This window comes from Chaetodon trifascialis, chromosome 19 (assembly GCF_039877785.1).
Source record: "Chaetodon trifascialis isolate fChaTrf1 chromosome 19, fChaTrf1.hap1, whole genome shotgun sequence".
Lineage (NCBI taxonomy): Eukaryota > Metazoa > Chordata > Actinopteri > Chaetodontiformes > Chaetodontidae > Chaetodon > Chaetodon trifascialis.
Genome location: NC_092074.1, coordinates 22,170,284 through 22,309,277, shown reverse-complemented (window position 1 = coordinate 22,309,277; position 138,994 = coordinate 22,170,284). Strand labels below are relative to the sequence as shown.

The 138,994-nt window shown below is 44.8% G+C and overlaps 13 protein-coding genes across 14 annotated transcripts; 9 read left to right on the top strand and 4 right to left on the bottom strand.

The window, feature by feature from the left end:
* The first annotated feature begins 11,834 nt into the window (after positions 1–11,834).
* LOC139347651 (cytochrome P450 2K1-like) lies at positions 11,835–15,585 on the top strand. Its single transcript, XM_070987385.1, has 9 exons — positions 11,835–12,035; positions 12,158–12,320; positions 12,400–12,549; positions 12,629–12,789; positions 12,949–13,128; positions 13,621–13,762; positions 14,364–14,548; positions 14,845–14,986; positions 15,067–15,585. Exons 1-9 carry the CDS (start codon positions 11,835–11,837, stop codon positions 15,255–15,257), a joined length of 1,515 nt encoding a protein of 504 aa, XP_070843486.1. The 3' UTR covers positions 15,258–15,585.
* A 7,940-nt stretch (positions 15,586–23,525) lies between these two features.
* On the top strand, positions 23,526–27,301 carry LOC139347652 (cytochrome P450 2K1-like). Its single transcript, XM_070987386.1, has 9 exons — positions 23,526–23,726; positions 23,879–24,041; positions 24,121–24,270; positions 24,350–24,522; positions 24,677–24,856; positions 25,350–25,491; positions 26,091–26,275; positions 26,571–26,712; positions 26,793–27,301. The coding sequence occupies exons 1-9, from the start codon at positions 23,526–23,528 to the stop codon at positions 26,981–26,983; spliced, it is 1,527 nt and encodes a 508-aa protein (XP_070843487.1). The 3' UTR covers positions 26,984–27,301.
* A 10,104-nt stretch (positions 27,302–37,405) lies between these two features.
* LOC139347650 (cytochrome P450 2K1-like) lies at positions 37,406–60,247 on the top strand. The gene is made up of 14 exons (XM_070987384.1): positions 37,406–37,620; positions 37,714–37,877; positions 49,645–49,794; positions 49,878–50,038; positions 50,831–51,010; positions 53,665–53,844; positions 53,955–54,117; positions 54,364–54,513; positions 54,597–54,757; positions 58,235–58,414; positions 58,966–59,107; positions 59,296–59,480; positions 59,755–59,896; positions 59,977–60,247. Exons 1-14 carry the CDS (start codon positions 37,406–37,408, stop codon positions 60,162–60,164), a joined length of 2,361 nt encoding a protein of 786 aa, XP_070843485.1. The 3' UTR covers positions 60,165–60,247.
* On the top strand, positions 51,263–52,719 carry LOC139348079 (cytochrome P450 2K3-like). Its single transcript, XM_070988025.1, has 5 exons — positions 51,263–51,320; positions 51,550–51,663; positions 51,852–52,036; positions 52,356–52,452; positions 52,532–52,719. The coding sequence occupies exons 1-5, from the start codon at positions 51,263–51,265 to the stop codon at positions 52,717–52,719; spliced, it is 642 nt and encodes a 213-aa protein (XP_070844126.1).
* A 1,102-nt stretch (positions 60,248–61,349) lies between the features above and the next one.
* Positions 61,350–68,705, top strand: LOC139347383 (cytochrome P450 2K1-like). The gene is made up of 9 exons (XM_070986947.1): positions 61,350–61,619; positions 61,730–61,892; positions 62,141–62,290; positions 62,374–62,534; positions 66,693–66,872; positions 67,424–67,565; positions 67,754–67,938; positions 68,213–68,354; positions 68,435–68,705. Exons 1-9 carry the CDS (start codon positions 61,413–61,415, stop codon positions 68,620–68,622), a joined length of 1,518 nt encoding a protein of 505 aa, XP_070843048.1. The 5' UTR covers positions 61,350–61,412; the 3' UTR covers positions 68,623–68,705.
* A 1,088-nt stretch (positions 68,706–69,793) lies between these two features.
* On the top strand, positions 69,794–79,179 carry LOC139347386 (cytochrome P450 2K1-like). Its single transcript, XM_070986951.1, has 9 exons — positions 69,794–70,063; positions 70,174–70,336; positions 70,578–70,727; positions 70,811–70,971; positions 74,466–74,645; positions 75,202–75,343; positions 75,545–75,729; positions 78,771–78,912; positions 78,992–79,179. Exons 1-9 carry the CDS (start codon positions 69,857–69,859, stop codon positions 79,177–79,179), a joined length of 1,518 nt encoding a protein of 505 aa, XP_070843052.1. The 5' UTR covers positions 69,794–69,856.
* A 2,259-nt stretch (positions 79,180–81,438) lies between these two features.
* LOC139348155 (uncharacterized) lies at positions 81,439–89,065 on the bottom strand. The gene is made up of 8 exons (XM_070988106.1): positions 89,044–89,065; positions 88,468–88,785; positions 88,036–88,371; positions 83,533–83,823; positions 83,040–83,147; positions 82,624–82,658; positions 82,124–82,216; positions 81,439–81,615 (listed from the first exon to the last, which is right to left on the bottom strand). Exons 1-8 carry the CDS (start codon positions 89,063–89,065, stop codon positions 81,520–81,522), a joined length of 1,299 nt encoding a protein of 432 aa, XP_070844207.1. The 3' UTR covers positions 81,439–81,519.
* Positions 89,066–96,300: 7,235 nt separating this feature from the next.
* flvcr1 (FLVCR choline and heme transporter 1) lies at positions 96,301–104,616 on the bottom strand. The gene is made up of 10 exons (XM_070987670.1): positions 103,560–104,616; positions 103,064–103,208; positions 102,542–102,682; positions 101,451–101,518; positions 100,152–100,255; positions 99,347–99,454; positions 98,492–98,597; positions 98,229–98,340; positions 98,002–98,069; positions 96,301–96,740 (listed from the first exon to the last, which is right to left on the bottom strand). Exons 1-10 carry the CDS (start codon positions 104,262–104,264, stop codon positions 96,654–96,656), a joined length of 1,644 nt encoding a protein of 547 aa, XP_070843771.1. The 5' UTR covers positions 104,265–104,616; the 3' UTR covers positions 96,301–96,653.
* A 1,280-nt stretch (positions 104,617–105,896) lies between these two features.
* On the top strand, positions 105,897–107,260 carry spata45 (spermatogenesis associated 45). The gene is made up of 2 exons (XM_070987383.1): positions 105,897–106,266; positions 107,139–107,260. Exons 1-2 carry the CDS (start codon positions 106,017–106,019, stop codon positions 107,156–107,158), a joined length of 270 nt encoding a protein of 89 aa, XP_070843484.1. The 5' UTR covers positions 105,897–106,016; the 3' UTR covers positions 107,159–107,260.
* A 104-nt stretch (positions 107,261–107,364) lies between these two features.
* Positions 107,365–112,442, bottom strand: tatdn3 (TatD DNase domain containing 3). Its single transcript, XM_070987382.1, has 10 exons — positions 112,279–112,442; positions 111,980–112,012; positions 111,713–111,786; positions 111,313–111,397; positions 110,116–110,178; positions 108,881–108,990; positions 108,503–108,558; positions 108,311–108,423; positions 107,803–107,883; positions 107,365–107,694 (listed from the first exon to the last, which is right to left on the bottom strand). Exons 1-10 carry the CDS (start codon positions 112,333–112,335, stop codon positions 107,560–107,562), a joined length of 807 nt encoding a protein of 268 aa, XP_070843483.1. The 5' UTR covers positions 112,336–112,442; the 3' UTR covers positions 107,365–107,559.
* A 76-nt stretch (positions 112,443–112,518) lies between these two features.
* On the top strand, positions 112,519–115,669 carry nsl1 (NSL1 component of MIS12 kinetochore complex). 2 transcript variants are annotated; one of them, XM_070987709.1, is made up of 6 exons: positions 112,519–112,740; positions 113,242–113,314; positions 113,446–113,573; positions 113,859–113,913; positions 114,696–114,763; positions 114,882–115,669. In XM_070987709.1, the coding sequence occupies exons 1-6, from the start codon at positions 112,552–112,554 to the stop codon at positions 115,128–115,130; spliced, it is 762 nt and encodes a 253-aa protein (XP_070843810.1). In that variant the 5' UTR covers positions 112,519–112,551; the 3' UTR covers positions 115,131–115,669. The 2 variants fall into 2 exon arrangements, with proteins under 2 accessions (XP_070843810.1, XP_070843811.1); XM_070987710.1 differs by having other exon boundaries at positions 112,538–112,740; positions 113,449–113,573; positions 114,882–115,667.
* A 559-nt stretch (positions 115,670–116,228) lies between these two features.
* batf3 (basic leucine zipper transcription factor, ATF-like 3) lies at positions 116,229–117,503 on the top strand. Its single transcript, XM_070986757.1, has 4 exons — positions 116,229–116,291; positions 116,824–116,928; positions 117,155–117,199; positions 117,360–117,503. Exons 1-4 carry the CDS (start codon positions 116,229–116,231, stop codon positions 117,501–117,503), a joined length of 357 nt encoding a protein of 118 aa, XP_070842858.1.
* A 9,829-nt stretch (positions 117,504–127,332) lies between these two features.
* On the bottom strand, positions 127,333–131,870 carry atf3 (activating transcription factor 3). Its single transcript, XM_070988119.1, has 4 exons — positions 131,744–131,870; positions 130,289–130,559; positions 130,083–130,190; positions 127,333–129,839 (listed from the first exon to the last, which is right to left on the bottom strand). The coding sequence occupies exons 2-4, from the start codon at positions 130,556–130,558 to the stop codon at positions 129,522–129,524; spliced, it is 696 nt and encodes a 231-aa protein (XP_070844220.1). The 5' UTR covers position 130,559; positions 131,744–131,870; the 3' UTR covers positions 127,333–129,521.
* Positions 131,871–138,994: the final 7,124 nt, after the last annotated feature.

Below are 138,994 nucleotides of genomic sequence, written 5' to 3'. Positions count from 1 at the left end.
TCTTTGGATGTCCCCCGACAGTCTAATCCTATAGCAGCATAACTAGGGGCTGGTCCAGGACAAGCCTGAGCCAGCCCTAACTATAAGCTTTATCAAAAAGGAAAGTTTTAAGCCTACTCTTAAATGTAGAGACAGTGTCTGCCTCCCGGACAAAGACTGGAAGATGGTTCCACAGGAGAGGAGCTTGATAGCTAAATGCTCTGACTCCTGTTCTGCTTTTTGAGACTTTAGGAACCATAAGTAGACCTGCATTCTGGGAACGCAGTGTTCGAGTAGGGCAATAAGGTACTATGAGCTCTTTAAGATAAGAAGGTGCCTGGCCATTTATGGCTTTGTAAGTAAGGAGGAGAATTTTAAACTCTATTCTAAACTTTACAGGGAGCCAGTGCAAAGTGGCGAGTATTGGAGAAATATGATCTCACGTCCTGGTTTTTGTCAGAACACGTGCTGCAGCGTTCTGGAGCAACTGGAGAATATTCAGCAACGAATTTGGGCAGCCTGATAGTAAAGAATTGCAATAATCCAGCCTGGAAGTTACGAATGCATGGACTAGTTTTTCTGCATCATTTTGAGACAAAATATGCCTGATTTTTGCGATATTAAGTAGGTGAAAAAAGGCAGTCCTTGAAATTTGTTTTACATGGGAGTGAAAGGACATGTCTTGGTCAAAGATAACTCCCAGATTCTTTACAGTGGTGCTGGAGGCCAGCGCAATGCCATCCATAACTGCTATGTCATCAGAAAGTGACTTTCTAAGATGTTTAGGGCCTACTACTATAATTTCAGTTTTGTCCGAGTTTAGCATCAGAAAATTGCAGGTCATCCAGGTCTTTATGTCATGAAGACATGCTTGTAGTCTAGTTAACTGACTGGTTTCTTCCGGTTTCATTGATAAATATAGCTGGGTATCATCTGCATAGCAATGAAAATTTATTGAGTGCTTCCTGATAATCTTACCTAAAGGAAGCATATATAAGGTGAATAGAATTGGTCCAAGCACAGAACCCTGCGGAACTCCATAGCTGACTTTAGTGAGCACAGAGGAGTCGTCATTAACGCGTACAAACTGAGAGCGATCTGACAAGTAGGATTTAAACCAGCTTAGCGCAGTTCCCTTAATGCCAATGAAATGTTCCAGTGTCTGCAATAGGATGCCATGGTCAATGGTGTCAAATGCAGCACTAAGATCCAGTAAGACTAGTACAGAGACAAATCTTTTATCAGATGCAATTAGAAGGTCATTTGTAACTTTAACCAGTGCTGTCTCTGTGCTATGATGCACTCTAAATCCTGACTGGAAATCCTCGAATAAACTATTATTGTTTAGAAAGTCGCACAGCTGATTGGCAACTGCTTTCTCAAGAGTTTTTGAGAGAAAGGGAAGGTTGGATATCGGTCTATAGTTGGCTAAAACCCCTGGATCAAGAGTAGGCTTTTTCAGTAGCGGTTTTATCACAGCTACTTTAAAGGACTGTGGTACATAGCCTGTTGATAAAGAGAGATTGATCATGTCTAAAACTGAAGAGTCAATTAGAGGTAATACTTCTTTAAACAGCTTAGTCGGGATAGGATCTAAAATACAGGTAGATGATTTTGATGATGAAATTATTGAAATTAGTTGGTGAAGGTCAACAGGAGTAAAACAGTCTAAAACCGCGACAGACTGAGTAACAGTTTCTACGATTTCTGCGTTTGAAGACAAAACAGTACCTGTTAACGGCAGGAGTCGATGAATTCTGTCTCTAATAGTTAGAATTTTATCATTAAAGAAGCTCATGAAGTCATTACTGTTCAGAGCTAAAGGAATACATGGTTCAACAGAATTATGGCTCTCTGTCAGCCTGGCTACAGTGCTGAAGAGAAACCTGGGATTGTTCTTATTTTCCTCTATTAGTGCAGAGTAATAGGCAGCCCTGGCAGTGCGGAGGGCTTTCCTGTATATTTTAAGACTGTCTTGCCAGGCGGACCGAAATTCCTCCAAATTGGTAGAACGCCATTTCCTTTCTATTCACCACATGTGGGTTGATGACCTTCAGGATGGGAAATGGACCAATAAAGCTGGGAGACATCTTGTGAGATTCAGTGCATAGAGGGATATTTCTGGTAGAAAGCCATGCGGACTGACCTTGTTTACAGGCAGGGGCAGGGATCCCGTGGTGGTCACCAGCGCGTTGTTTGACTACCTGGGTGCGTTCAAGAGCTCTGGTGGCAGCCTGCCAAAACTTTTTTACCCTCTTGATATGGTCAGCCACAGCGGGGACTGCAATCTCAGCCTCCTGTGAAAGGGGGGGTGGTAGCCCAAGGAGGCCTTGAATGGTGAGAGACCACTGGCTGAGGAGGTAAGTGAGTTATGGGCATACTCCACTTAGGGAAGAAGAGAGCTCCGTTCAGCAGGATTATCGGCACAGAGGCCGATAATCCTGTGTTCCTTCCCCACATCCTAACAGTGTGGGGAAGGAACAGTTTGTTCTGAGGTCCATTATCTGGGTACGGATGCTGACGCTGAGCCTCCCTGATCACCCCCTCAATCTCCCATGTGAGGTGGAAATTTTATGTAACCGGTGGGCTCTAGTGTTGTCTGCGTTGTGTTGTGATGAAAGTTGTGATGAAGAGGCCCAAACCGTGTATATCTTTGGAGGCGGTCTCCGTTTATTTTTGGCATCTGACAGCGAGAGGTAAAAAACAAAATCCTCCGTCAATTACATTTATACAACTCGAGCCCCTCTCCCATGTAGTACAACAGCAGAAGGGGGCCGGCGGACATGTTACATTCAATGAAGTGCAATAAAACACAGAAAACATACCTGACAGCGAGAGGTAAAAAACAAAATCCTCCGTCAATTACATTCATACAACTCGAGCCCCTACACAAATTCAGTGACACAGGAATATATTAAAATATGGTACAACAAGTAGTTGTAGTTTAACAGTGCTAAAATACCGACGTTACAGCGAGAGCAATGAGGCTTATCTCTCCCATGTAGTACAACAGCAGAAGGGGGAGAGGTAAGGCGGGAGACACCCCTTTTATAGGAGGGGTACCCCCAAAGATGAACGTAGGGGTACAGAAACTGAGTTGTGAATGTTCCACATATTGACTCCAGAGGCCCAAGTGTGTCAGGTAATAACAATAAACAAATTTTGTGTAATTATAATACTTAATCTAGCTCCTTTACACACGACTGCTGCATAAATTACCCTGTTACATTCACCCCCCTAGAATTACACAAAATTCTGTGCCATGCAACAGTCCACATTCACAAACACAGGCAATAATGAAGATACAAACACAATAAATCAGAATAAACCAGCAACAAAAGCTTCCCATTGACAGGATAAGAGTACTAGAGATCTGCTTGGCGCCTAGCATAAACCCATAATACTCTACAGACAAAATGAGGTGCCTTATACACCACACATATTCAGGCCATACAATGTGGGCACATGAAAAAAACAAAAAAAAAACAAACAAAACGGATTTACACAGCAGTACATTACCATAACAACACAAAGAGTGGCCAGAGAACACAACAAAGAAAAAAACAGGTTAGAAATGCCACTCGGATACATATCTCACACATGGATAATAGCATGGGAGCTTGGCTCAACCCCCAGAATGGACTCAAGTTGGGTCATGGACTCAATCAAGCGACACACTGGCCTAATGACTCTGCCGAAGCGTGAGGTAAATTGGCCCTCTGTATTTGATGCCAGAAGTGGGTCAGAGCAGGCAGGTGATGGTCGCAGTGGGGAAGCAGGGAAGGCTGGCAGGGAGTCCACGGTGATGGTAGGATCATCTGGAGCAGGTGAGGTTGCCACAGAGGAAGGTGGTGGGCTGTCTGGATGATGTGACTCATCAATGGAGGACTGTTCATGGACCAACGAGGCAGTGCGGCCATCATCCCAGCCATCAACACTGGAGAAGGAACCAGCAAGGGATGGGTCAACTGTTGCAGCCGTGGTGTCCAATCCAGACATCTCAGTTTCATTACAATCAGATGGAGGAGGGCCATTGACACTAAAAGCAGGCACGGATATAGGAGCACATTCATCATCCAAGGTTGCATCCAGAGGCAGAAAGTTGACCTGAAGAAGAAGGTTCCGGTGAACGACACGTTCATGTCCGTCCTGATCCCTGATCCGGTAGATATGCAAGGTTGGTTTTGCAGCCACAACGGTATAAACGGTGGGTTGCCACTTGTCAGAAAGCTTACATTTCCCTTTAACCCCTTTGTTTGCCAGCAGCATCTGGTCTCCGAGGGACAGAGACTGACCTTTGACCCGTTTGTTGTACTGATTACATTGATGTCTCTGCTCAGCCGTGCAGTTCTTCTGAGCCAGTGCCACAGCACAGTGCAGGTCATCCAAAAGAGACTTCACATAGGCGTCATAGTCACACACAGTCACATCATGGAGAACGTTCTTGAACAGGAGGTCAACTGGCAGCCGAGGGACCCGACCAAACATCAAGTAGAAAGGCGCGAACCCAGTAGTTTCATGAACAGTGCAGTTATATACAAAGGTCATGGTCTGGACCATCTGTGGCCACTTCTGCTTGGAACGAGGGGGTAGAGACCTCAACATGTTGCCTAGGGTGCGATTAAACCTCTCTGTACCGCCGTTCCCCATTGGATGGTAAGGCGAGGTGTGCGACTTGTCAACTCCTGACAGCACCAACAGCTCAGCAATCAGTTCACTTTCAAAGTTCGCACCCTGGTCAGAGTGCAGGCGCTGAGGGAAGCCGTAGATGCAGAAAAAGTTGTCCCACAGCCTCTTGGCTACCCTCTTGGCAGTCTGGTCCTGACAGGGAAAAGCATGTGCCAGCCTGGTAAAATGATCAGTGATCACCAGAACATCCACAGACTTGTTATTACTGTCTTCAGCTGACCAAAAGTCAATGCACACGAGTTTCAGTGGGGCAGAGGTCTTAATGCTCTCCAGTGGGGCTCTGGCTGAGGGCTCTGGGGTCTTGCCGAGGACACATCTGTGGCAGCACTTTACATGATTGCGGACATCCCTCTCCATATCATACCAGAAGAACCGCTGACGAGCCAGGGAAAGTGTGCGGGGCTGACCTTGGTGACCAGCACGGTCGTGAACACCAGACAGGGCGTCCGCCTTCAGGGACTCGGGTACAACAAACTGAAACCTCTTCTGTTTGGTCAAAGGGTCCTTTGTGACCCTATAGAGGATGCCATTTAGGATGGTCAGCTTATCCCACTGTTTAAGGACTCTCAGAGTGGGTTGACTCTCATTCCAGCGTTCACGTCTGGAGGGCCTACGTCTCCTGTCAACATAGTGAGCAACCCTTGAGATGACAGGGTCCTGTCGCTGGTGTGACTGAAGGTCGCTGAGGGACAAGGAAGGCAACATGTCCTGGCCAGGTAGTTCCAAGGTGGAGAGATGGTCAGCAAGAGAGGCTGCACGTAGCCTTGGAGCAGAATCCCAGTCATCCATAGAGGACAGAAGAGAGGAGACGTCGTCCTCAGACAGGGAACCATCAACAGCAGCTGAGAGACTGCCCAAAGACTGTGGCTGGCAGGTGAGGCGGAAGGAATCCTGCACACATCCATCATTGACATCACGGGCCTGGTCAAGCAGCTCAGAGTAAGGTTCGCACAGCAGCCGCTCCCTTAATGGCTCCACAAAGGGGTCCCTACTGAGAGCATCTGCCACCACATTCAACCTGCCAGGGATATGCTTGATCTCGAATGAATATGGAGCCAGTCTGGAGACCCAGCGCTGCTCACAGGCATCGAGTTTTGGCTTGGTCAGGATGTACGTGAGAGGATTGTTGTCCGACCAGACAGTGAACTTATGGCCCTTGAGCCAGTGACTAAACTTATCACAAACTGCCCATTTGAGGGCCAGGAACTCAAGTCTGTGAGCGGTATAGTTGGCTTGGCTGCGAGTTAGCGATTTGCTCGCAAAAGCGATGGGTCTTGCTCTATCCTCACTATCAGGCACCTGGGACAAGACATCACCCAGACCATCAAGGGAAGCATCGGTGGAGAGGATGAAAGGTTTATCAAAGTCCGGATGTGCCAGCACCACACTGTTGAGGAGCGCGTTTTTTAGATCTTCAAATGCTTTCTCACAGGCAGGAGTCCAATCTTGAGGAGTCAGTTCTCGGAAGGTGCCAGCACGCCGCCGACCAGAGGAACCTTTAGCTCTCCTCTTCTGCCCAGCAGTCAAAGTGTAGAGCGGCTTTGCAGTGGAAGAGCAGCCAGGGATGAAGTGCTGATAATACAGCACCATCCCAAGGAAAGACTTGACTTTCCGCTGAGATGGAGTGCAGCCGTCATCGTTCATGAGGTCCTCCTTCCTGAAAGCTGTGATGACTCTCACTTTCTCCTGGTCGACTGAGACGCCACTGCTGTCCACCACATGGCCGAGAAATCTCACAGACCTGCGAAGGAAGTGGCATTTCTTCTGCGCCAGCTTCAGGTTGTTGGCTCTGAGGCGTGAGAAGACCATGTCCAGCCGTTTCAGGGCCTCCTCCTCAGAGGGAGCAAAGACCAGTAGGTCATCCAGGTAACAGAGCAGACTGGAGAAGTTCAAGTCACCGAAGACACTGATCATCATCTGCATAAAGGATGCGGGGCTGTTGCACAGGCCCTGGGGAAGCCTGTTGTACTCATACAGGCCTAAGGGTGTCGTAAAGGCCGTGTATCGCTTGTCAGACTCATGGAGGGGGATGTTGTAGAACCCCGATGTGAGATCCATGGTGCTGAAGGCGTTTCCTCCAAGGGCAGCAAGGCAGTCAGCCTGGTGGGGCAGTGGGTGGGCATCCCTGACGGTCTTGGCATTGAGCCAGCGAAAGTCAGTGCAGATCCTCAAGTCCCCTGACTTCTTCCAGACCAGGACCAGAGGGGAGGCGTATTCACTGACTGACTTACTGATGATGCCTTTCAACTCCATCTCAGACAGCACCTCTCTCAGTTTATGGTAATGTGCTGGAGGGACTCTACGATAGGCTAGCCGGAAAGGGTGGTCATCAGTGAGGTGAATACGGTGGACAAACCCCTTTACTTCCCCACAGTCCAACTTATCCTTGGAGAAGACGTCCTGGTAAGTGAGCACAAGTTCAGCCAGCCGCTGTTTCCATTCACCTGACACCTCACAGCCTTCAAGGTCAATATCCCCCAGTCCACACTCCTTCAGCTGCTGAAAGGGTGCAGTGGTGGTGCCTGACTTGGAGGCAGGGTCGGCAGTCTGATCAGCTTGTGTCTTAGATACACCCTGAGAGATGGGAAGATCTTCCACAGCAACACATGGAAAATCATCTGCCACTTTAGCATTGCGGCGCAGTGTCACAGGACTCTTTGTGGGGTTAAGGATTTTCATTGGGACCCAGCGATCACCCCACATGGGAGCCACAACCCGTCCGACAATTATGTCTCTGGGAGCTGAACGGGAAGTGGTGGGCTCGACAATGATAGTGCTCCCGGGTGACACAGGGGCACTGCTGGGCAACTTTCCCCACACCAAATACTCTTGCTGTGACAGCCTGCCGTAGCCTCACAGTGCCAACCTTGTCAGGCAGCTCAGAACCGGACCAGCGAGTTATGCAGCTGAGTAACTGGAGAAACTGCTCACAGTCTGGATCAGAGGTGCTGGAACGGATAAGCTCCCAGTACTTGTCATCAGATTTCATCCTCTGCATCATGGGCCTGATAACATTGCTTCCGATGATGAGCTCGTCCCTCTGCCCTGGAACAAGGAAAGTTGGAACAACAAACTTGGAACCATAAATCTCAATGTCAAGGTCATAAATACATTTGGGTTGTGTTGTAAGGCCACCACAGCCAACTAGGACCACCTTCTTGGGCACAGACTGAGGACTCGGGAGGACACCAGCGGCCCTAAGCTTGGACTCCGCCTCCACACTGAGCGTACATGACATGCTCCCTGAATCAAGCATCCCTCTCAAGGTAGACTGACCCCTGATGGACACTGGTGCATAAAACAAATCACTAGCTCCTTCCACTCTATGAGAGCCAACAATGATTACTGTTTTGTCATCAGGAAGATTACTAAAGCAGTTTACATAAGTTGATTGCAAGTCCTGATCCTCAGTGAGGGCATCTCCTGCACTGCCCATGCTACCCCTCTCACAACATGGGCGGGCTAGTTTAAATCAGCATCAGAGGGAGAAGAGGGTGGTGCGACTGAGGAACGTGTGGCCTGAGGGCACTCAAGTTTAATATGACCAGGACTGAAGCAGTTCAGGCACAGTCTGTAAAGTCTGCAATGTGCATGGGTTGAGTGGTCTGTGGAACTACAAACTCTGCATGCAAAGGGCTCAGAGCGCTGCTGGTTATGGGAGCGACCAGGGTGACGATGGCCTGGCTGACGGTTGGCTGGCTGATGGTCGCCTGTTCTTTGGCTGGTAGCAAGGGAGGCATTGTACAGGGACAGAACTTTGTCAAACATAGCCACAACCTGTTGGACACCAGGCTCGGTAATAGGTGGGACAGCGGCAGTGGGGGCTGAAGAAGGAACAGCAGCAGGAGGTGGAGACAATACAGCAGGCTTATGTGGACGACCTAGACTGGTTGCAGGCCAGAGCAGAAGGAGGCAGAGAGATAGTAGGGGGCTCTGACTAACATGCCACTGGTGCAGCCTGGGACATGGCAGGTCCGAAAGAACGAAATGGGGCAGTCACAGGGCTCTGACTGTAAGCTGACAAACCTGCTGTGTGTTGGGACTGGGCTGCTGTCTTCCTCACATTTCTCATGTGGCTATCCAGACGCTCCTGAACCTCTGCTGCGGTCCACCACTCAGGCGCCTTCAGCTGGAATGACATGGTGAGACTGGGGTTGGGACAGTGATTAATGAACATCGTGACCACTTCATCACTGGGGTCCTCCACAGACCTACCTCTCCTCCGGAGGCATTCATCAGCAGCATCGATGGACTTGTTAAGGCGAATCCAGTAATCCATTGTACTCTCATTAGCATGTGGAATGGTGCTGTAGAAGTCTTTCATGGGTAAGTTGGAATATGACAGCTCACTAAAGTTACCTTTCAATATATCAAACACAGCCGTGGGAAGGTCAGTTGCACTCAGTTCAGGGCGGCTGCGAAGAGACACTTTTACCACATCTCTAGCTTTGCCTGTCAGTCTTGACATGATCAGATCATACATTTCAGAATGAGTGTCACATTTAACCCTATTCGGGTAACATTTCATCACATCTTCCCATTCATGAACAGAGAATGTATCTATATGGTCACCTCTGAAATAAGGTGGAGGCTTTTTATCAGACTGCACAACAACCTTCAGCTGCGACAAACTCGCATCACTGGATGATTGCTTGGTTGGAGACTGAGGCTGAACCATACTAGGCTGGAGCATGGTGCTGAGATTGGCTGATATGTTTTCGCCAATCTGCTTGGCCAAATCAGTGATCATGTCTCCAAGAGCTTCAACAGCGATGACTTGTGTAGGCTCAGGGGTTGACTGGGTAAGTGGCGTTGAACTAGCAGAGGGGGCCAATGGTGAGTCAACAACTGACTGATCAACTGTGTAGTTGAAAACACTGGGGGACATAGACCTACCCCTACCATAACACAGCGAAGTGAGCTGCTGGCCCCTCCCCACCCCAAAGGTCACGCCCACGACCAGCCGTAGTGTGAGCCTCAAAAGTATCTCTCCCTGACATCACAAATAATGAGAAATATTAGCAGAGAGGAGAAAAAGAAAAAAAATAAACAAACAAATTCCTCAAACCTGAGCACACTGAAAAACACCTATGCACAATTCAGCAATGTGAGCTTAGTGTGACATAGTATTTACAAGGTGCATGGAGACCCCAGATGGCAACTAAAATCAAATGTGCAATGAAAATGAAAGGAAAAATATTGCAATATTGGCTTGAAATAAAGAAATACTCGATCAATAATGATTAAAAGTCCATCAACACATGTTCACAGGGATTATTATCCCCTCTTTTACATATACAGTCTCTTTTGTTTATTTCCAAAACGTCCCCTTTAAGTGACTGAAGTGTCCCCTTTTATTTAATATGTCCTCTCACTCATGCAATTTCCTCCTCTCTTTTTTTTTGGGTCGTTTTTAAATAAAGTTTTAATGACCAGAGTGTCCCTTTAATGCGCTGGCTGGCCACATATATTCACAGGCACAAACCAATACAAGAGGAAACCATGAGAGAAGGGAAAGAAAAAAAACGAAGCAAAACACTCTCCAAAGCGGTGTACGAGCCTCTCTTTGATTGACACACCTCAAGCGCCCGCGGGAGCGAGCACAGGTCCTCGAGGCCACACAGCGCGGGGAGGAGGCGGTGGAGACACAGAGGTGAGCCGGGCGTCAGCAGCTGAATCCCGGGTGACCAGACGGGCGTCGGTCGGCGATGCAACGGGTCAAACGGCACCAAGTGTAACCGGTGGGCTCTAGTGTTGTCTGCGATGTGTTGTGATGAAGAGGCCCAAACCGTGTATATCTTTGGAGGCGGTCTCCGTTTATTTTTGGCATCTGACAGCAAGAGGTAAAAAACAAAATCCTCCGTCAATTACATTCATACAACTCGAGCCCCTACACAAATTCAGTGACACAGGAATATATTAAAATATTGTACAACAAGCTTAGGCTGAAAAATGAACTTATAAACGTAGTTTAACAGTGCTAAAATACCGACGTTACAGCGAGAGCAACGAGGCTTACCTCTCCTATGTAGTACAACAGCAGAAGGGGGAGAGGTAAGGCGGGAGACACCCCTTTTATAGGAGGGGTACCCCCAAAGATGAACGTAGGGGTACAGAAACTGAGTTGTGAATGTTCCACATATTGACTCCAGAGGCCCAAGTGTGTCAGGTAATAACAATAAACAAATTTTGTGTAATTATAATACTTAATATTACAAATGTGCATCTAGCTCCTTTACACACGACTGCTGCATAAATTACCCTGTTACATTTATACATTCACTAATACAGAAATATTAGTTTATCAATAAACTGGAGGCTATTCAAACAAGCAACAGTGTAAAAACATGTACAAGTGATCCAGACAGAAGATGTTTTAGATAACACCGGTACAAACTGATAATAATCATCTTTATTTGCAGAGCACCGTTCAAAATCCAAGTTCCAAAGTGCTTCTCAAAGGCCGCAAAATAAAGCAGATCATCACTCATCAGTTTATAAAAGAAAACATTTAAACTCAGGTAAAATCAGGAGATCCTCTAAGTTTGTATGTTTTAAGAAGAGATCGCTGACTCGGCCGACCTGATTTGGCAGATCGTTGCTGAGCTTCAGGGTCCTGACTGCAAGTGATCGGACCCCTTTCAGTTTTCAGCCAGGCCTGTGGAACAGACAAAAGATGCCAGAGGAGCTCATGGTACGTACTGGGAGAAAGGCCATGAAGAGCCTTCAAATTAATCATTAACATCTTAAAATCTGTCCTAAAACACTCTGGGAGCTAAGACAGAAGTGATATAAAGTCGTCTTTTGGTTCAAGTCTGGAGTCGATCAACAGACTTTTGGTTCAGATCAGAAAAAGGCTGCTGCAGCAATGAAGGCGAAATGAAACGATGGCTCGTAAAATGGTCTCTGTGCCTTTAAAAGTAGAGGCACAAACATGATTGCGTAAGCGTGGTGATTTTTATTTAATGTTAAGTGATCTTAACTTTTACACCACAAGGAACATTAACCTGAAAGGAGCAGACAGTATATTTACTGACACTATATCAGTGACCGTTTCCACATTTGAGCTGGCAGCCACAAATCTAAAGTTCTATTTTGTCTATTATCAGTCAGTTGAGTTTATTGAGTGAGTGCATTGGTCATTGAAAAACAATTTATTTTAAGCCATGGGGATCGCAGATCTTTTCCTCCTTACGCCTGCCTCCCTGCTGGGGGCTCTGGTCGTCCTGCTGCTCGTCTACCTCGTCTCCTCCTCCAGCTTCAGCTCCAAGGCAGACGGGAAGGAGCCGCCGGGACCCAGACCTCTTCCCCTGCTTGGCAACCTGCTGCAGCTTGACCTCAAGAGACCCTTCGACACATTACTGGAGGTGAGGAAGTGACTGGAATATGTATCAGTACTTTTGTTTTAGGTTTTGTGTGCTCTCTATCACATTTTCTGTCTTCACGTGTTTGTTTCATTAAAAAAATGACAACATTTTGCTCTTTTTAGTTTTCCAAGAAATATGGATCAGTGTTCATGATATATTTGGGACCACAGAAAGTGGTGGTCCTAGCAGGATACAAGACGGTGAAGGAGGCCCTTGTAAACCACGCAGATGAGTTTGGTGAAAGAGATCCACCGTTGATAGCATCTGAAGTTAATTATGGCCATGGTAAGGAAAGAAAAAACCAGCACGTCACATTCAAATGTTCATACCGAGTTTGTTCATTTAAAACTGCCATGAATCTCAGGGGTTGTATGGTCCAATGGAGATTCATGGAAAGAGATGAGACGCTTTGCCTTGACGAACCTGAGAGATTTTGGGATGGGCAAGAAGGCATGTGAGGACAAAATCACTGAGGAATGTGGCTACCTCATTGAAGTGTTTAAGAAGTTCAAAGGTAAATGTTTTTATTGAACGTGTGACCTTCTGATAAAAAAAGAATCTGCTGGTGTACTGATTTGTTTTTGTTGTTAAAGGGGAAGCCTTTGATACGACCCGATCAATGAACTGTGCGGTCTCTAATATCATCTGCTCCATTGTGTATGGCAGCAGATTTGAATACAATGACTCAAAGTTCATAACAATGGTGGACAGAACAAACAGAAGAATTCAGCTTATGGGCTCCCCTTCAATGCAGGTATCACTCATTATGTCTGCGTCCGCTTTTTAATATTAAATATTTGATGCTGTATATTAACTGTAGTCATTGTATCTGGTTTCATGTGTCTCATCTCATTTGATTTCTTCTTGAACATGCTTTTTGTTATATTTATGCATACCTACTGTGTATATCCAGCTATACAACTTGTTCCCGTGGGTCTGCAAATGGTTTTCTGGCAGAAGAGAACTTCTAAAGCATTTTGACCACACTATCAAACAGAACTTAGAGCTGTTCAGCCATTTGAAAGAGACCCTGAATCCACAGATGTGCAGAGGCTTTGTGGACGCCTTTCTGGTCAAAAAGCAACATCTGGAGGTTTGGAAACTTTTCATCTATTATTAAATTGATATCATTGTCTGTATTATTTCTAACAAGGATGTAAAAACAGTATATTTGATTTGAGTTGTTGTCAAACTTGATGTTTGAGACATGTCTGATTTAGAATTTACAGATTTGCATGAAGTGTTTGTGAAGCCCAGAAAAATGAATTCAGTGTTTCTTTATGATGATTGGTCATTAGCGTTGCAGGTCATGTGACCTGCAAAGTCAAACATTAAAATCACAGCACAGTTCCTTTGGGAACAGTTTTGGCTTTAATATTTGGTGTATTTGTGCCAAATAGCTCACAGGGCTCACGGCCTCATGGTCAGTCGGACATGGTGAATAGTTTGTGTGCAGTCATGTACTGGACCGTGACCCCTGCAACACATTTGGCATGGAGACAGCAAATGTTACTGCCATAAATGTGAGTAATGCAAATTGTCAGTGTTTTGGATGTGATATATTTCTCTGCACTGATGCCTTCAGGAGTCCGGGGTGACTAACAGTCATTTCCACGATGAAAACCTCATGATGACAGTCTCAAATCTCTTTGTTGCTGGCACTGAAACGACGTCAAATACACTCAGATGGGCACTTCTGCTTATGGCCAAGTATCCAAAAATTCAGGGTATGGAGCTGCAAATGTTCACAGTTCACATACTAAAACACACTGCTACACAAAACTCATATTCATAAAAACAATCAAATAAACAAGACTAAGAGTCTACAAACAGACCAGCAGTATCACACTGATGTTGATGTTGGCCATGTTTAGCATGTTCCCATGCTAACATTTGCTAATTAGCACTAAACACAAAGGACAGCTGAGGCTGCTGGGAATGCCATCAGTTGTTTTGACCTGATAATGGCTTAAAGAGATCACCTAGACTGTTACCATTAATCTTGAGGGGGACATACAATTCATCCACTGTTGAGGTATTTTACTCAAAACCACAAACATTCACTGCAAAAAGGTGTTCCAGCTGTTTTTCCATGGAGGTGTTTTTATGCACATTTGGAAATACCACATTTGAAAATGTTTTTACTGTGCGCTATCACCAGAGTTATTAGGCTTTAATGTCTGGGTACTACGCTAGGAATGTCACTAAAAAATTAATAAATAATACTATAATGTCACAGGCAAAAGAGAGACAACCTGAATTTGGCTAATAAGGAAATGATTAAAGTTTATGCTGAAAATTTGTACTTATTAACCTTTCATGTTGCAGACCAGGTCCAGGAGGAGCTGCGCAGGGTGATCGGAAGCCGTCAGGTGGAGATGGAGGACAGGAGGAACGTGCCCTTTACTGACGCTGTCATTCACGAGACGCAGAGGGTGGCCAACATCCTCCCCATGGCACTTCCTCACAGAACGTGCCAAGACATCACCTTCCAGGGTCACTTCATTAAGAAGGTCAGACTCAAGAAAACAACTAAACTGGAGGATCAAACCCAAGAAAAAATTTAGGAAAAAAAACCCCAAAACATTTAAAATGTTTCAAGTTAAGTTTACATTGAAGTAAAAGGAGTGAAGAATAAAAAAGTGCAATATTCTTATTTGAAATGTGTTGTCGACTCAGACAAAGGTGCACTGTATGCACATTTGTGGCATCATTTAGAGGTGGCAACGTGGCTATTTCAACAGAATGTAGCAGTTCATTTCTGGGCTTCGCACATTGAAAAGTCTTTTGATTTCTGTATTTTCTGCAGGGGACCACAGTGTATCCTTTCTTGACATCTGTCCTGTATGATGAGGATGAGTGGGAGAAGCCACACAGCTTTTATCCTGCCCACTTCCTGGACAAAGAAGGAAAGTTTGTCAAGCGAGATGCCTTCATGCCTTTTTCTGCAGGTTGGTGAACTTTGCCGTCACTGCTTGATGTTCGCTTACTTGCAGATGAGGTGAACAGTTTCCTTCGTTTCCTCTCACAGGACGCAGGGTTTGTCTCGGAGAGAGTCTGGCCAGGATGGAGCTCTTCATCTTCTTCGCCAGCCTCCTGCAGCACTTTCGCTTCACTTCTCCACCTGGAGTTTCAGAGGATGAACTTGATTTGACTCCACGTGTGGGCTTCACCCTCAACCCTTTAGTTCATAAACTGTGTGCTATTCCCTATGAGCAGTAGGACTTGTGAGCAGTCAGCCCACTTTTATGACTTCAGCTCAGTTAAGGTCAAGAGAGTAGATTCTAATTTCTACAGTGTTAAATTCCATATATTAAAACAGCACTGAATATGTTCAATATCAATGTTTAATGTACTAAATTTTCACTTTCCAGTCTTCTCTTCCTGATCATAGTCTTGTAAATGCAGATGCAACCAATTACATGGTATTTTCTGCATCCACTGTTGTCTTTGAATATTCTGCATTAGAAATGTAGTAAATAAATGTAGTAAATAAATGAAGCAATGTGAAGATCAACATCACCACTAAAATAAAATCATCTATCTACATATGCCAGTGAGCCCTGTCTCATTTCCTCAGATGTTCATGAACTTTTCTCTGACGAAAGAGCTGCAGGTACCACAGCAGAGAACTGAATTGACAAACAAGACAACAAATTGTGCACCAACACACAGAGGCAGCCATCCATGGTGCTACATTAATGACAAATCCATGAACGCTTCTTCTACGCCCTGTTCCCTGTCCTGGAGTAAATGAGCTACATCATGTAAACACAGTCTTAGATGGATGACGAAGAAGTTGCATTCATTTTGGAAATTCTAGAACAATTATTCGCTCATAACTTTAGCAGTATTGGACTGTGCATGAGCCATTTAGCCCATAGGCCCAGTCTTTTGTTGCTCCTGCCCCAACTTGTTTGAGACGTGTTGCTGGGCAGAGAGACAGCAGATGAATTAATCCGTCATGTGTTCTGTCTACATGGCTTCCCCGCTGACATTGTCTCTGACAGAGGCTCCCAGTGCATCAGGTCTGTTGAGCACTGGGCGCATCGGTCAATCCGAAAGAGCCAATCAGGACCAGGAACAAAATGAGATCAGACTTTATGGACCACACACTGGGGAAATTAAGTCGAATCTGAATTAAGATGTGTCACAGCCTCGCACCTTCTCTGCCACAGGAAATAATATAAATAAAATAAAATATAATATAATTTAAAATATATATATAATATATTTAATACAAAATATAATTTACTGGCTGTAAGGACCACAACCAGCCTCCAGCCTAGTGATGGTGCCATGAAGCAAATCACCTTCAAATTGCTGTGTCCACAAAAATCAGCTGGCTGCTCGGGCGACACCGTCAGGATAATTGTTCCTACAATTTAGTCTTCATTATGTTGGACAAGACTGGACTTGTTCAATTCAATTCAATTTTATTTGTATAGCGCCAAATCACAACAGAAGTTGTCTCAGGACACTTTCCATATAGAGCTGGTACAGACCAAGCTCTTTTATCTACAAAGAAACCAACAATTCCCCCATTAGCAAGCACTTGGCGACAGTGGCGAGGAAAAACTTCCTTTTAACAGGCAGAAATCTCGAGCAGAACCAGACTCTGGGTGGGCGGCCATCTGCCTCGACCGGTTGGGTGAGAGAGGAAGAGCAAGAGAGGGAGAGTGAGACAGACAGACAGACAGACAGACAGAAATGCAGTCAGAGAGAGAGAGAGAGAGACAGAGACAGAGACAGAGACAGAGACAGAGACAGAGACAGGGACAGGGACAGAGACAGAGACAGAGAGACAGACATGCAGTCACAGTAACAGTGACAGTGGATGTAATAACAGCAGTAGCAGTTGCAGTGGATGTCAGGCAGGGCCAAGGCAGGAGATGCAACTGAAATCCACAATCCAGATTGAGCCACTGTCCATGGGAACCTGCAAGACGACAAAGCACAGAGACTCCGGGGAAGGAGCTAAGTTAGTAACACGCCGTGGTAGGACATGAGAGCGTGCAGATGGAGAGGGACAGAAGGACAGAGGAGCTCGGTGTGTCTTTGGATGTCCCCCGACAGTCTAATCCTATAGCAGCATAACTAGGGGCTGGTCCAGGACAAGCCTGAGCCAGCCCTAACTATAAGCTTTATCAAAAAGGAAAGTTTTAAGCCTACTCTTAAATGTAGAGACAGTGTCTGCCTCCCGGACAAAGACTGGAAGATGGTTCCACAGGAGAGGAGCTTGATAGCTAAATGCTCTGACTCCTGTTCTGCTTTTTGAGACTTTAGGAACCATAAGTAGACCTGCATTCTGGGAACGCAGTGTTCGAGTAGGGCAATAAGGTACTATGAGCTCTTTAAGATAAGAAGGTGCCTGGCCATTTATGGCTTTGTAAGTAAGGAGGAGAATTTTAAATTCTATTCTAAACTTTACAGGGAGCCAGTGCAAAGTGGCGAGTATTGGAGAAATATGATCTCACGTCCTGGTTTTTGTCAGAACACGTGCTGCAGCGTTCTGGAGCAACTGGAGAATATTCAGCAACGAATTTGGGCAGCCTGATAGTAAAGAATTGCAGTAATCCAGCCTGGAAGTTACGAATGCATGGACTAGTTTTTCTGCATCATTTTGAGACTAAATATGCCTGATTTTTGCGATATTACGTAGGTGAAAAAAGGCAGTCCTTGAAATTCGTTTTACATGGGAGTGAAAGGACATGTCTTGGTCAAAGATAACTCCCAGATTCTTTACAGTGGTGCTGGAGGCCAGCGCAATGCCATCCATAACTGCTATGTCATCAGAAAGTGACTTTCTAAGATGTTTAGGGCCTACTACTATAATTTCAGTTTTGTCCGAGTTTAGCATCAGAAAATTGCAGGTCATCCAGGTCTTTATGTCATGAAGACATGCTTGTAGTCTAGTTAACTGACTGGTTTCTTCCGGTTTCATTGATAAATATAGCTGGGTATCATCTGCATAGCAATGAAAATTTATTGAGTGCTTCCTGATAATCTTACCTAAAGGAAGCATATATAAGGTGAATAGAATTGGTCCAAGCACAGAACCCTGCGGAACTCCATAGCTGACTTTAGTGAGCACAGAGGAGTCGTCATTAACGCGTACAAACTGAGAGCGATCTGACAAGTAGGATTTAAACCAGCTTAGCGCAGTTCCCGTAATGCCAATGAAATGATCCAGTGTCTGCAATAAGATGCCATGGTCAATGGTGTCAAATGCAGCACTAAGATCCAGTGAGACTAGTACAGAGACAAATCCTTTATCAGATGCAATTAGAAGGTCATTTGTAACTTTAACCAGTGCTGTCTCTGTGCTATGATGCACTCTAAATCCTGACTGGAAATCCTCGAATAAACTATTATTGTTTAGAAAGTCGCACAGCTGATTGGCAACTGCTTTCTCAAGAGTTTTTGAGAGAAAGGGAAGGTTGGATATCGGTCTATAGTTGGCTAAAACCCCTGGATCAAGAGTAGGCTTTTTCAGTAGCGGTTTTATCACAGCTATTTTAAAGGACTGTGGTACGTAGCCTGTTGATAAAGAGAGATTGATCATGTCTAAAACTGTAGAGTCAATTAGAGGTAATATTTCTTTAAACAGCTTAGTCGGGATAGGATCTAAAATACAGGTAGATGATTTTGATGATGAAATTATTGAAATTAGTTGGTGAAGGTCAACAGGAGTAAAACAGTCTAAGACTGCGACAGACTGAGTAACAGTTTCTACGATTTCTGCGTTTGAAGACAAAACAGTACCTGTTAACGGCAGGAGTCGATGAATTCTGTCTCTAATAGTTAGAATTTTATCATTAAAGAAGCTCATGAAGTCATTACTGTTCAGAGCTAAAGGAATACATGGTTCAACAGAATTATGGCTCTCTGTCAGCCTGGCTACAGTGCTGAAGAGAAACCTGGGATTGTTCTTATTTTCCTCTATTAGTGCAGAGTAATAGGCTGCCCTGGCACTGCGGAGGGCTTTCCTGTATATTTTAAGACTGTCTTGCCAGGCGGACCGAAATTCTTCCAGATTGGTAGAACGCCATTTCCTTTCTATTTTCCGTGAAGTTTGCTTTAATTTGCGGGTTTGAGGAGTATACCATGGAGCTAACCTCCTCTGTTTAATTTTCTTCTTTTTTAGGGGAGCAACAGAGTCAAGTGTCATACGCAACGATCCTGTAGCACTATCAACCAGGAAGTCAATCTGGGAGGGACTAACGTTAGCATAAGACTCCTCTGTTGTATTGAGACATGGCATTGAATTAAATACTGATGGGATCATATCCTTAAATTTAGCTACAGCACTATCAGACAGGAGTCTGGTATAAGAATTTTTGCCTACTGGCTGGTAGTCTGGTAATATGAATTCGAAAGTTATTAAATGATGGTCTGATAAAAGAGGATTCTGTGAGGAGACTATTAAGTCTTCGATTTCAATGCCATATGTCAGAACAAGGTCGAGGGTGTGGTTAAAACAGTGAGTCGGTTCATGTACATTCTGGCGGAAGCCAACTGAGTCTAATACTGAGATAAACGCAGTGCTAAGGCTGTCATTATCAACGTCGACATGTACATTAAAGTCACCTACAATAATTACTTTATCTGCTTCAAGAACTAAACTTGATAGAAACTCAGAGAACTCAGCTATAAATTCGGAGTAAGGACCAGGAGAGCGGTATACTACAACAAATAAAAGTGGCTGCACTGTTTTCCATTTCTCATGAGAAAGAGTGAGAACAAGGCTTTCAAATGAGTTATAGTCGAGTTTAGGTTTAGGGTTGATTAAAAGGCTTGAGTCAAAAATGGCTGCAACTCCACCTCCTCTGCCGCTGCCTCGAGGAATGTGGGTATTAATATGGCTCGGAGGAGTAGCTTCATTTAGGCTCACATACTCTTCAGGACACAGCCAGGTTTCAGTCAGACAAAATAAATCAACATTATGGTCTGATATTAACTCATTTACTAGAACAGCTTTAGAGGACAGAGATCTGATGTTAAGGAGTCCACATTTAATTCTCCTATCTTGTTGTACTATTGCAGAGGTTGTTCTAATTTTAATTTGATTCTTATGTTTAACTCCTCTTCTCTGTACTTTTGGTTTATTTAGTTTACGTGGTCGGGGGGCAGACACAGTCTCTATGGAGTGTTGGGTGGGTAACTGCTCTAATGGAGGCGCAGAGAAGCGTGTAGGACTGCAGCTCTGCCTCCTGGTCTCAACTCTGAGTTGTTCTGCTACTTTCGGTGTGTTTTAACCAAAAGTCACAATACTTCAGCCTGTGTCCCCGTCCCCCATCAGTCTCCCGTCGTCTTATGGAAGTGCAATGCCAGGTTCTCTGTGAGAATAAGACGACACAAGAACACGTAGGAACTATTAAACAAGGCACACAGTGAACACTCCTGCCACCTTTACCTGCCGTTACCCCTCTGGCAGCCACAGGTGAATGTCTCTCCACTCAAACTTAATGCAGTGTGGGAAAACAGCTCCAGAGCTGCAGTACCGTCTCCCTGTTGAAGGCTTGTATTCCATGTGATGCAAACTGGTTGCATAAATATCAAATTACAAAGAACGCTCACTTGAAATGAACCATGACCATTGATGTTGTGGAATGACTCAGCCATTGTTAGGCTGCCAACCGTTGTTAGGCTTTTGCCAAAAGGATTTGTTTGAATCCAAGGATGCAGACCCGGACACAGGACTCGCTTGAACAAAGATTTATTAACAATAATGGACAACAGAAAGTGCACTCGTCTGAGTGGATAATATCTAAACTATAGGCGCAGTCAAAAGCAGTGGAAATGAACAAAGGGAGCTTCGACAAGGCGGGTTTGAGGCAAGGCACATGCTGAAGTGGCAGGTAGGCACTGTAGCAAAAGAGCACACAATTAAGTGGCAATTCAACACATGGACATCAGCTGAACTCTGGAGGAGAGGAGGAAATGAAACGTAGCACTCACGCTGGGAATGACCAGACACCACCATGGAAAGAGGAGGAATAATCCGGCACAGGTAGGAGAGGGCTCTCTCCTTAAGTACTGTGCCTAATCAGGAACATGCCTCTCAGGTGGCGGAGCTGACTGTGTGCAGGGCAACACCCAGCTGCACAGATAGGGGAGAAACAGACAGACAACAAACACTAGGGAAAAGGGCAAGGAGACACACTGGGAGAGGACAGGTAAGTAGGATCCTAACAGTACCCCCCCCACGGTTGCCTCTTGGCGGCCCAGAAGGCCTGTCAGGGTGGCTCAGATGGAAGTCCTCAATGAGGGTGTGGTCAAGGATGAATGACCGTGGCACCCAGGAGCGCTCCTCAGGACCATACCCCTCACAGTCCACCAGATACTGGAAACCCCCGCCCCGCTATCTGACATCCACCAGGCGGCGTACCGTAAACACAGGATCCACGTCAATGAGCTGGGGGGGAGGAGGGGACTCGAAGACAATGGGCTAGAGGAGACAGGCTTGAGCTGAGAGACATGGAAGGTGGGATGAATTCTCATGGAGTTAGGCAGCTTTTAGGTCACCACATGTGGGTTGATGACCTTCAGGATGGGAAATGGACCAATAAACCTGGGAGACATCTTGTGAGATTCAGTGCATAGAGGGATATTTCTGGTAGAAAGCCATGCGGACTGACCTTGTTTACAGGCAGGGGCAGGGATCCTGTGGTGGTCACCAGCGCGTTGTTTGACTACCTGGGTGCGTTCAAGAGCTCTGGTGGCAGCCTGCCAAAACTCTTTTACCCTCTTGATATGGTCAGCCACAGCGGGGACTGCAATCTCAGCCTCCTGTGAAAGGGGGGGGTGGTAGCCCAAGGAGGCCTTGAATGGTGAGAGACCACTGGCCGAGGAGGTAAGTGAGTTATGGGCATACTCCACTTAGGGAAGAAGAGAGCTCGGTTCAGCAGGATTATCGGCACAGAGGCACCTTAAGGCCGTCTCTAAATCCTGATTGGCCCTCTCAGTTTGACTGTTCGACTGGGGATGGAACCCGGAGGTGAGGCTGACCTATCTCCCAATGCCTTGGCGAACGCCTTCCACACCTGCGAAGAGAAATGAGGCCCACGCTCAGAAACAGTGTCCAGAGGAATCCCGTGCAGTCTGAATACATGGAGGACTAGTAATTCAGACGTTTCTAAGGTAGAGGGAAGCTTGGGGAGTGCAATGAAGCGCACAGCCTTGGAGAAACGGTCAACCACAGTGAGAATGATGGTATTACCTCAAGAGGGTGGCAGTCCAATGACGAAATCCACCGCAACGCGAGACCAGGGTCTACCCGGGATGGGTAGGGGCAGAAGGAGACCAGCTGGAGCCTTGCATGAGGCCTTGCCACGAGCACAGGTAGCACAGGCTGCTATGTACTCATGGGCATCGGCCTCTAGTGTGGGCCACCAAAAGTGGCGTTGAAGCAGAAAGATGGTGCGGTTAGCTCCGGGATGGCAGGCGAGACTGTGAGAATGGATCCAGTGAGGCACCTGGGAACAAACAGTGTGGGGAAGGAACAGTTTGTTCTGAGGTCCATTATCTGGGTACGGATGCTGACGCTGAGCCTCCCTGATCACCCCCTCAATCTCCCATGTGAGGTGGAAATTTTATACATACACTAATACAGGAATATTAGTTTATCAATAAACTGGAGGCTATTCAAAGAAGCAACAGTGTAAAAACATGTACAAGTGATCCAGACAGAAGATATTTCAGATAACACCGGTACAAACTGATAATAATCATCTTTATTTGCAGAACACCGTTCAAAATCCAAGTTCCAAAGTGCTTCTCAAAGGCCGCAAAATAAAACAGATCATCACTCATCAGCTTATAAAAGAAAACATTTAAACTCAGGTAAAATCAGGAGATCCTCTAAGTTTGTACGTTTTGAGAAGAGATCGCTGACTCGGCCGACCTGATTTGGCAGATCGTTGGTGAGCTTCAGGGTCCTGACTGCAAGTGATCGGACCCCTTTCAGTTTTCAGCCAGGCCTGTGGAACAGACAAAAGATGCCAGAGGAGCTCATGGTACGTACTGGGAGAAAGGCCATGAAGAGCCTTCAAATTAATCATTAACATCTTAAAATCTGTCCTAAAACACTCTGGGAGCTAAAACAGAAGTGATATAAAGTCGTCTTTTGGTTCAAGTCTGGAGTCGATCAACAGACTTTTGGTTCAGATCAGAAAAAGGCTGCTGCAGCAATGAAGGCGAAATGAAACGATGGCTCGTAAAATGGTCTCTGTGCCTTTAAAAGTTGAGGCACAAACATGATTGTGTAAGCGTGGTGATTTTTATTTAATGTTAACTGATCTTAACGTTTACACCACAAGGAACATTAACCTGAAAGGAGCAGACAGTATATTTACTGACACTATATCAGTGACCGTTTCCACATTTGAGCTGGCAGCCACAAATCTAAAGTTCTATTTTGTCTATTATCAGTCAGTTGAGTTTATTGAGTGAGTGCATTGGTCATTGAAAAACAATTTATTTTAAGCCATGGGGATCGCAGATCTTTTCCTCCTTACGCCTGCCTCCCTGCTGGGGGCTCTGGTCGTCCTGCTGCTCGTCTACCTCGTCTCCTCCTCCAGCTTCAGCTCCAAGGCAGACGGGAGGGAGCCGCCGGGACCCAGACCTCTTCCCCTGCTTGGCAACCTGCTGCAGCTTGACCTCAAGAGACCCTTCGACACATTACTGGAGGTGAGGAAGTGACTGGAATATGTATCAGTACTTTTGTTTTAGGTTTTGTGTGCTCTCTAGACAGCAGCAGGGTTACAATAATACTTCTATCACATTTTCTATCTTCACGTGTTTGTTTCATTAAAAAAATGACAACATTTTGCTCTTTTTAGTTTTCCAAGAAATATGGATCAGTGTTCACGATATATTTGGGACCACAGAAAGTGGTGGTCCTGGCAGGATACAAGACGGTGAAGGAGGCCCTTGTAAACCACGCAGATGAGTTTGGTGAAAGAGATCCACTGTTGATAGCATCTGAACTTAATCATGGCCATGGTAAGGAAAGAAAAAACCAGCACGTCACATTCAAATGTTCATACCGAGTTTGTTCATTTAAAACTGCCATGAATCTCAGGGGTTGTATGGTCCAATGGAGATTCATGGAAAGAGATGAGACGCTTTGCCTTGACGAACCTGAGAGATTTTGGGATGGGCAAGAAGGCATGTGAGGACAAAATCACTGAGGAATGTGGCTACCTCATTGAAGTGTTTAAGAAGTTCAAAGGTAAATGTTTTTATCAAACGTGTGACCTTCTGATAAAAAAAGAATCTGCTGGTGTACTGATTTGTCTTTGATGTTAAAGGGGAAGCCTTTGATACGACCCGATCAATGAACTGTGCGGTCTCTAATATCATCTGCTCCATTGTGTATGGCAGCAGATTTGAATACAATGACTCAAAGTTCACAACAATGGTGGACAAAACAAACAAAAGAATTCAGCTTATGGGCTTATGGGCTATATCCCCTTCAATGCAGGTATCACTCATTATGTCTGCGTCTGCTTTTTAATATTAAATATTTGATGCTGTATATTAACTGTAGTCATTGTATCTGGTTTCATGTGTCTCATTTGATTTCTTCTTGAACATGCTTTTTGTTATATTTATGCATACCTACTGTGTATATCCAGCTATACAACCTGTTCCCGTGGGTCTGCAAATGGTTTTCTGGCAGAAGAGAACTTCTAAAGCATTTTGACCACACTATCAAACAGAACTTAGAGCTGTTCAGCCATTTGAAAGAGACCCTGAATCCACAGATGTGCAGAGGCTTTGTGGACGCCTTTCTGGTCAAAAAGCAACATCTGGAGGTTTGGAAACTTTTCATCTATTATTAAATTGATATCATTGTCTGTATTATTTCTAACGAGGATGTAAAAACAGTATATTTGATTTGATTTGTTGTCAAACTTGATGTTTGAGACATGTCTGATTTAGAATTTAGAGATTTGCATGAAGTGTTTGTGAAGCCCAGAAAAATGAATTCAGTGTTTCTTTATGATGATTGGTCATTAGCCATTGCAGGTCATGTGACCTGCAAAGTCAAACATTAAAATCACAGCACAGTTCCTGTGGGAACAGTTTTGGCTTTAATATTTGGTGTATTTGTGCCAAATAGCTCACAGGGCTCACGGTCTCATGGTCAGTCAGACATGGTGAATAGTTTGTGTGCAGTCATGTACTGGACCGTGACCCCTGCAACACATTTGGCATGAAGACAGCAAATGTTACTGCCATAAATGTGAGTAATGCAAATTGTCAGTGTTTTGGATGTGATATATTTCTCTGCACTGATGCCTTCAGGAGTCCGGGGTGACTAACAGTCATTTCCACGATGAAAACCTCATGATGACAGTCTCGAATCTCTTTGCTGGTGGCACTGAAACGACATCAAATACACTCAGATGGGCACTTCTGCTTATGGCCAAGTATCCAAAAATTCAGGGTATGGAGCTGCAAATGTTCACAGTTCACATACTAAAACACACTGCTACACAAAACTCATATTCATAAAAACAATCAAATAAACAAGACTGAGTCTACAACCAGACCAGCAGTATCACACTGATGTTGATGTTGGCCATGTTTAGCATGTTCCCATGCTAACATTTGCTAATTAGCACTAAACACAAAGGACAGCTGAGGCTGCTGGGAATGCCATCAGTTGTTTTGACCTGATAATGGCGTAAAGAGATCACCTAGACTGTTACCATTAATCTTGAGGGGGACATACAATTCATCCACTGTTGAGGTATTTTACTCAAAACCACAAACATTCACTGCAAAAAGGTGTTCCAGCTGTTTTTCCATGGAGGTGTTTTTATGCACATTTGGAAATACCACATTTGAAAATGTTTTTACTGTGCGCTATCACCAGAGTTATTAGGCTTTAATGTCTGGGTACTATGCTAGGAATGTCACTAAAAAAATAATAAATAATACTATAATGTCACAGGCAAAAGAGAGACAACCTGAATTTGGCTAATAAGGAAATGATTAAAGTTTATGCTGAAAATTTGTACTTATTAACCTTTCATGTTGCAGACCAGGTCCAGGAGGAGCTGCGCAGGGTGATCGGAAGCCGTCAGGTGGAGATGGAGGACAGGAGGAACGTGCCCTTTACTGACGCTGTCATTCACGAGACGCAGAGGGTGGCCAACATCCTCCCCATAGCACTTCCTCACAGAACGTGCCAAGACGTCACCTTCCAGGGTCACTTCATTAAGAAGGTCAGACTCAAGAAAACAACTAAACTGGAGGATCAAACCCAAGAAAAAATTTAGGAAAAAAACCCCAAAACATTTAAAATGTTTCAAGTTAAGTTTACATTGAAGTAAAAGGAGTGAAGAATAAAAAAGTGCAATATTCTTATTTGAAATGTGTTGTCGACTCAGACAAAGGTGCACTGTATGCACATTTGTGGCATCATTTAGAGGTGGCAACGTGGCTATTTCAACAGAATGTAGCAGTTCATTTCTGGGCTTCGCACATTGAAAAGTCTTTTGATTTCTGTATTTTCTGCAGGGGACCACAGTGTATCCTCTCTTGACATCTGTCCTGTATGATGAGGATGAGTGGGAGAAGCCACACAGCTTTTATCCTGCCCACTTCCTGGACAAAGAAGGAAAGTTTGTCAAGCGAGATGCCTTCATGCCTTTTTCTGCAGGTTGGTGAACTTTACCGTCACTGCTTAATGTTTGCTTACTTGCAGATGAGGTGAACAGTTTCCTTCGTTTCCTCTCACAGGACGCAGGGTTTGTCTCGGAGAGAGTCTGGCCAGGATGGAGCTCTTCATCTTCTTCGCCAGCCTCATGCAGCACTTTCGCTTCACTCCTCCACCTGGAGTTTCAGAGGATGAACTGGATTTGACTCCACGTGTGGGTGTCACCCTCAACCCTTTAGTTCATAAACTGTGTGCTATTCCCTGTGAGCAGTAGGCCTTGAAAATGCTCCTCAGCCCACTTTCATGACTTCAGCTCAGTTAAAGTCAAGGGAGTAGATTCTAATTTCTACAGTGTTAAATTCCATATATTAAAACAGCACTGAATATGTTCAATATCAATGATAAATATACTAAATTTTCACTTTCCTGTCTTCTCTTCCTGATCATAGTCTTGTTGTAAATGCAGATACAACCAATTACATGGTATTTTCTGCATCCACTGTTGTCTTTGAATATTCTGCATTAGAAGTGTAGTAAATAAATGTAGTAAATAAATGAAGCAATGTGAAGATCAACATCACCACTAAAATAAAATCATCTATCTACATATGCCAGTGAGCCCTGTCTCATTTCCTCAGATGTTCATGAACTTTTCTCTGATGAAAGAGCTGCAGGTACCACAGCAGAGAACTGAATTCACAAACAAGACAACAAATTGTGCACCAACACACAGAGGCAGCCATCCATGGTGCTACATTAATGACAAATCCATGAACACTTCATCTATGCCTTGTGTTACGGTTTGTAGTTTGGATCAATAGTAGCGGAGCTGGACACAGTCAAACAGTTATCACAGTTTTTAATGTGTCACAGAAAACACCGCTGGCTGGGACGTAACACAAAAAAAAAAACAGCTCACAGGAGACAGAAAACCACGAGGAGACATAGGCGAGGTGACTGGGAATAATCTGGCAACGAGGTGGAGGAATGACCAGTGTTTTATGGAGAAATGATTAGTGAGGATGAGACACAGGTGTGCCTCATCTGAAGACCAGCGTAGGTAGAGATTGGCCAGCCCCGTCACCTGTCGCCCCTGCAGTGAGAAAACCACAAGAGCGAGGGGGAAGGTGGAGAGATGAGCACAAGCACAAATACAAAAACCCAAAAAACACCCACAAAAACACAGACCCTGACACCTTGTTCCCTGTCCTGGAGTAAATCAGCTACATCATATAAACACAGTCATAACACAATCCGTCATGTCTTCTGTCTACATGGCTTCCCCGCTGACATTGTCTCTGACAGAGGCTCCCAGTTCATCAGGTCTTGTGGGAGCCATTCTTATTTGTCTTGGTATTTGATTTGGTATGTCTTTTTGGCTTGTTTTGGTTGGCTTTGGTTTGGAATTGTGACACCTGCTGGCGGAAATTTGTACCTGCATGTTGGAAAGGTAAGGCTGTGTGGTGATTCACCTGGCTTAATTGGCCCAGGTGAATAATCAGGCGTTTTTCTTTTGGAACAAAGAAACAGCTCCTATTGAGCATTTGGCATTGGACTTTGGGCAGGAACAAAGAGACGCCAGCAGGCAAATGATTTTCAATTTCACATATTTTATGTTGTTTTACTTGACGGTTTAAGTTGGAAAATGGACAATTAATGGACTTTGAAAACTGGAAGAATCTTTTGTTGGAATGTGGAATAAACCGTTTGTTGAACAATTGAAAACACCTTATGGCGTCAAGATATGTGCTTAATAGAAGACACAACAGGTCTGTCGAACACTGGGGCCATCAGTCAGTCTCTCTTCCAGCTCCCAGCCTCAGACTAATGGACAATCCGAAAGAGCCAATCAGGACCTGGAACAAAATAAGACTTTATCGACCACACACCAGGGGAAATTAAGTCAAATCTGCTTTAAGATGTGTCACAGCCTCGCAACCTCTTTGCCACAGGAAATAATGTAAATAAAATATAATATAATTTAAAATATATATATATATATTTAATACAAAATATAATTTACTGGCTACAAGAACCACAGCCAGCCTCCAGCCTAGTGATGGTGCCATGAAGCGAATCACCTTCAAATTACTGTGCCCACAAAAATCAGCTGGCTGCTCTAGACACCATCAGGATAATTGTTCCCACAATTTAGTTTTCATTATGTTGGACAAGACCGGACTTGTTCTGCTACTTTCGGTGTGTTTTAGAATGCAAATGAAGTCCAGAAAATGAGACCAAAAGTCAAGATACTTCAGCCTGTGCAGCGTTGATTTCGACCCCATTCTTGTTAGAAGCTTATGGAAGTGCAATGCCAGGTTCTTTGTGAGAATAAGATGACACAAGAACACGTAGGACTCTTGCCACCTTTACCTGCCGTTACCCCTCTGGCAGCCACAGGTGAATCTCTCTCCACTCAAACTTAATGCAGTGCAGGAAAAACTGGTTGCATAAGTATCAAACTACAAAGAACACTCACTTGAAATGAACCATGAGCTTTGATATTGTAGAATGGCACAGCCATGATTGTTTATTTACTCATCATGTTAGGCTTAGCAGTCGCCGAGTATTAGGACCCAGAAATGCAGAAACCAGAGGCAGGAATTGTGTAAAACCAAGAGTAAATTTATTAACAAACGAAGAACAGAAAATGCGCTCAACGAGCGGATAAATAACAAACAAAAGGCGCACTCAAATGGAGTGGGAGACGAAGCAACAAAAGATGCACTCAAACGGAGTGGATGAACAGGAGGAGCACCGACGGAGCGGGTTTGACACGAGGCACGCGTGGAAGCGGCAGGCAGACACTGAAACAAAAGAAAACACAGCACAATAAATGACTGGAAAAAACGATGGACCAAAAACAATGACTTTTCTTAAATAGGAGAGGAAGACAAAGAGACTCGTACTTACGGACCAAACAACCAGACATCGACCATGGCATGAGGAATAATCCGGCAACGAGGAGAAGCAGGTCCATGTCTTTTATACTCTCCCTGATGAAGGGAGAGTGAATGCAGGTGAGTCGCCGTGGGAGGAGCTGGCAGCAGGTGAGGGGCTGCCCGGCCACGACTCCAGGGGTAGACAGACAGACACACACACAGGGAAAAAGGGAGAGGAAACACACTGGGAGAGACAGGAAGGCAGGATCATAACAGTACCCCCCCCTCAAAGGTCGCCTCTCGGCGGCCTAGCCGGTCGATCAGGGTGTGTCCGATGGAAATCATCGATGAGTGACTGGTTGAGAATGAAAGACCGGGGTACCCAGGAGCGTTCCTTGGGCCCGTAACCCTCCCAGTCGACCATGTACTGGAGTCCCCTGCCACGATGTCTTACGTCCACTAGGCAGCGGACAGTGAAGACAGGGTCCCCGTCGAGAAGTTGGGGGGGAGGAGGGGGCTCGGTCGGTGGGCATGAGGAGCCCGGCTTAAGCTGGGAGACGTGGAAGGTTGGATGGATCTTCATGGAATCAGGGAGCTTCAGGGTGACGGCTTGAGGGTTGACGATCTTGACAATGGGGAATGGGCCGATGAATCTGGGGGACAACTTCCGGGATTTGGTTTTTAATGGAATGTTCTTAGTAGAGAGCCAAACTGACTGACCTGGTTGATATGCAGGAGCTGGGGCCCTGTGGCGGTCAGCAGCGCGCTGTTTCACCTCCTGATTGCGTTCGAGGGCTCTGGTAGCCGACTGCCAGATCTCATTGACCCTCCTCATGTGCTCGGCCACAGAGGGAACAGCAATCTCGGACTCCTGTGCAGAGAAGAGAGGTGGCTGATAGCCCAGGGAGACCTCAAAAGGGGAGAGACCGCTGGCCGAAGAGGTGAGGGAGTTGCGGGCGTACTCCACCCAGGGAAGAAGGGAGCTCCAGTCCGTGGGGTTGTCTGTGCAGATACATCGGAGGGCAGTTTCCAGGTCCTGGTTGGCCCTCTCGGTCTGACCGTTGGATTCTGGGTGGAATCCAGACGCCAGACTGACCGTGGCCCCCAGAGCCTTGGCGAACACCTTCCAAACTTGAGAGGAGAATTGAGGGCCACAGTCAGAGACGATGTCAGCGGGGATGCCATGCAGGTGAAAGACGTGTGTGACCAGGAGATCGGCAGTCTCTAGAGCGGAGGGAAGCTTAGGGAGAGCGATGAACAAAATGAGCAGCTTTGGAAAAACGGTCGACAACCGTGAGGATGGTGGTGTTACCTCGGGAGGGAGGAAGTCCGGTGACGAAGTCCAACGCTATGTGGGACCATGGCCTGCTGGGGACAGGGAGTGGGAGGAGAAGACCAGCAGGAGCCTTGTGAGAGGCTTTGCCGCAGGCACAGGTAACACAGTCGGCCTCCAAAGAGGGCCACCAGAAATGGCGACGCAGCAAAGAGATGCGGTTGGCACCGGGATGGCAGGAGAGGCGATGAACGTGAGTCCATTGGAGCACCTGAGAGCAGACAGACTGAGGGACAAACAGTTTATTGGGAGGGCCATTACCTGGGTCGGGATGCTGGCGTTGTGCCTCCCTGACCACTCCCTCGATCTCTCAGGAGAGGGCAGCGATGACGCGTTCCTGAGGGAGGATGCTTTCAGGCTCCCGAGAGTCCTCGGAGGGGGAGAACTGTCTGGAGAAAGCGTCTGGTTTGGTGTTGCGGGAGCCTGGCCTGTATGTTAGGGTGAAGTCGAAGCGACTGAAAAACAGTGCCCAGCGGGCCTGTCAGGAGTTCAGCGTTTGGCTGACTTGATGTAAGAGAGGTTCTTGTGGTCTGTCCAGACCACGAATGGTTGTTCTGCTCCCTCCAGCCAGTGTCTCCACTCCTCTAAGGCGAGCTTGACCGCTAATAGCTCGCGGTTGCCGACATCGTAGTTACGCTCTGCAGGGGAGAGACGACAGGAAAAGAAAGCGCAGGGGTGTAGACAATTGTCAGACTAAGCGTACTGGGAGAGAACAGCCCCGACACCCGTGTCAGAAGCATCAACCTCGACCACGAATGGTCTGGAGGGGTTGGGTTGGACTAACACGGGAGCGGAAGTGAACAGTGCTTTGAGTCTCAGGAATGTGTTGTCAGCCTCCGCTGACCAGTCAAACTTCACTTTGGAGGAAGTTAACTTGGTCAGGGGTAAGGCTATTTTGCTATAGTCCCGGACAAACCTGCGGTAGAAGTTAGCGAAGCCAAGGAAGCGCTGTAACTCCTTCCGGGTTTCCAGGACTGGCCACTCTGTGATGGCCCGAATCTTCTCGGGATCAGCCTTCAGGTTGCCTTTCTGGATAATGAAGCCGAGAAAGGAGACAGTGTCTGTGTGGAGCTCACACTTCTCGGCCTTCACGAACAGACGATTCTCCAACAGTCGGGAGAGAACCTGTTGCACGTGCGACTCGTGCTCTTCCAGGGACTGGGAAAAAATGAGAATATCGTCCAGGTAGACAAAGACAAAGCGATTTAAAAAATCACGGAGAACATTATTAATCAAGGCCTGGAAAACTGCAGGGGCGTTGGTAAGACCAAATGGCATAACTAAATATTTGAAGTGTCCTAGGGGTGTGTTAAACGCCGTCTTCCACTCATCCCCCTCCCTGATGTGCACCAGGTGATATGCGTTGCGCAGGTCCAGCTTGGAGAAGACAGTGGCCTGTTGGAGGGAGTCAAAAGTGGAGTTAATGAGTGGCAAGGGATATTTATTATGCACAGTGATTTCGTTCAGGCCCTGATAGTCTATGCAAGGACGGAGGGACTTGTCCTTCTTGGCCACGAAGAAAAACCCTGCACCGAGCGGGGAAGTGGAGGGTCTGATAATCCCCGCGGCTAGAGACTCCTGGATGTATTTCTCCATGGTTTCCCTCTCTTGCCGTGACACGTTGTAGAGTCGACTGGAAGGAAGAGGAGCGCCAGGAAGGAGGTCGATGCCGCAGTCGTAGGGACGGTGAGGAGGAAGAGACAGCGCCCTCTCCTTGCTGAACACCTCCCTCAGATGATGGTAGGCAGCGGGGACCAGAGTAAGGTCCAGTGGCTCTGGAGACTCCATTGTCTCCCCCTGTGGGAGGAATAGCTGAACGGAGACAGTTAGCATGACACAGAGTACTCCAGCCCACGATCTTTCCCTGGCTCCAGTCGATCTGTGGGTTGTGTTTCTTAAGCCAGGGATGCCCAAGGACGAGGGGTGAGTGTGGTGAACGGACAATATAAAGGGAAATCTCCTCATGGTGATTACCAGAGATAGTAAGTCTGATGGGTGTGGTACGGTGAGTTACCTGAGCCATAACCTCACCATTGAGGGCGTAGGCCTTGATCGGCTCCTTCAGCTTCTCCAGAACGTAGCCCAGGTCGGCGGCCAAGTGCTCGTCCAGGAGGTTCTCCTCTGTGCCAGAGTCTATGAGAGCAAGACAAGAAAACACCTCCTCTCCCACACCCAGAGAGGCTCGAGCTTGCAACTTGCGAGATTTGGGGAGTTCAGAGTTGGGGTTGATTGGGCTCGTCAATACCCCCAAACCTACTGACGAGCCCTGCCTTTTGGCCAAATGGGACAGACAGGGAGGATATGGCCAGTTTGTCCACAATACACACACTCACCCGCGGCAATCCTCCGCTGGCATTCCGCGGCGGAAAGCCGTGCTCTGCCTAACTGCATGGGTTCCTCCCTGTCGGCAGGCGGAGGCGGAAAAGCGAGAGGCTGAACAGTCCTGGGCTCCGTGACGGCCGCCGATCTCTGCCAACGGAGTGGCGGCTGTGCAGGGGGACGAGAAGAGCGGTGCCGAGACTGTTCCCTCCTCCGATTGTCTACCTGGACAGCCATGTCGATGAGAGCGTGCAGGTCCGCGGGTTTCTCCCTGGTGGCGAGTTCCTCCTGCAAAAACTCAGAGTCCATGAAAAAACACCCCCTGGAGAGTGGTATCGTTCCACCCGGAGTCAGCAGCAATGGTGAGGAAATCTACCGCATAATCAGCGGCGGCTTGAGAGCCTTGAGAAAGCTGAAGTCAACGGCTGGAGGCATTACCCGCATGGTCTGGATGGACGAAGACTAATCTCAGCCTCCTCTCGAAGTCAGGAAAAGTCAACGAGCTAATGTCCACGGACGAGTTCAGTGCCTCTGCCCACGTCAACGCCTTGCCTCGCAATAACCCAAATGCGTAATGAACTCGCGAGCGGTCAGACAGGAACGCTCGGGGACGCTGACGAAACACAATGTTGCACTGCAACAAAAACCCCTGACATTTACCCCGAGTGCCGTCAAACAGTTCGGGGTTCGTGGCCAGGGAATCTGCGAGCGCCGGTTCGGAGGGATTAACCGAGGGCTGTGACGGACCGGAAAAGAAACTGGAAAGGTTGGACATATGGTGAGACAGATCGGCAACCTGCGCCGCCATATGTTGCGAGGAATCACACAATGCCTGCAGCAGCTTCTCATGCTGGCCCAGCAAAGTGCCTTGCATGGTCACTGCTTTGCGCACTGGATCTGCTGGGTCCATACTGGCCGGATTATTCTGTTAGGCTTAGCAGCCGCCGAGTATTAGGACCCAGAGATGCAGAGACCAGAGGCAGGAATTGTGTAAAACCAAGAGTAAATTTATTAACAAACGAAGAACAGAAAACACGCTCAACGAGCGGATAAATAACAAACAAAAGGCGCACTCAAATGGAGTGGGAGACGAAGCAACAAAAGACGCACTCAAACGGAGTGGATGAACAGGAGGAGCACCGACGGAGCGGGTTTGACACGAGGCACGCGTGGAAGCAGCAGGCAGACACTGAAACAAAAGAAAACACAGCACAATAAATGGCTGGAAAAAACGATGGACCAAAAACAATGACTTTTCTTAACTAGGAGAGGAAGACAAAGAGACTCGTACTTACGGACCAAACAACCAGACATCGACCATGGCATGAGGAATAATCCGGCAACGAGGAGAAGCAGGTCCATGTCTTTTATACTCTCCCTGATGAAGGGAGAGTGAATGCAGGTGAGTCGCCGTGGGAGGAGCTGGCAGCAGGTGAGGGGCTGCCCGGCCACGACTCCAGGGGTAGACAGACAGACACACACACAGGGAAAAAGGGAGAGGAAACACACTAGGAGAGACAGGAAGGCAGGATCATAACACATCACTCATCTTCCACCGCTTATCCGGAGTTGGGTTGTGGGGAGCAGCTTCAGCAGGGGACCCCAAACTTCCCTTTCCAGGCCACATTAACCAGCTCTGACTGGGGGATCCTTAGGCATTCCCAGGCCAGTGTGGAGATATAATCTCTCCACCTAGACCTGGGTCTTCCCCATGGTCTACTCCTAGCTGGACATCCCAGGGAAACCTCCCTGGGGAGGCGCCCAGGGGGCATCCTTACCAGATGCCCGAACCACCTCAACTGGCTCCTTTCAATGCAAAGGAGCAGCGTCTCTACTCCGAGTCCCTCATGTATGACTGAGCTTCTCACCCTATCTCTAAGGGAGACGCCAGCCACCCTCCTGAGGAAACCCATTTCTGGCTCAGCTCTCTTTTCGTCACAGCGGTGCAGTAGAGTGAACGCAATACCGCCCCCGCTGCTCCGATTCTCTGACCAATCTCACGTTCCATTGTCCCCTCACTTGTGAACAAGACCCCGAGGTACTTGAACTCCTTCACTTGGGGCAAGGACTCATTCCCTACCCGGAGTAGGCAATCCATCAGTTTCCTGCTGAGAACCATGGCCTCAGATATAGAGGCGCTGATCCTCATCCCAGCCGCTTCCCCATTGGCTGCAAACTGATCTAGTGAGTGCTGGAGGTCACAGACCGATGATGCCAACAGGACCACATCATCTGCAAAAAGCAGTGATGAGACCCTCAGCACACCGAACTGCAGACCCTCCTCCCCCCGTCTACGCCTTGATATCCTGTCCATGAATATCACGAACAGGATTGGTGACAAGGCACAGCCCTGACACCCTGACAGAGGCCAACCCCCACCGGAAACAAATCCAACTTACTGCCGAGTACCTGAACACAGCTCTTGCTTTGGCCATATAGAGATCGGATGGCCCAGAGTAGTGACCCCCTCACCCCATACGCCCGCAGCAGCTCCCACAATATCTCCCGGGGGACCCGGTCATATGCCTTCTCCAAGTCCACAAAACACATGTAGACTGGATGGGCATACTCCCAGGCCCCCTTCAGGATCCTTGCAAGAGTAAAGAGCTGTTCCATTATTCCATGGCCAGGATGGAATCTGCATTGTTCCTCTTCAATCTTAGGTTCGACTATCGGCCAAACCCTTCTTTCCAACACCTTGGAGTAGATTTTACCAGGGAGGCTGAGTAGTGTGATGCCCCTATAATCGGCACACACTCTCTGGTCCCCTTTTTTAAACAAGGGGACCACCACCCCAATTTGCCACTCCCTAGGTACTGTCCCAGACTTCCACGCAATGTTGAAGAGATGCGTCATCCAAGACAACACCCAGAGCCTTCAGCATTTCTGGGCAGATCTCATCAATCCCCGGGGCTTTGCCACTGCGGAGTTGTTTAACTACCTCAGTGACTTCAATCCAGGGTAATTGATGATGATCCCCCATCAGCTTCCAACTCTGCCTTTACAATAGAGGGCATATCGGTCTAATGCAGGAGTTCCTCAAAGTACTCCTTCCACTGCCCAACTACCTCCTCCGTAGAGGTCAACAGTGTCCCATCCTTACTGTACACAGCTTGGAGGGTTCCCCGTTTCCCCCTCCTGAGGTTCCGGACAGTTTTCCAGAAACACCTTGGTGCCGAACAAAAGTCTTTCTCCATGGCTGCTAGGAAGTCCTCCCACACTCACTGCTTTGCCTCTCCTACAGATTGTTTATTCCAACCTTTGGAATGTGGTGATGGGAATTCTTCCTCTTTTTAGTGAGTCAGAACATTTGGCTCAGCTCACAATAACAGCTGACTCTTTCACCTCCCAAGTGGCCCTCCAGTGATTCAATCATGACACACACTCTGAGTTCCTTTACTTGTCTGTCAGTTCCTGTCATGAAATATATAAAATGCCAGTCTCACTCTATGTTCTGTAAGCCGTTCTGTTCAAGTGACAGTTTCATTGACTTAGCTGTTGTCCACCTAGAGGATGTCCTCACTCACATTCCAGCTCTGTAATGTTATGATGACCTTGTTTCCTCTGGTGAACCATTTGGAAAATAGACGTTCCCTTTCAAAGACAGCAATCACCTGTTGTTCAAGGAAGCCCAGAATAAACTAAAGGCTATTAAAACAAGCAACAGTGTAAAAACATGTACAAACTGATAATAATCATCTTTATTTGCAGAGCACTGTTCAATATCCAAGTTCCAAAGTGCTTCTCAAAGGCAGCAAAATAAAACACATCACTCATCAGCTCTTAAAAGAAAACATTAAAATTCAGGTAAAATCAGGAAATCCTCTCAGTTTGTATGTTTTAAAAGAGCCTTGAAGGACCTGATGAAAGGCGAAATTAAACAATGGCTCGTAAAATGGTCTCTGTGCCTTTAAAAGTTGAGGCACAAACATGATTGCGTAAGCGTGGTGATATTTATTTAATGTTAACTGATCTTAACGTTTACACCACAAAGAACATTAACCTGAAAGGAGCAGACAGTATATTTACTGACACTATATCAGTGACCGTTTCCACATTTGAGCTGGCAGCCACAAATCTAAAGTTCTATTTTGTCTATTATCAGTCAGTTGAGTTTATTGAGTGAGTGCATTGGTCATTGAAAAACAATTTATTTTAAGTCATGGGAATCGCAGATCTTTTCCTCTATTCCTGCACGCCTGCCTCCCTACTGGGGGCTCTGGTCGTCCTGCTGCTCGTCTGCCTCGTCTCCTCCTCCAGCTTCAGCTCCAAGGCACATGGGAAGGAGCCTCCAGGACCCAGACCACTTCCCCTGCTTGGCAACCTGCTGCAGCTGAAACTTTTAGGAAGAAACAACACATTAATTGAGGTGAGGAAGTGGCTGGATTAGGCTGGTATTTAGCTTCTTTAGTTTGCTCTCTTGGCAGATGCACTGTCATCACCTTGTCTGCTTTCTCCTCCTTTTGTCAGCTTATGGAAGAAATATGGATCAGTGTTCACTGTGTATTTTGGACCCAAGAAAGTGATGGTCCTGGCAGGATACAAGACAGTGAAGGAGGCACTCATTAACTACGCTGATGAGTTTGGAGAGAGAGATCAGATGCAAATTCTGGATGATTTCACTCAAGGACATGGTGAGGAAATAAAGCACAGATCTTTTGTCAAACAATTTCCCTGTTGTAGTCGATGTTTGGCATTTGTTAAGGTTTGTTGAACTACTTTACATCATTAAGTCTTCTTTTTATTTAAGCTGTTATTGCTGTCCGTAAAACAACAAATTTCCCGCAGTGTAGTGGCCATTTGTCAAAAATGCAAACAGTCACTCCAATTAATTGTCTTGTCCTCTCCATTTTCAAAATCTCTGATGAAAGACTTGTATTGAAGAGGGTCCCCATCAAACACAGAGATGTTTCTTGAAAGAAAGACAGAGGACAGATTTTGCTGGACCAAGAGGACAGTGATATCATTTTGTTTTTGCACAATATTTACAATGTCACTTGAATAGTTGGTCGGGCAAATCTTTGTTTAATGGCACATAGAGATGATCCATTTCAGACAGCCAGCCTTTTACCCTTTTAATGAAACCACAGTACATTGTCCTTTTTTCTTCAAACTATTTACTTTGTTTTGTCAGTTCATGTGGTAAAGGTAACTTTATGAGAGATTCATGCAGGTCACTTGCCTCTTCGTAAAAGTTAGTAAGCTTGTTACGACCCAGTTCGCTAGGGGTAGGGAAATAACAAAAAACAACCGGTGGAAGTGTGTGGCGGCACGAAGGCTAATACAATATTATGGTAAAAATCTAAGTATATGAATTTGACAGGAAAACCGACAACGCCACCCTGGGAATTTCACCCAGGGAATTGTGGATGAATAGAAGTTGTAGTAGACAAGGCACACAGGTAAGGAATACAAAGCAGGGCAGGAGATGTGGTTCAATGTTAACCAATACTCAAATTTATTAAACTGATTACACTCCAAATAAAAAAAAAGGAATGTTAAAGGAAACTAAAGTGGTAACACTCTGCTCCAATAGTGAGGCTTACCGACAGTGCGAGGAGGGGACCTGGGGGAGGGAACCCAACTTAAAGGAGGAGCACCCCACTCATACGTGCCACCCAGCCAAACGTGAAATACACCGCAAACTAAACTCCAGAATCACACGACACACTAAGAACACCGCCACCCAGGACACCACCTCCACCGTCGGCTCCCAACAACTAAAAGGAGAGGGGAGAACACAATTAGTCATAGTATTGGTTGTTTTGATTAAAAGTCACAGAGGACAAACAAAAAGAAATAACTAACAAACAAAAAAAGGAAACAAAGAACCCAGGTCTCTGGCCAGAGAAACAAAAACAAATGTACATAACCCTTAATTTGAAATAAAAACTAAATAATAACTAACCAACCAATTAAGTCAAAATAATACACTATACTCAAAAGAACACGTGAGATCCCCTAACCCCATCTCACCCGCCCAGCACGCATGTTACTTAAACAAAAAGAAGGTTCAGGCACTTTGGGATACAGGCTCACAAGTTTGTGCGATAGACGAAGTGTGGAAAGCAAGCCACTTACCTGATGTGCCATTGAGAGATGTTGCAGAGCTCATTGATCCACTTGATCCCCTACAAATTGAAGCTGCCAATGGGACAGAAATGCCATATGTTGGTTGGCTTGACGTATCCTTTAAGCTTGCTGCTGATGATGGTGAGTTGATAATACCCGTACTAGTGCTAAAAGGAGACCAGCAACAGTGTCCTATCATAGGTTTTAATGTCATTGAACGCCTTGTATTGGACAGTTTGCAGGATAAGAAAGAACATGGAGACAAAGAAAAGCTTGTGAAGACAGTGAAAATGGCTTTTCCTCATCTTAGGAAAAACAAAGCAAAAACCTTTATTAAAGCAGTGAGTGTGGGACAGACATGTGAACATAATGTGAGGACAGCAAATGGGAGAATTAGTGTACCTAAACGTAGCTCTGTGCTTGTTGAGTGCCGCATACAGGCTCCACCTTTCAGAGAAGATAAGACTCTGATTTTTGAACCTTATGAGAACCCACAGTGGCCTGAAGGACTAGAGTTTTGTGATACTCTTGTGTCAGTGAAGGCAGGCACAACACCAAGACTTGTTGTCAGTGTGCAGAACCCTACAAGTCATGACATCATACTGGGCGGAAGGACTGTAATTGGAACTGTGCAGTCTGTCAGGTCAGTGTATCCTGCCAACATTTTTAAAACAGACCACGCACCAACTGCATCCATCAGCCATGTCCAGGCACAGAGCCCCAGAGAAAGCACTTCTACTCATGAACAGTGGGACCCTCCTGTTGATTTGGCTCACCTTGATGAACAGCAGAAACAAAAAGTCAGACAGATGTTGAGAGAGGAGTCAGGGTCATTCTCCAGGTCTGATGATGACATAGGCTGTGTGGAAAACCTGCAAATGAACATTTCATTAAAAGATCATGAGCCAGTGTCAAGAACATACCTCTCTGTTCCAAAACCCTTATACAAGGAAATGAAGGACTACTTACAAGACTTGATAGCGCAAGGGTGGATTGAGAAGTCCACTTCTTCCTACTCTTCCCCTGTCATCTGTGTAAGAAAAAAAGATGGCACCCTGCGCTTATGTATTGACTACAGGGAGCACAACAGAAAAACACACCCAGATTGCCATCCCATTCCCAGAGTACAGGACATTATGGACAATTTGGGAGGAAACACCCTCTTTACGCTGCTGGATCAGGGTAAGGCATACCACCAGGGGTTCATGGCCAAGGACAGTCAACACTTAACAGCTTTTGTGACCCCCTGGGGCTTGTATGAATGGATCCGAATCCCGTTTGGACTCATGAATGCACCAGCAGCGTTCCAACGCTGCATGGAAGAGTGTTTGGATGGTTTAAGGGATGAAATATGTGTGCCCTATCTTGATGACATACTTGTGTATAGCAGAACATTTGAAGATCATGTCAGTGATGTCAGGAGGGTGTTGCAGCGCTTAAGGGAGCATGGGATAAAACTGAAGCCTCGAAAATGTGAGTTGTTTAAACCAGAAGTTCGATACCTTGGCAGGATCGTGTCAGCTGACGGAAGTAAGATGGACCCAGCTGATACAGTTGCAGTCACCTCCCTGAAAAATAAACAGCCAGGCACTATTGGTGAGTTGAGAGCCATCTTGGGACTGTTGAGTTATTACCGGCAATATATCAAAGATTTTTCACGTATTGCCAGCCCCTTGTATGACATGCTTAAAGCACCTGCACAGGCTGAGACTCCTCACAACACAAACAGGAAGTGGCAAACAAGAAGAAATAACAGAGGAATTCCATCCAGTACACCCATTGTGTGGGAGGATGTGCATCAGTTAACTCTGGAACAGTTGATAGACTGTCTCATTCAGCCTCCTGTTCTAGGCTTCCCAGAGTTTTCGCAGCCCTTTATTCTCCACACTGATGCTTGCAGCCAGGGACTGGGTGCAGTATTGTATCAAAGACAGGATGGAAAGCTACGCGTGATTGCTTATGGCTCACGTACTCTAACTGTAGCGGAGAAAAATTATCATCTACATTCAGGCAAGTTAGAGTTCTTGGCCCTCAAGTGGGCAATCACAGAAAAATTTCGTGATTACCTCTATTACGCACCATTTTTCACCGTGTACAGTGACAATAATCCGCTTACCTATGTACTGTCTACTGCCAAACTGAATGCTACCGGCTACAGATGGGTGGCAGAACTGGCAGATTTCCATTTCACAATCAAGTATCGCCCTGGTAAGGAAAATATTGATGCAGACAGCCTGTCCAGAATGCCTTTAGACATGGAAGCATATATGAGCGAGTGTTCAGAGGAAGTCTCATATGATGTCATTGGAGCAGCTACACAAGCAGTGGAAAATCAGGATGAATCCAGTGTGTCTTGGTCCATGGGTGTCTCCGTCAAATGTGCAGCAGTAAATGAAGGCATACCCCTCATTCCACTGACCACAGAACAGATTAAACAAGATCAAAGGAATGATCCCACCATTGGACCGGTGATTCAATACAAACTTGCTGGAAGAAAACCTTCAGGTGCAGAAATAAGACAACTTGGTTCACAGATGACGTGTCTTCTCAGAGAGTGGGACAAGCTGGAGATTGGTGAGAGTGGAGTGATGCATAGGAAAACTTTAAGCAGAAATCAGCTGGTGCTCCCAGAGAAGCATAAAAACACAGTTTTAAAGGAACTTCATGATGAGATGGGTCATCAGGGTGTAGACAGGACTACATTGCTGATTCGGGACCGGTTTTATTGGCCCTATATGCAACGACAGATTATGTCACAAAGAAATGTGTGTGCCTGAAACATAAAAAACCAAACCGTGAAACAAGAGCACCACTAACAAACATAGTCACCACTCATCCATTTGAACTCGTCTCTGTCGATTTCTTGCATCTCGACAAGTGCAAGGGTGGTTATGAATACATCCTCATCATCATTGACCATTTTACACGTTTTGCTCAGGCCTATGCCACAACTTCCAAATCTGGTAAGACGGCTGGAGACAAAATCTTTAATGACTATGCATTGAGATTTGCTTTTCCAACAAGAATACACCATGATCAGGGTGCTGAATTTGAAAACCAACTATTCTCACAGCTGAAAAAGTACTGTGGAGGTGCTGGTTCAAGAACTACTCCCTACCATCCCCAAGGGAATGGGCAGGTTGAGCGGTTTAATCGCACTTTACTTCAGATGTTAAAGACGCTCACAGAGAGACAGAAAACCAACTGGAAAGAATCACTGAACAAACTGATTTATGCATATAACTATACTTGATCTGAAGTTACAGGTTTCTCACCCTTCCATCTGTTGTATGGGCGCTCTCCACGGTTGCCAGTCAACATGTTGTTCAACCTCCCCTCTGCACGCGGAGATGATAACCACCACAGCTACATGGAAAAGTGGAAACAGGGCATGGAAGAAGCATATGAGATCACAAGGGAAAATGCTCACAAGGCTGCCCTGAGAAGTAAGAGACTTTATGATAGTAAGGTGAAAAGCTCAATTTTACAGCCAGGTGATCGTGTTTTAGTCAGAAACCTGACACCTCGTGGCGGTCCAGGTAAACTGAGAAATCACTGGGAGGATACTATCCACACGGTTGTGCGCCAAATAAGTAAAGATATTCCTGTGTATGAACTCAGACCTGAGAAAGGAAAAGGGAGATCCAGGATCTTACATCGTAATCTTCTTCTCCCTTGTGACCACCTGCCATTGGAAACTTCAGTACAGCCACGACCAAAGAAAAGAAATATGGAGGGAGCTCAGGAAGCTGGAAAGTCGGATGAAGAGGACGACGACGATGATGATGAGTATTACCCAGTGTTACCGCAGAAACAACCCACACTGTGTTTCCCTGAGACAATGAATCCTGTGTGCGGCACCACACCTCAGGAACCTGAACACATCCAGTCTGAGGAAAATATGCTGCCTGAGCCAGAGATTGAACAAGGACCGACAAATCAGAAAGAGAACTTACCAGAGCTGGAGGATATCAATGTTGAGGATCTGCCTGCTGTCCCTTCATCTGTGCCCAGTGTTTCCAGCAATGAGGAGCTCCAGCGGCCAAGGCGACAACACAGACGACCCAAGGTTTTCACTTATGATAGACTCGGTTCACCAACTTGTTACAACCTGAGAACTCTGCAACAGCATACCGACTGTACAGTGCCATGGGCATATGCTGTGCAGCCGTACCACTTCCGGCACTAGAAATATCACATACCACTGAACCGAGATTATCCACACACAAATGGACTGTTGAACATAAGATGGACTGTGGTTACACTGAACTTATACATTTAATTTTTCAATTCAATTCAATTTTATTTGTATAGCACCAAATCACAACAGAAGTTGTCTCAGGACACTTTCCATATAGAGCTGGTACAGACCAAGCTCTTTTATCTACAAAGAAACCAACAATTCCCCCATGAGCAAGCACTTGGCGACAGTGGCAACGAAAAACTTCCTTTTAACAGGCAGAAACCTCGAGCAGAACCAGACTCTGGGTGGGCAGCCATCTGCCTCGACCGGTTGGGTGAGAGAGCGAGAGCAAGAGAGGGAGAGTGAGACAGCCAGACAGCCAGACAGACAGACAGACAGACAGACAGACAGACAGACAGACAGACAGACAGACAGAAATGCAGTCAGAGAGAGAGAGACAGAGAGACAGACATGCAATCACAGTAACAGTGACAGTGGATGTAATAACAGCAGTAGCAGTTGCAGTGGATGTCAGGCAGGGCCAAGGCAGGAGACGCAGCTGCAATCCACAATCCAGATTCAGCCACTGTCCATGGGAACCTGCAAGACGACAAAGCACAGAGACTCCGGGGAAGGAGCTAAGTTAGTGACACGCTGTGGTAGGACATGAGAGCGTGCGGATGGAGAGGGACAGAAGGACAGAGGAGCTCGGTGTATCTTTGGATGTCCCCTGACAGTCTAATCCTATAGCGGCATAACTAGGGGCTGGTCCAGGACAAGCCTGAGCCAGCCCTAACTATAAGCTTTATCAAAAAGGAAAGTTTTAAGCCTACTCTTAAATGTAGAGACAGTGTCTGCCTCCCGGACAAAGACTGGAAGATGGTTCCACAGGAGAGGAGCTTGATAGCTAAATGCTCTGACTCCTGTTCTGCTTTTTGAGACTTTAGGAACCATAAGTAGACCTGCATTCTGGGAACGCAGTGTTCGAGTAGGGCAATAAGGTACTATGAGCTCTTTAAGATAAGAAGGTGCCTGGCCATTTATGGCTTTGTAAGTAAGGAGGAGAATTTTAAAGTCTATTCTAAACTTTACAGGGAGCCAGTGCAAAGTGGCGAGTATTGGAGAAATATGATCTTGCTTCCTGGTTTTTGTCAGAACACGTGCTGCAGCGTTCTGGAGCAACTGGAGAATATTCAGCAACGAATTTGGGCAGCCTGATAGTAAGGAATTGCAATAATCCAGCCTGGAAGTTACGAATGCATGGACTAGTTTTTCTGCATCATTTTGAGACAAAATATGCCTGATTTTTGCAATATTACGTAGGTGAAAAAAGGCAGTCCTTGAAATTTGTTTTACATGGGAGTGAAAGGACATGTCTTGGTCAAAGATGACTCCCAGATTCTTTACAGTGGTGCTGGAGGCCAGAGCAATGCCATCCATAGCTGCTATGTCATCAGAAAGTGACTTTCTAAGATGTTTAGGGCCTACTACTATAACTTCAGTTTTGTCCGAGTTTAGCATCAGAAAATTACAGGTCATCCAGGTCTTTATGTCATGAAGACATGCTTGTAGTCTAGTTAACTGACTGGTTTCTTCCGGCTTCATTGATAAATATAGCTGGGTATCATCTGCATAGCAATGAAAATTTATTGAGTGCTTCCTGATAATCTTACCTAAAGGAAGCATATATAAGGTGAATAGAATTGGTCCAAGCACAGAACCCTGCGGAACTCCATAGCTGACTTTAGTGAGCACAGAGGAATCATCATTAACGCGTACAAACTGAGAGCGATCTGACAAGTAGGATTTAAACCAGCTTAGCGCAGTTCCTTCAATGCCAATGAAATGTTCCAGTGTCTGCAATAGGATGCCATGGTCAATGGTGTCAAATGCAGCACTAAGATCCAATAAGACTAGTACAGAGACAAATACTTTATCAGATGCAATTAGAAGGTCATTTGTAACTTTAACCAGTGCTGTCTCTGTGCTATGATGCACTCTAAATCCTGACTGGAAATCCTCGAATAAACTATTATTGTTTAGAGAGTCGCACAGCTGATTGGCAACTGCTTTCTCAAGAGTTTTTGAGAGAAAGGGAAGGTTGGATAACTACGGAGTCCGACATCGTTTTAGCATATGTACACACTGATTCCACATTAATTTTAGTGACCTCCGATTGGCGTAACCGAGTGTCATTACCGCCGACGTGAATAACAATCTTACGGTATTTACGCTTATCCTTAGCCAGCAGTTTCAAATTTGATTCGACGTCGCCCGCTCTGGCCCCCGGCAGGCATTTGACTATGGTTGCTGGTGTCGCTAACTTCACATTTCTCAAAATGGAGCTGCCAATAATCAGAGTTGGTTTCTCAGCGGGTGTGTCGCCGAGTGGGGAGAACCTGTTGAAGCGGTTGGTGGTGATCTGTGGGCTTCAGCTTGGGACTATGCTTCCTTCGAACAGTCACCCAGCCTCCCTGGTTTCCCGGCTGCTCGGGAGCTGTTGAGGGACGGCTAGCCGGAGCTGCACTTGGTCGGTCCGCACCGGCTACGGGGGCCTGGCTAACTATAGCTAATGGTTTTGTTTCCATGGTGCGGAGCCGAGCTTCCAATTCACTAAGCCTTGCCTCCAACTCACCAAATAAACTACATTTATTACACATACCAGTATCACTAAAGGAGGCAGAGGAGTAGCTAAACATGTGACACACCAAGCAGGAGAGAGCTGGAGAGGGACAGAAAGAAGCCATCGCTAGCTGCTAGGCTAAGCTGGTATAGCTAGCAGAGCAGACAAGCGCGTAGACAAATAAAATTGACGGTCGCTAAATAAACAGACTTATGGGTGCTTGAGCAGAACTAATGTTACTCTAGAGCGCGGATAAAAGGCTGCTGTAACAAAACACAGAACAAATTACACTGCAAAGTGCCATTTATATGGCACTTTGCAGTCAGTCACATCACACTCATGAACTTGTGTTAAAGGAGAGTGTGGTTGAGTTGGACATACTGCACAAAAAGAACTGTTACAGGCAGCGATGGACTGTAAAAGGACTGTTTGAAACTGGTTTGCAACTGCGGGTCAGGTGGGACTAAAAGAAAAAAGGGACGCTGAGTACTTATTCGTATGAATGTACGAAAAGAGTTCCAGTCTGTAATATTGCACTACGAGAATGTATGAAAAGAGTTCCAGTCTGTAATATTACACTATATGAGGTAAAACTATGCCTTATGTGTTTTGATGATGTGCAGCTTAAAAATCCCTTATTGCACTAGAGGTCAGATGTTGGGGACAACATCTATTTTGAGGGGGAGTATGTGACAATATAGAGTAATCAATTACAGAGTAATTCATCTCCAGGATAAATTTTTGATTTAAACAAGGTTTATTTTATTCATCTTTATTACAGCTAGTACCCCTTGTTCACCTGTAATATTAGTTATCTTTATGATATACAGCTAGCAAATCAGTGGTTTGATTGCTCTGTGATCCGTACGTAATGCCTTGGGACTCCGTAGAGGGAATCGCGCTCTGCTTCCTCACTCAATACAGACGAGTGAGCGCAAGAGCTGCGTCGTGTTGTCTCTCCTCATTCCTCTTACAACTATCCCCTTGTTTAAGGGCACAACATGTACACCTCAAAGTGCTGAAGTGCCAATAACAAAGAAAGGGTTTCTTTTTCAATGGTGGAATATCTAGTTTGGTGCTTGTTGAACTTCCGGGAAAAGTAACTCAGCGGGTGGTCAACCCCGTCCTCATCCTCTTGCAATAACACTGCACCTGCACCCTCAGCACTGGCATCCACCTCTAACTTAAAGGGGCGAGAAAGATCAGGAGCAGCGAGCACAGGAGCATGACTTAGTAGAGACTTAATGCTTTCAAAGGCATGCTGACACTCAGGAGCCCACACAAAATCTACTTTGAGGCTTAGCAGATTGGTTAGAGGGAGAACAACCACAGAGAAATTACAGCAGAAACTCCTATAGTAGCCCGCCATGCCTAAGAAGCTACGAAGAGCTCTTCTGGTAGTTGGAATAGGACACTCTGTGATAGCAGTGACCTTAGCATCAACTGGACGTACTTCACCCTGGCCAACCTTTCTTCCTAAGTACATCACCGTGGCTTTACCAAATTCACACTTAGCCAGGTTGAGAGTGAGAGACACCTGTGCCAGTCGCGTGAACACCTGTCTAAGGGTGTCCATATGTTCTCCCCATGTGGTTGTGTGCACAATAAGGTCATCCAGATATGCATTGCAGTTAGGCAGACCAGTCAAGACAGTGTTTATTAAACGTTGAAAGGTCGCTGGAGCATTGCACATGCCGAAAGCCATTACAGTGTATGATGGTAACGGCATTTACTTTTCGAAAATCCATTATGAAACGAGGCGAGCCATCAGATTTGGCTTCTAAAAGACACGGCGAACTCCAGGGACTAGAACTGGACACAGCTAAACCGTGTTGTACGAAGTACTCTGCCTCCTTCTTCATCATTTCCCGTTTCACGGGATTAATACGGTAAGGATGTTGCTTAATGAGCCGAGCATCCTTAACATCGATGTCATGTTTTATGACCGTGGTTCGGGTTGGCACATCGCCCAAGAGACAGGGGAATTCATTCACTAAATCTGTGACATCATGTTGCTGCTCTTCGGACAAATGTCTTAACACAGAAGGCAACATTTTTAGCATTTCACTATTCGGCAGTCTCACAGTCTGGTGAGACCCATGACGCGTCATCAAGTCATCATCGGCCACATCGGTCTCTCGGCCACATCGGTCTCTTGAAGCCGGCAGGCGAATAGGTGTTAGCAGGTGATTGGACGCTGGCTGGCTCCTTCCCAATCACTGTCCTCTTCCAGAGGAGGAGTCCTGTTTCCATACACGGGGGGGAGACAAGAACACACACACACGCAAACAGACACAAATGCCCCCAAAACGGTGGCAGCCGTAACAAAGCTCAAAAGTCACGCTTTTTTGCTTGTTTAAACTTTGCACTTCTTTTGTCCTGGCACGGTTCCACATAGAAGAACAATCCTTTAGAAGTTAATTTATTGCTTCTCTCTGGCAGCACTTCAACAGACAGACCAGCCAAATTCACAATCGATAATGTAGATTAAACGTAGCAACGGCACCCAGTGTGATTACTGCACACATCGATCCACTTCATCATCAAACAAACACACACTAAAGTCATTTTTTATGAGTGAAAGCCGATCAGGCAGTTGTGCGTAAAGGTAGACTATTGTGCAATGACTGCGCACAACAGTTCATTCATTGTCTGACTGAAACCTCATCAAACATATTGTGACACACTGATGTTCAAACTCCACTCGTTTTGCCGTCTTCCAATACAGCTTTTGCAGTTATATCACATAATAGTTTCTGATGAGAAGGCTGAGCATTTTGTCGATCCGGGCGAGTAGCAGTTTTCCGGCAGACGCTGGGAACAAAGGGTGATGAATGTAATAGTCCATCCCGATTATCCATTCAATTTCCAAGGCATTTCCAATGGTGAATAATCCTTCATAGATCCCAGGGCTGGGTTCTTTTTACTTTATGTAGTGGCCATTTGTCAAAATATAGGCTATAACCTTTAACTAAACTTCAAAAATGTAAATCAAAGAGGAACCTTTTGTACCATGGGCTTGTACCTACGCAGGCAGAAGAAATTCAATGTCCATTCCAAAGTTTATTGGTTTTCATGATTTATTTTTCCAGAAGCAAGCAAACAAAGAACAACAACAACAACAAAGCCCACACAGGTGCATTCTGGTCCTACACCTACCCTTCAACCTATATGCCCTCTGGTGCCCATAGCCACATTCTGAAACAAAACAAATGAACAAAAAAATATCTAGACACTTAGAATTAGGGAACAAAAACTATCCATCCATCCATCCATTATCTATACCGCCTATCCCTTTCGGGGTTGCGGGGGGCTGGAGCCTATCCCAGCTACAATGGGCGAGAGGCAGGGTACACCCTGAACCGGTCGCCAGCCGATTGCAGGGAACAAAAACTAAAGATTAATAAACAAAATTATATAAAAATAATAAACAAATAACTCCCACACGCAGAATTAGATAAATAAAAATTTATCTTATCTTATCTTATCTTATCTTATCTTATCTTATCTTATCTTATCTTAGGTGTTATATGGTCCAATGGAGATACATGGAAACAGATGAGGCGCTTTGCTCTGACTAACCTGAGAGATTTTGGGATGGGCAGGAGGCTTTGTGAGGACAAAATAATTCAGGAATGTCACCACCTCATTGGAATGTTCAAGAATTTCAAAGGTAAATTACATATTTTAATTAACTATATTGATTAAAACTTGCATACAAAATGATTTCACTTTTTTCTGTTTCCCTTGTTGCAGGAGAACCTGCTGATACAACCCGACCAATAAGCTACGCAACGTCTAATATTGTCTGCTCCATCACTTATGGCAGCAGATTTGAATATGACGACCCTGAGTTTACGTCCCTGGTAGAGCGAACACTCAGAAACATGGAGCTTTTTGGCACGCCGTCAATACAGGTATCATTTCCTGTTTCTGAAGTTTATACTTTCAGCAGTGGTATGTGAATATGACATAGATGTTATTATGATTATTATTATTTTTTAACTGTCTTTAAAAAATGTTCAGCTAGCTGCTTCACTGATATCTATAGATAGCGTGCTCCAGAGCGTTGGGACATCACGGACAAAGTCTGCATCTCTGATTTTCTTTCGGCTGTTCCTGGAAATGTCCAATAAACCAGCAGCAGATTATTGCAGTTTTCTTGACGGCAAAAAGTAAACAAGGGATTTAAAATTACAATTAAAATTTGTCATTTGGCAGATGCTTTTATCCAAAGTGATGTACGTATGAGATTTTCATACATCACAAGTAAGGTTCTGGACAGGAGAGAAGAAAAAGAGTGCCCTAACACAAATTTCTGGTCCAATTGGACTTAGGTGCTACGAGGCAGTGCTACAAGGTAATGCTTCAAGTGAATAGAGAGTTTGATTGCTTTTTTAAGAGAGGACAGGGGTCTCTGCAGGTTGAATGGAGTTTGGTAACTCGTTCCACTGCCAGTGAACCACAGAAGAAAAGAGTCTAGCTAAACAACAACTTGACCACTGAGAGACGGAAAGCACTGACGAAAGACACAAGAGAGGGAAGAGTAATAAGGTAGAGGTGAAACTCATGGGCAGTCACCAAGGTGAGAATGAGACAAAGGCACCTTTCAACATTAAAAAGGTTATAACTAAACTAGACAACAAAACCATGACATGGTGTCACCAATCAGAATGCTGTCAAGTTTATCAGGTGTATGTTTTTGACAGATGTACAACCTGTTCCCGCGGTACTTGAAATGGATTTCTAAGAAGAAGGAAGTCCACAGATTGTTTGCTGCCAACAGGAAGCAGAACCTAGAGCTGTTTAGTCATTTGAAAGAGACCCTCAATCCAGAGAAGTGCAGAGGCCTTCTGGACGCATTTCTGGTCCAGCAGCAAAAAGTGGAGGTTGGTAAATTTAGAGTTTATCAAAACTGATATGATAGATTAGACAGTGAGGGGGACAATGTGTACTTGTGTACATGTTATGCCTTGATGGTGGTGCTTGTGATGAGGCTTGTTTGATATGAGCCACATCATTGCAGACCTGCGCAACTTCATCTGTCTTAATGAATGCATTGCACGTGGGATTTGGAAATCTACGCTTGCAGTTGGGTGAGCTAGTCGTCGCAGTCTTGAGTTGCAGAAGCAAAATGCTTGATGGGCAACGACTTGCCAATGGATCGAGCTGAGCGCTCATTTGGAGGTTTTACGTTGTGTAAGTGACACAACTCTTCAACTGGTTGTGTATCAGCTTCATGTCGTGACTTAAAATTAAATGACAACACTTCTGTTATCATGTTTCATCATAATTGCACAGTTTCTGTCTACATGAACTGCAGCACACTCCAAACTAAATAAAACAATCTATCTGATTCTTTGTAATTCATTAACTCCATGCCTCCTACTGCTCACCTTTATGTGCAGAAATCCGGGCTGACCAACAGTCCCTTCCACACTTTTGATGACAGTTGTTCAGCTGTTTGCTGCTGGCACTGATACAACCGCAGCGACACTCAGATGGGCACTTCTGCTCATGGCGAAATATCCAAAAATACAGGGTAAGGAGCTGCAAATGTTTACAGCTTTCATTTTCAAGCAGAACAAAATCCTCATCGTAAAAATAAAAACCCACAAAATTAGAGTTGCTGGCACTTAGTTGTATTTTCTTCACCAACAGTGATTCAATAATGATGACACAAACTATGAGTCCCTTCACTTTTGCCATCTGTCCCCTTTCATGACCCAGACCAGGTCCAGGAGGAGCTGAGCAGGGTGATAGGAAGTCGTCAGGTGCACGTGGAGGACAGGAAGGACCTGCCCTTTACTGACGCTGTCATCCATGAAACACAAAGGGTGGCCAACATCGGCCCTGTGGCACTTCCTCACAGAACGAGCCAAGACGTCACCTTCCAGGGTCACTTCATTAAGAAGGTCAGACTACATGAATCTAGCTTAATGTTGAGACAATTTTGTGGTGGGTGATGAATTACAAGCATCATGGCTGATCGTGATCAACAGTTGGGCGTCTGTACCCTTGTAGTGTGACTGAAACCAGTAAATATGACACATTATTTATTTAACTTAATTTCTATGTGATGATGATTTGTCTTCATCAGGATTCACTTTTTGAAGTGTGTTTTCTCAATAGGCATGACTTGATTTTATTTCTATATCCTTAAAAGTTCAATATGTGTTTTTTCCACAGGGGACCACAGTGTTTCCTTTCTTGACATCTGTCCTGAATGATGAGGATGAGTGGGAGAAGCCACACAGCTTTTATCCTGCCCACTTCCTGGACAAAGATGGAAAGTTTGTCAAGCGAGATGCCTTCATGCCTTTTTCTGCAGGTTGGTGAACTTTGCCGTCAGTGACAGTGTTCAGTCTTCTAGCAGTTGGCCTTACGTCTGTCTTCATTCCCTCTCACAGGTCGCAGGGCTTGTCTCGGAGAGAGTCTGGCCAGGATGGAGCTCTTCATCTTCTTCGCCACCCTCTTGCAGCACTTTTGCTTCACTCCTCCACCTGGAGTTTCAGAAGATGAACTTGATTTGACTCCCCGTCTGGGCTACACCACCAACCCTTCAGATCATAAACTGTGTGCTGTTTCTCGTATGTGAGGAGGACGAGGGCTTGGTCCATGATTACAGATTGATTGATTAATAGACTAGTCACAATATTTCAGCCTCTGCGGTGTTGATCTTGTGTCATTAAAATCAGCCTCCAGTGAGTTTATGGTATTGCAATACGAAGCTCAAGCAGTAGCAGTTCAGTTTTGTCAGTTGTTCAGTGTATGAATAGTACACATTCAAATCACAATAAAAACTGGATACAAAGACACAATGTGGATGTGTAAGCATGTTGAACCAATGAGTCCAAGTACCTGGTCACAGTGAACCTGTCCAGGTGGAACTATGCAGTTTCCTCTGCTGTTCAGTCAGTGTGTCTTATTTGATAGTTCCAACATGTTCCTGTATCATCTTACACACACAGACAATGATTCAGGCTGATTTTGCAACAGTTTACTTTGTCACATAATGATTTACAAGTTTTAGAGGGTAATAGTTCACAGAGTGAACACTCCTGCCACCTTCACCTGCCTTTACCCCTCTGGAAGCCAAAGATTAATCTTTCTTCACTAAAACTTAATGCGGCAGTGCAGGAAATGCTCAAGAGCTGCAGTGCCGTCTTCCTGTTGAGGGCTTGTATTCCATGTGGTGCAAACTGCTCTACCACTCAGCCATGATTGTTTATTTCAACATTTGGGTTGGGTTGGGGTTGGGGTTCTTCTTGATTTTAAAACTTTAAAAATATATATATATACAGAGGACCCACGTCTCTGCATTTGATTCATTTTTGTGGAGAAATTGACTTAAACAAAAAAAAGGGGCTGGCTCTTAGAGCCAACTCTGTCATTTCAGTTTTGGGGCTGTGCTTATTCTCAATTTGCAGTCGTAGAGCCACAGCACCAAAAGCAGGAGGTCAGGGAACTTATATTGTGCAGTGAAGTGGCAGCATAAGAACACAGGTTGTTTCCAATGGAGATATTAAATCTTTTTCTCCAGTCCTTCAGTTCTGTCTCCCTGTTGGGGACTCTGGTGCTGCTCCTGCTCCTCTACGTTATGTCCTCCTCCAGCAGCAGCTCTGAGGCAAAACAAAAGGAACCTCCAGGACCCAGACCACTTCCCTTGCTTGGCAACCTGCTGCAGCTGAACCTCTTGGGGAGAAATAACACATTAATGGAGGTGAGGAAGTGGCTGGATTAGGCTGGTATTTAGCTTCTTTGGTTTGCTCTCTTCGCAGATGCACTGTCATCAGTTCTGTCACCTTGTCTACTTTCTCCTCTTTTTGTCAGCTTTACAAGAAATATGGATCAGTGTTCACTGTGTATTTTGGACCCAAGAAAGTGGTGGTCCTGGCAGGATACAAGACAGTGAAGGAGGCACTCATCAACTACGCTGATGAGTTTGGAGAGAGAGATCAGTTGCAAATTCTGGATGATTTCACTCAAGGACATGGTGAGGAAATAAAACAGAGATGTTTTGTCAAACAATTTCCCTGTTATAGTAGATATTAGATGTTTGTTAAAGTTTGTTGAACTACTTCAACTTTACAACTTCATGTCTCTGTTTTGTTTAAGCTGTTATTGCTTTCTGTAAAACAACTTATTTTCCCTGGAATGAGATAAATAAAGTTTTATCTTATCTTATCTTATCTTATCTTATCTTATCTTATCTTATCTTATCTTATCTTATCCATCTTAGGTCTGGTATGGTCCAATGGAGATACATGGAAACAGATGAGGCGTTTTGCTATGACTAACCTGAGAGATTTTGGGATGGGCAGGAGGCTTTGTGAGGACAAAATAATTCAGGAATGTCACCACCTCATTGGAGTGTTCAAGAATTTCAAAGGTAAATTATTTTATTTAATTCAATATTTTAATTAAAACTTGCATACAAAATGATTTCAATTTTTTCTGTTTCCCTTGTTGCAGGAGAACCTACTGATATGACCCAACCAATAAGCTACGCAGTGTCTAATATTATCTGCTCCATCACTTATGGCAACAGATTTGAATATGATGACCCAGAGTTTACATCCCTGGTAGATCGAACATACAGAAACATGGAGCTTTTGGGGACCCCGTCAGTACAGGTATAATTTCATGTTTCTGAAGTTTATACTTTAAATATGACATAGATGTTATTATGATGGTAGGTAGCAGGTAGTGCACGTGCCACACAGCAAAAGGGCCGCCAGTTCAATCCCCGGGTTGGGCAGGGCCTTTCTGTGTGAAGTTTGCATGTTCTTCACGTGCATGCGTGGGTTCTCTCTGGGCACTTCAGCTTCCTCCCACAGACCAAAAACATGCTCATTAGGTTAACTGGTGACTCTAATTGTCCTTAGGTGTGAGTGTGAGCGTGAATGGTTGTCTGTCTATATATGTTGGCCTGCAATCAGCTGGCGACCGGCTCAGAGTGTACCCCGCCTCTCATCCGTCAACAGCTGGGATAGGCTCCAGCCCCCCCGCAACCCAGAAAAGGGATAGTCGCGTATAGAAAATGGATGGATGGATGGATGGATGGATGGATGGATGGATGTTCTTATGATGCGTATTGTTGTGAATAATAATAATAACAACATAAAAAGACAGAATGACCATAAAAATGGGGATAGCCCTGCCAGTAAGGAATTACAATAGTTGAGGCATGATAGTACCAGTTCTTGCACTAGGAGTTGTGTTGCATGCTCAGACAGGTAGGATCTCATCATCCTCATGTTGTACAAGGCAAGTCAGCATGACTGAGCAACAGAGGCCACATGCTCTTTAAAAGTTAGTTGGTCATCAATCATGACACCCAAGTTTCTGGAAAATTTTGCAGGAGTGGGCAGAGTTAAATCAAGCTAGATGCTGATCTGTTGTTGTAAAGAGGGAGTGGCCAGGATGACAAAGACTTCAGTCTTTGACAGACGAAGCTGAATGTGGCACTACTTCATCCATGCCGAGATATCGACGAGGCATGCCGATGTCTGTGTCGAGACTGTGAGGTCATTTGTTGGGAAGGAAAGGAGGAGCTGGGTATTGTCAACATACGACTCGTATGAAAAACCATGTGAGCGGATGACTGCACCAAGTGCGGTGGTGTATTTTGAAAAGAGAAGGGGTCCAAGCACTGATCTTTGAGGTAGCCCTGTGGACAAGCAGTGGGATTTAGACACTTCTCCCCTCCAAGATACTGCAAAGGATCCCCCTTAGAGATAGGACTCAAACCAGCAGAGAGCAGATCCTGAGAAGCCAAAGCTCAGCAAGGGTGGAGAGGAGGATATGGTGGTAACTGTGTCAAAGGCAGCCAATAGGTCAAGCAAGCCAAACCCTGATTGAAGCAGACAGACCAATACACACAAATAGAGAAAGACAAACAGGACACAGCACCCGAGATTCAATCCAAGAAGTCCATTTCCTCGGATTATTAAACAGCATTTCTCCTGTGGTGTTAGGGCCGACTAGTAGGATTTCGGTTTTAGGTTTTGGCTAGCCAAATCATGAGCTGGGGCTGGCAGGGTAGCTGTTGGAAAGCAGCGTGAGGGCGAACCAGTGGTGCGGGCTGGATAGACATGAGCCAACATGGATAGGTCCAGGGGAGCTTATGGCCAAGGAGGGTGACGAACTGGACAGGATGGAAACAGGATGGCTTGGCTGCTGGAGGCCAACAGACGGAGAAATTGGGGCAGGTATGCTAAGTTCAGCACAGGAGTCACTGGAGGAATCAAGAAGAATTTATGCAGGGTGGATCTCACCTCGTTCACATCCTCTGGTGGAAAGCTTGTATCTGCTGGGTCCATTTCTGGTCAGGTTGTACTATCAGGTTGTGGTCATTCAAAAGGACCCAAAAGTGATCAGCCACGAGAAAACCAGCAACAAATCTCCCAGGGGGCATTTTGAGTTATTTACAGATTCTGAAAGTGTAGTTTCTAAGCTTTCCAATGATGTATAACATGGAAATCTGAAAATATTTGAAGATGTGGCCATTTGAATGTAGACACTTCTCAAACTAGCTTAGTGAGAAATCCAGCCTGAAAGATTCTCACCTACCAGGGGAGCCAGGTAACACAGTGCTGCTCATTGCATCTCATTTACATAAGTCCAACCCCCTACTGGTCTAGCTATCAGTGACATCTGGTATCTGTTGCCTGCAGGACAGAAACTATGACAGCACTTGATGATCATAAACTCCACGAGGGGTGAACAGTGTCTACAAATCACCACAACATCTTAACACACAAGCATCCCTGATATAAATACAGACCCCGCCGCCGTGGGTCTTGCCTCCTTCAATGAGGGCTCTGTCTGCTTGGTAGCATGTTAGCCGGTCCAGCTGGATGGAGTCCGGTATGCTGTTATTGAGTCATGTTTCCATAAAAATTAAAACACAACACTCTCTCACGGTCTGCTAGGTCAATCTCAGAGGGTGTATGGAGTCCAGTTTGTTGTCCAAGGAGCGTACATTGGCGAGTATGATAGATGGTATAGGCGACTTGTGTGGATTTGCCACTAGCCTAGCCCGGATACCCCCGTGCTTTCCCCGCTTCTGCCTCCTCTTGCACCGCCTGCAGGCACTTCCTCTGCGGGTGCGCTGCAGTAGTGGGGGTCGCTGTCGAAACGGGCCCCCGGAGTAGGCCGAGGTCGAGTAACTGCTTAGCGTGTGCCAGGTTTAATTTGCAGATTGCTGTGTTGCCGATGTCAAAAAGAGTGCCACGGCTCTTCAATTTCATCTTCTAGTTCAGTTTCGGAATCAGAAGTGAGATCATTGTCGGCATAACCAGAAGCTGCATAAGTAGCCATGTAGTTCCCTTTTAAGGTGCAGCTGATTGGCTGAAAAAAAAGAACAGAAGCATGTGAATAGCCAAAGAAAGCCAGTAGGCTAATTTACTGTTGAATTGCCACACCCCCAACTAGGACTGACAATTTAAAAAAAAAAAAATTCGATTTTTCTTTGTTCACACAACTTGCGCCAGGCCGACTTGTTGCTGGTTTTCTCATGGCGGGTCACAAATGCTGAATACCAAGGCAGGCAAGCCGGAGAACAAGATGGAACCTTTAGTAAGCTGAACCCAGACAAACAAAACAGGAAGGCAAAAACTGTAAGAGCAGGCAGGGGCAAAAGTCATTGAACAAAGAAAATATACATATTAAAGGGAGGAATCAAATGCAGGACAAGGGAACAAACACAGACCGAAAGCACTGACTAAATATACAAGAGAGGGAAGAGTAATAAGGTAGAGGTGAAACTCATCTGCAATCACAATGGAGGGAATGAGACAAAGGCACCTTTCAACATTACAAAGGTTATAACTAAACTAGACCCCAAAACCATGACATGGTGTCACCAATCAGAATGCTGTCAGGTTTATCAGCTGTGGGGTTACCAGTGTTTCTTCTGGCCCTCAGCCTAGCAGTGGCTGAGGGCAATTGATCGAAACTGGAGTTTGGGGTTCAGATTAAAAGTGATGAAATATGGTGGTATCCCTCAGTCCCAGTGGTTTATAATATCCAGGATCCACAGAGCGTCTGCTCCATAACCTTGTTTGTTCAGGTTATTTTGAATACTAATGAATGTATGTTTTTGACAGATGTACAACCTGTTCCCGCGGTACTTGAAATGGATTTCTAAGAAGAAGGAAGTCCACAGATTGTTTGCTGCCAACAGGAAGCAGAACCTAGAGCTGTTTAGTCATTTGAAAGAGACCCTCAATCCAGAGAAGTGCAGAGGCCTTGTGGACACATTTCTGGTCCAGCAGCAAAAACTGGAGGTTGGTAAATTTAGAATTTATCAAAATTGATACGATAGATTAGACAGTGAGGGGGACAATGTGTACTTGTGTACATGTTATGCCTTGATGGTGGTGCTTGTGATGAGGCTTGTTTAAGATGAGCCACATCATTGCAGACCTGCGCAACTTCGTCTGTCTTAATGAATGCATTGCATGATGGTTAATGATTTTGTCCAACTTGCTCTGGAGGCTGCGGGGAAATCTATGCTTGCAGCTGGGTGAGCTAGTTGTCACAGTCTTGAGCTGCAGAAGCAAAATGCTTGATGGGCAACGACTTGCCAATGGATCGAGCTGAGCGCTCATTTGGAGGTTTTACGTTGTGTAAGTGACACAACTCTTCAACTGGTTGTGTATCAGCTTCATGTCGTGACTTAAAATTAAATGACAACACTTCTGTTATCATGTTTCATCATAATTGCACAGTTTCTGTCTCCATGAACTGCAGCACACTCCAAACTAAATAAAACAATCTATCTGATTCTTTGTAATTCATTAACTCCATGCCTCCTACTGCTGACCTTTATGTGCAGAAATCCGGGCTGACCAACAGTCCCTTCCACACTGAAAACCTTTTGATGACAGTTGTTCAGCTGTTTGCTGCTGGCACTGATACAACCGCAGCGACACTCAGATGGGCACTTCTGCTCATGGCGAAATATCCAAAAATACAGGGTAAGGAGCTGCAAATGTTTACAGCTTTCATTTTCAAGCAGAACAAAATCCTCATCGTAAAAATAAAAACCCACAAAATTAGAGTTGCTGGCACTTAGTTGTATTTTCTTCACCAACAGCGATTCAATAATGATGACACAAACTATGAGTCCCTTCACTTTTGCCATCTGTCCCCTTTCATGACCCAGACCAGGTCCAGGAGGAGCTGAGCAGGGTGATAGGAAGTCGTCAGGTGCACGTGGAGGACAGGAAGGACCTGCCCTTTACTGACGCTGTCATCCATGAAACACAGAGGGTGGCCGACATCGGCCCTGTGGCACTTCCTCACAGAACGAGCCAAGACGTCACCTTCCAGGGTCACTTCATTAAGAAGGTCAGACTACATGAATCTAGCTTAATGTTGAGACAATTTTGTGGTGGGTGATGAATTACAAGCATCATGGCTGATCGTGATCAACAGTTGGGCGTCTGTACCCTTGTAGTGTGACTGAAACCAGTAAATATGACACATTATTTATTTAACTTAATTTCTATGTGATGATGATTTGTCTTCATCAGGATTCACTTTTTGAAGTGTGTTTTCTCAATAGGCATGACTTGATTTTATTTCTATATCCTTAAAAGTTCAATATGTGTTTTTTCCACAGGGGACCACAGTGTTTCCTTTCTTGACATCTGTCCTGAATGATGAGGATGAGTGGGAGAAGCCACACAGCTTTTATCCTGCCCACTTCCTGGACAAAGATGGAAAGTTTGTCAAGCGAGATGCCTTCATGCCTTTTTCTGCAGGTTGGTGAATTTTGCCGTCACTGCTTAAAGTTTGCTTACTTGCAGATGAGGTGAACAGTTTCCTTCGTTTCCTCTCACAGGACGCAGGGTTTGTCTCGGAGAGAGTCTGGCCAGGATGGAGCTCTTCATCTTCTTCGCCACCCTCCTGCAGCACTTTCGCTTCACTCCTCCACCTGGAGTTTCAGAAGATGAACTTGATTTGACTCCCCGTCTGGGCTACACCACCAACCCTTCAGATCATAAACTGTGTGCTGTTTCTCGTATGTGAGGAGGACGAGGGCTTGGTCCATGATTATAGATTGATTGATTAATAGACTAGTCACAATATTTCAGCCTCTGCGGTGTTGATCTTGTGTCATTAAAATCAGCCTCCAGTGAGTTTATGGTATTGCAATACGAAGCTCAAGCAGTAGCAGTTCAGTTTTGTCAGTTGTTCAGTGTATGAATAGTACACATTCAAATCACAATAAAAACTGGATACAAAGACACAATGTGGATGTGTAAGCATGTTGAACCAATGAGTCCAAGTACCTGGCCACAGTGAACCTGTCCAGGTGGAACTATGCAGTTTCCTCTGTTGTTCAGTCAGTGTGTCTTATTTGATAGTTCCAACATGTTCCTGTATCATCTTACACACACAGACAATGATTCAGGCTGATTTTGCAACAGTTTACTTTGTCACATAATGATTTACAAGTTTTAGAGGGTAATAGTTCACAGAGTGAACACTCCTGCCACCTTCACCTGCCTTTACCCCTCTGGAAGCCAAAGATTAATCTTTCTTCACTAAAACTTAATGCGGCAGTGCAGGAAACGCTCAAGAGCTGCAGTGCCGTCTCCCTGTTGAGGGCTTGTATTCCATGTGGTGCAAACTGCTTGCATAAATAAAATGAACCAAGAGCAATGACCTACTTCTACCACTCAGCCATGATTGTTTATTTCAACCTTTGTAATGTGGTGATGGGAATTCTCCCTTTTTTCACTAAGTCAGATCATTTGTCTCAGCTCACAAATAAGAGCCGACTCTTTCAGCTCCCAAATGGCCCTTCAGGTAGCACCACTTCTGGCTGTCAAAATTCAGCAAAATGTAGGAGTTTTATGATCTATGATTGGTTTGTGTGCACATCTATCACTTACAATATTTAGTGTAATTATACTGTATCTTATTATGTCCATAAGACCATAATTTGTTTCACAATGTCTGGTATAAAAATCTTAAATCACTTCCGGGGGGGGGGGGGGGGGGGGGGGGGGGGGGGGTTCTTCTTGATTTTAAAACTTTAAAAATATATATATATATACAGAGGACCCACGTCTCTGCATTTGATTCATTTTTGTGGAGAAATTGACCTAAACAAAAAAAAAGGGCTGGCTCTTAGAGCCAACTCTGTCATTTCAGTTTTGGGGCTGTGCTTATTCTCAATTTGCAGTCGTAGAGCCACAGCACCAAAAGCAGGAGGTCAGGGAACTTATATTGTGCAGTGAAGTGGCAGCATAAGAACACAGGTTGTTTCCAATGGAGATATTAAATCTTTTTCTCCAGTCCTTCAGTTCTGTCTCCCTGTTGGGGACTCTGGTGCTGCTCCTGCTCCTCTACGTTATGTCCTCCTCCAGCAGCAGCTCTGAGGCAAAACAAAAGGAACCTCCAGGACCCAGACCACTTCCCTTGCTTGGCAACCTGCTGCAGCTGAACCTCTTGGGGAGAAATAACACATTAATGGAGGTGAGGAAGTGGCTGGATTAGGCTGGTATTTAGCTTCTTTGGTTTGCTCTCTTCGCAGGTGCACTGTCATCAGTTCTGTCACCTTGTCTACTTTCTCCTCTTTTTGTCAGCTTTACAAGAAATATGGATCAGTGTTCACTGTGTATTTTGGACCCAAGAAAGTGGTGGTCCTGGCAGGATACAAGACAGTGAAGGAGGCACTCATCAACTACGCTGATGAGTTTGGAGAGAGAGATCAGTTGCAAATTCTGGATGATTTCACTCAAGGACATGGTGAGGAAATAAAACAGAGATGTTTTGTCAAACAATTTCCCTGTTATAGTAGATATTAGATGTTTGTTAAAGTTTGTTGAACTACTTCAACTTTACAACTTCATGTCTCTGTTTTGTTTAAGCTGTTATTGCTTTCTGTAAAACAACTTATTTTCCCTGGAATGAGATAAAGTTTAATCTTATCTTATCTTATCTTATCTTATCTTATCTTATCTTATCTTATCTTATCTTATCTTATCTTATCTTAGGTGTTATATGGTCCAATGGAGATACATGGAAACAGATGAGGCGTTTTGCTATGACTAACCTGAGAGATTTTGGGATGGGCAGGAGGCTTTGTGAGGACAAAATAATTCAGGAATGTCACCACCTCATTGGAATGTTCAAGAATTTCAAAGGTAAATTACATATTTTAATTAACTATATTGATTAAAACTTGCATACAAAATGATTTCACTTTTTTCTGTTTCCCTTGTTGCAGGAGAACCTGCTGATACAACCCGACCAATAAGCTACGCAACGTCTAATATTATCTGCTCCATCACTTATGGCAACAGATTTGAATATGATGACCCAGAGTTTACATCCCTGGTAGATCGAACATACAGAAACATGGAGCTTTTGGGGACCCCGTCAGTACAGGTATAATTTCATGTTTCTGAAGTTTATACTTTAAATATGACATAGATGTTATTATGATGGTAGGTAGCAGGTAGTGCACGTGCCACACAGCAAAAGGGCCGCCAGTTCAATCCCCGGGTTGGGCAGGGCCTTTCTGTGTGAAGTTTGCATGTTCTTCACGTGCATGCGTGGGTTCTCTCTGGGCACTTCAGCTTCCTCCCACAGACCAAAAACATGCTCATTAGGTTAACTGGTGACTCTAATTGTCCTTAGGTGTGAGTGTGAGCGTGAATGGTTGTCTGTCTATATATGTTGGCCTGCAATCAGCTGGCGACCGGCTCAGAGTGTACCCCGCCTCTCATCCGTCAACAGCTGGGATAGGCTCCAGCCCCCCCGCAACCCAGAAAAGGGATAGTCGCGTATAGAAAATGGATGGATGGATGGATGGATGGATGGATGGATGGATGGATGGATGGATGGATGGATGTTCTTATGATGCGTATTGTTGTGAATAATAATAATAACAACATAAAAAGACAGAATGACCATAAAAATGGGGATAGCCCTGCCAGTAAGGAATTACAATAGTTGAGGCATGATAGTACCAGTTCTTGCACTAGGAGTTGTGTTGCATGCTCAGACAGGTAGGATCTCATCATCCTCATGTTGTACAAGGCAAGTCAGCATGACTGAGCAACAGAGGCCACATGCTCTTTAAAAGTTAGTTGGTCATCAATCATGACACCCAAGTTTCTGGAAAATTTTGCAGGAGTGGGCAGAGTTAAATCAAGCTAGATGCTGATCTGTTGTTGTAAAGAGGGAGTGGCCAGGATGACAAAGACTTCAGTCTTTGACAGACGAAGCTGAATGTGGCACTACTTCATCCATGCCGAGATATCGACGAGGCATGCCGATGTCTGTGTCGAGACTGTGAGGTCATTTGTTGGGAAGGAAAGGAGGAGCTGGGTATTGTCAACATACAACTCGTATGAAAAACCATGTGAGCGGATGACTGCACCAAGTGCGGTGGTGTATTTTGAAAAGAGAAGGGGTCCAAGCACTGATCTTTGAGGTAGCCCTGTGGACAAGCAGTGGGATTTAGACACTTCTCCCCTCCAAGATACTGCAAAGGATCCCCCTTAGAGATAGGACTCAAACCAGCAGAGAGCAGATCCTGAGAAGCCAAAGCTCAGCAAGGGTGGAGAGGAGGATATGGTGGTAACTGTGTCAAAGGCAGCCAATAGGTCAAGCAATAGCAGAATGTAGGACTGACCAGTAGCTCTACCTGTAAAACCCCCACCATGGCTCACAATGGTGAGCCATGGTGGGGGTTTTCTGAGCAAGTTTGGATGAGAGTGGGCATAGATTGTATAGAGAGGCGGCTAGCTAGGGACTTAAGCAATCTAGCTCGGATCTAGCCCATTAAGGGTGTTGTATATGAGGAGGAGTACCTTAAAATCAGTTCTGAATGATACAGGAAGCCAGTGCAGAGCAGTTGAAACTGGACTAATGTGCTCTCTCCTCTTGGTTCCATGGCATGAATAAGTTTGTCTGTTAAGTTTTAGGCAATTAGTCATGACCGAAAAAGTAGAACTCAGACTCAAAAGTCCACATAAATGTTAAACCAAGTGGAGTTTATAATAAAATTAGTTTAAAATCTGGAGCAATGTAGCGAGACTGGTTGGATTGAGAGAGGCGAACAGCAGAGCAGGACAAGAACAGTGGAGACTGATGAGGATCAGGGTGTAGCAGGTCAGGAAGGCCAGAGACAACAATGGACCTGAAGCACGGGCAAAACACAGTTAAACAAGTTTGAGGACAGCAAGAGGAATGTGACCTAGCAACTAGAAAAGTGAAGGATCAGGGTTTATACACAGCAGGTTACAGGCAAAGCAGATGAATGGATTGGCAGGAGGTGTGCAGGTGAGTTGCCAAACCCTGATTGAAGCAGACAGACCAATACACACAAATAGAGAAAGACAAACAGGACACAGCACCCGAGATTCAATCCAAGAAGTCCATTTCCTCGGATTATTAAACAGCATTTCTCCTGTGGTGTTAGGGCCGACTAGTAGGATTTCGGTTTTAGGTTTTGGCTAGCCAAATCATGAGCTGGGGCTGGCAGGGTAGCTGTTGGAAAGCAGCGTGAGGGCGAACCAGTGGTGCGGGCCGGATAGACATGAGCCAACATGGATAGGTCCAGGGGAGCTTATGGCCAAGGAGGGTGACGAACTGGACAGGATGGAAACAGGATGGCTTGGCTGCTGGAGGCCAACAGACGGAGAAATTGGGGCAGGTATGCTAAGTTCAGCACAGGAGTCACTGGAGGAATCAAGAAGAATTTATGCAGGGTGGATCTCACCTCGTTCACATCCTCTGGTGGAAAGCTTGTATCTGCTGGGTCCATTTCTGGTCAGGTTGTACTATCAGGTTGTGGTCATTCAAAAGGACCCAAAAGTGATCAGCCACGAGAAAACCAGCAACAAATCTCCCAGGGGACATTTTGAGTTATTTACAGATTCTGAAAGTGTAGTTTCTAAGCTTTCCAATGATGTATAACATGGAAATCTGAAAATATTTGAAGATGTGGCCATTTGAATGTAGACACTTCTCAAACTAGCTTAGTGAGAAATCCAGCCTGAAAGATTCTCAGGTAACACAGTGCTGCTCATTGCATCTCATTTACATAAGTCCAACCCCCTACTGGTCTAGCTATCAGTGACATCTGGTATCTGTTGCCTGCAGGACAGAAACTATGACAGCACTTGATGATCATAAACTCCACGAGGGGTGAACAGTGTCTACAAATCACCGCAACATCTTAACACACAAGCATCCCTGATATAAATACAGACCCCGCCGCCGTGGGTCTTGCCTCCTTCAATGAGGGCTCTGTCTGCTTGGTAGCATGTTAGCCGGTCCAGCTGGATGAAGTCCGGTATGCTGTTATTGAGTCATGTTTCCATAAAAATTAAAACACAGCACTCTCTCACGGTCTGCTAGGTCAATCTCAGAGGGTGTATGGAGTCCAGTTTGTTGTCCAAGGAGCGTACATTGGCGAGTATGATAGATGGTATAGGCGACTTGTGTGGATTTGCCGCTAGCCTAGCCCGGATACCCCCGTGCTTTCCCCGCTTCTGCCTCCTCTTGCACCGCCTGCAGGCACTTCCTCTGCGGGTGCGCTGCAGTAGTGGGGGTCGCTGTCGAAACGGGCCCCCGGAGTAGGCCGAGGTCGAGTAACTGCTTAGCGTGTGCCAGGTTTAATTTGCAGATTGCTGTGTTGCCGATGTCAAAAAGAGTGCCACGGCTCTTCAGTTTCATCTTCTAGTTCGGTTTCGGAATCAGAAGTGAGATCATTGTCGGCATAACCAGAAGCTGCATAAGTAGCCATGTAGTTCCCTTTTAATGTGCAGCTGATTGGCTGAAAAAAAAGAACAGAAGCATGTGAATAGCCAAAGAAAGCCAGTAGGCTAATTTACTGTTGAATTGCCACACCCCCAACTAGGACTGACAATTTAAAAAAAAAAAAATTCGATTTTTCTTTGTTCACACAACTTGCGCCAGGCCGACTTGTTGCTGGTTTTCTCATGGCGGGTCACAAATGCTGAATACCAAGGCAGGCAAGCCGGAGAACAAGATGGAACCTTTAGTAAGCTGAACCCAGACAAACAAAACAGGAAAGCAAAAACTGTAAGAGCAGGCAGGGGCAAAAGTCATTGAACAAAGAAAATATACATATTAAAGGGAGGAATCAAATGCAGGACAAGGGAACAAACACAGACCGAAAGCACTGACTAAATATACAAGAGAGGGAAGAGTAATAAGGTAGAGGTGAAACTCATCTGCCATCACAATGGAGGGAATGAGACAAAGGCACCTTTCAACATTACAAAGGTTATAACTAAACTAGACCCCAAAACCATGACATGGTGTCACCAATCAGAATGCTGTCAGGTTTATCAGGTGTGGGGTTACCAGTGTTTCTTCTGGCCCTCAGCCTAGCAGTGGCTGAGGGCAATTGATCGAAACTGGAGTTTGGGGTTCAGATTAAAAGTGATGAAATATGGTGGTATCCCTCAGTCCCAGTGGTTTATAATATCCAGGATCCACAGAGCGTCTGCTCCATAACCTTGTTTGTTCAGGTTATTTTGAATACTAATGAATGTATGTTTTTGACAGATGTACAACCTGTTCCCGCGGTACTTGAAATGGATTTCTAAGAAGAAGGAAGTCCACAGATTGTTTGCTGCCAACAGGAAGCAGAACCTAGAGCTGTTTAGTCATTTGAAAGAGACCCTCAATCCAGAGAAGTGCAGAGGCCTTGTGGACACATTTCTGGTCCAGCAGCAAAAACTGGAGGTTGGTAAATTTAGAATTTATCAAAATTGATACGATAGATTAGACAGTGAGGGGGACAATGTGTACTTGTGTACATGTTATGCCTTGATGGTGGTGCTTGTGATGAGGCTTGTTTAAGATGAGCCACATCATTGCAGACCTGCGCAACTTCGTCTGTCTTAATGAATGCATTGCATGATGGTTAATGATTTTGTCCAACTTGCTCTGGAGGCTGCGGGGAAATCTATGCTTGCAGCTGGGTGAGCTAGTTGTCACAGTCTTGAGCTGCAGAAGCAAAATGCTTGATGGGCAACGACTTGCCAATGGATCGAGCTGAGCGCTCATTTGGAGGTTTTACGTTGTGTAAGTGACACAACTCTTCAACTGGTTGTGTATCAGCTTCATGTCGTGACTTAAAATTAAATGACAACACTTCTGTTATCATGTTTCATCATAATTGCACAGTTTCTGTCTCCATGAACTGCAGCACACTCCAAACTAAATAAAACAATCTATCTGATTCTTTGTAATTCATTAACTCCATGCCTCCTACTGCTGACCTTTATGTGCAGAAATCCGGGCTGACCAACAGTCCCTTCCACACTGAAAACCTTTTGATGACAGTTGTTCAGCTGTTTGCTGCTGGCACTGATACAACCGCAGCGACACTCAGATGGGCACTTCTGCTCATGGCGAAATATCCAAAAATACAGGGTAAGGAGCTGCAAATGTTTACAGCTTTCATTTTCAAGCAGAACAAAATCCTCATCGTAAAAATAAAAACCCACAAAATTAGAGTTGCTGGCACTTAGTTGTATTTTCTTCACCAACAGCGATTCAATAATGATGACACAAACTATGAGTCCCTTCACTTTTGCCATCTGTCCCCTTTCATGACCCAGACCAGGTCCAGGAGGAGCTGAGCAGGGTGATAGGAAGTCGTCAGGTGCAGGTGGAGGACAGGAAGGACCTGCCCTTTACTGACGCTGTCATCCATGAAACACAGAGGGTGGCCGACATCGGCCCTGTGGCACTTCCTCACAGAACGAGCCAAGACGTCACCTTCCAGGGTCACTTCATTAAGAAGGTCAGACTACATGAATCTAGCTTAATGTTGAGACAATTTTGTGGTGGGTGATGAATTACAAGCATCATGGCTGATCGTGATCAACAGTTGGGCGTCTGTACCCTTGTAGTGTGACTGAAACCAGTAAATATGACACATTATTTATTTAACTTAATTTCTATGTGATGATGATTTGTCTTCATCAGGATTCACTTTTTGAAGTGTGTTTTCTCAATAGGCATGACTTGATTTTATTTCTATATCCTTAAAAGTTCAATATGTGTTTTTTCCACAGGGGACCACAGTGTTTCCTTTCTTGACATCTGTCCTGAATGATGAGGATGAGTGGGAGAAGCCACACAGCTTTTATCCTGCCCACTTCCTGGACAAAGATGGAAAGTTTGTCAAGCGAGATGCCTTCATGCCTTTTTCTGCAGGTTGGTGAATTTTGCCGTCACTGCTTAAAGTTTGCTTACTTGCAGATGAGGTGAACAGTTTCCTTCGTTTCCTCTCACAGGACGCAGGGTTTGTCTCGGAGAGAGTCTGGCCAGGATGGAGCTCTTCATCTTCTTCGCCACCCTCCTGCAGCACTTTCGCTTCACTCCTCCACCTGGAGTTTCAGAAGATGAACTTGATTTGACTCCCCGTCTGGGCTACACCACCAACCCTTCAGATCATAAACTGTGTGCTGTTTCTCGTATGTGAGGAGGACGAGGGCTTGGTCCATGATTATAGATTGATTGATTAATAGACTAGTCACAATATTTCAGCCTCTGCGGTGTTGATCTTGTGTCATTAAAATCAGCCTCCAGTGAGTTTATGGTATTGCAATACGAAGCTCAAGCAGTAGCAGTTCAGTTTTGTCAGTTGTTCAGTGTATGAATAGTACACATTCAAATCACAATAAAAACTGGATACAAAGACACAATGTGGATGTGTAAGCATGTTGAACCAATGAGTCCAAGTACCTGGTCACAGTGAACCTGTCCAGGTGGAACTATGCAGTTTCCTCTGTTGTTCAGTCAGTGTGTCTTATTTGATAGTTCCAACATGTTCCTGTATCATCTTACACACACAGACAATGATTCAGGCTGATTTTGCAACAGTTTACTTTGTCAAATAATGATTTACAAGTTTTAGAGGGTAATAGTTCACAGAGTGAACACTCCTGCCACCTTCACCTGCCTTTACCCCTCTGGAAGCCAAAGATTAATCTTTCTTCACTAAAACTTAATGCGGCAGTGCAGGAAACGCTCAAGAGCTGCAGTGCCGTCTCCCTGTTGAGGGCTTGTATTCCATGTGGTGCAAACTGCTTGCATAAATAAAATGAACCAAGAGCAATGACCTACTTCTACCACTCAGCCATGATTGTTTATTTCAACCTTTGTAATGTGGTGATGGGAATTCTCCCTTTTTTCACTAAGTCAGATCATTTGTCTCAGCTCACAAATAAGAGCCGACTCTTTCAGCTCCCAAATGGCCCTTCAGGTAGCACCAATTCTGGCTGTCAAAATTCAGCAAAATGTAGGAGTTTTATGATCTATGATTGGTTTGTGTGCACATCTATCACTTACAATATTTAGTGTAATTATACTGTATCTTATTATGTCCATAAGACCATAATTTGTTACACAATGTCTGGTATAAAAATCTTAAATCACTTCCGGGGGGGAGGGGGGGGTTCTTCTTGATTTTAAAACTTTAAAAATATATATATATATATACAGAGGACCCACGTCTCTGCATTTGATTCATTTTTGTGGAGAAATTGACCTAAACAAAAAAAAAGGGCTGGCTCTTAGAGCCAACTCTGTCATTTCAGTTTTGGGGCTGTGCTTATTCTCAATTTGCAGTCGTAGAGCCACAGCACCAAAAGCAGGAGGTCAGGGAACTTATATTGTGCAGTGAAGTGGCAGCATAAGAACACAGGTTGTTTCCAATGGAGATATTAAATCTTTTTCTCCAGTCCTTCAGTTCTGTCTCCCTGTTGGGGACTCTGGTGCTGCTCCTGCTCCTCTACGTTATGTCCTCCTCCAGCAGCAGCTCTGAGGCAAAACAAAAGGAACCTCCAGGACCCAGACCACTTCCCTTGCTTGGCAACCTGCTGCAGCTGAACCTCTTGGGGAGAAATAACACATTAATGGAGGTGAGGAAGTGGCTGGATTAGGCTGGTATTTAGCTTCTTTGGTTTGCTCTCTTCGCAGATGCACTGTCATCAGTTCTGTCACCTTGTCTACTTTCTCCTCTTTTTGTCAGCTTTACAAGAAATATGGATCAGTGTTCACTGTGTATTTTGGACCCAAGAAAGTGGTGGTCCTGGCAGGATACAAGACAGTGAAGGAGGCACTCATCAACTACGCTGATGAGTTTGGAGAGAGAGATCAGTTGCAAATTCTGGATGATTTCACTCAAGGACATGGTGAGGAAATAAAACAGAGATGTTTTGTCAAACAATTTCCCTGTTATAGTAGATATTAGATGTTTGTTAAAGTTTGTTGAACTACTTCAACTTTACAACTTCATGTCTCTGTTTTGTTTAAGCTGTTATTGCTTTCTGTAAAACAACTTATTTTCCCTGGAATGAGATAAATAAAGTTTTATCTTATCTTATCTTATCTTATCTTATCTTATCTTATCTTATCTTATCTTATCCATCTTAGGTCTGGTATGGTCCAATGGAGATACATGGAAACAGATGAGGCGTTTTGCTATGACTAACCTGAGAGATTTTGGGATGGGCAGGAGGCTTTGTGAGGACAAAATAATTCAGGAATGTCACCACCTCATTGGAGTGTTCAAGAATTTCAAAGGTAAATTATTTTATTTAATTCAATATTTTAATTAAAACTTGCATACAAAATGATTTCAATTTTTTCTGTTTCCCTTGTTGCAGGAGAACCTACTGATATGACCCAACCAATAAGCTACGCAGTGTCTAATATTATCTGCTCCATCACTTATGGCAACAGATTTGAATATGATGACCCAGAGTTTACATCCCTGGTAGATCGAACATACAGAAACATGGAGCTTTTGGGGACCCCGTCAGTACAGGTATAATTTCATGTTTCTGAAGTTTATACTTTAAATATGACATAGATGTTATTATGATGGTAGGTAGCAGGTAGTGCACGTGCCACACAGCAAAAGGGCCGCCAGTTCAATCCCCGGGTTGGGCAGGGCCTTTCTGTGTGAAGTTTGCATGTTCTTCACGTGCATGCGTGGGTTCTCTCTGGGCACTTCAGCTTCCTCCCACAGACCAAAAACATGCTCATTAGGTTAACTGGTGACTCTAATTGTCCTTAGGTGTGAGTGTGAGCGTGAATGGTTGTCTGTCTATATATGTTGGCCTGCAATCAGCTGGCGACCGGCTCAGAGTGTACCCCGCCTCTCATCCGTCAACAGCTGGGATAGGCTCCAGCCCCCCGCAACCCAGAAAAGGGATAGTCGGGTATAGAAAATGGATGGATGGATGGATGGATGGATGGATGGATGGATGGATGGATGGATGGATGTTCTTATGATGCGTATTGTTGTGAATAATAATAATAACAACATAAAAAGACAGAATGACCATAAAAATGGGGATAGCCCTGCCAGTAAGGAATTACAATAGTTGAGGCATGATAGTACCAGTTCTTGCACTAGGAGTTGTGTTGCATGCTCAGACAGGTAGGATCTCATCATCCTCATGTTGTACAAGGCAAGTCAGCATGACTGAGCAACAGAGGCCACATGCTCTTTAAAAGTTAGTTGGTCATCAATCATGACACCCAAGTTTCTGGAAAATTTTGCAGGAGTGGGCAGAGTTAAATCAAGCTAGATGCTGATCTGTTGTTGTAAAGAGGGAGTGGCCAGGATGACAAAGACTTCAGTCTTTGACAGACGAAGCTGAATGTGGCACTACTTCATCCATGCCGAGATATCGACGAGGCATGCCGATGTCTGTGTCGAGACTGTGAGGTCATTTGTTGGGAAGGAAAGGAGGAGCTGGGTATTGTCAACATACGACTCGTATGAAAAACCATGTGAGCGGATGACTGCACCAAGTGCGGTGGTGTATTTTGAAAAGAGAAGGGGTCCAAGCACTGATCTTTGAGGTAGCCCTGTGGACAAGCAGTGGGATTTAGACACTTCTCCCCTCCAAGATACTGCAAAGGATCCCCCTTAGAGATAGGACTCAAACCAGCAGAGAGCAGATCCTGAGAAGCCAAAGCTCAGCAAGGGTGGAGAGGAGGATATGGTGGTAACTGTGTCAAAGGCAGCCAATAGGTCAAGCAAGCCAAACCCTGATTGAAGCAGACAGACCAATACACACAAATAGAGAAAGACAAACAGGACACAGCACCCGAGATTCAATCCAAGAAGTCCATTTCCTCGGATTATTAAACAGCATTTCTCCTGTGGTGTTAGGGCCGACTAGTAGGATTTCGGTTTTAGGTTTTGGCTAGCCAAATCATGAGCTGGGGCTGGCAGGGTAGCTGTTGGAAAGCAGCGTGAGGGCGAACCAGTGGTGCGGGCTGGATAGACATGAGCCAACATGGATAGGTCCAGGGGAGCTTATGGCCAAGGAGGGTGACGAACTGGACAGGATGGAAACAGGATGGCTTGGCTGCTGGAGGCCAACAGACGGAGAAATTGGGGCAGGTATGCTAAGTTCAGCACAGGAGTCACTGGAGGAATCAAGAAGAATTTATGCAGGGTGGATCTCACCTCGTTCACATCCTCTGGTGGAAAGCTTGTATCTGCTGGGTTCATTTCTGGTCAGGTTGTACTATCAGGTTGTGGTCATTCAAAAGGACCCAAAAGTGATCAGCCACGAGAAAACCAGCAACAAATCTCCCAGGGGGCATTTTGAGTTATTTACAGATTCTGAAAGTGTAGTTTCTAAGCTTTCCAATGATGTATAACATGGAAATCTGAAAATATTTGAAGATGTGGCCATTTGAATGTAGACACTTCTCAAACTAGCTTAGTGAGAAATCCAGCCTGAAAGATTCTCACCTACCAGGGGAGCCAGGTAACACAGTGCTGCTCATTGCATCTCATTTACATAAGTCCAACCCCCTACTGGTCTAGCTATCAGTGACATCTGGTATCTGTTGCCTGCAGGACAGAAACTATGACAGCACTTGATGATCATAAACTCCACGAGGGGTGAACAGTGTCTACAAATCACCGCAACATCTTAACACACAAGCATCCCTGATATAAATACAGACCCCGCCGCCGTGGGTCTTGCCTCCTTCAATGAGGGCTCTGTCTGCTTGGTAGCATGTTAGCCGGTCCAGCTGGATGGAGTCCGGTATGCTGTTATTGAGTCATGTTTCCATAAAAATTAAAACACAGCACTCTCTCACGGTCTGCTAGGTCAATCTCAGAGGGTGTATGGAGTCCAGTTTGTTGTCCAAGGAGCGTACATTGGCGAGTATGATAGATGGTATAGGCGACTTGTGTGGATTTGCCGCTAGCCTAGCCCGGATACCCCCGTGCTTTCCCCGCTTCTGCCTCCTCTTGCACCGCCTGCAGGCACTTCCTCTGCGGGTGCGCTGCAGTAGTGGGGGTCGCTGTCGAAACGGGCCCCCGGAGTAGGCCGAGGTCGAGTAACTGCTTAGCGTGTGCCAGGTTTAATTTGCAGATTGCTGTGTTGCCGATGTCAAAAAGAGTGCCACGGCTCTTCAGTTTCATCTTCTAGTTCGGTTTCAGAATCAGAAGTGAGATCATTGTCGGCATAACCAGAAGCTGCATAAGTAGCCATGTAGTTCCCTTTTAATGTGCAGCTGATTGGCTGAAAAAAAAGAACAGAAGCATGTGAATAGCCAAAGAAAGCCAGTAGGCTAATTTACTGTTGAATTGCCACACCCCCAACTAGGACTGACAATTTAAAAAAAAAAAAAAATTCGATTTTTCTTTGTTCACACAACTTGCGCCAGGCCGACTTGTTGCTGGTTTTCTCATGGCGGGTCACAAATGCTGAATACCAAGGCAGGCAAGCCGGAGAACAAGATGGAACCTTTAGTAAGCTGAACCCAGACAAACAAAACAGGAAGGCAAAAACTGTAAGAGCAGGCAGGGGCAAAAGTCATTGAACAAAGAAAATATACATATTAAAGGGAGGAATCACATGCAGGACAAGGGAACAAACACAGACCGAAAGCACTGACTAAATATACAAGAGAGGGAAGAGTAATAAGGTAGAGGTGAAACTCATCTGCAATCACAATGGAGGGAATGAGACAAAGGCACCTTTCAACATTACAAAGGTTATAACTAAACTAGACCCCAAAACCATGACATGGTGTCACCAATCAGAATGCTGTCAGGTTTATCAGGTGTGGGGTTACCAGTGTTTCTTCTGGCCCTCAGCCTAGCAGTGGCTGAGGGCAATTGATCGAAACTGGAGTTTGGGGTTCAGATTAAAAGTGATGAAATATGGTGGTATCCCTCAGTCCCAGTGGTTTATAATATCCAGGATCCACAGAGCGTCTGCTCCATAACCTTATTTGCTCAGGTTATTTTGAATACTAATGAATATATGTTTTTGACAGATGTACAACCTGTTCCCGCGGTACTTGAAATGGATTTCTAAGAAGAAGGAAGTCCACAGATTGTTTGCTGCCAACAGGAAGCAGAACCTAGAGCTGTTTAGTCATTTGAAAGAGACCCTCAATCCAGAGAAGTGCAGAGGCCTTGTGGACACATTTCTGGTCCAGCAGCAAAAACTGGAGGTTGGTAAATTTAGAATTTATCAAAATTGATACGATAGATTAGACAGTGAGGGGGACAATGTGTACTTGTGTACATGTTATGCCTTGATGGCGGTGCTTGTGATGAGGCTTGTTTAAGATGAGCCACATCATTGCAGACCTGCGCAACTTCTTCTGTCTTAATGAATGCATTGCATGATGGTTAATGATTTTGTCCAACTTGCTCTGGAGGCTGCGGGGAAATCTATGCTTGCAGTTGGGTGAGCTAGTTGTCACAGTCTTGAGCTGCAGTGGCAAAATGCTTGATGGGCATTGACTTGCTAATGGATCGAGCTGAGCGCTCATTTGGAGGTTTTACGTTGTGTTAGTGACACAAGTCTTCAACTGGCTGTGCATCAGTTTCACGGCGTGACTTACAATTAAATGACAACACGACTGTTATCATGTTTCATCATAATTGCACAGTTTCTGTCTCCATGAACTGCAGCACACTCCAAACTAAATAAAACAATCTCATTGATTCTTTGTGATCATTCATTTTGGGATCAGGTAAAGAACTGCTGATCTTTATTTACAGAAATCCGGGACAACCAACAGTCACTTCCACAATGAAAACCTTTTGATGACAGTTGTTCAGCTGTTTGCTGCTGGCACTGATACAACCACAGCAACACTCAGATGGGGCATTCTGCTCATGACGAAATATCCAAAAATACAGGGTAAGGAGCTGCAAATGTGTACAGCTTTCATTTGGAAACATACTTTTCAAGCAGAACAAACTCCTCATCATATAAAGAAAAACCCACAAAATTAGAGTTGCTGGCACTTAGTTGTATTTTCTTCACCTACAGCAATTCAATAATGATAACACAAACTATGAGTTCCTTTACTTTTGTCATCTCTCCCCTTTCATGTCATAGACCAGGTCCAGGAGGAGCTGAGTAGGGTGATAGGAAGTCGTCAGGTGCAGGTGGAGGACAGGAAGTACCTGCCCTTTACTGACGCTGTCATCCATGAAACACAGAGGGTGGCCGACATCATCCCTGCAGCACTTCCTCACAGAACGAGCCAAGACGTCACCTTCCAGGGTTACTTCATTAAGAAGGTCAGACTACATGAATCTAGCTTGACTTTGAGACCATTTTGTGGTGGGTGATGAATTACAAGCATCATGGCTGATCGTGATTGACAGTTGGGCGTCTGTATCCCTGTAGTGTGACATGCTAAACAATCTGTCATGGGTCGTCTTTTGTCTTGACATGTCTGGTATGACATCTCCCACAACATATTCCTTGTAAGGAATTTGTGCTGAGCAGAGAGCCGACTCAGATGGAGTTACTGTTGAGAGTGGATCGGACGTGGAAATCGCTGACAGATTTCAGCATCGTCCCTGGGGAAGCAATGTAGGCGGAAGACATGGTGCAGCACTAACTCAGTGCACTCTTTGGACAATGGGAGCTTGGCACAGGGGATGAGGTGTGCTGTCTTGCTAAATCTGCCCACCACCGTCATCACCACCGTGTTGCCATTGGAGAGGGGCAGTCCTGTGACAGAGTCCAGTGATGTGGGACCAGGGTCGATGGGGAACAGGGGGAGGACAGAGGTGGCCAGCAGGTGCCTGATGCAAGGTTTTGCTTTGGTTGCACACGTTGCATGCCTGGCCGTACTGACGAGTATCCTCCTCCAGCAGAGGCCACCAAAAACTCCAATGGACCACCTCATACACCCCGACCTCCAACCCAAGATGGCCCCCATCTCCCAGTCAATAAGGGGATTATGCCTCCTGAGCCAGGGGTAACCTAGAATGAGAGGGATCTGTGGTGAGAACAGGATATGAAACTGCAATGTCTCATGATGGTTACCAGAAAGCAAGTATGCACAGGAACAGTCTGATGTGTTACTCGTCCTAGTATGTGGCCATCTATACGGATGGATGACGGGTATGCCCCAGCTGCATAGGTTCCAGAGCTTTGGCAGTAGGCGATCCCACAGGATGCGGAAGGCAGAAGCACATCACAGCAGTCTGGCATCTGTCCTGGCAACGAGCCTGAACTCTGTTGTTGATTCTGGTCGCCAGTTCGATGACGTCATTGAGAGATCCTGGCAGGTCATAGGAGACAAGGTCATCCTTGATGTACTCTGCTAATCCGTGGAGGAAAGCATCCCGTAGGGCCACCAGATTCAGGTCACACTGCCTTGAGTCGAAACAAGGTGGAACAAACTCTTTATTACCATCTTCATGTAGCCCAGTTAACCCTATTTTATTCAGGGAAGGGCCCTGAGTTCTCTATATGACTGAACTTAAGTGTATTTATAGCAAATTATAAGGTAGTGTTAATTGTTTTTATCCTGTTCTAATACACCCCTTTAATGTCATGGGTCTCCTTTAACAAATGATAATAAACACCAGGCTGAAACTCATTTTAAACGTAAGAAACATATTGTTTACTTTCCAAAATAATAAAATAAATAAATCAAATTGAAATAATATGGTTCTCTCTTAAATATTCAGTCACAGTTACATCTAAATCAAAACACACAATAACCAATATTCAATTGACTTTCAAACAAAACCCAAATTATAACTCAGTGGGCCCACACTCAACACACACACACACACACACACACACACACACACACACACACACACACACACACACACACATACACACACCTAAGCCAGCATAAATAGCATAAACTGCAGAAAAGTCCTTGTTGCAGGCCTGATGCGAGGCTGGGGAGCGGTGTGGCCCAAAACTTATGGCCGGTTCACTCAAATGAGCAGAAAATAAAACAGTGGTACCTCAAGAGTTAGAGTCCAGTCTGCAGGGTTACCAGTCTCCAGCCCTCTGGAGCGGGACAGGACGGCAGGCAGGTGTCCAAGCAGTCACAGTCTCTGCGCTTTAACCAGTCTGAGTTTTGGCGAAGAACAAGACAATTAGCAGGATATCAGACGACAGCGTCGTCTCTCCAGCGAGGTCTAGTGCTCTCTGAGCTATAAACTATTACAGCAAGATTAACTCACAGAAGTCTCTGATGAATCTTCAGGGTTTCCACGTCAGAAACGATGAACAAAAGCCTCCGGCGTTAGCTGGGTTAGCTAATAAGCGGCTACGAGTCCATTCACTTGGCTAATGAATGCAAAATGTGCAACATGAATATCTGGACACAGACTAAAGAGTTGTAAGTCTAAGACATCAGCTACACATGTGTCTGCACACTTCACATGGACTTTTTCTCTGTCGCGACTTTGTCAGTCAAGTGGTAGAAACTTAGCTCAGGTTCTCACTTCCTGTTACTGCATACTTGTCAGTCACCCACCTCAACCCATGAATGATTAGCTTTGCTCTTATTCACACATACCACTTCCATTTACAATCATGAACTCTTCAAAATAAAACTCAATATTTATACCAATGCCTCTGCATTTTTTAAACTTATTTATCAGATTTTATCTTTTTAACCCAAACATGAAATAGCTTTATTAACCATATTTAAAAGGATCTTTGCACTATTTTTAACCTTTTAACTTAATGCACTGTTATAATGCCACCTTCCATCCTTCCAGATGTCTTTTTAAACAAGCCACATATTTTATCTTAATATAAACTTAAACACAATGTATGATAATTTTCTAACGAGGTTACATTCATTTAACTGTGGCCACAATATCCCTGCCTATTTGACATTTCCTCAAGGGAGGAGTACCTAGTAAAAAAAGACAAATGTTGGCAAGAAATAGCAGAAGCCTTTCATCAGCCCAGCGAGTCGCAGGCTGTGCTGTCATCACATTATACCCGGTCCTAACTGCGGGAATATGCTTATCATTACTCCGATAGCATATGGTTTGCTAGCTACCAATTCCAGATCTAACGTTAAAGTAGCCTGATTGACACAGCCAACACAGTCAAGCCTACCGCTTGTATAATAAATAACTATGGAAATAAAGTTAATAACTGTGAAACTTGTTGTACCTGTTGTGTTATCTGGATGCTACCCAGTAGATGTACAAGAATGGCTGAATGGGCCGAAGTTTACACCACCTCCTGCTTTTAGTATTTTAGCGCACACACAGGCATGTTCTCTCTCCTTTCTTTTTTTCCAATTTCTATATCCTTAAAAGTTCAATATGTGTTTTTTCCACAGGGGACCACAGTGTTTCCTTTCTTGACATCTGTCCTGAATGATGAGGATGAGTGGGAGAAGCCACACAGCTTTTATCCTGCCCACTTCCTGGACAAAGATGGAAAGTTTGTCAAGCGAGATGCCTTCATGCCTTTTTCTGCAGGTTGGTGAACTTTGCCGTCAGTGACAGTGTTCAGTCTTCTAGCAGTTGGCCTTACGTCTGTCTTCATTCCCTCTCACAGGTCGCAGGGCTTGTATCGGAGAGAGTCTGGCCAGGATGGAGCTCTTCATCTTCTTCGCCAGCCTCCTGCAGCACTTTCGCTTCACTCCTCCACCCGGAGTTTCAGAAGATGAACTTGATTTGACTCCCCGTCTGGGCTACACCACCAACCCTTCAGATCATAAACTGTGTGCTGTTTCTCGTATGTGAGGAGGACGAGGGCTTGGTCCATGATTACAGATTGATTGATTAATAGACTAGTCACAATATTTCAGCCTCTGCGGTGTTGATCTTGTGTCATTAAAATCAGCCTCCAGTGAGTTTATGGTATTGCAATACGAAGCTCAAGCAGTAGCAGTTCAGTTTTGTCAGTTGTTCAGTGTATGAATAGTACACATTCAAATCACAATAAAAACTGGATACAAAGACACAATGTGGATGTGTAAGCATGTTGAACCAATGAGTCCAAGTACCTGGTCACAGTGAACCTGTCCAGGTGGAACTATGCAGTTTCCTCTGCTGTTCAGTCAGTGTGTCTTATTTGATAGTTCCAACATGTTCCTGTATCATCTTACACACACAGACAATGATTTGGGCTGATTTTGCAACAGCTTACTTTGTCACATGATGATTTACGAGTTTTAGAGGGTAATGTGATTTTGTGATACCAGTGGTTGATGCTCTGGACTGGTTTCCTGACACAGCACGCAAAACCTGTGCCTTTACCCCTCTGGAAGCTAAAACTTAATGCGGCAGTGCAGGAAACACTCCAGAGCTGCAGTACCATCACCCCGCTGAAGGCTTGTATACCATGTGATGGAAACTGGTTGCATAAACATCACATTACAAAGAACACTCACCTTACTTCTGCCACTCAGCCATGATTGTTTATTCCAACCTTTGTAATGTGGTGATGGGAATTCTCCCTCTTTTCACTAAGTCAGATCATTTGTCTCAGCTCACAAATAAGAGTTTTTATATACTCTTTCACTTCCAAATGAGTTTATATTGTTTATGCATCTCTGTCTTTTCTGCTATTCTGATGTTTTCTTTTCTTTTTTGTTATTTCATTTCTTTATATCTACACAAGCAACAAGCCAAAACACACAACTGCCAAGCAGGAAACGCAGCCATGGAGCAATGGTCCGCGAGTCAGCGGGTGTGTTTCCACTGATGAGTGCTGGCAGAACCACTCAAAACAATACTGTAATGACCCTGGGTTAGAACACAGGAGACCAGAGTGTACCCAGAAAGATGATCAGACCAAGAATCATTTGCATGCTCTGATATTGCTCTCAAATATTACTTTCATTCAACACATGTGAATGTGAAGTCATTTTCTTTTAGTGTTGTACGATGAGGAAGAGATATAGAAACATATCTGATGAGAGCAACAGGAAATACAATGTAAGAGCTGTGACACAGCAGGGAGGAACATGAAACTGCCACTTCCCTAATTTTTCAAAACCACAACACAGGACACATGATAGGCATTGGCAATGATTGGTATGTGTATTTCTCATGTCGTGCAGTAACAGGATATTCTTACAAAAGAAGCAGAAGAAGTACAAACAGTCACGGCCCCAACTAATAACACGTTAGATAACGACATTGATGGTAAATGCTGCATTTGCTCATCCTTAAATTGCAAAGAAAGTTCCAGATTTTTTACACCTGATGGCTGGCAAAGTTTAATAGCTGTGGTAAATTCTAGCATCCTGCAGTGGCTTTTTGCATTGGTCTCCTTTATGTGATGCCAGTGGCTGATGCTCACCTGAACGCAGTGTGGTGGTGGAATATGTTTTGACACTGTGAGGATCATCTTAATGTTGTTTTACTGGGGCAAAATGGATTGTGACATATATCAAATGTCATGTTTAAGGACAGAGGGCAACCTTATGCTGAGCAGAATGTAAAGCTCTATCAGGCAAAGTAATGATTTTGGGTGATTTCGATAAGTTTCACTCAGACTCAACATTTTTCAGGCACATTTGGAGGGAACTTTGAATGTGGACAGTTTTTGCCACCTCCTCTCTAAAACAGCAGACTTTGTGGAATACTGGTGACATCGCCACAGACGACCAATTGCCCAGAGCTGAATCATCAGCTGTAACCGCTGATCGTCCTGACACAGCACACAAAACATCTTTAAAAACATGTCCCATTCTTCTTGGTGGTCTATCACACTCAACATTTACTCCCCTTTACTTTTCATTAAAGTCACATTGTGATGCTGAAATGCTGTGCAGCTTTTTCTTGTCACCAAATCTCATTTATCTTTACGTTTGTTGACTTACACAGATGCAATCCATTGCGATACAAACTCACACTTGTGATAAGACACAACCATGCTTCCGATTACAAGTGTTTTTAATCAGAAACTCGCAGGACAAGAGACCACAAAGTCCTTCAACCATCAGCACGAGGTTCATAGAACAGCCGCCTTCATGCAGAAGGCAGAGACAGAGCAACTCAAATGGAAAGAACAACTTGTCTCTCATTAGAACACAGATCCAACCATCCAAACACACTGGTTTTCTGATCAGGACATTATGGGAAGTAGCTGTAGAGGCTGCTAGGATCACTGTCTGCTTCCGTCTTCACTGCTGTCTTGACTGTAGAATACGTGACCTCCTCCTCTTTGACCTGTATGACACAGGTTTCACATGATTCACATACAAACGTGTTATTCACAGTAACCTTGTGGTTAGCTGTCTGCTGTCCGCTAAGTTATTCGTTTTTCAGGAACATGGAAATGAAAAGATACCCTCCACTGCCAAAAGTAAATGGAAACCCAAATTATACACCCACATTTTATGTGTGTCTCATTACAAAACCATGGGCACTAATACGCTGTCCAGTTCTTCCTATAGGGGTTGGATGGGTTTGGTTGGGTGTCCCTGTGCAGGCCAGTCAAACTCTTGCACAACAAACACTTGGTTAATAATTTCTTTATCGAGCCGGCTGTGCACCGGGGGAATGTTAAATTGAAACACAAAATCATCTCTTAAATTAAGATCTGTGACTTGTGTTGTGATCTAAGTAAACATCAGTACGTTAATAACAAGTTACAGTCCTTGGTTGCACTCCAAAACTAATTTAAGGTTGAGCCTTTACTCAAGTAGAAAACCGAATAAATTTCTGTGGCACTCACCTTTTTCTGAGGGCAGGCTAGCAGATTAGCATGGCTCACAGTGGCATAGGTCAGACTGTTTTCAGGATCATCCTGAGTGCAAACAGCAGAGTCCTTCATGAAGTACAAACAGAAAATACACATTATTAGCCTGTATTTACCATGTGTGGTGTTTCTCAGCCTCATAACTTCACTTAACTTTTACAGTGGAGACAAATAGACTAGAGACAGATACAGCATTGAGCACAGGTATTCATCATTGTAATTTTGGATTTTATGTATGTTACTGATAAATCCAGATAAGTTAGCATTCCCGCATCATGAGACAAGCCAAAAACCAGCCAACCACTGATGAAGATTTGCTGCCTTGAGCAATCACCTACTCAATTCACCACAACTAAAAATGAGAAAGGGGAAACACACCCCATCATTTACTGTCAGTTTGTCGGCAGTGTAAAAAGTAAAGAAAGAAGAGTCCAGCATGTGAATAGTTTTGGGGAAGTATCTCAGTTGATACTCACAGCGTGTTTGGTTGGTTTCTGAACGTCTGGAACATCTGGAAGGTAAAATTTATATGCACATTATGTTTGCATGGAATAATAAACTTGTTGTTGATTGGCTGGCAGAGGCCCTTTGAAGCGGAGTTCTGCCTCGAGTTTGCAAAAGCAACAGCACTTAGAGTATATTTCATGGAAAGTTAATTCTCTCAAAATTATTAAGCGAGTATTAACATAACAATTGTATTTCCAGTGATACCGTCCATAACGTAGCCTGAGGTGTCCTGATGTAGAAAGTAATGGACAATATGGACTATTCACATATTTATTTCCACTAAATACATTAGCTTATCGTAACTGGGCTCAGATGCTGCTCATTTAACATAGCATAGCATAGCATAGCATAGCATAGCATAGCTCACGTGTATCCCATTACTGACCCTCTGTCACGTTGGCTCTCTTCCTGTATCTGATGAGAACAGCAGTGATGACAACCAGCACGACCACCATCGCGACCGCTGCACCGATGATGATCTCGAGAAAGGAATCTGTAGTCAGAGGACACCAGGTGGCCAAAGAGAGAGAGTAATTCATAATAAAATATATGATGCACTTGATGGAAACGGTTTGATCTCTCTTCTTTAAATGCATTTAATGATCTTTACAGGATTTACATGTGAGTGACCAGATACAGTTTTGGTCATATTGTGATTTTCATCTCATCCTAATGTCACCTTTCTGGCTAATCTTGTCTTATCCCACCTATGAAAAAAGGGGTGTAGTCACCCCTTATCTCTACATTACTCTCTTGGTCAACAGGTGAGATAACATCATGTCAGAAATGTTGATAAAAAATCTTAAACTCCAACATGTCAACCTTTGAGGAACCAACTGATAAAAGCTTTGTATATGGTGTTCTGCATATTATCTCACCTGAATTTGGTTTTTCTGGCTCAACATCTCCACTGCCACCTGTGAAGACAGGTGTGTACTCCGCCTGTACCTCCACCTTGTTCTCCTTATTAACCACCTGGCAGGTGTATCTCCTGTTGTGGCCACTCTGATGCTTCACAGTGAGATAAGAGACACAGTTCATCTGTCTGTGCAACGTGTACCCAACACCTTCACCACGCAGCACAGCTCCCGTCTCATCCACCCAGCGGATGCTGTTCGGTTCACAAGGTCTGCGCTCAGAGTATCTCAACAGGGAGCACTGTAATGTGACTTCACCGTCCCTCTCTGGATCAGCGTCTGCTGGAGACGGAGAGACTGAGAGACAACAAGTAATAACTGTTAACTCAGTTTAAAAAATGTTTGACATCTGCCTGAGAGTCAGCGTCAGTACCAGAGAGAAATGAGACTCACTTGTCAGAACATTTAGATATGTATTTACATCCGAATCAGTGTCACTCCCCTGCCGACAGGTGTAGCCACCAACATCCTCAGCAGTGATGTTGTTAATGACCAAAGAGCAGGATGTGTCCAGACTCAGCCGGGCAGCTCGGCCTGACTCGTTCTTAATATTTCCCTGTAGAACCTCAATGAAAGTTGTAGATGGCTGTCTGTTGTAAAGCCATGTAATGATGGAGCATGTTGTCTCAGATGATGATGATGCATCACCACAGGTCAGAGTGGCGTCATGTCCAGGTCTGCTGTTGATAACGAAAGATCCTCTGCTGAGGCCTACTGTAAAGAAAAGGAATGACACGTTCCATATAAAATCATCTACCAGGACTCTAAATATTTAACATGCAAATTTTAATTCAATTTATTCTCAAAAACAAAACATGAACATTGTCCAGTTCTGAATCAGGTTTTTACATTTGCAGCCACATTGAGGGAGTATGTCTCCCTCGTCGTTCTAGTGGTCACTGATGCCTCAGCGAATGAAACTGTGGGCTACAGGTTACCTCCAATGTTGAAAATACAACAAAGAAAGCACCACACAGCCAATCGGAGTAAAGAAAGGTCGACTCAGATTAAATAAAAAGTGCAGATCTGATGTTGTTGTCTTTGGTTGTTCACTTTTATCATCCTGCCCACTACATATGCTACTAGAAATTAAACACTGATCTGAAGTTAAAGGAAACCAAAGAGAACATGAAGAGCAAGCAAACAATTTGACCATGACTGTCTGTCCATTTCACAGATTCTATTGACTTTTTGGAATCTATCTAACCCCTAACCCTCAACCCTAACCCTAACCTTTATCCTAATGCCTTTACTCAACCCTAACCCTAACCCTAACCCTAACCCACATGGCTGCTCATTTACAGACCAGATACTTTGTCTTATCATTGGTTTCTAATCAATCTCACACTAATGAAACTTTCTTTTCTAAAATCTGTAAAACATTTAAAGAAGAAAACAGAGCTTTACCTCCAAACTGAATCACGAAAATAAGGATTAAGTCCAGCAGAGACATTTTGTGTCCATTCTCTGTCAGCAGGCAGATGTGGCGTGAGACTTTCCTTCTCGTCTCCAGATCTGTTGATGATGGTGTCGTTTCCTCTTTGTGGCTCATTTACTGAGTGAGGGTAACTTTAGAAAGAGCCTGTCATAGCAGCAGAGTTAGGCTTACATCACCTCCATGTTTCCTCTGAGCAGGCTGAGACACGGCAGCCACAAGAAACCTTCACAAACTGCAGTTTCTCTTTATAGATTACGAAGAAATTCTATTTTAAGAACCTCGTGACCTCCGTGTTTGATGTACATCTTCAACAAGTTGACTCAACCATAACTAATCATACTAATCTCAATCATACACGCACTATCAGGTGAAAACCTTGTATCCCCAAATGTCGAGATGCTGAAAACTCAGAAGGTAATCCTTTTATTGGCTGGATAACGCTGCGTTTCAGGATCACTCATTTAGCCCCAGACAGAAGTCCAGATGGAGATGTTATTAGACTATCATACAATGACACATAAAGTTTGAAATAGTGTCACGTCCTTTAATGGTTCAGTAGGCATTCTTTTGCTGATTTGTCTTGCTGTTAAAAAAATACAAACACATACAACCCTGACTCAAAAACAATTGGGACGCTGTGTAAAACATAAATAAAACCGAATGTGATCACCTTTACGACATGAACTCAACTGAAGACAGCACAAAAACAATAAGACTGAGAAAGATGTGGAACGCTCCAAAAACACCTGTTTGGATCGTTCCACAGGTAAACAGGCTGATTGGTAACAGGTGAGAGCATCATGATGGGTATGAAAGGGGAGTCCTGGAAAGGCTCAGTCATTCATAGAGGATGGAGCGAGTTCACCACTTTGTGAACACATGAAGGATGAAGGAGATGAACACATGAACTCAGAGACACTTCAGGAAACTGCTGTCAGTGAACAGTTTGATTAGAAATGACTGATTCTGTTTTCTTTTTAGTTTCAGAGTCCCGACTTTTCTGGAATCAGGGTTGTACGTGATGTGATCTTTGCTGCTCACAGTACGAAGTAATGGAAAATGTTGAAAGTTCCATTTTGTCATTTCAGTGTTGTAATCCAAAGAGGAAGTGCAATTCGGTGAGAAACCAAATAAAGAGCAACAAGACCAAGAGTCTCCGCCCATGCTAGCAGCTCCGTGAGACTGCTGAGACTGAATACTTATACATCTTAAGTTTGTGCTTTAACAGCGATCTTTAACTCATTTGCATGCTATCGTTTGCAAATTAGCATTCCAAACTACAGCCGAGGATGATGGCAATGTATTTAGTCATGAACCATGATGCTGGACAAAATCTTGACCTGATGATGTCGATACGAAAAGTTAAGAGATCACCGAAGATAACACAATTCATCTGAAGAGGAACATGAACGTATGTAACACATTTTGTTGCAATCTTTTCAGTAGGTGTAAAATGTCGCTAAAAACCACCAATGTCAACCTCATGGTGGCGCCAGAGGAAAAGTGAGGCGATCACCAAAGTCACAAGGGTTCATCCTCTGGGCACCATGACTATCTGGACCAAATGTCATGATGATCCATTGAATAGTTGTTGAGATATTTCAGTAAAAGTCTTTCCCTCTGTCTCTGGGGTGTTGTATTTTTCTTGTAGCCTACAGTTGGAGGTTGTTGTGTTTATTTTGGTGACTGCTGATCTCATACTGACTCAGTGTCAGTCAGACAGAAAGTGACCTTTTTTGTCTTATTCTGTATTCAGTCATATTCTGGGTTTGCAGAGCGCTCACATGGAAAGAAGTGACATCCTGAAGTACGGTCAACTGCATGATTTTTGAGTGAGCTGTTGACATACGTACAATACAACACACAGCATCAAACCTCGTTTTCATCCTCAGAATTATGTTTATTGTAAGACTTCTCAGTGTTACAGGATAGTTTCTGTCTGAAATCAATGGTCACATGTACAAAGATAAACTTTTTTGGACTTTGTAATTATCCTTTCTGTGAGGCGCAGTGAAAAGAGTCTTGACAAACAAAATGAACAGTAACTAATTATAGAAGAAACGTTAAGTTGAACTGAGATATAATGGAGGATGGCGTGCCATCTGAGCTGTGCTTTCGTCCACCTGATGAATGTAAAGCCAACATTCGCGCTTCTTTTAGCTTTGTTTTGGTCTCCACCAAGCTGAACGAGCGCTAAACGTGCCGTAAAATAAAAAAGAGTTTGTTATATTTCTCTGTGCAGCTGCAGCTTTTATACATGTCATTTGTTCCTGTGTTCGTAAAGACAATGAGGACAGCGGGAATGTCTGTACGACATCTGCGTGTTCAATTCTTTGAGGTGTAAAAAGAGAAAGCAATGTATCCTGAACATAAAACGATCATTTCAACTCGAAGCTTCGATCACTCGTGACTGTGATGACGTTTGACTTTCTGATGACTTTCTGTTGGATGTTGTTGATCACGTGGTGGAACGACATGCTTCTACGTTTTCATAGTTGACCTTGTCATCGTCGTTTTCCACCTGTGAGACACAACAAATGAGATCCTGAAAAACTGTCTGAAGGGATCAAAGTGTTCCCAAACTGACGAAACAACAGACTCAAAGGAAAAGGTTTTAACTCACGTGTTTGTCTTCATCAAGTGGTTTTATGCTCCCTGGAAAAAACAAACAAAAACATTTTAAGTATTATTATTTATTTATTTTATTAATCATTTCTATCAAATTACGTCTCCTCACCTCTGTTTCTTATGACAAAAACAGTGATTACGATCATTGGGATCAGTCCAGCAACTCGCAGAACCAACATGGTGTGGCTCAGAAACCACTCTGTTGAACGTGAGTTAAAAAACAAAAACAAAAACATGTCAGTTTGTAAATAGGTACAGTATTTAGTTCTGTAATTTATCTGTGAAGAACATCGCGTCAGGAATGGCTGTTGTGAAAATACTCAAACTCCTTAAACATGTCAACCTTTGAGGTACCAGGAGGCAAAGCTTTGTATCTGGTGTTCTGCATATTATCTCACCTGAGTCCGGTTGTTGTGGCTCAGCATCTCCACTGCCACCTGTGAAGACAGGTGTGTACTCCGCCTGTACCTCCACCTTGTTCTCCTTATTAACCACCTGGCAGGTGTATCTCCTGTTGTGGCCACTCTGATGCTTCACAGTGAGAAGAGAGACACAGTTCATCTGTCTGTGCAACGTGTACCCAACACCTTCACCACGCAGCACAGCTCCCGTCTCATCCACCCAGCGGATGCTGTTCGGTTCACAAGGACCGAGCTCAGCGTATCTCAACAGAGAGCACTGTAATGTGACTTCACCGTCCCTCTCTGGATCAGCGTCTGCTGGAGACGGAGAGACTGAGAGACAACAAGTAATAACTGTTAACTCAGTTTAAAAAATGTTTGACATCTGCCTGAGAGTCAGCGTCAGTACCAGAGAGAAATGAGACTCACTTGTCAGAACATTTAGATATGTATTTACATCCGAATCAGTGTCACTCCCCTGCCGACAGGTGTAAAAACCAACATCCTCAGCAGTGATGTTGTTAATGACCAAAGAGCAGGATGTGTCCAGACTCAGCCGGGCAGCTCGGCCTGACTCGTTCTTAATATTTCCCCGTAGAACCTCAGTGAAAGTTGGAGATGGCTGTCTGTTGTAAAGCCATGTAATGATGGAGCATGTTGTCTCAGATGATGATGCATCACCACAGGTCAGAGTGGCGTCATGTCCAGATCTGCTGTTGATAACGAAAGATCTTCTGCTGAGGCCTACTGTAAAGAAAAGGAATGACACGTTCCATATAAAATCATCTGCAAGGGCTCTAAACACTCAACGTGGATTTTATTTGATTCTTGGCTGAGAAACAGAAAGACTGTTCAGTCCACGATAACTCTCGGCCTTCTAGTGATTGTGTTTTTTCTGAGAGAACAATTTTCATTTACCGTATGTCTGAGTTAATGAATGAATCAGCTCACCACCTCTGTTAAAACTGTGAGAAGAACATAACTCCTCGTAAAACTGTAACGTACCATGTTTACAGTTTCTGGCCATTGCAGCTGATGCTATCTTTTTATATATGCACATTTATGACTGTGCATAGTGCGAGTTCAATGCATACAGATAACACACACAATTAGAGGACTGTTAGCTTTTGTCAGTCCTTCTGCCCTTGAGACCGTCTGCATTGTGCTGCTGCATTGGCACTTGAAAACCATTTAAGATGCTTTAAAACATACATTGCTGCCTTCCTTTTCTTTTACACGGGCCATAAAAACTGCTCAAGCTCATCAAAGTTGCTGCTAAATCTGGCTATCTATTGCATGTCCAGCTAACACATGTAGCCGAGTGGGGAAATGTCATTATTGTCCTTTACCACCACTAGATGGCACTCTCCCATTCGGTGTACACATACAGTAGACTGTATATTTGGGGCACAGCTTCCCAGTGTTCAGTACTGCGCTGACATGTATGTAGCAATGCACGGTTACACCTTCAAAATAAAGCTTCCTGAGAACAATAATGATCATGTGGTTAACCTTGAGAAACAGTTAAATTCAGGAACAGATCATGGTTTCGCTTAAAATAACTACATTACTCAAGTACATTAGTTACTTATATTAAGTTATCTATGTTGCTCACTTACAAAAGAAATTAACCTCTATTTTTAGTTTCATGTGGGACATGAATCTCAATCCTTGGGGTGAAAATCTTGTGCTTGTTTGAACCAAACACCTTCCTCCACCTTCCTTCTCGCTCTTGATGCTAGGTCATTTGAGGCGTTGGGAGTGAGAACGGCTGTCTATAGACTAGTCTAGTGGACGACCCTTCACATTGAAAAATGATGCTAAAGAGGTACCTGGTGCCTTAACAAGTGATGCCAGGAGGTCACAAAAAAAGAGTTCATGAGTGAGAAAATAAATAGATAAATAAATAAATAAATAATCCATCCTTTTGAAGAATGAAAGTTTACATTTTGTAAAAACTTTGATACATTTAGACTACAAGTAAACAAAAGAAAATCTGAACCATTACCTCCAATTTGAAGCACAAAAATGCTGATTAATTCCAGTAAAACCATCGTCCGTTCTGTGGAAACCCTGAAGCCTTGTTTAGGCTCTTGATCTCTTGCACACAGCTAGAGGTGATGATGAAACTTCCGTTACATGGCTGAATTTCTGAGTAAAACTATTTATAAAACAGCAGCCATCATGTGTCAGACATATACAGAAAATGGTGGCGAGATCATTTCCGCAGCTGCCGTTTGTTCATACTCTGCACAGCGCTGAAATATGGCAACTCTCCATGAAATATGTGTTAAGCCAGGCACTAGAGACTGGACCCCGACGCAGGCACAGAGACAAAGGGTTGCTCAACAGGTAACAGAGTTTATTAATACAAAAAACACAAAAAGACTACGGAGTAAGCAGGCGGCAAAAAACTGAAAATAAAACAGAGAGGAAATGAAAACCCCGGACAAGAAGGGGTTCCACCTGCGACCGGCACGGAGACTGACTCTCTGACAGCACAATGAGGCAAACCAAGGTGCTGTAAAAAAGGGAAATGAGAGAGAAAAAACACTGTTAACAAAGTAACACCTATGAACGGCGAAAGACAAAGTCACGAGGAACGATCTCACAAAGAATGCAAAACAGATAGGTCTACCGAAACGTGCTGGAATTATCTGGCATTGGAGTAGTGGAAATGCCGGGTATTTATGGAGGAGTAGATGAATGAATGGGAGTCAGGTGTGCCTCATCAACTGCCAGAGAGCCAGGACCAGCCACGCCCCCTTGCCACACACATGCACTGCAGAAGGGGGAAAACAGAAAGAGGGAGGGGGAACAACAAAACAACAACCCAGAACCCAAAACACAACAGAACCTAACAATATGCTATCCTTGCTTGCATCAGTGCATTCTTGTTTCTCTTATAAATATACATTTGGGAAACACGTTTATTTCTGGCAGAGGATCGATTGAGAAGATTGATCCCAACTCACATGTAGGGTACAGTTAGCTTAGCTTGGCACAAAGAGTGGAGACAGGTGCAAACCAGCTAGCATGGCTATGCTAAATCCTACAAAATTCCATCTATCCCTTAAGTTCCCAGCAAATGTGGCACATTGCCTCCCATTAAACAGTAAATTCATGATTTTATATGTTAGTTTTTGTCATTAGCGAGTAGCCAGTGTAGGTTTTGATGGTACTGGAAGTCTACAAACAGGATGAGAGCCAGAGGGATTGAGGTGTAGAGCGTGGTGTAAAAATAAGCAGTATGGGAGAAAATGTTGGTGACCACAAACACGTACCAGAGAAACCCACAGTCTCACCAAGAGTTGGCAAAATACTGAACAAAGAGGGTTCAAACAGAGCAGATCACAGTCACAGAGTACCAGCCTGCCTCCCCTCACCTGCAAACTATCCTCATTACCTGGTTTTAGCCCACACCATTACCCACGTGAAGTGGCCCCCCCAGACACAAACCTCTTCAAAACACACATTTACCATTTAACCTTGACAAATATTACTCTGTACAAAATATAAAGAACTCTAATCTAATACAGGTTAACCCAAAACACATCATAAACTGAAGAAACAACAAACAAAAACTTAACAACTCCCCGCTACTCGCTCCCCCCTCTCTACCTTCCACCTTGGTACAACCTAACAAGGTGATTTGGAACTGCTGGAGGCCTGTGGCTGCTGCTCTCATGTGAGCACTCCATGAACACACACCGCCTGGAAGTCAACTTCAGAGAGAGGTTAGCAGTTTGCCAAAATAAATAAATAAATAAATAAGAATAAATAAAAAAAACTTCCTGTATTAGTAGTCAATTCTTTCTCACTTGACAACAATGTTCAATGTATTTTTCACCTCAGTGAGGGGGATGCTTTCCAGACCCCTCACAGCCAGATTTTATTACAGAGCCAAATGAGCTGTTTCCGTCTCTTTTGAGTTTTTACGCTAAGCTGAACAACTGGCTGTTGGCTGTAGCTTCATATTTAGGCTGCTGTATAGCCTATCTCAACTCACTTCTGTTGAAAATATTGTTGAATATTGTTATAAGAATATTGTTGCTTTGGTTTGTCAAAACGGTGAATTTTGTGGCAATATCCAAAAGATTGAAATTTTATCTGTTTTTATTGAGTGGTTAAAAATTTCTCTCTCCTCATGGAGGAGGATGTAATCCTTCAACTGCCTCTGAAACTCTGGAACTGGAGATACACAGATTTCTCATAATATTTCTATGTATAAATTCATGTTTTGCATTGCAACAGGAATGCACTGGAGAGATGGAGTAAAATGCTTTTATTGTTGTGAATTTACTCAAGAGAAATGTACAGACTCATGTCATCATGTGTTTCCAGCATTCAGCAGAGAACGATGTTCAACATGAGGATTGTTTGACTTATTGATTTACAATCCAACAGCAGCTTCACAGATAAATATGAAACATTTACATATTTAAATAGTGGGATCCATTTTTAGACTAATATACGTACCTTCAACTGCGGGTTTGACTCAGTATACATTCAGGATTGAAAGGTTATTTTATGTTTTTCTTCTGGTCTGTAAGTCCCATTAAAAGATCAAAAGTGAAAGTATTTTGTGTGTACCCAAAGCCTGAAATCGTATTCCTACGAGCCATAGAGCTCTGCTGTCACCCAAAAACTACTAAAAGACAATCCCACATACATATTTGTGACCTGTTTTTCGACTTTTTGACTTACAGTCATGAGTGAAAACATGAGCAACCTTGCATTTTTTCTAATAACACACAGACTATGTATCATATGGTATCAACATATGTATTTCTTTCATTTGCTATGGAAAAAAAAAAAGCATAAATCTGTAAAAATACTGGACCATAACTTATTCATCCAACACTGGGCTGGACAGTATTACTGGCACCTTTCTGGAAGCTGCAAGAAATAATTGGATTTCAAGCAAACAATTCACCACAAACTCACCTGTGATGAGTTACAGGTGCCTGCAATCCAGTCATCACTCATTCAGCCAGTTTGAACAGAACAATGTGTGCCACACTGAGCGTAGATTAAAGACAGAAAGCTGAGAACCGCTCAAGAAGGTGAACGTGCTGTGACTGTACGACCTGAACACCTGGCTGAGTGCCACAAACAGGGAAGGTAAGTCAGGAAGTATTCAGAGAGACGCCACAGTGGCAGCTGTGCGGTGTTGAAGATGTTGGTTTGACCTCCGCCATCATGTTCTTACGTGTCAGAAAACAGTTTAACTGTGAACTAAAAGTTGTTCCTGATATGACAACAGCAGAGATGATTTAAAACATCAGTTATCTCAGCATCAGTCAGAGTACCAAGAACATGATGTCACTTCCTGATTTCACACCTAAATTCTAATCGAAAGAAAAGGTGAAAACAAGATGGAGACAAAGTATGAAATAAGAAAAATATGGCTCAACAAACATGAGATGGAAGACAAACTTTTATAAATGCAAATTTAAAAAAACTGTCAGTCCAGGAACATGTTTTTAATCCTTTCATAGTTTCACTCTGCTGTTTCCTAAGAATCTACTCACAGTGATTAATAAATAGCCTAACTGACAAGACAAATAAATTATGACCATATGACAAGATTTTAGTGCTCTACAAAAGTTCCTGTTAGAAAAATTAGACAGAAATATAAAAAAAATAGAACTGAATAAATATTTTCAACCAGAGAAGCAAAACAGAAGATTTAACAGTGGTTTGTAGAAACATGGAAAAACAAAATCTCAACAGCTGTCACTTCAGACGCTTGGTGAAAAAAAGCCTTGAATATATTTTTACCACAGAAAATCTTTACAGGGTTTATCTTTTAGAGACATTTCACTTAAAACTAAAAAAAAAAAAAACTGCTGTTCTGTTGCATGAAAGTCAAATAACCAACTGGAAACCATCCAGAGAAGCTAAAGCAAAACAGCTAAACACACGTTAGCATCTCTTCTGAAACAGGAAAAGTTGGCGGCTTCACACTTAAGCAAAAAAAAAAGTACTTTGAGTTAGAGCGAAAGCTACAAAAAAGTCAAACTTCTATACAACAGAAAACGAACGAATGCATCTGAAGATAAACCTCCATCTTTTTCTGTCCCAGAAACAATTAAACACGTTTGTGCTTCTCCTCTCTGCTCGCCTTGTGCTGCTGCAGAAACCCACAAGATGGCGCTGTGCCTCTGCCCAACAGCAGCTCGAGCTGGCCCGCATGCAGAGTCTCATGACGGACAGGAGTGAACGTCAAAGGTGCGTGGAGTCATGCATTAGAGTAGAAAACTTGTGCGTGAGTTTGCTTTTGTGCACTGAACTCAGAACATGTTCACATTCTGTTTGGTCCGCTGTGGTTTGTGGAGGAAAACGCTGCAGCACAGTTCTGCTCCGCCTGCAGCCTCGTGTTGAATACAGCACATATTCTATCTCTCTGTTGTCTCTCTGATGTCTCATCTTCTTGAACCCTTTACCTCCACTCCTTTTGTCTCTTTGTGGTGGAGACTTCAGGGAAGCAAAAGATGGAAGAAGCTCAGGGACGCACCTCTGGAACCTAACTGATCACTTGTCATGAATGGAGTGACTGACTTTACCAGCTCAGTCACAGTTTAAATTCACAGACATCAGGAAATAAAAAGCACATTCACATGTAAACATCGCTCGAGAAAAGAAGCTGCAGATAAGAAGCTGTGAGGATCTTACAGTGTCAGTTTATGGACTTTTGTAACTGTCCAGACGTCCTTGGACTTACAGTACAGTCATATGATTCGTGACAGCATCCGCCTGTTATTATGCAGTCTAAAACAAAGCCTGCACAATTATTTTAATTAAAAAAACATGAATCGTTATCTGAAGTTCCTCTTTGAAAACTGGCGTGACCAAAGAGGGAATCAAATGAAGCAACATTAACACACACACAAGTCACAAGCAGGGCTGTCACGATAACCGACGACAGACCGACCACCACGAACGGCACACGTTAACACGCCTTCGGCAGAGCTGAACAATGTGCACAAAAATCAGTTTATTTGGCAGATATCAGGATTGTGATGAGTGACCGTCTCAGTGGGAATAGTTCCAAACACGCATGTTTCTCTCCGTCTGGAAAATGTGATTGTAGGCCGGGGCATCTCTGCAGCACTAATGCTATGTCACGACACTTTTAGCTCCTGCCGTGTGGATATTCAAGGATAATTTGATTAATTGCTCAGCAGTAGAGTGCACGCAAATAAAAGGAGAAGAGCGGCTCAGCTGAGGAGACTCAACAGAGCAGAAGTGCTGTCTAAAACTTCAGTGTCCTACGATCGGATCAGGAGAAAGTCACAAAGCCTCAGCCTACGTTTACGCTGAGGGAAAACGCACATGTTTTCATGCGGTTTGGCCTCTCGTTTACACGCAAACAGAGTTTTTTTCACAGAAACGATCATTTTTAAAAGCTCCGGCCAAAGTGAAGATTTCTGAAATCGCCGGTTATGTGTTGGTGTGTAAACTGGGTTAAACAGCGTTTTAGGTTCCGAAACGTCACAACATGCGACTGAATACATGCGAGCGACCTTGTTTACACTCGCGCCCATAGGTTTGGCATAGTTATGACGCACTCGATGGCGTGTTTATCCGGGTTCATGTAAACGACAACATTTTTGAAAACGATGTTGTGTGCACGATGTTATTTTTGAAAACGGAGGGGCCAAAATATCCATTTCCCAAAATACCCTGCTACGTGTACACGTAGGCTCAGCCTCACTCCTTCTGGAAGCAGCGGCAGCAGAAATCAGCAGAAATCACAGGCTGCTCTGCTAATTATCCCAATTCAGCTCAGCTGCAGTACGCTCGGGAGGCAGGAGGAGGCAGGTGAGCAGTACGAGCAGGCACTAAGATGAAATATTGAACTAAGATTGAACATGATCCTGCTGCACCCCGGGCGAAGTAATCTGCAAAAACAAACAAAAGTACAGCCGACCGCGCTGTTGAGTCACGCTAAGCCAACAAAATTCCTTCGGGGTGGCAGCGCCGGTCTGGAGCATGAAAGCATAATTCAAGTAAACTCAGGAAACGTTGGCTGTGTGCAGCGGCAGCACCTGAAGCCTCTGAAAGCTTCACCTGCTGCTGTGATCTGTCACATCAGTACTTTGTTTCAACGACAACGAACCTCGCTGATCTAAGAACTGGAAGCTTGTTTCTCAAACAGTAACCAAAGCAGGACGCCGTGCTTCGCCTGCAGTGCCAATAAAGTGCAGCCGAGTGTCTTCTGCTGTCGTTGGTTGCTTTTTCTTTTTCTTTTTTTTTATCATTCCAGGATAAAACCCAAAGTTCTGTCAGTTGGAGGTAAAGCTTCATCTATGCAAGTGTTTGGGAGCATGAGGGACCTGGGGGGGCTGTGAAGGAGTCACACAGCTTTGAAGGAGCTGCTCCTCCTCTTTCTGGCCACCCGCCAGCTTGAATCCACTGTAGACTGTGGCTGTGCTTCATTAGACTTGGCTCACGTCCAGAAATTCCAGTTTTCCAATTATCAAGGAGATTATGCTTGGCAATGAAAATCAAGTGCACCTTTAGCTACTTCACGTAGACGGCGGTGCCAACGTGCTTCCCAGGGCGGCAGGGGCGCCTCATCTGTCCTACCATCCAGTGACCTCACGGGCTCACAGTGAGGTTTCACGGGAGAAGCTGATCGACGGTTCCAGCTTGCCGCTGTTGGCTCTCTTTTCTGAAGGAAAGTCAGCAGGAAGCTAGGAGAAAGAAATTCAGATGACGATCAGCAAAACAAGTCTGGCTGAAATGGAGCTAAAAAAGGAGTGAATATGACTGATCATATTTCAGCGTTCAGTTGGTTTTCACGGCACAAAAGCAGCCAAAACATAATCTATTGGTAGCTGAAAGTTACTTCACATGATTATCGCATTTTTTAAATTATTCTGAAGACAAATGAATCAAATCTGATGATAGTTGTTGCAGCCTCATGAGGCTTTCAGTCCATTCATCTGTGTGTCTTTCTTTATGCCACCACCAGATGGCGCCAAATGCAAAAAAAACTGAAATTTATTTTTATTCTAAGAGGCTTCATTTCTATGAGCGTAAACATGGCCAATATCAGATTCCTCGTGAACTGGTTCCGGTCCTGAACTGACCTGCATGAGCAAAAGAACAACAACACGTCATACGACATCACACGGCGTGAACACGGAGACCACTCACGTCACTTTTCATCTATAAGTTGAGGACAGTGAGGCGAGAGAGTGACGTGAAAGTCGCAAAGATCAGGCTGTCATGAAATAAACAGACGTGAGCAGGAGAGAAGATTTGATTTGCGGCCTGCAGGAAGCCTTACAGGGGCCAAAGCTTAAGCTGGAAACCTCTGGGCTGAGGATGAGGAGGAAGGAGAGGAAGGGCTGGATAATTTACCTTCTCTGAAGGGCACTTCAGCACCGACTCAGCGGGACGATGGGAACGTGGAAAAAAGACTCAAGTGTCCACACAAGCAGATTTAATGGCCTGGCTGGTCAGAGGGCTGATTTGCTGGGCGCCTTCAGAAATCATTAGAGATAATCAGCTGGTGGCGAGGTTACGTTCAAGAAGAGAAGACACTTTACAGCTTCGTCTGTTCACAGGGCCGTTTGTATTCCAGAGCAGAACCGCAGAGGACACTTAATGTCCAAAGTGACAAGGCCTCTGTTCAGGGAGCGCAGAGACAGGTTCAGGAATCTGTCTCGTCATAATGTCACACTGTGGGATGCCAGTTTGAGGACAAGTACTGCACAAAGAGACGCTCAGACCGAACGCTGTCCTCTCTGAGAGGCTCTCCACAGCGCTGGCAGACGTCCATCTTCCGTGAAAGAGTCAGAAATACACAAAGACACTACAAAAATACTGACTCATCTGCAGCTATAGTTATGCAAAGCAGCCACAGATCGACTGTAAACCTGTGTGTGTGTGTGTGTGTGTGTGTGTGTGTGTGTGTGTGTGTGTGTGTGTGTGTCCTCGTGCACTCACTGCTTGCAGGTGGTCGCCGTCTGCTCTCATGTTGATGTTGTGTCTTTTCAGTTCTGACTTAATTAAGGCTGAAACACAAACAGGGAAAGGTTACATTTCTACACACACACACACACACACAGACTCACACACACACACAGACTCACACACACACACACACACACACACACACACACACACACACACACACACACACACACACACACCCACACACACACACAGCCTACCAGTGAGCAGTATTCCCAGGAAGATCCAGGCGCAGAGGAAGACATTTCCAATCAGTGGACTGTAGTCTGTGGTCAGTTTGCCCTGAATCAGAGTGAAAATGATCCCAAATATCTGCACACACACGCGGGCGTACACACACACACACACACACACACAGGTTTACAGTCGATCTGTGGCTGCTTTGCACACACACTACTGTTACAAATCAGCGCTGAATGTGAACGCAGTTCCTTCAGGACACCTCAGGGGAGCGCTGTGATACCTGTGCGAAAGCATTGAGGAGCCCTGACGAGGTCCCCTCAGACTCCGGGTAGGTGATCTCCACTCCGAACTCAAAGCCCAGAGGAAGGTAACCCGTCATGAAGAACCTGAGAAACGGACATATTGGAGTCATTTTGGAAACGTGAATTTGCATTATACACAAACATCGACGCGCCGCCTGCTTCACGCCTGCAGCAGGTATGTTTAAACCTACAACAGAGAGAGGCCGAGCTCACGCCCTGTCTGGACGACCTGCTTTGACAGCAGCGTTAAGACGGTTTGACTAACAGTTGCCGAACTGAACTTCACTCTTTTGCTTCTCTTTTACATTTAGATTTGCATGTTTTTTAACTTTTAACACAAAAATAAAATACAGATTTTAAGAGACGCAGGCGCCAGAGAGCTCGGCAATGCTCTAAGGAATATTTCACTGAAGTTCGTCACTCATTCGGTCTAAATTTTACATATAATTGCTCTTTAAAAAGAGACTGTGAAGGTCAGTGCTGTCAATGGAAGGAGGGAGCTGTGTGGACTGAGCAGCCGTGTCTCTATGAGCCCTCTGATATAACTGGACGCCCCTCCTCCGCCCTGCACCCACCGGCTCGGTGTTTAACATGCACACATGAACCCGCTGTGCTGCCTCAGGCCTGCATTACATTTCATTCTGTCAGATGTGGCAGTACATGAGCTTGGCAAGGTGCCCTGTTTTACTTTGACGAATACAGACCTGCGTTTGGAACATCAGTCCAAACTTTCACATAGATTCAAACACAGATAATAGGACATACATCACACGAGACATATCTGTAGCAAACACTGTAAATGTGATGCTGTGCTTAGTTTAGTGATTCAGTACCCCAGAACTCCAGCGGTGAAGAAGACCAGGTAGATGTCGAGGTCCAGAGTGAAGGTGAAGACCAGCATGCCCAGGAACGACAGGATGTACACGATGAGCGTCGTCATCCTGTGAAACGGGCACCGATGATTGGCTGTTCCAGTCAGCGATGTAATCACTGCCTGCACATCATGCTGTGACTCCCTCATGTGAAACTATGGAGGCACATTAAGCCACAGCAGTGCTTGCAGGGCTACAACCTGATCTGGCCCAGCCTGACTGGTTTGGGTGGGGTCAGGATTCATGCTCCCTTATCTTGTTTGTCTCAGGTTTCATTTCACTGCATCTTCCCTCCCGGCTGGAGCATTTGTTTTGTTGTGCGACACTTGAAGCAGCTCCAACATTACATTATAACATAATGCCGTTCCAGAAGTATGCGGACACACCTGCCGGGCTCCGCTTTTTGAGGTTTGGGACTCTTGGTTCCAGTGAAGGAACAGCTTTGGACAATACCTTCCTCCAACAGTTTGACTTCAACCCCGTCGGACACAAACACTGACTGAGCCAGACCTTTATGGTCCAACATCAGCAGCCTCCAGCCGAGAATGCAACCTTAACGTGTCCACATACTTCTGGCCATGTCATAACTGAGCCTGATTTTAGGACCTTTTCCAACACTGTTAACAGAAGGATGTATAACCAAAACATGTAATGATATTACTACATCCTGTAATGTTGTATTACTGCACATTATCCTTTAATAACCTGACTATTTGTAAAGTGGGGAAAGTGTGCGTGTGTGTGTGTGTGTGCGTGCGTGGCCTACTTGTATGTCTTTGTGTGGTCCAGCCACAGGCCGCAGAGGATGGAGCCGACCATCCCAGCAACAACCAGAGTCAAACCAATCCTCCCAGCGTTCAGCTCCTGGTTCTGAGGGGAGCAGAGGAGGTCGTGGATGTTGACGTGGAAACGAACAGCTGACTGGAAAAGCTTTTACACTCCTTTAAACTCGTCGACTCACAGGCGGCCTATAGGCCAGTCACATGTCCTGTGTATGAGTGAGGGGGGGTTTAAAGTAGTGGGTCAGAGCTGTTAAGTCATCTGACAGTTCAGCTGGGGGGGGGGGGGGGGGGTTATAAGTTCATGTGAGGGTGAACATCTCTGTGGGTGACAGGGTGAGTGTGTAAAGCTGAGACTAAACTCTGTGTGTGTGTGTGTGTGCGTGTGTGTGTGTGTGTGTGAGAGAGAGAGAGAGAGAATAAGAATGAGGTGCTTTAGTGTGAACAAATCAGTCTTTCTCCTGGTGTGTGTGTGCACGCGCACCGACAGTGTTATGGTGGGCAGCAGGCATGCGTGAAAGCAGCTAATGAACTCAGACAATAAGCTCATGTCTCATCAAAGCCATCAGACGTTTCTTTGTTCTCCTCTCTCTCTCCGCTCCTCTTCCTCTCGTCCTTCCTCTCATTCCAGTTTCCCTCCACCTCTTTTTTACGGGCATTTTAACCACGAGATCAATGGTGCACAAATGTTTTAAGCGTGTCTGAGGTGGACGCGCTGATCGTGATCAGCAGTCAGTGACAGACTGTTCCACGATGAAGCTGTTTGACCTGCTCTGCTCTCAGCAAATTCAAACAGAAAGGAACATCCATTAAGAAACATATTGTTCGTTTTCTGTTTTGTGTGAATGAAACAAAAAAAACTAAAGGAAAAAAGCTAAATCAGCATGTGCACAGTTAGTATGCTACATGATAGCATTTAGCTTGTAGCGTGCATGCTAACATGTTAACATATGAACAGTAAGCAGCCTGTTAGTGTACACTTAGCTTAGCGTTTAGCATGTTAGCATGCTGATATTAGCTTTGCAGCCTGCTATGTTACATTAATCTCTGCAGCCTCACCTGATATCGGTTATCAGTTCTTAAAACTTAATACACAAGTGGAAAAATCAGGCTGTTGGTGGCGCTAGAGGGCAAGTCAGGCGACCGCCAGAGTGTTTGGGATTCACCCTCTGCAGACCAAGAATATCTGGAGCAAATTTCATTTTTAAAGTGTGTCCTCCCTTAAATCCCAGCTGAAACAGACAGAAGTGAGCCAGAAAGATCAGCAGCTTGTTTGAGTTTTTTACCTCGTAGCAGTCCATGATCATCTGGTTGAGCAGCGTGGAGACGGAGTAGAAGGAGCCCGTCATTATACCTGCAGACACAAACAAAGAGGCAGCGGAGGGTGCGCTTAGTCTCACTTTCAGCCGTCCTCTGTCCACTCAGCGTAGAGTCCACTTTATCTACGACGAATCCAGCAAGACAGAAATGATGTTTCTAAAGGCCGTTGTTTTCGGTCAGTGACATGCATTTGTTGGCAAACGTCGAGCTCTGCCAGCCTCACTGCACGTCTAGCTGTCTTGACTTGCTCTGAGTGAGTGTGCATCTCTGATTGGCTGTTGCCGAGTTGCAGAGTCATCACGCGTGCAGGTGAAATGTGCGCGTCATTAAACGAGGCCTCATCCTCTGCTGCCGAGCGCGGACGAAAACAAAGGTGTCGGGCTGAGGAAGAGGAAGAGGAGAGGCGGTGGATCATTTACACGCGGTGTGTGCGTGTTGTGGCGTCACACACATGGAGGAGTCATGTGGAAACAACGTGTGTCATGAGATGGTCACGCTGGAAACACGAGAGTGCAGGCGAGCACCTACAGCCTCAAAGCGGCCTTCATGATGTCTCAGCGTCTGGACTGTGTGAGGACTTCAATTCTGCTTTGACACCAGTGAATATCAAGTATACTTAAATACACTTAAAAGTATATCAGCGCTAATGTGTGTACAGTGGCAGCTGCAGTATTAATTAACGTAGTGGTAGTTGTACGAATGGAAACACTACAAATACTGAAAGATGTAGTGGTATAGTTGAGGTAATATTTGTTGTAGTGGTAGCAGCAGATGCAGTAGTATTAATTCCGTAGTAGAGGTAGTAGTAGCAGCAGTAGTAGTGATAGTAGTATTTGTGGTAAATGTATTGTAATCGTGCTTGACGTGTTTAAATGCAGGATAAGAAGGACAGACTGTGTCCTTCGCTGTGTCCACGCACACGTGCAGTACAGACATCTGTGACATCAGATTTATGATGTCATAAAGATGAAGACTGACCTGAGCTCACTGGCTGCTGACCCTTGACCTCTCAGTCCACTCACTGAACGTTACTCTGACTTCATGGTTTGTCACTTACCGTAGCTGATGAGCAGCAGGACGAAGGCCTTATTCTTTAGCAGGTTGAGGATGGACTGTTTGTAGGAGTAATCTTCAGGGGGGGAGTCTGGTAGGACGGCCTGGGCTTGACTGGGAGGGAGGGGGGGCCGGTCCTTTATGACTGTCGGGGACAAGTCAAGCATGTCAGCTCACCCATTTGTCAGAATGAGAGACAAATACATGATGATGTTCCCTCATGTGGAATAAAAACTGCAAATATCACAACATAAAACAACCAATCAATGTCCCCGCTGCGGAGGGTTTCTGGGAAATTTCACCCTTCTGAGGACAAGTGGTCCTCAGAGGACCTGAATCAGATCTGTGCCTGTGGACACCCCACACAACTTTCAGGAGACCCGAGAATCTGGAACTGGAACAGATGGCGAGTGGCACATGCAGTGTGTGTGTGTGTGTGTGTGTGTGTGTGTGTGTGTGTGTGTGTGTGTGTGTGTGTGTGTGTGTGTGTGTGTGTGTGTGCGCGTGTGTGTGCGCGTGTGTGTACCTATAACAGTGAGGACGAAGAGGCCTGTGGAGATGGCGGCCGTGCCGTAGAACATGATGCTGATGTTGTGACCCGTCAGTTCAGGCCTGTCGGGCGTGTTGGGAACCAAAACTGGAGGCAACAGGAAGCCGATGGCTGTTCCCAACTGAGGACAAGGGACACGGAGACACACGGAGACACATAGAGACACACGGAGACAGACAGAGAAATATGGTTTACAAACACTACTGTTGTTGTTAGAACACTGTTTATCCTATTAGACATTGAGTATACTGCAGGCCTGGTGTGCGTCTTTGGAGACAGTGCTCTGTCCTGTAGTCTGTCCTGTCATCATTTATCCTCATTTATTCTTAATTTCATGTATAAATTCTATTATACGGCTCCATCTCTCCTCTGTTCTCTTCACTATCTGTCCCACACAGTCTCTAACCTAAAAAACACGCTGTAAACTACAGCCTTTCAATAATCTGTGGCACGCGCACACGCGCACACTGACCTGGTTGCCGAGCACGGCCGTGGCGCACGCGGTTGAAACCTCGCGCGGTCCGAACCACACCGAGGCCAGGCGGGACGGCAGGCCGAGGATGAACACCTGCGCCACGGAGCAGACGACCTGCGCGGTGAGGGTGACTCCGAACAGCTCGGGGCTCACGCTGGTGCACTTGAGCCAGGCGCCGGCGCAGTTGAGGCCGGCACCCAGCAGGGCCGTGAGCCGCAGACCCTTCCGGTCCAGCAGCCAGGTGGCGGGGAAGATGAGCGGCACGTAGGCGACCATGTAGACGATGGAGAGCCAGTTCACCTCCTCGTTGCTCACTCCGTAGTACTGGGTGAACACGTTGGTGATGATGCTGTACTGGATCCACTGGAAGGCGTTCACCAAAGAGTACAGGCTGAACACGGTCAGCACGGCGAACCGGCGCCAGTACAGCCTCGTCTCCAGCTTCTTCTCCTTCGCCTCTCCTCCTCCTCCTCCGTTGGGAAGCATCGCTTCTCTTTCATCCGCCGGCACCTCCTTCTCCTGCTCCAGCGCCCGGTCGGTGTCCGTCTCCGCAGCCCCGCGCGTCGGCGCCGCACCGTACGTCGCACCCGCGCATCGCTCGGCGGCTCCCTGCGGCTCGAGGGTCTTCCTGTCCACCGTGATGTCGTCAGGTGCGCCAGTATCCGCGCGCAGATGCTCCTGCACGAGCTCGCCAGCGACCATGATGCCTGTTTGACAGTTCTTCTTCTTGTTCCCCGCCGCGGGGTGGAGAGGTGACAGCTAGGGGCGAGTCAGGAAGCGAGGAAGCGCACAACAAAGCGGTTTCCTCATTCGCTTACTTGTGGATGCCGCTCCGATACTTTAAAGAACACGAATGACTGCGGTGTGAACCAGAATAAGACACAAAATATTAAAATAATCTACTTTAACGCGCTCTGCTCATCTTAAACCCGGTGTCTTCTGTCCTCCGTCTCCTTTCCGGCTTGTCTCCAGCAGCGTGCCGCTCGTCCGTCAGCCTGGTGCGTCTCTCGCTCGCTTTCTCTTTGTCGTTGCCTCTCTGGGTCCCTCTATCTTTTGTTCAGTCGACGCTGACACGAGGCCTTCCGATGCTGAGGAGCCAATAGAAGAGCAGCTCCAGCTCGTAGTATCCTGTCCTCCTGCCTGGATGTTCGGTGACCATGTGGAAGCTTGATGCAACAGCTCGTAAAGTGAAATATGAGCTTTGGTAGCATCTTTATAACCCATCACATGTTATAAGAGGTAATGATTCATCTTAATCACTAAACTGCCTTCTGTTTAGTTAATGTTAGAATAGAGCTACTATCTCTCACTTCTAAATTATTTGTATTTTCATTTTAAAGCTTAAGTAGCAATATTTTACACTACGCTATTGTTGAATATCGGTTTACTAAAGCTTTTTTTTTTTTTGCTATTTTAGGCCTCCATAAATGTCCAAGCACATAGACTTCATCTCAGTTTAAGCTCATAACACTCATCACTTGAAGACATGATGAGCTAGATGTGAATAAATCAAATAAACAATGAAAAAAATCAATGAGAATTACTGAATGTAGAAATAAACCCATGCGTTTCCTATCAGGTCAGTTTCAGGCCTGTATGCTGCTGCTTCGACTCTAAGCAGCCCGTCCATATGCTCAGGCTGTTATCTGCTCTAATCCTAATCATCCTTTGACCCAGTGGGACTCCGCTGCAGCAGGTAAGCTGCAGGTAGAAGTCTGATCCCACAGGCCATCCACACGTTACACACAAATTTCATTTCATTGATATGATTTTGAAATATTTGTAGACCCTGTGGACTTAAACGTGGTGCTGGCAGACTAAACTACCCCGAAAGAGTAACTTCATTCCAGGATTTATCAGCTCTCAAGCTTCAGTTAAAGATATTTCACGTGACATCCCTCTGATGTGTGCAGGTCTGTGTCAGGAAGATCAAATAACCTTTGACTTCAGCCTTTCTCTGAGGGGACACAGGAGGTCTCACTCTGTCTGTGTTTCCAGGCACCGAGAGGAAAAACCTCTCAGTGGAGGTGTGACAAACCCTTGCACTGTGGCTAATAATGGACACACAACATTAAAGCATATATCTCACGCCTAATGTGAAATAATACAAACTGTTTTCAGGATAATCTGGCCTAAAATCTGTAGGATTACTTTAAATGATAAAGTCAGAACTTTTGTCTAGTCCTAAGATTTGTAGTTTATTTTTAAGAAGTGCAAATGGAGCCAAAAGTACAACAGACAAAGCAAACAGAAAGGGGGAAATAAAAGTTTAAAGGATTTTGGAAAAGACAGAAACTCCAGCAGCTTTTTAAATTTACAATAGAGTGACTCGTCTTTCAAACATAAAACATCTTTGGCGCTCTTCTTCAGGTTTCCCGTAGCCATGGAAACACCAGCATCACAAACTGGATAATTTATTGTCGGAAAACTACAGCGTGTAAAAATAAAGCCACAATGTCCGGATGTGAGCAGCGAGCTCTCCTGGAGCTGAACCTGCGGAGGGAGACGTGGTGTCGCGTGGAGGGGAGCCCCCGGCAGGCCTGGGAGAGGACCGAGAGGAGACATTACCGGAGTCACCTGCGGGCCAGCCCGGCCCTTCTCACCGCTCTGACCGCCGCGCCGCAGCGCAGGGCGGCCTGCGGCGAGCGGCCGCCGCCGCCGCCCCCCGCCAGGCTTCCGGAGAGAAGGCACTTCCAGGAGAGCTGTAAGAAGGCTTGTCTGTCTTAATGTCTCCACGGGAAGTGAATGTGTGTGACTGTCAATATTTCCATCATTAAAACATCTGCGACGATCCCACAGGGGCTGTTATATCAAGATATTATAAAAGTTTAGAATTCATACAGAGTGTCAGACAGTTCTCATAGTCATGATGTAATATTTGTTTGGTGCTTAGAGAGATAAGACTGTTTATTTTAATTAAGGCGTGAGATAGAGATGTTTGAAGGTATAAATTGAATCCTCACCCTCTAACCTATCACAACACTAACTTTCCACTAACTCACTCGACAGCACGTCTCATCCTGAAGCATCTTGAAAAGACGTTGAGATTTTAGCTTTTCCTGGCTTGCAGAGGTTTGTGTCACACTTGTGCAAATGGGGAAAAAGGGAAGCAAGAGACTGGACCCAAATGTAGACTGCTGAGTCTGAGCTGGTGCAGTTCAAAAGACTTATTGACAAAAAGGTAATAAACAAAGGGCTCGTGGGATGGTGAGGCAGGCAAATCCAAAGAAATGAGTGCAAACAAATCAAAAAAGAGAGCACACAACACTGGGAACACTGGGAACACTGGGAACACTGGGACTCTTCACACACAAGGACAAACTGGCACAGACTGAGGGAAAACACGGGCTTAAATACTCTGAGGAGGGAGGACTAACGAGGGACAGGTGGAACAAATGAGGGACAGATGAGACAAATCAAGAGTTATAGAGGCAGGAAAACACAGGAAGTCAAGCACAAGACGACGCATGAGGAAAACTTTCAACATAAAACAGGAAATAACAAAACTAACACCCAAAACAATGACAGGTTGTTATCTCACATGTGACTTTCTAATTGGTTTCTCTTCTCTTCCAGATAAATCACACCTGGTGTAGACGCCTGCAGCTGATGGGACCTCACAAGCCGATACAATAAAAACACACGGGACCTGAACGCACCTCAGCTGTCTGGACTTTATTTCCGTGAACAGAGAACAGAATTCATCCTAACACAACTGATCTCCTCACTCGTTCATCTGTGAACTCACTCGATCAGTCACTGCTCATCACGCAGGACTTTTGTTTGTTTGTGTCCATCTGTGCAACACATTTCATTAAAATACCTCAAAACCAGAAGACTTCATTTCTGTCATTGATGCTATCATAGCATGCTAACATGCTCTCATTAGCAACACTGAGGCTAACAAAGCTAACACAGCCTATAAAGCAGGTTTGTTTCCTCTGGCGCCCCCCTCAGGCCAAACCTCACCCTTCAGACACCTGTGCTGCACTGAGTGTTAGCGCCTGTTAGCTTTGGGGAAAAGTCTGTAAGCATTTTGCGCAGCGACGAGCTGAACGGTTTGCGGCGACACACCTTTGACATTAGCGATGTGCCGGCAGGACAGAACGATGTTACTGGGCTCATTCCTCACCTGCGGGGACAGAAGGAGGCAGGAAGTGATTGAAAAAACATCTGCAGGGAAGACGCAGCTGAGTCGAGAGTCTCTGAACACGATGAATTGTGGTCATTTGAAACTTACGTGCCGGTCGAGTCCCAGTGCAGGAGAGTCAGTTTCAAGACAGATGTGTTCCAGTGGGATCTGCTGGATCAGTCTGTCTCTCTGTGTGGCGATAAAACGCACTTTATGAATCACAACAGACCGACGCAACTGCAGTCAGGACGGCAGAAACACTCTGCATCTCCCACTGCACGCTGCTTCTACACTACTGTTACTAAACAGTGTGTATTCTATGAGCTGGGTGTTTTTTACCCATAGTGCATCACGTGTCGATGGCTGGGCCAAAGTTCAGCTGAAGTTTCATGGATTTAGCAAAAATGTAGACAAATGCAACAGTTGATCATCCAAATGGGACCGTTTTTATCTGAGCACATCCAACCTATAAAACCATAAATGGTACAATGTAGATCAAAGTGCTGTGCTTAATGACGGACCACGAGGCTCAAAATGCGACTTTATGGCTCGTAAAACACGTTATCTGTACGAGTTTCCCTTTAAAAACTCATAAAAAGGCTGGATTCACTCCTACCTGTTGGTTCCTGCAGACAGCAGGTGGAAAGGAGAACAGGTAACCAGCCTTCACGCCTTCCAGAGCCGCCGACGGCTTCCCGGCAAAGTTATGGAGCAGAGCTCGGCTGATACCTGACGGAGAGCCGCGGAGTTCAAACGTTCTGCAGACACGTAAACAAACGGACACGACGAAATGGAACGCGGCGCCCACCTTGTTCTCTCATGGTCGCAATGGTGATCCTAGCAGCTGATCGTGAGTGGACGTTTCTGTGCGGGAAACAGGAAGTAAGAGGAGTCACCAACAGTCGCAAACGGCGGATTTTCACATGTAATTTGGGATTTTTGTGGACAATAAATCATCTCTTCCCACCGTGAAAGGAAGGAAGCTGAGTGTCGCAGCACGTTTTCTAATCACGAGCTTCAATGGAAAGCAGATTCAAACGCAGTCAAACCAACTCTCAATGAATTAAAACATGCAGCTGATGAGTGGGGCTGTTCAGAGGGAGTTTCATGGGTGTAATGTTCACGTGGACACACTAAACTAACCAAACTGAACTCTGTGCTAAATGTTGTCGTCTGTGGCGCTCACACGGGCAGATCCAGCTCTTTGGCCACGTTGAGCTGTTTAACGAAGACGCTCATCTGGTCGTCTCTGTCCTGCGCAGTGGGAGCAAACCACGGCGTGAAGTCCAAACCGATCTGGAGACAAAAGCAGGAGACAACATCACTCATCACATCCCGGAGCCTCGGAGGAGCCGAGCAGCAGGCGGAGAAGTCCAAGAGCATGTTTGTCTTTTTGAAAATGGACAAGACGTTTCATTAAATGTTCGTCAAAGGCCTCTTAATGCTCAGCGTTAACAGGACACAAGCTGACACAAACTTTCAAATGTGTATTTTTACAAAGCTGAGACCGCGTCCACTGGGCCGTTACGTCCTCTCTGTGTCTTGCCTGTTGCCGTTTCTCATGTTTTCCTGTTAATCTCTTACTTTGCACTATTAATAAGCCAGATACACAAAGTCAACAGTGGTGGAAACAGTGTGTGAGACTGTTGACTCAGTCCTGTGACGCCTGAAATCTGCTCTGACAAACACACACATTCCTCAACAGCCTCTGCAGCATTACAGACAACCACTCCATGAAGGGGGTGTGTGTGTGTGTGTGTGTGTGTGTGTGTGTGTGTGTGTGTGTGTGTGTGTGTGTGTGTGTGTGTGTGTGTGTGTGACAGACTGCGTTCATTAATTTTTCCGACCCGGGAAGATTAGGAGGCCAGTTGGGAGTTTTAACTGGTTTAATCTGCTTTACTTTAGCAGAAGTCACATTAAAGTTAGGATTTGTTACCTGAGGGGGGCAGCCACGTGTGTGTGTGTGTGTGTGTGTGTGTGTGTGTGTGTGTGTGTGTGTGTGTGTGTGTGTGTGTGTGTGTGTGATGTTTTATTAAATCTGAGAACCTCCTTAAGCCACATGACGCATGTGTAATTAATATTCTGTATGAACGGCGACGATAGTGGAACACAAAGGGGCATGTGTGTGTGTGCACACAGTCTTCTATCTTTGTGAGGACCATGCGCCTTGAGGGCGAGGACGTTTTGTCCTGTCGTCACTCGTCTGAAGGGCCGTTTGAGGACGAGGGGCCTGGCATCACGGTTAAGATTAGAAGAGGTTTAAGTGAGGGCGACAGTCGGGGGCTGAGGGACGTTTCACGTCGAGTGTGTCGCATTAATCCTGCTGTGAAAGTAGAAATAAGAAAGAAACTTGTGTTTACGTGTGTGTGTGTGTGTGTGTGTGTGTGTGTGTGTGTGTGTGTGTGTGTGTGAAGAGTCTACCTCTCCGACAGCGACGAGGCGCTCTCTGTGTTGGTAGAACTGCGGCAGGGCGGCATCCAGGTCCTGTGGAAAAGACCGTCAGTGTTTTCCAAAAGAAAGAGGAGGGGAAAAGTTAAAGTTTGGGTGTTAAAGCTACTTTTATCATAAGAGGACTTCGTTTGAAGAAGCAGCAGGAAGCACAAAAACTTTCTGAGTGAAAACCAGCTTTCCTTCGAAAAAAAAAAAAAACTGGCATTTTTGATGAGAATTGATAAAAAGCATAAATGAAGGCCATCCACTGTGTTTTTCTTCTCCTTACGTCCAAACTTTCAAGGGTTTTCAAGGACTGTGAGAGGCCTGTATCACAGCATTCTGCTGGTAGCTCGAGTTAATCCGGGCTCAGCTGACCTGCTTCAATAAGGTATCGAGCGATTGGAAATGATTAGAGTCTGCTGCCAAATTCTGGCCCATGAGAGCTGAAACTCTGCGGAGGATGAGTTCAGCCTGAACTCTGGGATTCCCACTTTAGGCCACGGCATCATCAGCGAGCCCACACACACCTGATCCACCACCGGATCTGTGTGTCCCCGTCCGTTAGGTCCAGACTGTGCAGACACACTCAGCTTCTGTCCCAGAGCTGTCAAACTGCTGACCTCAGCTCAGCTCCACCTCACTATACAACACAACTCAGTGGTTACTGTATGTATTGTGTATTATTTGTGTTGTAGCACACCTGAGAGAACAGCTTACAAGCTTTACACTGAACTGCTTACCTGAGGATTACTAACAGCAGTAAAGTTGAACTGAATTTCTTTACAACAGAACTTCAAAGCGACTTCTCAGATTTCCATCAGTGTCTTTAACCTGTGAGGCGTCTTTCAAATGAACACACACGTTTATTTTGTGGCAGTTTTAAAAGTCTTTATGGGCAAACACTGAACTTCAGGGTCCCTGCTGTAAAAATGAAGGTGGTGTTTAAGAAAAGTGTATGTTTTTGTAGTTTGAATAAGATCTTAATGGAAAAAATAAACAGACCTTCATCTCCTCCAGAGGCCTCACCCTCCCTCCCTCCCTCTGTGTCACACTCTGACCCCTCACTTCCTGTTTTCCTCACCTGGGACACCACCGAGCAGACCGGATTAAGTTTCTCTCCTCATTTCTCAGACTCAATACAGTCAAATAATCAAAGGATGGAGGAGGTGCAGCCTGTTTGCCTACCTGAGGCTTCACGCTGCGCTGCTCGGGGCCCCCGACACCCTGCAGCGGGTGGATGCCGAAACATGGAGCCACCAGATCTGGATATCTGTGGGAAAAGAATTTAATATAACACTCTGGATAATAAACACAGTGCTGGCCAGCTGAGAGCAGCTGTGCGGGACAATGTAAACCTTCTTATTCTTTACTTTATGCAACTGGGACTTCAGTGAGAGAGAACATTTACACAAGCTCTGCACTCACTGCTGGTGCACTTTGGAGGCTCTGGCATCCACGTCACTATTTTATTTTAGTGAGAGAGAACAGCTTTAACTACGTGGATCAGTTATCCTGCAACTAATGTCCAAACAGGCTCCTGAAGGAAAAAATATTTCTGATTGCATAACACTGAAGACATACAGACCGCTCCTGCAGCTGCAGAACTCGAGCAAACTCCCTGACTTCTTCTGTAACTGCAACCAGAGTCTTTACCCCAGCCTGTGCACACACACACACACACACACACACACACACACACACACACACACACACACACACACACACACACACACACACCACAATAAAGTCTACAGTCTGTGTTCCCTGTAACAGTGTCTGTCACCTTCAGACCGCTGTGATAAACTTAGTGACCATTGTTTTAATGTCTTGGACAGATGAACTGATAACTGACCTCTGTGGTCCTCTGGATCACATCCTCCAGATCCTGTGTTAAGACAGAGGTGAAGTAAACAAGAGTCAACTGAAAACTGTAGATAACAGCTGTAATGAGACTGCAAAAGAAAACAGGAAGTGTCATTTAAAATGCTGTGTTGTACATACAGCTCTTATAGTAAACAGTGCTATTTGGGATATTTACACACAGTATATTTACGTTCAAGTAGTTTAAAACTGATGATGCTTAAAGCTATGAAGGCCGAGTACTTTTAAATGTAACACTACGTTTTGTGGCTCTTCAGTTAAGCCTCCTACCTCTTCAAACTCGCGGGCTGAAATGTGACAGTGAGAGTCAACGAAGCCAAACTCCATCGAAAATCAAATTAACCAGAGCTAAGAGCGTCGACAACGATGAAAAACTGCGATATTTGCTAATGCTGTCTTTCGAAACATAGCGGACAGCTGAGCGGAACACTTCTGCAATGCGAGAGGTGTTGTTCCGGGGGGAAACCATGCGAGTCGGACCAGGAAGTTGCAGATTAAGTTCCGGGCTGTGTAAAAAAAATATAAACAGAGTTGGCGGTAAAAATGGAGTCCGTAGAGAGTGAATCCTCACCGAATGATGAGACAAACCAGGAATACAGAGTACAAATAACGTCGAAGAAACAAGTCATCGAGCAGATAAATAAATACAAAGAAATCCTGAAGACGGCTCTCGACGGACAGTTGGACGTTGCCGACGACACGAAGCAGGTTTTACTGCAGGAGCTGCTGGCGGTGGGTCGGACTGATTGGTCCTAACTGTAAATTTAGATCATTCATTCATTCATAAATAAATAATAAGTTATGAATGAATGTCAAGTATCTACAGACGGCGGGTGGTTAAGACTTGTTACCACGAAGGCTTTGAGAATTCCCACCAAACCCCATTCAAAAAATCGCATATTTAACGCTGTTTGTTTTGAACAGCACCAGCTGTGGTGCTGCTAAAAGCAGCGCTTTGAATAAATAAAACCTCAGTTTGCTGTTCAGCTCGTTAACACGCAGCATCTCTAATGAGCCTTAAAACGTCTTTTCCTGTTTGATGGTGAATTTCTGTACATTCATTCAAGTCATCGTTTGAAATAAAAGGACTTAGTACGGCTCATGTTTAGAGGTCCTGCGGTGGTCTGATCATGACATTACCGTGGCTGATGTTTTGCAGCTGTATTGTGAACACGTTGCTGTGAACTGCCTCATTGAAACTGTTCAGCACTGAAAAGTCTTTCGTCTCTGCAGAACTTTGAAGCGGCTGTTCAGGACAACGTCCTGGTGAACGGACAGGCCTGGGGGGAGGCTCCTGATGTGGAAGGTGACTCATGATGCTCTTCAAACTGTAAAATGTGCTTTAACAGCTTGAGCGGTACATTAAATTCTTAATCAGTAAAAAAATGTTACCTATTTAATAAACTGCAGTTTCTGTTTCTCCTCCGTCACGCTCAGCAGAGGATGTTGATCTGGACAGCCTGCTGGATGACACCATCGTTGAGACCACCAGGAGGCGCCGTGCCTACCCACGAAAGATCCTGCCCCATGTGGTCCACTCCCTCAAAGCTGAACGGAAGCTCATGGTGGGTGTCACAGTAGCTTTTCTTTATTTAGGCCTGATGAAGGTGCAGTGAGTGTGTGGAGACATGAAGACGGCTCAGTTTATCGCATGAACACAGCTGAGGGGGAGGAAAGCAGCACGTTACAGACAGTAACTTCACAGATTTACGTTCAGTATACTGAGATCAACCTTACAGAAATATACAAACCTTGAAATGTGTTTGATTAGTAAAGGTTTAAATCTGTTTGGTCAAAGGTGGAAAATGTGAAAATGTGCATTTTTCTGACAGCTGCTGTTTGTTTTTCAGGGGCTGTTTGAGGACGCAGTCAAACCTCAAGAGGTGGTCAAAGACCCCGATCAAGGTTGTCGCCTCTAATCACTCCCACACACACACATTTTTCATTTGAGTGTTTTTAGTGTTCGCTGGTGTTCTGAAAAGGCGCTGGAGGACATGTGTGATGCGTCTTCTAATCTCATTTTTACTTGGTGTATAAAATGTGAGGAAGGATTTCTGAAATGCGACTCCAAACACTCACATAACAGGACGGATCGAGCATGAAAATCAGCAGCTGGACGGCTTGCCTGACCACACTGAGCTGAGCTAAACATGCCACAGCTCACCTGGTGAAAGCACACCTCTGTAAAAGAAAGGGGTGCGCTTGATTTATAACACGAGACAGAAGGAGAGCATCGTTGCGATGCAGAAGAAAATTGTCCAGCTCTGGTTTACACTGGACGTTTCCTCCTTTATGACACTCAGGAAGAACTACTTCTCTTTAAGATGGACATTTGAAAGTTTCACCCCCACTCGACTGAAACCCCTAAAATGCCCCCACGCTTTTTGTTCACCTTCTGCATTTCAGCAGACTGCAGAGCCAGGACTGTGACAATGGAGGCAGCAGCGAGGACATGATTCCTCTAACACTCCCAGAAATCTGCAGTTTCTTAATGGAGTTTGGTCTCATGCACTGTTGTTTGATCGAATATTCATTTAGTTATTTTGTTTTGTCATTCTGTGACATTTTCCATATTCAGGAAGTAAAAACAATGTTGCAGATATCATCATTTAAAGTTATTACATTTCCTAACGTATCCAGATTTTAGCCAATGTGACGATGCTGCTCTTGTGTGTGTGTTTCACCAGAGAGCATCATGACTGATTTGTCAGCAGCAGCTCCTGGGATGGTGAAACAGGCCATCCAGGTCATAAAGGTAACACACACACACACACACACACACACACACACACACACACACACACGCTCGAGCACACCAAACCTGCGTCAGGTTCCACTTCGTAGATAAATATGTGGATGCTTCTTGTGTGCAGTCGATCAACACTCTGCAGAAACAGGCGGAAGGCCTCTGTGAGATCCTCAACATGAAAGCAGGCCGCACCACCCTGGAGATCCACAGAGAGGTGTTCGGCTCTCACGGCCAATCAGACGCTCCCCTGCCTCCTGTGACCGGAGCTCCGACGAACAGGCAGCCAATCAAGAGAGCCGCAGAGGAGGCGGCAGCCAGAGACTGCTATGTGCCTCTCAGAAAGAAACCCGCGGGAGACGGCGAGCCGGAGTGACACTTCCTGCCACGGCGAAGACGGTGTGATGACGTGAAGCAACACGTTCTTTTATTTCTGCACAGTTTCACTTTTCAGCTCTTTGGAAGAATAGAAAGCAGTAGTTAAAACGATTGACTCCTGATGTTTCCAGCTTGTGTCGTAAAGGCTCCACGTCTCACATTTGGACAAAAAAAGACAAATAATATTAACATTCATACAATCCCATTGACTGTTGTTCCCTTCCGCTGTTCCAGAAACTGGATTATTCACTCAGATATGTTGACTGTTTCCAGTGAAGCCAGGCAGTCGTTTCAGTGACGTGTGGGACAGAAAGAAAAGGTGTTTCACCTGAAACTGATGACAGTCAGGGCGATGAAGCACACACAGTCTTTTACATGTTAACATTCACAAACCGGCTCAGTTTTGTCTCTCAAACCATCACCTGCATTTATTCATATTTTATAAAAAGACTTTTCCAGAGAGTTTGTTTGTGCTTTCACTCGGCTTGAAATGATCTATTTTAAACGTTTTAATAAAAGCTGTTTTTTCATGTTTACCATCACTTTCACAAGCCTGTTTTTCTGTTTTTATCTGTTATAGACATCCGTTCTGTCTGTCCTGTCCTCTTTTTAAAGGACCAGGTTTTTCTTATTGTCAGCAGATTCTGTAAAATCAGCGATTTCAGTCCGTCTCTCAGGTCAAAGTCCATTGATGCTGCTGAAGCTGTCACTAACGAGGAAATGGAGCCTTTGTTGGGTCTACTTTTAGCTGTGGATTGACACACTTTTGGGCTGTAGTGACCCTTGACAGCAGCAGGTTGGCGTATGTGGCATGAAGTCAGCTAGTGAGCTGATCAGTGATGTATTCTTGCAAACCTTCGAGTGATCTGTCCCCTGACTCATGACTTACTTGAACTGCCCTCGCTGCTTCTTCTAAAACGGCAGTGAAATTGAAAAATGAAAAGAAAGCTGAAGTGAAACCGCAGCCAGTTTTCTGCCTCGCTTTAACATCACTGGACCTGGTGCCCAGTCAACACTTTTTATTCCCTGACAGAGCCAGTGTGCAGGATATTCTCCTGATTTTCTCTTTTTGATGCAGCCTTTAAAAGAAGCGCCGATGTCAGGCTGTGACTCTTCCTCCCAGTCTGACCAGAAGAAGCATCTCAGTGAAGGAAGTGAGGTAAGATCACTGGAAGCCGCCGCTTTTATGTCTTTATCATCGTGACGGGGAACTGTTAGCTGCTGCATCCTGCCCCTGATCCCAAAGGGAGGTCAAAGGTCAAGGGCGGACCAGCGACGATGAGGGTTTGACAAATTATTGTCTGAGCTCCGTTTTTTGTTGTGAGCTGGAAAAGCTTCAGAAATTTACCAGAATAAAGACAAACAACAAAAATGTGGCATTCCAAGTGAACGAATGGAAGAAAAGGATTTCATCTTACACTGGACATGGTGTGTTTTTTGTTTTCCTACATTTGTGGGGTCCCAGCAACCAGGACCAAATGCAGGTCCCGTTATCAAAGACGAAGCCTGACGCCAAATATGATGCCTGGTGGCGCTCATTAAGAGTAGAATAAATGTTTTGTTCCTTTATGTGTCTGTCTGTCTGTCTGTCTGTCTGTCTGCCTGTCTCTCTGTCTGTCTGTCTGTCTGTCTGTCCGTCTGTCTCTCTGCCTGTCTGTCCGTCCATCCGTCCGTCTGTCTGTGTGCTTCAGGCTTCAGGCGATGGAGGAAGGAGGATGATGAGGAGGGAGAAGAACAGAGTTGCAGCCCAGAGGAGCCGAAAGAGACAAACACAGAGAGCTGACCTTCTGCATGAGGTGTGTGTGTGTGTGTGTGTGTGTGTGTGTGTGTGTGTGTGTGTGTGCTTGCATCCATGTATTCCTTATGTTGTGGGGACATAAATTCAGGTGTTCCTCTTTAAGGGTAGTACAAGATGCTGGAAAATGTCCCTGTAGTCCTTCATCCATTCATCAGTTCTGCCTCTTCCTGCTCTCCTCTTCTTCTCTCCATCCTTTTCCTCGTTCTTCCTCTCCTCGCCTCCAGACCTGCGAGCTGTTGGAGCAGAGGAACAGGAAGCTGAAAAGAGAGGTGCAGTATTATTAATATTACTACTGCACTAGTATTTATTTGTGCAGTAAAGATACACAACAAACCTTTATTTCTCATGACAGAAGCGTTTAAAACCACATCAGATACACACAGGAAACACAGCGATGGAGTAAATCTCTGCCTGTTGGTCTGTCTTCAGGTGGACTCTCTGTCTGAGGAGCAGCACCGGCTGACGGAGGCTCTCAGGGCCCATGAGCCCTCCTGTCCCATCATGCTCTGCTCCTTTGCCTCCTCCGCCTCGTCCGCTCTGCAGCCTGACAGCAGAGCCGCTCGCTCAGTCTGAGGCAGGAAGTGATGTTTCTGACCACTGCGTCCAGTCCAGCTGTGATGCACCAGGTAACCCCTGGGGGGCGGTGTTGACCGTGGTCACAGATAAAGTGGCGTTTCAACAGGCTGCTGAACTCTGGTGGCAGCACTTCTAATGAAAGTGCAGAGCGCCCTCTGCTGGTTGAAGCCTCTGTACTGCAGCTGATGTCCATAATGTAAATACATGTAAATAGATTTAATATACAGATGTTCGGACTCCTCCTCCGCTCTGTAATTCTTGCTTTGTGGAATTAATTCTTCCATTAATCCCTTAATTTAAAGTTTTTCTCTGCTTTAAGTGCTTGACTTTGACTCAAGTCACCGCTGTAACAAAGGACTAAATGCCTGCAGTATTTCCAAAAGAGCAAAAGAAAAGAAAATATAATCTGTGTGACGTTTTTAAATCTTTCAGTCTGTTCAACTAAACCCGATTAAAATAATGCAATCGTTCAGTCACCTCATGCTGATTAATTATGCACTTAATATGTAACTAAATCTTTATTTATATAGCAATTTTCAAAACACAGTTACAAAGAGCTTCACACACAAATTAATGAACAAATACAGTAAAAATACAATATAAAACACAGCACAATGAGACACAAACAACACAAAACAAAGGCCAAAGTGGAGATCTATGAAAGAGCATCCGCTTGAATGAGTGCAAAGATTCAGCAGATCTGATGGATGGGGAAGATGGTTCCAGACGGTTGGGGCTCAAACTGCCTTTTGTTTCGCAGTTGGAGCGGGGGATGGATAAGAGGCCGAGATTAGAGGATCGGAGTGGTGGAGAGGTGGAGTACAGGGTGAGGAGACGAGGAATGTGAGGGCCAGAACACGCAGAGCCTCACATTAGCACATATACAGAAATTAGCTCATACATTATGATTCCTTTGATGCTTGAAACGAGTATTTTTCAGTGACAGAGTGTAAAAGCCACAAGAAGTCGAAACGTCCCAGCTGAAACCCCTGAGGTCAGCACTGCGGCATGTGATGCAAGAAACCTGCAAAAACCCACGTGTGTCATGAGTTTCCTGTGATTCTGGACGTGTGTCCTGCGTCTGTGACCTGATGTTCCTGAAGCTTTGAGGTCGTTTGTCATGTCAGCGTGGATCATTAAACTCTGTCTCACCTGCAGCCGAGCAGAAAGCTGCAGTTTGGTTACGCTGGAGGACGCTCGCTGAAAGTAACAGTTCCCTGATTTAAGCACCATCACATCACACTTGATCTGCTCTGCTCGAGGTTTCTCTTTCATTTCTCCTTCCTCTTCCACGCTGAGGTCAAGGAAAAGTTAATGTTGACGAGCAGGATGCTGACGCAGACCACCTGTGGCGAAGCGAAGCGTTTCTCTGCTGCAGACTTCTGGGAAACTGGACGGTTGATTATTCTCCCAAAACCTTTTTATGAATTCTTGGAAGCTTGGATGCTTGGAAGAGCGCTGTTTTGAATGCTGCAGCGCCGACTGAACGGCTGGTGTTTGGATGGAGACAGCAGGCGGCCGGCTGGAAGGTCTTTGCAACTACAAATAGACCATGAAAAAATTAGAGCAATTATTGAAAATGATACTAAATGACGGCTGTCGGAGATGATGCATGTGGAGGAAAATAACCCTGACACACAACAGCTCAGTTTTTGTGCAGGTAAACTGGGGATTTGTGTCAAAATTAGTGCAATAACAGTACAATTTAAAGGCTAACGGCGCTGGTTTGGTGAGAATTAATGGTCCCGACTGCTCTGCAAATTTTTATCAGGTAAATCAGTGAAAATATTTCAGTATTAACAATTCTGAACTATTGATTGCAAAGCTGTGATCCACTGCTGCTTTCACAGCTGCACCAATGTGCCAGAAGTATGTGGACACCTAAGTCCACATACTGGAGCTGTCGGTCATGATTTGGTCCAGGTCCCAAAATTTCAATAAAGGTCCATAAAGAAAAGGTTTTGCCAGTTTGCTGCTCAGAGCTCTGACCTCAGCTTCATCCAGCACCTCTGGGAAGAACCCAACATCAGTGCTAGACCCCAACTGATGCCCCTGTGGCTGTGGCTAACCCGAACCCTGCAGACAGGTTCTTTTATTTTATATTTATTATCTAATAAAGCATTTGTATTTGTTTATTGTTGTACCAAACATGCAGAAGAAACGTCATGCCCAATTTGGAAATAGAGTCTCAATTTAGGAAATGGTTAAAAATGTTATTTATTGTGCAGCAGAAGGAATATTTCTTCATCCAGTTGACTGAAAGAGGATTTGAGAATTCTGAAACACCTTCGAACATCAGTGTTGTTAGACCTTCTCGGTTTTTTAAAGATCAGCAGGTTTTTATGACGAGATCACAAATAGGTGATATGTTCAGCTGTCCAAATACTTTTGGCCATATTGTCTATATCACACTAATAAAATTAACTGACTGGTACAGGCTAAAGCAGAAAGCATCACCTTTCACAGGCTGCTGAATTTAAAGACAAAACATTTCTGTAATACAAAAAGAAAAGCTTCTTACTCGCAGGCAGGAGCCAGATTTGAGCTGCTTTACAATACATGTGCTCCTGCTCCTCCTCCTGGATTCAAGTGTATTTCATGACTTGTTGCTTATTTCAAGTCCAGACAAGTCAACGTTTACTTGCATAGCACATTTAAAACACACACCAAAGAGCTGCACATGCTTAGATGCAAATATTAAAAAAAAGTACAATTATTGCTCTAAATCTAAAATTATTGCTCCATAACAGATGAAGTCAAGGTGTTGAGCTCAACTTGAACTGAAAGCCAACGAGAAGAGGCAACTCTTCAGCAGTGATTTAAAAGGCTGTCAGTGTCAAACTCCGCCCGCCAGCAGTCACTGTGAAGCTGAGCTCAGATCAGTTTCTACATGAAACAACAGTGTCATGACACTGGTCACCTGGCAATCCACCAATCACTGCAGGGCCAGGAAGCAACCCATCACCCAAAGCAGCTCTGAGGAACGCAGTAGAACGTGTTCACACACCCGTTCAGAAACACCTGCAACCCACACACACATTCACAGACTTCTGGTGAATCCTGGTTCAGTTCTTAGTAATTTCTCATGCAGGAAATTAGAGCATGACATCAAAACCTCATGCAGTGCGGACAGGACGTGATATCAGTGGCTTCCAGTCAAACCAGATCATTCTGGGCTGTGTTCAGACAGAGCTCTGAGCCGTGGGCATGCTGCTGCAGGAGAACAGGGTCAAGATTTTGGAAGTACCGAGGCCACCGGACGCCTCACGGCACCTTTCATCACTGAGAGCAAAGTGAATGTCTTGGATTCCTTGTAGGACTGGAATTTTGTGCTCATAAGTCAAGGTATCATGGGGCTGGAAATTATGTGGAAAAATGTAATTCCAAGGATGCATTTTCTACAAACGATGATGCATTATGAGCTGCCCCAGTGGTGTGTGTGTGATGTGTTGGAAGGGCGCAGATACAGGAAATGCCTCTTGAGTGTTGAGTGTTGGTCAAAAGTTGTGCGGGAGGATTGACTTTATGAGCGCACACTGTTATTGAAACAATGAGCAGATAACACACCAGCATATACACACCTCCCACCCTTCATGCACAAGCGAACAATTCTGCTGAACTGTTGAGTGAATTCTTGTGAATTTCCCTGGAAGAGAAGAACACGGCCGTGCCAAGGCGTCTCCTGACCGGACTTATTAACAGTTTGCCATTAAGAGCTCGGGTTTTGGCTTTGCGAGTTTCTTTGAGGCGTAGAGGGCTTTGTGACGGCGTCTCACAGAATGATCCCACGGTCACACATGACCAGATCTCAAAGATCATCTCCATGTACGACTGAAAGTCAAATCCGCAGGTAGTTGGTACGAAATGTTGCCAAGAAAGTCAGTATCTTCATTGTTCTTTTGATGGATTTGAGCATTCGAAAATTTGTTTTGAGATTTTCTCAAAGAATCCGTCTTAAACATATAAATTCAGGTGGAATTTAATATTTTTGCAGGTTTGTGCAACATAAACACAGACAATCTCCGCACAGTAGTTCAAGGCTTGGTCGTGCATTCAAACAAGCGTGTGACAGTGTTTACTGGTGGGAAGCCAGTGTGGGATTACGATCTCGTTGCTGTGGCCGGTGTAATGAAGTGACGTGAACCAGGCGCTGGAAACATCAGTCTGCGGCTGCACCGACGGCACCACATACAGTAGCTTGTTGATGCGCATCGCAGTGAACCCGTCACGCTCGGCTTTTCCTCCTCTCCGGCGTGCTCGCTGTAGATTCTGTCAGAGAGCCACAGAAACTCATGTCTGGGCAAAACACGACATGTCAGTTTGTACACATGAACTGTTGCAGACAGCCGCAGAGGAGACGGCGTGCAGGTTGGCGCAGGGAGCATGCGGTGATCCTCATCCCTGGTCGATGGAGGAATATCTTCCTTGAGAGCTTCTAACTTTGCAGTCGTGGCGACACTCAGGGAGGTTCCTGCACTGTTAATGATGATATCTACGGTATGTTACGCCTTTATCTCTTAGTTCCTCTTCCAAACCTCCGGCCATCGTTTTGATCTTACATCATATAACTTGAAGCCCCTCTGGTAATATCACCCTCTAATCATCTGCATACACTCATGATCTGCGGCGGTGTTTTCAACCTGTCACGCCTTCTTAATGAATGAATAACTGTACGTGCTGAGGAGGAAACACACGTTTTCTAACCTAAATTCATTCATGTTATAAATTCCATTATTACCCTCAAGCGTTACCGAAGCTTCCCTGAACATTTTTGACTCATTTCACATAAAAATTGAGAAATCCAGCACCCTGGAAGCCACGTTTCCCCCTCTGGTTTTGATCTACGTTTCTTCCTCTTTAAGCAGCTCATTCGAGTTAATTACTTCCCTCCCGCCTGAACACACATGTGAAACCACCCTCCTTGGACATACAACTGAATTCCTCTAAAAGGTCACTGGTGCAGTTAGCCCACACATTTATTAGAAATGTTCTCTGTCTTCGACTCCGTCCCATCGCTGTCGAAACATTACGCAATCCGTCTGTTCCCTTCATCTCAAAGCATCTGCTCTAGATTGAAACTTGCCAAAAGGTTCTCAGCTTCAGTCCTTCAGTCAATTGTCAAGTCCAGAAATATTGTTTTTACTGTCAGCAGGTTTCAGGGCTTTACAGAGTTAAATACTGGGAGTTAAATAGTGGCACCATGCAGATATAACACACAACGTCTTTATTCTTTAAGACCCCAGAAGAAACCTCCAGAAGTAGAGTACAAACGACAAAAACAACGTGCTTCATCAGACAGCTGATTCAAATTAAGGTCCTACTCTCACTGGGCAGACCGCCAATCATCATCCTCAGGCGGTATTTCCTGATATTCCTACACAATAAAGGTCTACCAGTGCTTTGCTGGAGACAGGCTTTTAGAGTGAAGCTGCATTGCAAGACGTGCAATGTTGCATCATATTGTGGATGGGGACTGGTTTGTTTTTTGGTCACCAAATCTTGGTAAACATGTGAGTGAAAAGTGCTCAGAAATACAAATACAACCGAACTTTTCTGTCTAACTGTGAGAGTTAAAGATCTTTATAGTTTGTTTTTTTTTCCTCTTTCCTGTCTGAAGAACACACTGCTTAAATGAACTGTTAACACGTCCTTGACCTTTTTATTGTCCTTATTTTGTCCCATGCTTTCACTTATCTTTTGGCCAACTGTTGGCTTGATTAAATACTTCTCATGTTTCTCTCCTCCCAGTGTTTCTCTGTGATTTTGTTGCCTGAAAGGAAGGTTTTGTTCTGGATAATACACATGTAAATCATCACAAGATGCTGTTAAGCTCATGCATTTATTTAACTGTAAAGGAAGACACATCATGCTCGTGGTTCAGGAGTTCATAATAAGTCCTCTATTAATATGTCAATAAGTCATCAAGCAGCTCTTTTGTGCCATATCGCCGAGCATATAATGACCTTTCTTTACCTGTGGATTAGGCGTCCAGCTGATGAACTGGACATATTTCCAAATCTCTGTGCTTGTGTGTTTAGCTGTGACCTTTGACTTCGGCAGGATGTTACTGTTCAAACATGATGACACAGCCGTTGCATCATTCACCTTGCGCCTGCTTGTGACTGAGTTGCATCAGTTTCTCCCTAAATCGAGAGAATGACAAAGCATCTTCCCTTTCCTTTTCACCCTCCTCCCCTCTGTGTGTGTGTGTGTGTGTGTGTGTGTGTGTGTGTGTGTGTGTGTGTGTGTGTGTACTTTGGCCCCATATTGACTAATATCCAATGTGGGACAAGCAGCCATTGGTCTGGACTTCAGGTCACATCACTTCAGGACTTCAGTTTCACTCCACAGACAGTGAAGCAAAGAGCGAGCGATCTAGAAACCTCCTGGTGTAATCGGTGTGATCAAAGTTAGTGGCAGAATATGTGATCACTTCCTGGAAACAAGGCTGATCAGAAAGCAGCTCAACTCACAATGACCTCACTAACGACCCCGAGCTGACCGGAGGTTAACCTGTACTGTGCTCTGCTTTCAGCGAGGCGCAGTGTGTAGAAACTTCCTGTTTCTGCTTCCACTTCAAGCGGGAACCAGCGTTACTCCTCAGCGAAGAGAGACACGGTGTCCTTAAAGTCATATAGCTTCATGGTGGACTGTTGCAATGGATGAAATGAGATCAGGTCATGTGAAAAAAAGCAGAATGCAGTTCTACTACAATACTATATACATGTGATACGTATTAGTGCAGAGCAACAGTAATAAAAGGTGGCAAATTAGACAAACAATAACACAGATCAATGCGATATTACAGAGGTTATGAGTTCGGTGCAGCCTGCTTTTGAAGCAACGCAATGATGAAAAACTTCATCGCCGATACGCGACAGCAGAAGGAGACGGAGTGAGCGGCGTTTCGGCAGACTTTCCTCTAATCAAAAAACAAAAAGCAGGTTTCGTTTACGCTACAAACACCTTCATGTCGGGTCCTGTTCATGCCACCACTGCTTCTGCTCCCTGCATTCCCATTTAATTAAAGTGTGCAGAAGAGACAGCTGAACCTTGGCTCACCTCTGAAAACATGCCATAACCACATGAAATATATCTGCTTTTTCATGCTCTCCTTTTATGGTGCAGAGAAAAGTGAGCCGAGCCAATTTAAATCATCCCTTTGCAAGAGAATAAAAGATACTACACAAAAGGAAATGTACACCCCTCTGTGTTTTAGGACGTCCTCTCAATGAGACAGTTTCACCTGTTCAACGCAGATGCAACTAATAACAATAAAGATATCGTAATGGAAGGAAACACCAATGTTTGCGTTCCATTTAGCTGCACTGTTCCCAAAGTCCCGGCGTTGTGCACTAACGCGCTGCTTAATGAGGCACGAAGCAGAACAGAACATTATGTTTTTATTATCAATGCTGCTGTTAAATGTGTCTTATCATTGATTCTACTTGTGCTTTCACTAATGTTACTGCTTACACTTGTGCTCCGATTAATGTTTTACTTTCTGCTTTGATAAGTGAAAATATCCCCCGTGAAAAGGTAAAAAAAGTAAAACAATAGGCCATGACAGAAGGATTCCTCCTCCTCTGGCTCAACATCACCCTGATTTGGAGTGCTTTGATTGTATTCATTAGGTGAATTAAACAGTATGACCCATCTGGCCCTTAAGTGTTTTCTTTGTGGTTGCATTAAGTCAAAACCACAACCATGTTAAAATGAGTATAATCTGATGTAATACGATAGCCCTGCTACAAATGTCACCCGCATGAAGCCGACACTTTTAAGGGCAGAGCCGGTAGAAGAAAACACCGGAGCAGAGGAGCGAGGTGGTTCCTGGATATGTTAGAAGTTGTAATTAACATACCAGCTGTGTATCAAACAATACTGCAGCAGGTTGAAACACCTCCCTCTAACAGAGTACAGCCTCCTTTCTCACAGCGCTGAACAGCCTGGTTGATGTGCAATCTTATGAAATCTGCTCTTAGTCATTCAAGCTTTCCTGTTCTTTTATCCACGTTTTAACTAACCAGTGTGAGATTTCGAAGTTACTTCAGAAGATGGAGAACGTAACGTGATGTTCTCTCCGGGGTCAGGTATCTTACCAAACCCAGCAACAGATCTACCAGAATTACCATAGAAATTCGTGGCAACAGTTACACAACATCAGCACACGCACTATCTGTAACGGCTGTGATGAATTTCAGTCCTTGCTTTGAAACGTTAGGGTACCAGATGGGTGGGGTCAACCCGCCAGATGTCCGCGTTCCAGCAGAAACCGGCAAACCTGGATCACGTTTTACCAAGCGTTTGTTTAATGTGTCTCGATTGTGAGCCACGAGGGTGGGGCTCACCGCTGCGGGCCGATTCGCTGGTTATGTCGGCAGGTAATTAGCTGCAAATCAGAGAGAAGTCTGTTGTTAAACTTTGTGCATTGTGCTAGCAGAGTGGCCTACACCCATCTCACATCCAGCGTGACTCCAACCTGAAACCTGCAGCTTATTTCAGTTTATATTTTCTGTTTTTTGTCATCCAGTTGGGTTTCAGTCATCATTGAGGAAGTGACACATTTTTCTATCTTAGTTTCACATATTTAAAAAGCAGCAATTTTCAAGTAGTGACAAAACCACTTCAAAGACCTTTGACGCTTCGCAGTGGCTGATTCCAGTGAATGCTGAACATGGACACGCCGTGACCGCCTGCTCAAGACTTTAACAGATGAACAATCCGAGCGAGACAGAAGACAAACAAGAAATTTGCTCAGACGTTATCAGATTTTACGCCTTTTCCAGCAGTTTTTTCAAGACATCTATGAATATCACCAAGTTTTCACCGTATTTGGGTAACGAGCCCTCAAAGAGCCACTCATTGACGGATTTCGAAGGACTGCCAGTGTGTCTAATTTCACATCCTGTCACCTGACATGACTCTAATGCACAGGAATCACAGCTCATCTTCACAGATAACAAACATTAAGTTGTGTCTGCTGAGCTGCTGCAGGACACCGCTCTGTCTCTGAACAGCTGACATGTCCAGTCTTGTCTCTCTTCAGCACAAACACAGCTGCTCTGAGCTCACATGTAGGAAGTTTGTGGGTGAACTCATGTTTATGTTTTGAAGCTTTCTATGTGTGAAAAAGCAAGAATTGCCCGAAGGGAGGACTCACCAAATTAAAAATGTACGTCCTCTGACAGCTGCCTCCACGAGTTTATGGGGAATGCATGCCTTTTCTAATTAATATACAGTGCATTCAGAGGAAACAGAGTTTTCCTCATAAATCTTTATACATGTTTATTTACTTTCCTTTTTTCTCCTAATAAGAGGCAGCAGGGTTGTTTCTGATGTAACTGAGTGAAAATTTTGTACATTTTCTTTAAGTAAAACAGAAGCCAACAGCTGCTGAAGGTGCTAATAAATTATTAATGCCCGTTATCTCAACACCAAACTTATTTCGTTTTATGATAAAAAAAAATTTCAGATGACGAATATGTGATATTTGTGAACTTTATTAATCCCAAAGATCAGGTTCAGTGTGTTGAATTGAATTAGATCGTACAAGTGCACCTACTGTATGAGCTCAGTGTATGTTATCTATGAAAATACATACGGTGTAAGGCAAACTACTAAGTTTGTCTAAGTGTCCAAACATTAAAAGTCAAAGCATGTGCTTGTATTTCTGCTCAGACCGTCACAGTGCCACCATCTTCACAGTTTATCCTGTTGTGTTAGGATCTCTTTGCAGAAACCCTGATGTCTTACATTACATTATTATTTAATGTGTTATAAGTGTTATAAGACAATTTCATTTCCACCACCAGAAGTATCTTTTGCAATACATATCTTTAATTAACAAAGTATCAAAAACAAAAGTTTACAGATCACAAAGATGGAAGTACACATTGGCATTGCAGTGCAGTTGTACCTGACAGCCTACAGTTCATCCATTTAGGCTATGATGCTCCAACAGGTGAGCAGCTACAGAAAGAAAAAAGCCTCCAGTAGAAGTAGGCACAAGAGAATACATACACATTGAACTGAGTGCCTGTTCGCTATCTAGTAAGAAGACAATGAACAACTTCAACCACCAAAAACAACAGACACACTATGAACACACAGACGCCTGCGTCCCTTTAACCGTGCGACTCTCAAAGTTTCTGCTTCCACGTTACGATGAACAATATAAACCTTTTCCTCTGAAATTTCTACCATGCAAACATAAAACTTCAGTCCTCACTGTGACTCAATATGTGCTGTTCAAACAAACAAATTCCTTACTTCTCTGTGATGAACTGGTTCCCAAATAGCAAAAAGCCTTTAACCTTAGACACTAAAACAGAAAGATGATGCTAACATGATGCTCAGTGTTAATTCAAATCCTGATAACCAGAGTTTACCTTTTGTTAGCTTCAGGGTGAATTTAAGTGCTTGCTCACAGATGGATGGCTATTGGTGGAGAAAGACTGATCATGGATTGATTCTATCATCAGTCTTTGACAAGAAAAAGTTTCTCAATTCTTTTCTCAGTTTCTGTTTGCGCAATAAGTCACATTTCTCTCGGGGGTTGATTTCATCCTACAGCAAACAGGGCACAGAGGGGAAATGGGAGTGGAAGGAGGGACAGATATTTAGCAGTGACTTGAAGCCTGGACACCGATAAAGTTCATAACACACAGTATAATATTGCATCATCTTCCATCACTTCAGAGTCAAGCGTGTTAAAGGACCAGCCGAAAGCTGATGCAACACTTCTGATACCTAGCTAATGATATCTAGTGAACACAACTCCCAAACCAAATGTTATTAATAAAATACATTTTAAAAAATAACAATCTTTTCTGTTTTTGCTCTGTCAAGACCAAAGGAGGCATCCGGTGTTTACGTACAGTAGCACAGAGTGAATGCACAGTCAATACAATATACAAGATCTTAGGTAGAAAACAACACGTCTGAAAAATAACACTCATACATGTGAAGCTTCATCGTCACAGAAGATGTAAAAAGCAACACTAGTTCTGTTTAAGAGGGAGCGCAGTGATAAATAAAGTGTGTTTGTGAAATTATATACAGTATTCTTCTTTTTTTGGACAGTTTTGTTGCCAGTGAAATTCAAATAATTAAAAAGTAATGTATCGTCTGCATATTGATTGATTATACGGTCATTTTTACAATGCTTTTCTCATTAAGTGCAGAATTATAAACCCTGCCTGCAAAGTACATTTCCCTTTTGTGACTGCTACTGCTACCCTTGACTGATAGCAAACAACCTGACTTGTTCTCACACTTTTACAGAGATCAGCTCTTAAAATGGGGCGATAAAAAAACAAACATGAAATCGACTAATAAAGCTAACGTAGGTCCTGAGTGGTTAGTAGTAGCAGCAAATTTAGTCGTTCACGTTGGATAAATGACAAGCAAACAGGGTCGATACGGCAATGACACGTCATACAGTAGTTACTTAATAAATATAGCATGTTTCATACACAAAGCACAAACATCTTTTTTTAAAGTCAATGACTTGCAGCTCAAACACTCAGATTCCTGTACACACTCACACGGTCAATCTGCGTCTACGTTCATTGTCAGTGAACACTTAAATTATGTGCCTTGATCACCTTGAAATCGCGCTTTGGTACAAAAATCAGACTCTCATCTATTCAAAATACCAGTAAATTAAAAAAAACAATTGATGTTCTTGTTTTATCTTTTAGTGCTTTAGCATTTGTCCTTGGCTATGACTGTTTTTAATGTTAAAAAAAAAGCATATCAAGGTGATGTCCATGACGCGTCACTTCCTGTCAGCAGCTACAGTTTCAGGGAGCCGGAGGTGCTGAGGTCACTCTTTCTCTCTCTAGCAGCTTTGTGAGTGACACCGAGGTGGTGTTTGTTATACGTCACTGTCATTCTCAGGTCATTAGTCTATGTAGCGGCTCCACCTGCCTCTCGAGCACTCTGCGCTACATCGATGGCAGCAGGCGGAAGCATTGCAAGTTTAGAAAAGTGGCCAAAACACCTGGTCGCTCATAGGTGACTGGGATGCTGAATGTGGTCGAGGGTCAGAAATCCTGCGTCTAGAGGTGCTACTGTGGAGATGGATGTGGACAAGGAGGAGGAGGAGGAGGTGGTGGAGGAGGTGAGGTTGTGGAGTTGTAAGGTGCTCTCCTTGATGTGCTGGATGAAGAGGTTCCTCTCGTCCTCGGGCGTTTGGCCGTTCTGGGCTCGGACGATGCAGGTGGGCCGGTGCAGGTTGAGCATGTAGACCAGCTGCTGCTTCTGCTGCTTCAGCTCCTCGATCTGAGCCTTCAGGTCGGCGTTGACAGTCTCCAGTTTCTCTGACTCCTGCAGACGACGGAGAGGGAGAAGTCAAGAATTAATGCTGTACTATCGTCTTCATTTGGATGTTTAAGCTTTAAAAATGTTGAAAATCACCAAAAATCAAACAGAAAAATACAGAAAATAAAGAAGCTTCTCTGAACCCGGAGCAGCTAAGCTTTAAAGCTTCATTTACAGCTTAACTTCCGGTAATTTATTTAGTGAGGTGAAAATGAACTCAAAGAAAAACTGACAGAAGTTTAAAACTACCTTCTGCAGAGACTCTGTCTTCTCCTTCTTCTTGTTGCGGCACTTGGCAGCAGCGATTTTGTTCCTCTCCCTCCTCCTCTTCCTCCTGTCATGCTCCTGAGGACTCACCTAAAAACCAGAGAGAGAGACAGAAACCATCATTGCTTCATCCCTAAAAACTTCAGTCAGAATCAGAGAATACCAGCTGCGCCTTCCCTCTTCCTCACCTCTCTCTTGCCTCCGGATCCACTGGCGAGGTGCTCTGAGGCTCGGTCCGAGGTGGAGCTGGCACCGTCGGAGCTGATGTCTGCGCTGACGTCGGCGCTGAGCCCGTTGGACAGCCGCTTGGTCTGGATGGCCAGCCGCAGCTCCTCTTTCACGATGGGTGTGAAGTTGGTGAAGTCGTCCAGGGTGAGCGTGCCCGGCGGGGAGAGGCAGGGCACCAGGGCGGAGCAGCTGATGTCAGCCAGCGAGGGACCCGAGTGCTGCAGCATCATTCTGCAAACAGTCCACTGATTATTAGCACGTCAGCCAAAGTCACTGAGATCTGTATGAGGGTCAGTTTGCTCAGAGGAGACATTAAAAAGATGCAGCTACAAATAATATAATTTACAAGAATGTAATACAAATAGACATTATTGCAACACAAATAATTAAAATTGTCAGTTTATCACAAAATTAAGTAGCACAAACCCATAAAAAGTTATTCTGATAGCGTTATAGGAGACAGCAGCTTTTTTGCTTTGTAATAATGACACAGGACTCAAGCGTTGCACAACAACTTCAGTGTAAAGTACAAAAGTTGTAGGATGAGTTTTGCGTTTAAATGATTGCAGGTTATCTGAGGCACCCCGAGGAAGAGGAGGGATAATGACAGAGGCAAACACGCTTTAGTGCCAAACCACCCGAACCTGGACAGTCAAAGAGAATTAGGACAGGTGTGGATGTTTGTTATGTAAACAGAGGAGTGACTCAGATGAGTGACAGCTCGATAAGATGTTTGGATCATCTCTGTGAGACCAAAACAAACACGATCGTTCAACGCGCGCAAAGTTACACAAGTGACACAATCAGAAATATGCTCTGTGAAGTTCTTCTGCCTACAGTTACATTTCTAATGAAGTGTTTCTGTTCATTTCTTAATCATTTCATTTCCATAATATCACTCAGATGTTATTCAGCTTTTTTCCAGCATTCAGACAAACCTACAAATCTTTGTTATTACCTCCAAAGCTTATATATATATATAAAAATAAATAAAATGCAAGCAAACAAAAAAATAAAACAAAAACAGCAAAATGAACTGAAACCTATAAATTAAGAAAAATCCTTAATTGGAACTTGCCAGTTTCTATTTTTTAATAAATGAGTTATGAAAGCGCAAAACAGAAACTGAGCCGAACACATCTGCTGCCATCAGATTAGCAATTAGAGAAAAAGTGTTAAATAACAGCTTTATTTCACTCATTTGAGGCATTTTCTCCCCTTTATTGGCATTTTCTGTGCTGTTTTCATTCACTGATAGAAGCGAGTTTTGAAGTTTCAGGAAAGTGTCCCGGGACAGCGGAGCGCGGAGGAGCGCGGAGGAGCGCCGGCGCTCCTCCGCTGAACTAACCGGGACAACACAAACCACAACGCCGCCTGAACAAACCCCGATCCCCGGAAACAAATGTCCGACCTACCTGTTAAAGCTCTGAGTGACCGGATCAGATGCAGTGGACGCGGAGAAAACTAAACCCTCCTGTTAAAGCTCAGCCGCTTCGCTCCTCTTTCGCTTCTCCTCAGGCTGGTGCGTAAAGTTGCGCTTGTGGCCGCTGCGTTGCATCACCCGCTTTTATATTGACTTGGCGGAGGCGTGGCGTAGTGACGCTACCAGGAATGCTACTAGAGAGGGAGGAGGTGAGGGTGGAGGAAGAGCCGGGGGGGTGACGTCATCCTATTTATAGCAGGCTTATCCTGCGATGATGCAATCGAGCAACCCCGAGCTGCCATAACAGGGCAGGCTTCCCCCTCCTCCCCTCCTCTCCTCTTCTTTTCCCCTCCTTCCTCCATCTACTCCCAGAGTTTTCCTCTTCCTCACTTTTTCAACTCTCTTTTCCTCCTCTTCCTTTTCAGCCCAATTTCGATCCCTCCACCATTATTTTGCCCCTTTTTTTCTCATTTTAGTTCTCCCTCTCCCTCTCTTCATCCCCCCATGTTCCTCCTTTTTCTTTCCCCCGTGTTATTTTTTCTTTTCATCTCATCTTTTTTCCTCTTCTTCCCACTCTCTTCCACCCCCATCCATCTTCCAGCCACTTCCCCTTCATTTTTCCTTCTTTCTTTTCTTTCCCTCCCCTCCTCTCCATCCTTCTTCCTCCATCACTGTCTTGTCACTGTTTCTCTCTTTTCCTCTTACAACTTTTCTGTCCTCTCATCCCTTCTTTAATTTTCCCTCCTTTCCATCTCTCCCTCTTCCTTCTCTCCCTCTGTCTCCTTTCTTTTTTCTTTCCTCCCCTATCCCACCTCTTTTCCTCCTCCTCATTCACTGTCTTTTCTCCCTCACCCTTCCCCCCTTCCCTTGTTTTCCACCCTTCTTTCCATCCCTCCATAATGTCACTTTCTCTTCTCCTTCCTATCACCCCTTCTTCTGTCTCTCTGTCTTCTTTCCTTTTCTCCTCTTCCCCATTGCCCCCATTCTCCTCTCCCCTCCCTTTCCCATTGTTTCCTTCCTTTCAGTCCACCTCTTCTCTCCTTTCTCCGGTCTTTCCTTCCTCCCTCTCTCTGCTTTGACGCTGACATGGATTTCCATTCCAGGCATTCCACACTAACGAGTGAACAACGCCGTTCAGGCTGAATGACACACGGTTATTTATTCCGTGGTTACATCTCATCAGCCGGGTATAAAACTGTGATGTTCGACAGTCACACAGACGGATGGATGAACTGTGATGTGCTCTATGCTTTTCTACCTGATAATGTGCTCATTTTGACTTTATAGTCACACATTTTAACCTGATTTATGATTTGTTGGTACAGCTGAAACGAAGAGGGAAGATCAGCTGATCGGCAGGTAAAGAAAATTTACTTTTTCAAGTTTTCTTCCTAAACTAAAGTGACTGGACGCAGTTTCGCAGCACTGAAGCGGCTTCACTGTGATCCCCTGCTCCTCTGTGTCTTAACTGGTCTTAATCGGCTGATCTTGTTTGTTCACCTGCTGAGACAGACGGGGATTTCCTCACAGGCACAGAGGGAAGTTTTCTACCTGAGAAATACAGGATTTTTATCATTATTGCTAGAAAAGGTGGTTGTAGCAGCTGTACTTATAGTACTATGTTTAACGTAGTAAGCGGCAGTAGTGCTTCTTCTACTGAGGTAGTATCAGCTTTTCTACGTACTAAACTTATTCTTCTTAAGACAAAAAGGTAGATTGATCGCTGGGAGACGACTCATACAGATCCAGGAAGGAGCGGGCAGGCAGGTGAGGTGAGAGCAGGATTTCAGGTGGTGGACTGGAGCTGAGCTGGCAAAGCGCCGTGAGAGCTGAGAGGCCGAGATGTGTTATCAGGCTGGTGAGTACGACAGTCTGACAGGTGAGGAGAGGCCGGTTTTATCCTGTGGCTGCTGATTGGTGGACTGGCTGCAGCTGTGGAGGCTGATTGGCACCAGGTTCAGGTGTAGGTGAGCCATGATTGAGGAGGAACCGCCCAGTCCACCCACCCACCCACCCACCCACACACACACACACACACACACACACACACACACACACATACACAAGTGGCCTTTACTATTTGGAAGTGGTATTTTTCAGTACTAACGCTACTGCAGTTATACAAGTGTTAGCAGTAGTTTTGTTAGTAGTGACAGTACATTTACCAGTAGTCCTGCTCGTAGGTGTTGCTTTGCTAGCAGTCATTTTAAAAGTATAATCAGTATAATAATATTTTAATGACTTTAGTAGTAGTAGTAGTAGATTTACTGGTAGCAGCAGAAGTACAGTAGTACTACCTCTGCTCCTGAGGTTTCTTGTATTTTCTGTCTTTCTGTTCAGGTTTTCAGACAGTTTTCCTTGTTTTCTCTGACGAACCGTTGTTGGCGTGCGGCCGTTAAGTTTGGCGAACCCTGGTTGACCTCGTGGTTTCAGATTTGTTGAGTAAAACCACCGACCAACAACCCTGGCTCTGATCTGTGTCCGACCCGTTTCTCCTCCATCCTGCACGCTTCTTGTCTGCCTCTAATCAGAAGGCCGGCGGTTCGATCCCCGGCTCCTCCAGCCTGCATGTAGCTCCGGATAGGCGTGCCATCGCCATGTGATTGGCTGAATGAGGCATCTGTTGTAAAGCACTTTGATTGGTCAGTCCACTAGAAAAGCACTGTATAAATGCAGTTATGTACTCTGCAGTACAAATACAGCAAACCTGACATGAACTCGCAGTAAACCCTCTGGCTGTATTAGAGTAATTTCAGGCAAAGCTCTTTCCTCTTCTGCCTTCTTTCTTTCTTTCTTTCTTTCTTTCTTTCTTTCTTTCTTTCTTTCTTTCTTTCTTTCTTTCTTTCTTTCTTTCTTTCTTTCTTTCTTTTCCTTCCTCATCACTCATTTCCTGTCATTTCCAGCTCAAAGCCTCTGAATGTTGCAATCTAGAAACTTCTAGTTTCTTCTTACCACAACCAAAATTTTTCGCTTTCACTTTCACTAATTCCCGTCTTTCTCAGAGCGAACGGTTGCTCAATGAGTTTAGAAATATCACAGTGAAATATCAAACTTGGCTAATCAACGCTGTGTGTCGGAGTGTTTATGACTTCACCTGAAATGAATTGTACAACAGGAAATATGACTTCGGTCAGTGTGTGACCAGTGTGTGTGTTTTCATGTGGCTCGTGCATTGTTTCCAGGGAAGCCGTGACAGGGTGCTGAAAACACCTCAGTGCTGAGTTTCCGTCCAGGAAAGCCTTCATGTTCTGTGTATGTTTGTGCTCTGGTCGTATAACTGGGCTGTCACGGCGCATACCAACCAGCAGTAAAGCCACAAAACGATTAATAATCAACCAAACGGCGTTTCCCTGCTGAGAATTACAGCACGTCGCACAGTGACTTTGAAAACACACAAGTTTACCTGCTGCTGATTAAATAAATTCAGCTCCAGGTCAAAGGTTTGAGTTCAGAGATAAGATGAGATCTGGGACAGAGAGGGCGTAGGCCGAGCGCCACAGTCATGAAACGCCTGAACTCAGGACACGAATCCTCACACGGAGTCTTTGATTACCGTTTACAATTCAAGCTCGACATCTGACATTTGGAAATTTGGAACTTTTATATGCAAGCATTAAAACTAGATGCCGTAAATGCACTTTTTGCAGGTTTCGTGTGTCTGGGCCTCATTTAAAGCAGTTGGTATTTAACATGTATTAAAATACATGTAAAGCTTTCAGTTCCTGCAGAGCTTTCCTCAAATACTGAGTCATTCTGCAAACTGCGTTCACCACGTATGTCACATATATAGAGTGTGTCAGAGTTCAGAGAACTGGGTCATGTTTTAGATCCGGTTTCTCTTGGTTTTGAGTCATGTGAAAACACACTGCAGTGACTGCAGCGTGTGGCTTGTCAAATGTTTTGTGATATATTATAACCGTGCTGTGTCAGTGGTTTTTAGAGTAAGTGTCAGCAGAGACCGTCAGGCAAAGATGGGGAACAATGTGCAGACAGATTTACAGCGATACTGTTCTGCGCTTGACATTAATCGCAGCTTTATGTTACATAACGTGGTGACAAATTCGGATTTCCAACAGGAAGTTCAAGTTTTTCCAGAAAAACTCATGTGGGGAAATGCTGAAATCTCAAAACACGTAGTAATAATAAGCATCACCGTCCTTGAAGAACCACGTATCTGTAGAAGGTTTGACGAGCTCAGTTTGTTTTCAGCTTTGTGACATTTTCCTGCTGATCCAAGAGGCTTTTTAAACAGTTTATTATTATTATTATTATTTTCTCAAGCCATAAAGGAAGCTGGAGATACGTGGTTTTCACAGGACAGAAAGGTTATGAAAACCTGTTACTAAAGCTGTCAGATGAATGTAGTGGAGTAAAAAGCACATTTCCCTCTCAGATGAGATTGTACTCGACTGCACTGCTGGAGATCTGCAGCCTTTGCAGCTCTTTTACAAAAAACAGAAGAAACGATTGTTAATTTTTTGGGTCTGTGAACTTTGTTAAAAATTCAAAGTAGCAACCTGAACATGAACGAGTTCATTTTAATCTGCGTGAAGTGAACTTTGAGCTGTTGAGCTTGCACAACACTGTAAATCAGTCAACCTCGGTGTCCACGGAAATTAATTTCCACTCGTCATGGAGAGGCGACAGACGCAATCTCGTCTAAACGTCATAGCAGTTCAAACCTGTGGCTCCTTTCTCACCTCTGCACAGCTGACCAATCACAGTCTGAAGCTATCCGACCGTCCAATGAACAGACCTGAGGAAGCGTACAGGCGGAAACCTCTCTTGGCACAACGCGTTACAGACAAAACAATGAAAAACAGCAACAGATGAAACAGTGTGAAAACATATAACGATATGACAAAAAGACTAAAAATAAACGAGGACAGACTCTATTAACAGTCGTTTATCATGGAGTTTACAAAGAGCCTGCCAGGAACACCAGATTCATCTCTTTGGATTCCTTTTTCCGACTGCTCCAGGAAGCTCGAACAGATAACATGAAGGTTTGTGTGACTGTTTCTTCTATTCTGGACCCTACAACTTCAACAAATCAAGTTTAACTCGACACGACAGCTCCAGGCGGACACTCAGCGCTTCCATTGAAATGAACTGATTTTTGGTCCAAGAGGCTCTAAACACAGGTGTGGGCATCTCCTCAGGTGACATCTACCTGTGATGACTTTCAGAGGGTGATGTTTGTGTGGAGCTGCGTCTTAATTAGAGCTGACATGTTTGTGCGTAGTTGTGTTTTTATTTTTAGAACCAGACGGTCAAGAAAACACTGTAGGTTGAAAACCACACACACACACACACACACACACACACACACACACACACACACGCACACGCACAGTCTCAGTAGGCAGACGGGTGTTGAAAAGTTTAAGAGGTCAGTGTGGTAATCCAGATTGATGCTGCGACATGAAGTCACTGCTGACCGTGCTGACTATTAATACCATATGATCAGAACCCGCCGGCTGAATATCACATTCTCTATTTTTACACTTGAAGGGTTTCATGCCGAGCTCCGTCCACACCCACGTCACACCCACCAGACTCCTGTGTGTGTGTGTGTGTGCCACATTTTAAAACAGAAAAAACCAGACGTCCTTTTCGTTCGTCGTGTAATGTAGTTATGGTTCAGACAGAGGAAGCGGAAATCTACGAGTGAAACTAAGACAAGTAGAGTGTGCGTGAAGTCGGCGTAAATGAGGATGTAAAACTGTTTGTAGATTATGTCAGAGAGGTTTTGATGATTCAAGACGTTTCTTTTAAGGGTTACGTCAAACCTCTGCTGCCTAATTTTCAGAATGAATTGATCAGGTTGTGTCAGTGTGTGTTCAGTCTGTGTTCAGTGTGTGTTCGGTGAGTGTTCGGTGTGTGTTCGGTGTGTGTTCAGTGTGTGTTCGCTGTGTGTTCGGTGTGTGCTCGGTGTGTGTTCGGTGTGTGTTCGGTGAGTGTTCGGTGAGTGTTCGCTGTGTGTTCGCTGTGTGTTCAGTGACTGTTCGGTGTGTGTTCAGTCTGTGTTCGCTGTGTGTTCGGTGTGTGTTTAGTCTGTGTTTGGTGTGTGTTCTGTGTGTTTTGTGTGTTCGGTGTGTGTTCGGTGTGTGTTCTGTGTGTTCGGTGTGTGTTCGGTGTGTGTTCGGTGTGTGTTCAGTCCGTGTTCGGTGTGTGTTCACTGTGTGTTCGCTGTGTGTTCGCTGTGTGTTCAGTGACTGTTCGGTGTGTGTTTGGTGTGTGTTCAGTCTGTGTTCGGTGTGTGTTCTGTGTGTTTTGTGTGTTCGGTGTGTGTTCTGTGTGTTTTGTGTGTTCGGTGTGTGTTCGGTGTGTGTTCAGTCCGTGTTCGGTGTGTGTTCGGTGTGTGTTCGGTGTGTGTTCGGTGTGTGTTCAGTCCGTGTTCGGTGTGTGTTCAGTCTGTGTTCGGTGTGTTTTGTGTGTTCGGTGTGTGTTCGGTGTGTGTTCAGTCCGTGTTCGGTGTGTGTTCAGTGTGTGTTCGGTGTGTGTTCGGTGTGTGTTCGGTGTGTGTTCGGTGTGTGTTCAGTCCGTGTTCGGTGTGTGTTCAGTCCGTGTTCGGTGTGTGTTCGGTGTGTGTTCGGTGTGTGTTCGGTGTGTGTTCAGTCCGTGTTCGGTGTGTGTTCAGTCTGTGTTCGGTGTGTGTTCTGTGTGTTCTGTGTGTTCGGTGTGTGTTCGGTGTGTGTTCTGTGTGTTCTGTGTGTTCGGTGTGTGTTCGGTGCGTGTTCAGTCCGTGTTCGGTGTGTTTTGTGTGTTCGGTGTGCTGCTGATCCCTCGCTCGTCCTTTGACCTTTTCGAGTCGTGCTTCCTTCGGGACAGTGACTCGTGTTATACGACTTGGTGAACCTTAGTCTCACATAAAACATTCCATCCAATCAGAGAGCGGAGGCGGCCGCGGGCAGCAGGACTTCACTCTCACTTTCAGCGGCTGCCAGCTTTCGCTTCACTTCCTGGCCCGCGGAGCGTGTTCGGCCTCTGCGCTGTGGGCTGCAGATGTGACGGCGGAGCTGTAAGTTTCACTATGAGTGGACAGAATCAGGATAGCAGCGAGTTTCTCATACTGAGAATCTGCTCTGAGCGCTCGAAGTGAAAGCGAAAGCAAAAAGGAGCCATGAAGGTTTTACAGGGTCTTCAGCCATTTCTCATGAACTGTTTGTCCACCTTCAGTTATCAAACTGCTGTTAAAGCGATGCTGTGGATTAATCAGGGAGAAGACTTAAACTTAATT

Bases quoted from the DNA above. Each gene is read 5' to 3' on its own strand.
- LOC139347651 (XM_070987385.1), top strand. From the start codon at position 11,835: ATGGGGATCGCAGATCTTTTCCTCCTTACGCCTGCCTCCCTGCTGGGG. The intron at 12,321-12,399 runs GTAAGGAAAGAA...CATGAATCTCAG, and splicing joins TGAAGTTAATTATGGCCATG to GGGTTGTATGGTCCAATGGA. The intron at 14,987-15,066 runs GTTGGTGAACTT...TTCCTCTCACAG, and splicing joins CTTCATGCCTTTTTCTGCAG to GACGCAGGGTTTGTCTCGGA.
- LOC139347652 (XM_070987386.1), top strand. From the start codon at position 23,526: ATGGGGATCGCAGATCTTTTCCTCCTTACGCCTGCCTCCCTGCTGGGG. The intron at 24,271-24,349 runs GTAAATGTTTTT...TTGATGTTAAAG, and splicing joins AGTGTTTAAGAAGTTCAAAG to GGGAAGCCTTTGATACGACC. The intron at 25,492-26,090 runs GTATGGAGCTGC...TTCATGTTGCAG, and splicing joins CAAGTATCCAAAAATTCAGG to ACCAGGTCCAGGAGGAGCTG.
- LOC139347650 (XM_070987384.1), top strand. From the start codon at position 37,406: ATGGGAATCGCAGATCTTTTCCTCTATTCCTGCACGCCTGCCTCCCTA. The intron at 37,878-49,644 runs GTGAGGAAATAA...ATCTTATCTTAG, and splicing joins TGATTTCACTCAAGGACATG to GTGTTATATGGTCCAATGGA. The intron at 51,011-53,664 runs GTTGGTAAATTT...CTTTTTCTCCAG, and splicing joins TCCAGCAGCAAAAAGTGGAG to TCCTTCAGTTCTGTCTCCCT.
- LOC139348079 (XM_070988025.1), top strand. From the start codon at position 51,263: ATGGGCAACGACTTGCCAATGGATCGAGCTGAGCGCTCATTTGGAGGT. The intron at 51,664-51,851 runs GTAAGGAGCTGC...TTCATGACCCAG, and splicing joins GAAATATCCAAAAATACAGG to ACCAGGTCCAGGAGGAGCTG. The intron at 52,037-52,355 runs GTCAGACTACAT...CTGAATGATGAG, and splicing joins AGGGTCACTTCATTAAGAAG to GATGAGTGGGAGAAGCCACA.
- LOC139347383 (XM_070986947.1), top strand. From the start codon at position 61,413: ATGGAGATATTAAATCTTTTTCTCCAGTCCTTCAGTTCTGTCTCCCTG. The intron at 67,566-67,753 runs GTAAGGAGCTGC...TTCATGACCCAG, and splicing joins GAAATATCCAAAAATACAGG to ACCAGGTCCAGGAGGAGCTG. The intron at 68,355-68,434 runs GTTGGTGAATTT...TTCCTCTCACAG, and splicing joins CTTCATGCCTTTTTCTGCAG to GACGCAGGGTTTGTCTCGGA.
- LOC139347386 (XM_070986951.1), top strand. From the start codon at position 69,857: ATGGAGATATTAAATCTTTTTCTCCAGTCCTTCAGTTCTGTCTCCCTG. The intron at 70,064-70,173 runs GTGAGGAAGTGG...TCTTTTTGTCAG, and splicing joins GAAATAACACATTAATGGAG to CTTTACAAGAAATATGGATC. The intron at 74,646-75,201 runs GTTGGTAAATTT...CTTTATTTACAG, and splicing joins TCCAGCAGCAAAAACTGGAG to AAATCCGGGACAACCAACAG.
- LOC139348155 (XM_070988106.1), bottom strand. From the start codon at position 89,065: ATGGCCAGAAACTGTAAACATG. The intron at 82,659-83,039 runs GTCAGTAATGGG...TTTACCTTCCAG, and splicing joins GAGAGCCAACGTGACAGAGG to ATGTTCCAGACGTTCAGAAA. The intron at 81,616-82,123 runs GTGAGTGCCACA...TGTGTCATACAG, and splicing joins TAGCCTGCCCTCAGAAAAAG to GTCAAAGAGGAGGAGGTCAC.
- flvcr1 (XM_070987670.1), bottom strand. From the start codon at position 104,264: ATGGTCGCTGGCGAGCTCGTGCAGGAGCATCTGCGCGCGGATACTGGC. The intron at 98,598-99,346 runs GTACTGAATCAC...TCCGTTTCTCAG, and splicing joins TTCACCGCTGGAGTTCTGGG to GTTCTTCATGACGGGTTACC. The intron at 98,341-98,491 runs GTATCACAGCGC...GTGTGTGTGCAG, and splicing joins TCCTCAATGCTTTCGCACAG to ATATTTGGGATCATTTTCAC.
- spata45 (XM_070987383.1), top strand. From the start codon at position 106,017: ATGTCCGGATGTGAGCAGCGAGCTCTCCTGGAGCTGAACCTGCGGAGG. The intron at 106,267-107,138 runs GTAAGAAGGCTT...CTTCTCTTCCAG, and splicing joins AAGGCACTTCCAGGAGAGCT to ATAAATCACACCTGGTGTAG.
- tatdn3 (XM_070987382.1), bottom strand. From the start codon at position 112,335: ATGGAGTTTGGCTTCGTTGACTCTCACTGTCACATTTCAGCCCGCGAG. The intron at 112,013-112,278 runs GTAGGAGGCTTA...GTCTTAACACAG, and splicing joins CAGCCCGCGAGTTTGAAGAG to GATCTGGAGGATGTGATCCA. The intron at 108,559-108,880 runs GTGAGCGCCACA...TTTCCCGCACAG, and splicing joins AAAGAGCTGGATCTGCCCGT to AAACGTCCACTCACGATCAG.
- nsl1 (XM_070987709.1), top strand. From the start codon at position 112,552: ATGGAGTCCGTAGAGAGTGAATCCTCACCGAATGATGAGACAAACCAG. The intron at 113,315-113,445 runs GTGACTCATGAT...CGTCACGCTCAG, and splicing joins GGAGGCTCCTGATGTGGAAG to CAGAGGATGTTGATCTGGAC. The intron at 114,764-114,881 runs GTAACACACACA...TCTTGTGTGCAG, and splicing joins AGGCCATCCAGGTCATAAAG to TCGATCAACACTCTGCAGAA.
- batf3 (XM_070986757.1), top strand. From the start codon at position 116,229: ATGTCAGGCTGTGACTCTTCCTCCCAGTCTGACCAGAAGAAGCATCTC. The intron at 116,929-117,154 runs GTGTGTGTGTGT...CCTCGCCTCCAG, and splicing joins GAGCTGACCTTCTGCATGAG to ACCTGCGAGCTGTTGGAGCA. The intron at 117,200-117,359 runs GTGCAGTATTAT...GTCTGTCTTCAG, and splicing joins ACAGGAAGCTGAAAAGAGAG to GTGGACTCTCTGTCTGAGGA.
- atf3 (XM_070988119.1), bottom strand. From the start codon at position 130,558: ATGATGCTGCAGCACTCGGGTCCCTCGCTGGCTGACATCAGCTGCTCC. The intron at 130,191-130,288 runs GTGAGGAAGAGG...TCTGGTTTTTAG, and splicing joins GATCCGGAGGCAAGAGAGAG to GTGAGTCCTCAGGAGCATGA. The intron at 129,840-130,082 runs GTAGTTTTAAAC...CGTCGTCTGCAG, and splicing joins AGACAGAGTCTCTGCAGAAG to GAGTCAGAGAAACTGGAGAC.